Source organism: Parasteatoda tepidariorum, chromosome 10 (assembly GCF_982258835.1).
Source record: "Parasteatoda tepidariorum strain Cologne lab strain chromosome 10, Ptep-v5.0, whole genome shotgun sequence".
NCBI lineage: Eukaryota > Metazoa > Arthropoda > Arachnida > Araneae > Theridiidae > Parasteatoda > Parasteatoda tepidariorum.
Window position 1 is genome coordinate 58,336,203 of NC_141764.1, and position 144,179 is coordinate 58,480,381.

At 28.6% G+C, this 144,179-nt stretch overlaps 1 protein-coding gene across 3 annotated transcripts; it reads right to left on the reverse strand.

Moving 5' to 3' along the window:
* Positions 1 to 15,497: 15,497 nt before the first annotated feature.
* LOC107455136 (multiple PDZ domain protein) lies at positions 15,498 to 115,766 on the reverse strand. Of its 3 annotated transcripts, none has more exons than XM_016072601.4 (10): positions 115,467 to 115,766; positions 46,670 to 46,844; positions 35,694 to 35,797; positions 29,871 to 29,954; positions 27,937 to 28,063; positions 23,168 to 23,246; positions 21,360 to 21,390; positions 20,467 to 20,586; positions 19,465 to 19,631; positions 15,498 to 18,133 (listed from the first exon to the last, which is right to left on the reverse strand). In XM_016072601.4, exons 2-10 carry the CDS (start codon positions 46,809 to 46,811, stop codon positions 17,869 to 17,871), a joined length of 1,119 nt encoding a protein of 372 aa, XP_015928087.1. In that variant the 5' UTR covers positions 46,812 to 46,844; positions 115,467 to 115,766; the 3' UTR covers positions 15,498 to 17,868. The 3 variants fall into 3 exon arrangements, with proteins under 3 accessions (XP_015928087.1, XP_071039962.1, XP_071039961.1); XM_071183861.1 differs by lacking the exon at positions 115,467 to 115,766 and adding an exon at positions 69,160 to 69,288 and having other exon boundaries at positions 20,467 to 20,583; XM_071183860.1 differs by lacking the exon at positions 115,467 to 115,766 and adding an exon at positions 69,160 to 69,288.
* Positions 115,767 to 144,179: the final 28,413 nt, after the last annotated feature.

A 144,179-nucleotide genomic window follows, 5' to 3' on the forward strand; every position in this document is an offset into this window, starting at 1 on the left:
CTCTAAACGTTAAGTTTTGATAATGTTACGTTAAGTTAAAATTATAAATAAGGAAATAAGGAATACAATCGCTGATGCACTGAACTTTATTAACATCGTATTTCGTCATTGTTACATCATATTTCGAGTTAAGATAAATACGAAGAAAGACTAATTAAGCTGCCATTCATTCAACTTTATAAAATACTTTTATTAAAATTCTCATAAAGGAAAACTTATCATTCATAAAAATTTTTCTTATGTGTCTTTAAATACATTATATAAGCTATGTATATTTACAAACTTTACAGAGAAAATGTATCTAAATCTTAAGATAATGTATTTCGAGAAAATTCAGTTATAAGTAGGGATCTACCTTACAATGCTGACGGGAATCTCATCTCCACTAATCTTTTAAGCAGCTTATTTCCCATTGCAAAACTGTATTAGGAAACCATAACTCGATTTTATTGTGAGATATACGAAACTCATATCTTTTTTCTGTAATATTATAGAATAAAATAATTATCTCTCTAGGAATAAAGAGTCATTATGAGATTTATTTATCCAACCATTCACTATTAAAAATTCTATATATTGAAGATTTGAAGAAGGACAAACTTTTAAAAATTAGTTTATATTGTGAAACATAAAATTTTTTTTTAAATATGTTGTTTATGATATATGGCTTAATAAATTAACTATAGAAAAATTGCTTTTAAAACTTTTTTATACTTTTATCACTTATGATTAAATTTCATCTTCCAAAATAAAATAAAAATATATTTTGAAACTATTCATTCTGTTGTTAATATTTTACATATGAGTCCATTGAATATTACAATAATAAATAATTCCGTATATTAAATACGAATAAAAAATCATAAAACATCATACTAAATTTACTTCTGTATATTTAAGTATGCAGGGAGAAAAAAATATGGTAAAATTTCCATACTAAATCGGAATGAAATTCCTGGTAAAGAAATACATAATTCTGGCAATGGAAACATAAGTATAAGGTATTTAAACCCTTCATTTGGAAATTTTCCCTTTCAGATTGAAAGATTTTACATGGTTTGCAAGGTTATAGCATCCTGATAAAATTTATGAATTGTACCACTTTTACCATATTTTATCATATATTAAAAAACCATATTTTATTGCTAATTTTTCCAAAATCATTAACAAAGTGCTTCGTTAAAAATTACTTTTAGTTAATGTTCTCATAGAGGCAGAAACACCATAAATTTTTTCTTATTCTGGTAATTTTTACCATACTTTTTTTCACTTTAAGATAAAAAGTACATTTAATAACTAGTTTCAATAATTCGGTTTTAATATTATATTCAAATTTTCACAGCTTTATGAACTGAACATTTTTGGTTTTAAAATATTAAAATGACTGAAAAAAAAGTTTTATGTTACTTTGAAAAAAGTTTCTGTTCTAGTCTGTTAATATTTTAGACTGGAAAGGAAAAATATATTTAAAATAATGAAAACTATTATATGAACAAATTTTAAGGCAATAATATAACAGGAATGAAAAATTTAACGTAATTAACTACATAAAAAAAGACTGATGTTTGAGATAAAGTTGCTGAATCATATTTTTTTAGATGAACCGATTCCAAATGATTAAGATAAAGTTAGGAATGCACAGAGGTATTAATTATATTTTTAGAAAAGTGAAAATTTCAGTGTATTTGAAAGTAAATGATGAAAACTTTCCAGGAATTATTTCCTTGGAATTTTAAAGAATTATACAATTTTTTCAAAAACAGTTTAAAAACAATAGCTGAGACAGTTTTGCTCAATGGAAATATGGAACAGGAGCTTATGTACATGTGGTGTATTATTGATGATTCTAAAAGTTTATTTTTGACTAAGCATGTTGAAAGTCGAACAGTTTCTGTACGAAATATGATTGCAATTCTATATTACGTTGTATCAAATGCTGTAAAACAATAGTCAAAAATATTTAGTTACATCAAAATCTCATAATTTTTCTCTTTATATATAATAGTTGGAACCACTGTCTTTGTTTTGGGAGTTCAACTTAAATTTACATTTTATGCAAAACTTACAAGACTTAGAAAGGTGAAAAAGTGTAGTGGTATTGACAAAATTGAGGGGAGCACCTTATGAAGCCATTTAGTTCCTTGAACCTGGGTTCATACTTTAGCTGAGAGATTTTATCTTTCAATCTCATAATCTGGTGCACGGGGGTTCGAATCCCAGGGAGGGACACCACTATATTCCCTCCATTATTTTAATTCATGAGTAGTTTCTAGTATTCTGGACTTCTCAAGTTTTTGTAGTAATTTCCGCAATTACTAGAATTTGTGGTAACTCAACAATAAATTATAGAAATTAAAGATTTTAAACTTTGGTATTTTATTTTATTTTATAACCGTCGTTGAACAGCCGACCCAATTTCATGGGTTTACGACTACTAACGTTCAACTCCGTAGCCTTGTAATTTTGAACCAATCCAGAAGACACGGAAACTCTTGGATAAGTACCCCCAGAGGTATTGATTTGTTGTGGGAACATGGAGGACTTTGAGACTCGACAGATTTAACGTGCATCAGTCACAATTTTCTACACGGGGAGTCTTCGGCCGGCGAGGATCGAACCCACGACCTCTTGGATATGGGCCCAGCGCCCTACCGACCAGGCTATCCCGGCCTCAACTTTGGTATTTGTAAATTGTTTCAAAAACGTAGTACTTTATATTTACAGTTATTTAACCATCTTTATAGGATTGTAAAAAAGTATAATTTTTTTCGGCTGAGCTAGATATAATTTGCTTCAAAACAGTTGAATTACATTTTTACGATTTTGAACCCATGCAATGTGTAAATGGTAACAAAACCATATAGTTTTGTATTCATGGTTTTCTAACCATAACAGTTGCAAATGGTTTCAAGCTAGCAAAGGTAAAGAAATACTCCTGACTGTAAAATTTGCAATTAATTATATGGACTCTCTACTTTCGGTTATTTTACCGTAAGTTTTACAATGAAAAGCCTAACAGTGTACAAATTGAATTTCCAAACGAATATAATAGCCATATTTGTTTTTAATTTAAGCAAGTTTACCACATTTTACGAAATGTTTTTGCGTTTTGGTATTGATGCTTTTTTAAATCAAATTGATGAATATACATTTGCACTTAGAGAATATTTAATGAAATTGCAAAACCAGTATAAAGATTGGTCCAACAATTTCTGTCATAAATTAAATGCTGGATCCCTCAAATGCGTTGAGAGGATAAATAATATAAGCGTCTCTTTTACGTAAGGTAGAAGTTATATCTTTTAAAAAAAGTTACACTTTAAAAATGTAAATAAAAAATGCAAAGCTTAAAAAATGGCTAACATAATGTATAAAAATGCCTATTCAAATAATCTTAAGTTTTAGAGTAAATTTGTTTTCTTAAAAGGAAGTATTTCTCTTTCAAATATTCCCAGCATTATATATTTTAAAACATGTCTAAAAAAACTTCTTATCTCAAAATCAGATATGTCAAAATAACGAAATGTTTGTCTCGGCTGAAAACTAGAAATAAATATCTCGTAGAAACATTCTGAATTCAGAATGTGAAATCTTTATTTAAATACCAAATCAAACATTAGGTTTGGAATGCAGACAATTATTTTGCAATTCCCTATAGGAAATCGGAGTTACAAAGGGAAAGAATTACCCTTCCACTTCGAAAGTATTTGTTTCTAGAATTTTCTCTAACAAGCTCTTTCCTTTCCGAGTTTCTCTTTATTCCTGGATGAGAGAACTCAAGTTGAGGTTCCAATTTCCTTGTAATTTCCGATTTTCGTAGCAAAAAAAAATATTCGTTACTTTCAGTAAATTTTTCTTGCTTGTTTTATATATAATGACTAAATCGATACAATCTAAAGGAGTTTCATTGCTTAATAAGCGTTGAAGAGTAAAGGTGAGTAATATTTAAAATATTAAAATGAATTATATGTTTAAAATTTAAATTCAAAGTTTTAAGGAACTTATTTTTAAAAATGTCGAATTTGAAATGTTTTAAGTTGTTATAAAATATCAAAATGGTTTTATGTATCTACTTTATTATCTAGTTTTAAAACAATAAAAAGAAAACATAAAATATTTAATTTTGAAAACAATAACATTTATAAAGCTGGGTATAAAAAAAGATGTATATTTATTTTTTGATTGCTCTAATACGTCAATATCACTTAATATTTTTATATGTTTTTATCTACTGTGCGATCAGTGCTACGTCTAGTGAAAGTTTTTAAATAGGGTTTGTTAAATTTAACTGTCTTCAATAAATTGAATAATTGGTTATTAGCAATGTGTTAAAATATGGAGAAAAATGCTACTGCAAACTGTTTTTTCATTTAAGTTTTCCAAATGGAAAAGAGACAAAATTTGTTTAAAGTGTAGAGTATCTTAAATTATTAAATTTAATTAATTATTTTATAAACCAACATGTTTGCAATTCTACATTACATATTACACATTACAATAGTACAAAAAAATTGAATTTTGTGATTTCAGAGCAATTTAGCGTGAGAAAGTTGCTTATTGTAATAAGAATAAAAACGACATGAAAATTTTCAAAATCGATTAATATCTCCCATTCACACATCATACTTAGAAATTAGGAAAAATTGAAGTATTTTTTTTAGGTCGGCTAATAGTTTTTATGCACTTTTCATTGCTTGAATAACTTAAATAAAGTGAATTCTGATGAATAATTTACTTTTTATGTTCAAACAACGTTTTAGAAAAGGACACAAGTTTACCAGTTTTCGTAACTTTTCCTTAAGTCATTATGATAGATCAAAATAACTCAGCAGAACAACCCAGAACTCACCAGAACTCAAAATGGTTGCACATCGAGTTCCACCTACACAGTTTTTTCATATGATTCTTACATAAAATTTGCAGCTATGTAGAAATAACTTCAATGAAGTAAAATTCTTTAGCTTAATGAAGTGATAAGGTTCCTTTATTATATCTACTGAACATTTCAAATCTGATTTTTTGGACAAATGAAGATTAAATAATTGATATTTAAGTATTGCTTGGATGGATTCATCTCTAGGCTCTTTTCGAAGCCCTTACCACAATTTTTAAACAACTTTCCATTGCCAGGAAGTGATAGAGAAACTCCGGTACTTCTTTCCTCTAATTCACGTGGTGCAATCAATGAAGGATTTAAAATCATCTTTAATTTTTAAGTCTTTCAGCATTAGGGAGGACATACGTCAAAAGAACTCTAATTAATGATTTTAAAGTAATTCGAAGCTTCAAAGTTTATCTTCAGTGGTATGAAATTTGATCTTTTAACCAATTCCTGACAACCAACGATACATTTTAAATGCAATCCTTTTATCACCCAAAAGACTTGACAAATCATGTTCATGTTCCTTCGTCCCATTCCACCCGGCTAACTGGTATCAACCAAGTTCTTAGGTAGAATATAAGAAGGATCTGTATAGCAAGGCGCACCATCAAAACGAAAAATATTGCTAGAAATTTTGAACCACCAAAGGAAGTATCTTTGTCTAGAAAAATAAAAATAATATTGAAACTTTCTATCAGATCTGATTACGCAAAATAATATTCAAATTTACATATTTTCAAATAACACTTTTTTTTCAATTTCAAAATGATAGATGGATGCTAAGATATACTTTTGAAAAAGTATGTATATCTTATAAAAATATATAAAGCCCAACTTAGTAATGTACTTTTAAGTGTAGTTTATATTATCTTCAAGCTATAACAGTAACTTATTGGTATATGAAAACTGCGTTGCTAATTTTTAGAAACGTATTTCATATTCAGGTTAAAGAAAAACTTTCAAAATGAAAGTTCAAAATTAAAACGCGAGTTTAAAATGAATTGTTCTTGCATATGTAAGAAGAGGCTGCGCCAAGTTTTAAAAGAGATTTTCCAATATAAAAGATTTTAAACAGCCATTCTGAAGCTAAAAGATAAAAGATTTTAACACGCAATTTTTAGCAATACAGTTTCAGATAACTATATTCAATTTTTAGCAAAATAAACACAAAAATGTTTGTACAGTTTTCCGATAACGACAAGTAAACAATTTTTTGATCTGTTTCAAAACGTTACTGCTGGTTTTAACTTTTTGCAATGTACGCGCAATAAAATCAGGAAAAAAAAATCCTCTATTTTTAAAATTATTTCCTGATTTTGAAGTTTATAAAAGATTAAAAATTGATTTATCGCCCCCATAATATTTTATAATTAAATTTCTTGGCTTTAGGGAAATGAAAAAGGAATATTCTGGACTAAACTCTAATCTTTTCACCATACTTTGCCAAAATTGATTCCCTTTTTCAATTTTTCTGAAAGTTTTGTCGCACCCTTTCCTTGTAATAAATGAAGTACCCGAAACTAATCTTAAACTCGATGAGAGAAAGGTGTGAGTTTTGAGAAAATATGCAAATAGGAAAAGGTTTTAAATTATTGTTCTTTGAAAGAGGTAATTAACTTAACAGTGTTAATTTATTTTAAGATACCTTTTTAAACCTGTTTATAAGTATGGATTTATAATGTAAATATATATTCAGTAAGTTGTATAAAATAAATTCAAAAACTGTCCAAAAGATAACTTTTTATATTTTGTAAAATTTCATTGCATATAACTTATTTTCAAAATTGAAAATTACACATTATTTGCTTATGCAATTAATATAACAATAAACAAATAAATTATTATATTTATAAACAAATAAATTTTAATTATTATTTAACCCGAAATTTTGATAGATCATCATTAAAAATTATTTACAGGTGATAAAAAACTTTAAATGATTATTAAGCTAACTGCATGCATTAAACAAAACTTATATACTTAAAAAGTGAACACTTTAAGGATAAACTTATTATTTATCAGATATTATTATTATAATCGAATTATTAAATTGTAGTATGTTATTATATGATATCATTTAATTATTATATTATATTATATTTATAATATTATTATCAAATCTTACATTATTCAACGTGATATTTTAATTTACACAGACAGTGTAAGATGATAGTTACCCAAAAGAAATAAGTTTAGTTTAATTAGATTTTAATTTTTCCTTAAGTAACAATTTTAACTTTTAGGAGTTAAAATCTGTAATTTAGGAAAATTTGTGATAGGCACACTTATGGTAATCAATGGTAACCATAGAAATTTATGTGGCACTTATATAGCAAGACACTATAAGCCTGTGGATGTCACAGAAATTTGAATGGCATTTATATAGCGAGACACCATAAGTTTATGATAACCATAGAAATTTAAAGAGTATTTTATGGCAGGACACAATAACCTACGGGTATTCTTAAAGAGAAGTACCATAGACATATTTCAAACTAATGGAAATAAACCGTACGCATACGTTACTCCAGCTCCTAACAATCTAGCTAAACTCTGCGTCAATTAACCAATCCATCAAAAAATATGGTACATTTCAATAAAGTTCGCACACCTTATGGAAGTTTATAGGTATTTAAAATTATTTTAGACTATTTTAACGTAAAAACAGTCTTTCAATTACTAAAATACTACTGCCGTTAAGTCAACGGAAAGCCTTACACCGATACCACGACAAACTACAATTCAGCCAAAGAAACTTCATTTTCTTTTTTTTTCTTTCTTTCTTTTCTTTTTAGATAATTTTCATACTCGATCATTTTATTGTTTAAATTTCAGTCTTCAATACTGTATCTACTAATTTCGGCAAAGTGAACTTAGTTGAACTTTTTGAACTTAGTTGATTTTATAAACAAAAACCAAATTGGAGCCAAATTAGCTTTCTCTTCTTCAACTATGTTTTGCGAATTTCGGTTATATCAAATGTTATATTTCACACTCTTCAGTGATAATGTGCTCCATCTGTGATGTCGTGATTAGATTAATGAGCTGTAGAGAAGCAACAAGTAGTCCATTCTAAGTTATTTTTTTAAGTATTCCTTATCTGAATTGTTTTCTGAACTTTTCTTTGCATTTTTATGTAATTATAGTCATTTTTTATGTGTTTAATTGCTTAATCTCTTACTGTAATCATTTTTATCACAATTATATTTATTTACATTATTTTACATTTTACAATTATTTATAGTTCCAAAAAATGCTCATTGTAATTAAATGACTCCTCTTTGTTATTGTCTATGCATAAATTTGACCGTATATAAATTTGCCTATCTACATTGGTTGTTCAGAAAGTAATTTAGTTTTTTTTTTTTTTTTTTTTTTTTTTTTTTTTTTTTTTGAAAATGAAAAACAATTTACTTATGAGAAATAAATATTTTATAAGACATTATCTTGCCCATTTTGTTCCAATGCTTTCCTAATCTTTGCCTGCATTATTCTACGAGCATAAATTTTTTGTTTTTTACTGGCAAAAAACTAATGAATGTCCTCTTTATTTGAAATAAGGGTTTTCCCATTTAAGAAATTTTGTAGACACCAGAACATTGCTGTGAACAAGCCATCAAAACTGATCAAGGTCCCCTTTATTTGAAATAAAGATTTTACCCTTTATGAAACTTTGTAGAGACCGGAACATTGTTGTAGACAACCCACCTACCCAAGTGCTAATTCACTTCAAAAATGGATAATTTTCCTGGCGTTTGAGAAGCAAATCATAGACGTCAACACGAGATCGTAATTTTTTTTCCGTAACCAACATGTCATGCTTTGAGATTAAACCTTTACGCTTTTCACATGATCATGAATGGTCAAATTCTTTTAGCAATCTCACAAGTTGTTATTCATCGGTTCACATTAATTAATGCCTTTATTTTGGCTCCACCAACGGTGACGTGAAGCATCGTTATGCATATTAAACGAAATTTTGCCATATCAAAATTTTGCAAACAAGTTTTGGCAATCAAGTACTTCTTCTTTATACATATCGGATGAGCTGTGATAGCTCAGGGGACAGAGCTTTTGTCTTCCAAAGTGGTAAACCACGTCCGAATCCCAGTGAAGTCAGGTCGATACGAATTCCGCATCCAGCTTACATAGACCACACAGCTGACGTAAAATATCCTCAGTGGTAGACGGATCATGGGTTAGAATCCCCTCGCCTCAGGCTAACCATGGGAGGTTTTCGTTCCCCTCCCATGTAACTCAAATGCGGATTAGTTCCATCAAAAAGTCCTCAACGAAGGCAAATTTCTCCCAATACCTGATCTAAGAGTTCCGTTCCCTTGTCTTCTGGATTGGGTACAAACTTACAAGGCTACGGAGTTGAAAATTGGCAGTCGTAAGCGCGGCGCCCAGCCTACATCTACCAGGATTTTCCCAGGAGTTGCTTTTGCCTCTCTTGGCCATTATTCCGACGTATTGCCATGGATCGTCACCTAGCCTACCTTTGTAAATCCTCTTTTTTTCTGCTGAGTAGTCACGTGCGCGTACTTTCAGTATACAGTATTTCCCGGATGCCCCCTCAAGGGGGCAGGGCGGGGTTAAGCTTTGATTAGTAGCAAACCTGAAAATTTGGGTCGACTATTCAACGACGGCTATAAAATAAGATGCATATCGGATTATTAGTAGTCGTAAACCCAAAATTGGGTTGGTCGTTTAATGCCAGTTGTAAAATAAAATAAAACAAATTGCGCATCAGATATTTTTTTCCTGCTAGAACATAATTTTTAACTTTTCAATTGTTAAAAAAAGTAAAATATGCTGAAAATGTTTCCCGTCCCAGTGACAAGGCACCAACTATATCCTACTGCGTAGGATTCATCGAACTTTTTTATAAGAAGACGTTGCTTTATCAGCTTTGAATTTATTTAGTGATTATACTGTTTGCGTGTCAAGTTGGCTTTCAAAAAATACAATTTCAATGTTGGGAAAGAACGAAATTACTTTAGGAAAACCCTTTAGGAAATTTCGAGGGGCTGTGTGGAAGTTGTGCCATAGCCTTTGGAAAAGTTTCATCACAGGCCATCTGCTTTCTAATACACCATAGGTTTCTTAGCAAAAATTTGTTTTATAAGAAATGCCATACATTTAAGGCTGGCAAAAGTATAAAGGTAAATTTTAAAATAGGGAAAATCCAATAGGGATATCCTATGACATTTTTATGGCAAGTTTTCTAAATGGATTTTCCTTTAAAATTTTTTTCTTTCTTTGTTCATTTATTTCCAACTCATTGGTTAGATTTTTTTCCTTTTCTCTTTAAATATTCTTTTTTCCTTTTCTTTTTAAATAACATATTTTTTTCTTTTATATATAAGCTCAGAGCAAAGTTTATTTCTGAGCATTTTATTTTAATAATGTAATTGTCTGATTAACTAATTACTTGCTAAATTTATTATATTTAAATTTTAGCAAAACAATTCATCTTTATTGTGCAAGTATCACAAATAAATATCATAAATTAGGAAAACAAATTATTTAATGATGAAACTTTTAAAATTTTATTCTTCAGAGTTATTTTTAAGAAAGTATAATATTTTCTGCGTGATTTTTAAAGCATTTTTTTAACAAAGTTTTTAAAGAATTTGTAACATTGAAATGCATTTAGTACTAAACCTAAGAATAAATATTTAAGCTATTCAGTACATGTTAAATGTTAAGCTTTTCTACTTCAACCAAATTGTTACTTCTGTTTTTTTAAATAAAAACATAAAATAGAACGCAAAAATAATTTTCTATATTGATGATAACATTTATTACGCAATCATTTCTTTATTCATAATTATAACTGGAAAAAAATATATGTGTGTTTGATAATTTTCTGTTTCTGCCTGAGAGAATATTTTAACCCTTCTAAAAAGTCTCAAAGTTAAGATGCTTTGTATGTTTTTATGAATATAATATTTGTAACACCAAAATGTAATATATGTAAAATTTTTAACACTAAAACTAAGATTAAAACTAAGACATCGTTTACATAAATCTTGAACATCCTGAATTGTGCTGAAATTCATGTAAGGTTTTAAAAAAATGCTTCTAAACATTTATTTAACCAAAATTCCAGATCAATAAATAAAATCATCTTTATCTATATTTAAGAATAGTAAGATAAATTCAACTTATGTCATAATGTGCACTTTAATTGCGAGGACTCGAAAACTTATGTACAAAATAACAACTGATAATTACCTCCATTAATTATTTCGCTACTAGATACTCAATATAAGTAATGAGGCAATGACCAAATATGTCCTCTAAAACGAAATATTCGACCTGAGGCGAGACATTTATAAAAGAAAAGAAAATAGTGAAGCGTTACTTCTAAAAATTAGATTCATTTCCGGAACAAGCGTTTCAAACTGTTTTCCAAGGGATAACAATTTACAGCAGCAGGCGGTACAATAGAGTAAAATATTGATTAATTTTAATGAAAACACTTTTAGTGTTTGAAAATGAGCCTTTTAGCAGTATCGATTGGTAGAAAGCGAGTTTTTTTCATTTTTTTACATCAATTTATCTTACTTAAAAAAGTATTCGTTCGTCTTATTCTTTGAATTTTATTCTAAATATCTTAAATGGAAAAAATATTTAATGATTATAAAATGTTCTTAGATAACAACTTATTTGAAGGACTTAGATTTTTTTTAGTTTAGAAATACCGACAAATCGTTTAAATATAAACATATTGAATAACTTAACACTTAATTCTACACATTAAAATTAATTTGTATTAAATATATGAGAATATTAATGCAATAAAATCTTAAAATCATTAATATCTTTTTTAATAATTAAACTGGCAATAAACCTATGATAAAATAATGAGCCACTGTGGTTAGGACACTGAGCTGTCATTGTAAAGTACTGAGGTTCTATCTCGGGTGGCGGCTCAAAGCCATCCAGATTGTCAATAGGCAGTAGTCAATAGGCAACATTGACCATATTGACTTTATTGACCATGGTTAGGCCGTTGGTTACAGTCTCAGAATTACGAAGTTTTACAATTCATTAACGATTGACTTAATACGCGGTTTGTGAGAATGCTTTACTTGTCATATGACGTAGTAAGGCACGAAGACAGCATGAATAAATCACAAATGAAAGTAAGTAAATGAATAAAGCATATATGAATAAATCATACAATACTAGGCATTATTCACTTTTTGTTATCTTTAGTCTGCATAGCATCAGTTATACCCTATCCTGTTTGGAGCTATGGTATAGTAATTTTCTCTTGCTTAATATAAAAGGCTAGTAGCTTTTGCATGAACGTAAGTATTTTTTTAAAAAAAAACTAATAAATGAAATATCAGTTTTAATAAAAATTTGTTCTTCATATTTTTAATACTAAATTGCAACTCAGATTTTTTTAAGTTTAAATTAATGAAATTTGATTTCCGATGCATTCAGTCACTGACATGTAATAGATTCGCAAACGGAACAATCTGGCTTGTGACGTCATCGTATGTAAATCGTGGCATTTGTTGATTCAGAAACCAATCAGGTTCGACACACGCGCACTTGACGTCACCTACAGACATCCAATTAAATCTGATTTGAATCACATGGTTAGGCATAATCATTTCACTTCTATAGTTTCAAGTTCCTAATCGCGGAACCAACATTCAGCAATGAGAACTTAATATATTATTCGATGTTAGATCTGCAAATTAAATTAATTTTGTATGTTTTTCAAGAATAACATGGATAAAAATCAATACAAAATAGAAGATAAATATTTATCTTTATTTAACAAACTATCACTATAACACAAGTTCTACAATGTTAATAAATTATACATCTAACAAATACTATGAAATACGTTTCTGATATAAGATATTTTATTGCTTTATCAGAATTTTTTTAAAAAAAACTGATACATTTCAACATTATTAAACGTACACTTTTAAACATTTTCAGTTTGTCAACCAAAGTATATGATAAAATAATAGTCTTACATATTACATTTTAATGATGCTCGCAATGTTTGTTAAAATCTGAATAAGTGTATATAAGTTATTTGAAAGTTTTTAAATTCAAAAGCAATTGAAATTTCATATTTAGTACTCAGCTTCAAGGAAGTGTTTATTATAAATATTTATAAACATATAGTGTTGAATATAATAAATTGGTACGTGGAGTTTTTATTTACATCAATCTAAAGAAAAATTCAAATTTTAAACATTATTCCTTTGTATATCATGCATCAATTTAACGTTAGTTTACAGTTTGCATTCGGCCATAACTTTGAATTTAAATATTGTTTATATTTTATGCATTTTTATGTAAAAAGAAGAATCAAATTATTTAGTTTTCTAGCATTCCTTCCTGGTTTGATTTTATGGAGTTTTTTAAATATTTTTTCATACATTCAAATGGTTTAAAATGTTTTTTTTAATATATACTATATGCTTTTTCTTTTCCATCTGTTTTTGCAATGAATTATTGTGTGTCAAGAAGTAATTTTAAAGCTCGCGTGTCATAATTTGTAATAATTTGTTAAAAACAAACTTAAATGAATGGAATATGTTCTAATATCCTCCCACACAATATTTTAAAATCTTTCCAATCCATTTAATAAATGTTCAACCTTGAGATTATGCGATAATGCAAGTTTTCAATCATTTAAAAGCAAAGTATTATTTTTAAATATCAAATACACATGTTTTATGAGTAAATTTCCTTCTTTTTTTTTAAAATTTAAAGCTCAATTGTGATTCCTACTGTTTTGGAAGGTAGGTTGAATTGGTATAACTAATAATAATAAGAAAAAAAAGACATAAATTATAATTTGCGATATAATTGTGATTAGGAAAGAATACATTGTTTAAATTACATATAATTTATTTATAAAAACTTAGACGAGTGTCAGTGCAGCTCGTACCTTATTGCTCGACGGAATGTCTAAGTTTTAATGAAAAGGGCGATCCAAGATGGAGGAACTTTTAGAATTAATGTTTTTTAAAGTAATCACAATTAATGATGCCTGAAGCTGCAATATCATATTCTTATGAAATTTCATGAAATTGAGTTTTGTAATGTGTACTGGATAAATATCTTAACGCTTCAGATGTTCCCGTCGATCAATGTTTATAAAAAGGAAGGTTCCAAGTGGAAGAACTTTAATACTCAATTTTTTTAATAAATTATAATTAATGACGTCTGAAGCTTTTACATCATCTACTTTTTAAATTTCATGAAGTGTTTCGTAAAAGTTACTGGAAGAAAGGTACTCCACTTTCAAAAAATAAATAAAATTCTGTTATATTACGGAACATTTCTGGCAGCAAAGTCGCCAGAGATTTTCCGTATGCTTCGGAAAAAAACATGTTGACGGAAATTTCCTGTAACAAAACATTACAGAAAATATCTGTACGCACCAGATGTTTCCGCAGGTCAAGTTCAAAGAAAAAAGGAGTTCCGAAGTGGAGGAACTTTAAGAGTTATTTTTTTTTAAAATAACCACAAATAATGATGTCTCAAGCTGCTATATTATCTACTTATTAAGTTTCATGAAGTGATTTTTGCAGAGGCTACAGGACTAAATGTACAACACTGCAAAAAAAAATTCTATTATAATATGGAAAATTCCAGGCTGCAAAGTTGCCGGGGATTATCCGCAGGCTGCGGAAAAAATATGTTGACAGAAATTTCCTATAACAAAACAATACGGAAAATATCTATACGCACCAGATATTTCCGTAGGTCAAGGTAAGGCAGAACCATTTCGCTGTATACGCATGGTTTGCATAGTGAAACAGATTCTTAAATTTTGATTAGTTTTTAATTATTCCATTTTTTGCGTGATTTTTTTGTTTTGTTGGGGATATAAGAAACCATCATATTCGAAAGAAACCTAATAGAATTGTTTTATCTTGAAGTTCAGACAGTTTGAAGCAGATTCAAACTCGGGTACTTTTTCCTATGAGGTAAATTCCCTGACCACCATACAGAACAGTCGGCATCTGTTTCAATACACAAAAATTTCTATTGCTGCTTTGATACCAAAGTTTTTTATATTCAAAACTGAAAAAAAAATAATACCCAACCAATACAATCTGTATCAATGGTTACAAATTTTCTTTATTAAAAGAAAAAAATGTCTATTTTGCCATATTACCATGTATTATAATAGTAAATTTCTGTAGATTTAGAAAACAGAAATTTTCTATAGGAAAATTACAGACTTCTTTTTTTTTTTTTTTTTTGCATTGTAAGTCGGAAAACTTATAAACCTGTGAAAATACGAGATCAGCATTTTCATTTATAAGTCTTATTTTCAAAATAAAATAATCTGTGTTTTTTTTTAAATCTTTATAAATTAGCTTACTGTTTGTAATAGTGGTTTGATAAGAATGGGGTTTCCGATCGAGCTAACGGAAGTTAGAACTACTTTTCTACTGTCAATTTTATTTTTTTTCTGACCGCCTTATTGACATTGATTAGGGTAATTAATTTATTAGTTAGACAACAAAAATGTTTAATTCCCAAGTTCATATATTCAATATAGCTCAGTTCATGACACAGTCATTTTTCTTCATTTTAAAAGATTATTTTTATATGCTTTACAAATAGCTCATTTATCTATTTAAATCAGTAAAATGTAAATTAGAATACACTAGCATTCTTTTTCATTACATCGCCAACTACTATTCTTGCTCTTCTATTTTCAAAACTAATTATATTACAAACATTTGTTTTTCAATAAAATCTGTATAATAACATTCAATCTCGAACTTGTTCTATAAGATTGTAAATACTTTGAAGGCATAACAACGTGTGCTTATGTTTAAACTATGTAGATAAAAATTATGTTCAATATTTTTTTTCTACATAGTATTCACAATTTATTTATAAGTATATATTATCTGATATATAATTAAGCATTTAATTTTCTAGAATACTAAATAAATTCTAAAGCATCTAGATTTTTCACGACTTTCTTCATTATACTTAGTTGATTTTATTTTAATCTTTGTCAGAAATTTATCTAGTTCAAAAAAATTAGATATTCGTAATTCATAAACGCATGTTCCCTTCTTTTTTGAATTACCAAATTCTGAAATTGATTAAGAAAACCTAAATTATACAAATTATTAATATCATCGGACGAAGCATTTTTATATTTCGTCTACATTAAAAAGTATTTTTAACTAATTTAACATTAGTAAACAAAAAAGAGACTAATTTTTACTCAGTATTTTTTCATTTCTTAATTGACCTATTGCTTTGAAATTTATAACAAATTCTCCGATGATTTATCTGGTGTTTAACTAATGTTTAAAGAGTTATTGTTAAGTCTGAATAAAAATTTTAGTACATAATCAAAATTTTGGTAAAAACCTAATAAAATTTAAAAATTTACCACTATATTGTTGTACTTTAAAACATTAATAAATGATCAAGCATTGCTGCTCTAATAAGAGTATACGTCCACTTTCAGAATAAGTTCATTTCAACTAATTAATATTTCAAATTTAATGAATGACTTTATCCTTCCATAATACTCTCATAATATTTCTTACATGTGTGACTTTTTTCTATCTGAAAATGACATTACATTTTAAATTTAAGGCAGCTACACATCAATTCGCTCGTATTGAAATATACATTCCTTTGACTTAATTGTCATACACTACTAATAAACCTTTTGAATTTACACTGAATTTAACCAAACTTTTCACAGTTCTAATTGGAAAAAGGAGCTAAAAGGATGAGGAGATGAAAATTCATGAATTCAAGCAAATTCATGAAACAAGTCATAATAACCCCCCAAAGTTCCTGGATTTAGTTTATGGAAGTTCCAACAGATGGAGCTGCAAATTACAGCTACTGTTTTCCTTTACGTTTTGATGGTGGACACATAAAGCATCAAATATGAAAAATTCCGAAAATGAGATATTTCAACTTTTAAACTCTGATGTGATTTTCAATAATTTTTCTTTGGTTTATAGGTTTACTTTTTTTCAGAGTCTGCTATTGAAACTCTTTTACACTGGAAACAGAAATTGCGGAAAAAAAACATTTTAGCCTTGTCACATGAATTTGTTGCAATAATTGTTTTTGAACCATTTTCTAGATATAAAGTTTTAAAATCAGACAGCCTACTTCATTAAATCTAAATTCAAATCAATCTCCATTCAAATAAAATCTAAAAAAAAAGAAGTAAATAAAAAATACATTATTCGCAAAGATGTAATTTAATTGAAGCACCGGAACAATTAAATTTATTAAAGTTAATGTGTCGAAATTTTACTAATATAGATAAAAAAAAATTAAGAAGTTTTAAAAAGTATACAATAAGAGAAAAATAATTACTGTAATATTTCACAATACATTTACATCAAATTAAAATTCCACTTGAAATTGGAATTAAAGTTTGTCCTAACAATCAGAAAATGACAATGTTAAGTAGGGAAGCTGATAATACGTACATAGTACGTCACATAGCATAAATATTTCACATGAATTTGTTTTCATGTAAGATCAAAAACATGATAACCGGAAGTAAATTTTAGTGTACATCTTACTTTGGACCTACAATCTTCGTTATCTCGCTTACATATAAAATATAATTTTTTCTTTTAGGAAATATTTAACATATCTCACTTCTACAAGAATTATTTAAACGGCTAATTGGTCATAATATTAAGTGAAATATAATCACAAAAAGTTTAAAATTGTATACTTCCATACATATATTTCAAAATATATGGTGATTATTACAATTAAAACTCCAGTGTATATTGCTTTGAATAGCTCAGAAGTTTTATATAAATGTGAAAATACATTTCTGATGAATTCTATGTAAGACTCGTGAATAGTCTTACAAATTGCTTGGAATTTGCTTTTGAATAGTCACCAATATTATGACAATGATGATAAAATGTACGCTTACGACAAAAGTTCCTTGGAACCTTAAATAGCAGGGCATTTTAAAAGCTCGTCACTAAAATACTTGGTACACGAGAATTGCTTTCTGTTCCCGAAGACTTTGAATCTTCTTTTAGCCTCTGTCCGTCTCTTCTGTATTTTGAAGAATCTTCCGGAATGCTAAGCCTCGATCTTCTAAGGCTAGCTGTCGGACTCGGGCAAGGACTTTTAATCATGATTGGCAAGTCTGGCATCACTGCAGAGCAGATCACAGTAGCAATACTATTTGCGAAACCAAGCGCTGGACTTTCCTTGCTTACCGGTAAGCTGAAAGAAATTTTTGTATGAAAATAAGACTAATAGAATAGTTTAGAGATCTCTCTAACCTGAGAGATTGTTGAAAAAAAATAATAAAAATGAATATCCATGGCACAATTTATTTCAAGCCACAGCACTTAACCTTGCTCACTGCTTGTGAGAAACTCGAGAAACGTAAATGGAGAGTTTTGATAACGGAAGAAGAAAAATGGTCATGTTTATGTTTCAAAGAATATCTAAGGAGAACATTAACAAAAAAAAATTTTTTTTGTTAGGCAAAAATGTAATAAAAGTTATTTGTGACTTATCACTTACGATTCAATCGTAGGAATGGCCTTTGAAAAAGTGCATTATTAACGATAATGTTTTAATTTTATAAGAAAAAATAAGTAATGCTGTGGATGATTATTTATTTAGCCTATATTACAGGAATGCATCTAATCGCTTTCAAATGGCCAAAAATAACCGAATTGGAGCAAAAAAAAATCGGTATGGTAGATAAACATGTCATTCCCTTGTCATCATTTTCTTTTTATCGTATGCCTGTTTAGGCAGTGGGGGTTCGATTGTTCCTGTTTTTCAGTGGTGCCATCTATGGCCAGGAATTCGACTTCTGCCACGCCATTCGCACAACCACAACCCGTTTATAGGGCGGGTCACATTCACACACAAAGGAGAAAGGACATAGAACACACAGAGAGAGAAAGAAACATCCATGCCTTGTCTGGGATTCGAACCCAGGACCTTTCTGATGCAAGGATAGTTCCCTGCCCCCTACACAGGCCTGTCGGCTTGTCAACATTTAAATGCACATTTTTAAGAAATAATGTTGGAAATATTGACAACATTTAAATTGATGCGCTTCTATAGACACTTCTGGACGTTGCTGAGTTCCCGCATTGCGCTTGTCATTCTGTATGTTACGCAAATTTTTAACGTTAACGATGTCTTGCTAAGCTCTTAAAATTCATAGCACATTCAACACACAAATAGTTTCTCCAATCTTCCTAAATCAAGGCAATGTGACCTTCTTTGAAGTTTTCCCGTTGTTGATATAAATATAATGGTTTACTACCATTAAAGATTTGTTAAAAAAAATTTGTTCCAGATATAGTCCCGTTTATCTACGGACTGTGGTTGCACGTTGTTTTGTGGTTCTATGCCCCATCGCGTTTGACCATATAACGACCAAACAATGTGATATTCTTTCCTCCAACCATTCACACCTAGTGATTCAATAAAATAATTCCTCTTGTGCAGTATTTCAGTTTAAAATGTGTGTTGTTGTGAACTGTTGAAGATATAATTTTAATATTAGTTGAGACAAAAAAGTTAATTACCTTGGCCTCTGAACTTGCAGTTTATCTTTTGTGTTAGCTGTGTATGAAGACCAGGTTGAAGTCCTGGTCCTTAGGCACTGCTGGGATTTCCATTTAACCCACTCCTGAATAGAGCTGTGCAGCGCTGGAACTCTTCCTAAGAGCAACACAATTGCACCGTCTAAATTCTAATAAAAAATATTTTTGTGTGAAGAAAAGACAACAACAAATCCTAACTTAATTAACATAAACTTATCTGATAAATATTTTATTAAATTTTTATAAAGTTATTGACAGGTCAAATTTATAATTTATGCGTAAATGGTGCATTTATATTTTAAAATTTATTAGAAGTGGTAACGTTAAATAATATTTTGTTCAATCTTTAGATACAAAAAACATTGTAAAATTTAGATAACATAAGTGAAAAAAATATAATAGATAAACACTGTTAAATAAAAGAAAGCATCAAAACTTTTGTTCATTTTTTGACAAGTCTAAAAAGCTAATGTTTTAGAACGCATACTGTTTATTTACGATTTTTAATTGCTTTAATTTTAAATTCATTCAATGATTTATTTCTACACATTTTAAGGACTATTATTTCTTTTTTTAAATTATGATATTTACTTAATAACACCCATTACATCAATTTAATCCACAAATAAGTAATATCATAACAATAAATAAATAAATCGATAAATAAAAACAAATACACTCATGGACAAAAAAATTAGCACACCAAGAGGAGTCGTCAAAATGAAACGAAATTTTACGAATTAAAGAAAAACGATAATCTTTGATATTCTAATCATTTACTTATATCAAAGTAATCATTACGTATGTAAAATTTCGTTTCATTTTGATGTCTCCTTCTAGGTGCCCCAATTTTTTTTTGTCCATGAGTGTACTATACATGTATAAATAGGGAAAAAGAAAGAATAAATAAATAATTATGAATTTCAATTTGATTTAATAGTCTTACTATCAAAAATTATGTAACGTCAAAATTTTCATAAATACCTCAATCATATTTGCAACATCTTTCTGGTTACTCTCTCTAACGTTGTGTCCATTAATTTCAAGTATTTGATCACCTTGAGAAATTCGACGTCCATGAGTTGCAGCAATGCTGCCGGGCTGCTACAACAATATATACATCAAATCCGGTGTACCATTTTTTAAATAAATGGAATAGATCTAACACAAAATTCATGCTAGACAAAATATATCAGTTCATACATTGAAAATAAATAAAATAGCTGTATATATATTCGTTACTTTACTTCACACATATACGGATAAAATCAAAGGAAAGAAAGAATTAATATTGTTGTAAATAAATAAAGTTCAAACTTCGTAAAAAAATCGAAAATAATCTTAGAACGGAACAGATAAATTTTTCTTTTTCAAAGAAAATTAATTCTCCGTTCTGTTGACCATTTTTTTTCTTTGTTATTGTAACTAGTTTGAAATTTCGATTCCTTTCTTTGTTTTTCGACACTGAAGAATTTTTTTCCGTTTTGTTTCGAAATGGAAGTAATAAAACTTAACTCACAGTCTATAGTTATACAACTCTGTTATTACTATTATATTTCTAAACAATCTTAGTAACAGTTTTTCTGACACTTGAGACCTTTGACAACTAATTAATTTGTACGAAGTATTAAATTATATTGGTTGAAAATGAAATTAATTAAGGAATGTAAGGTATAAAGGAATATTAGTTTAAAACTATGTGTAGTTTATTGTTACGTATGGAGAAATAAATGATTTCCAGAAAGAAAGTATTTGCTTAAAAAAATGCAAAATGTTTATGAAATGTTTTTTCATATAATATAACAAAACGAATAAAAACAATGCTAATTTAACTATTAGAATTACAAACAATTTAATATTAGTCAAACGAAACTTACTACGTAGGTAACGAAGACGCCACGGCCATTTCTGCAAAAAAATATTTGTCCTTAAAAATCAGTAAAAAGGAACAAGCATAATACAAAAATAAAACAACAGGTTTAAAATGATACATTGTTAAATAAATGCTAAATTTGTATTGTATTTTGATTAAATGAACTAATATAGAAATATTTATGAATACATGTATTATGAATGTATGTAATAGTTTTAAGAAAAAAAATCTTGACGCATCATTACGTTTTTTGTTCTTGCTTCTAATAACACTTGGACAAGCCAAGTTTGCCAGTCATTGACTTTATGAATAAAATCAGGGCAGAGAACTTTTCGTTTGACAAGAGAGCACCGCTAGGGTGAAAGTGCAACTTAATTCAGAGGCTCCCGAATAGATCGCAGCACCAGTCATTTGCGAGTCCCCGATTTAGACATCAATTTAAAAAATAAAGAGATTTTTTCCTGGTCATTGCACCATGTAACACAGTATTTTGTAACAATTCACAGACTTTATGCACAAGTACATTTTATGCACTCGGTGGTTCCCGGTGAGGTTTGAAAATCGTACCACCGTCTCTCCAGGCGGAAGTCCGATACGCTGACCACTGGGCTGCTTTGGGCAGCATTAAGTTTAATTGCTTTTCTAATGTGTGTTTTCCAACACATTTTTTGTCTAGCTTTAACGGAATTGTAAGTAATAGTGGTGCAAGTTACTTTAAGTATAACTGTTATAAAAACCAAATGTAATTTCTACTCATTTAAGTACTTAAACTATCATGGCAAAACCTTTATTCGAATGCTAATACGTTATGTGAAAATTATTAATTTTCTTTCGTGCCCTCTAAGAAAAAAGCCATTTATATCATAGAAAATGACCCGTTGGAAAATTACAAAAATAGTCAAATGAAGAAAAAATGAATTTATTTTCTGTTATCTAAATTACATTGAAACATATTGTTAGTCAAAGTGATAATAGAAATCATTGAAGTGAAGTAAATTTTTTATGGACCAGTACTCTTAAATGAAAATCCTGTGCTATCAGAAACTGTACCAATAATTTATAACTAAACTAAACTCAGTGGAGCGACAGCCCATAGAGGGCCAAGGTCTACTGTGCCCATCTCAGTTTTCTTGATTTTGGGCTCTGAGGTGCAGGAGCAGATGTTCCGGTTAGGTGGTCAGCCGAACGCGAAACCCCCAGTGTTTAGTTCCCAAGCATGCTTGGTACTCATTTATCGGTCCACTGAAGGAATGAAAGGCTGAGTCAACCTTGTCCGGACCGAGGATCGAACCCGGGAGATGTGGCACGGGAGCGCGAGCACCAGTGGACCAGTACTCTTAAATGAAAATCCTGTGCTGTCAGAAACTATACCAATAATTTATAAGTAGCTTAAATTTCATGCTTTTTTTCAGGAATTGTAGTGTTGAAGTTTATTTCTCAGTTATCTATAACAAGTAAGTAAAACTAATTTTCTGAGTGATTAAACTTTTTAAATAAAAGTTATAATAGTTTGTTTTACTAATATTACATTATTCTTACTTTAGTAAAACATTTGAGAGTTAATGGGTGCAATTATTATCGAAAGTTAAATATTAATTACTTTTTAATTATGTGAAGTTGTTAAAATGATAACAATGATATTTTCAAATGTTTATTTAACAGTCCTCGCCTTCAAAATTTTACTCTGATTTTAATTATGTTACTTCGTTTATCTTATTTAGCAATTTGTCCCGAAAATTTAATTTCTTGACATACTTTTTTCCAATATAAATTTCAAATAAATCTATAATACTGCTACATTTATGTACTTACGTTCTCTGCATAATACTGATTCCAATACTGTCTTTTATACTGAATTTTCTTAATTCTACTGTAATGAATTTCGTGGGTGCTAAAAAAAAGAAGTTATAAATAAAAGGTATTCCAAGAAAAATGCATGCATTTTCTTTAAATGTTAATTAAATATTTTTTTTTTTTTTTTATAATTTCAGAAAAAAAAAGAAAAGTTACGTATCCCCTTCTTATCACTTGCACATGATTTTTTTTATTTGCTCCAACTTATTTACAACACACGAGCAAAAAAAAATAAATAAATAAATAAAATAACTTTAATAAATTTTGTTTCATTGTTTAGATATTACACAATCCTAAGAGTTTGAGGAAGTGAACTTAAATAAACTACATAGTCAGTGCCGATGGTTTTTATCACAAAAACGTGTTTTCTCTGAATAAACATACCTATTTTTCGACGGAGTGCTTTATTAATGACCCACAAAATGCAGTCGCAATCTAAGAAATATGATCCGAAACGATAGGTTAGGAGAGCGGTCCAAAGTTATCACCTCTAAATGCTTACTTTTTGTGCATTTCACCACATCTCGAGGGCCGGGATAGCCTGGTCGGTAGGGCACTGGACCCATGTCCGAGAGTTCGCGGGTTCGAACCCCGCCAGCTGAAGACTCCCCGTGTAGTAAAGTGACTGATGCTTGTTAAATCTGTCGAGTCGCAAAAGTCCTCCATGTTCCCATAACAAATCAATACCTCTGCGGGTACTGGATTAGAGATTGATCGTTCTCTGATTCAGGTCAAAATTACGATCTGTGGATGAATGAATGGATGTATGAATGGGTCCACCCTATAAACGAGTGCGACGTATGATGTGGCAGAAGTTGAGTTCTTGGTCATACATGGCGCCACTGGAAAACAAGAACAATTGCACCCTCTCTGCCTAAACCGGCATACGTCAACACATCTCGAGAATTTCTTAGGAGAATTAAAATATTTTTGCAAAAAAATATTTAATTTGTATACCTAGAGACAGTTCAATACGAAAAATAAATTGTAATTTATTTATTATTTTTTTATTTTTTAATTTTTTATTTATTTAATAATAGAAGAAACGAAATTGTATTGTATGGAACACAAATTTTTATGTCATTTTAACGAATATTTCTTACGGCAAAATGCAAAATTTGACTGCAGTCGGTTGAATAGTTCTTGAGAAATCCAACTTTATATCTGATTTCTTTTTTTAAAATGTCAGTTTTCCAGGTAATATTTGACCGATTTTGTTTAAATTTTGTATTTTTCTATATAAAATCATATTCGTTAAAATAAGGTAGAAATTGGCATAACTAGCTAATCAAAACCTTTTGATTATTATTGAAAAAATAATCAATAATTAAAAAAAAAAATTTGCAAAAAAATCATCCTTAGATAAATGAATTTGACAATTCTGTGAACAAATTTTCAGTTATTTTAAGAAGCATCCAAAATACAGTGAAATACACAAAAAGAAAAATTAACATTTAGAGGTTCACATTTCCGTATGCTCTTCTGAACAAAACTACTTGAACCATGTTTTTTCAGATTGCGGCTATCCCTTATATTTTGGTAGACAGGAATTTGTCGAAGAAAATGTAGGTTTTATTTCGAGAAAATAAGTCTTTGTGTCTGATTTCGTAACTTAAAATATTGTTTGTGGTAACAATTACGTACTTAAGGTCCCCCATTCGAATTATTAAGATTATTCAGCGTGTTTTATTTTCTTATTTTTTCTTTTTCTTTTGTGCCATGTACATAAGAATGTTGTACGTCTTTTAATTCGCGTTGCTTAAACGATGTTCATTAAATATGGAAAGTGTCGAAATTAATATTAGTAACATTTGGAGCTTAGAAATTGAAAAGATAACATATATATCTAAGCACAAGCTATAGAAAAACAATTAAAAAAATGACCTGAAGTTTATATTCTATACGAACCTACCCAAGAATAACTACATGGACAGGACAGGCTTTATGAAATCTAAAATTAAGATTCTATGTTAATTATTTTTTTTATATAAGTTCTTATTACTCACTAGCATTCTACTAAGAAAACCTTTCATAACTTCTCAACTTATGCACAGAGTTTAGTTATTAGCTAAATTTCTGAAAATTAGTGACTTACTGGTGAAATCATTTTAAAGCTCCACTTCAAATTTTTTAACTCAACAAAATAACTTTCTTAGCTCTTATTTCCAAGGTATATGAATAAGTATATAGATATTTAAAGAAAAAAAACTTTGGAAAATATTTATTTATATCAATGAATCAAACTTTTTTCGTATTATTTTTTACTTAAATTATGTTATTTTGATAACACGAAAAGATATGAATGAAAAGAAAGAAATTTTTTGCACTTGTTTTTACAAAATTACAACAAAAATCCACTTTTAGTTATTATTTTATTTGATTATTTTCAATAAGGTTTCTGAAAGTAAATATGACTTAAAAATTAGATTATTTCTTGTAAACCATACTGCTAAACACAGGATAATCTTACTATGCAGATATATATATATATATATATATATATATATATATATATATATATATATATATATATATATATATATATATATATATATATATATATATATATATATATATATATATATATATATATATATATATATATATATATATATATATATATATATTAATTGAAAAGAAGTAAAATAGATAAATAGGTTTAATCGGTGGTATTATGAAATAGAATTCTGAACTTTCAATATTTTTTTAAACTTTGATGGAATTTAGTTCAAAGTAAAAAAAAATATTACATGTATGTTTGCTTAATATATTTCTTTATCGGTAAAAAAATACAGAACGTCTTTAAGAAATGCTTTAAATCGTGTTTCATGCGTGTCGTTACTACCACTATAAATATTTAATACCGAATCACTAGTATATAAGACATGTTAACTTGATTCTATCGAGAGGTACCTTTTGGTAGATGAAGGTTGGCATAGTCGATAATTAATTCCCACAGATGCAATGCTCCATGCCGTATTCATAATTCTACGGCAAATTAAATTCGCTCAGAATCATTTTATTAAGTCAATATATTATTAGTTAAATTTCAAAATTATTGTACAGAGTGTTAAAATTGAAGATACCGTAAATATTGAAATGACATTTATTTAAATATTAAGAACATTTTTCACCATATCTAACCAAAGCATTGAACTCGATATTCTATTCATTCTTAAAATTTTCCATAAATCAAAATTAATTAAACAGAAGGAATATCTTTTGGGCAAACGATACACTTTAAATTCCTTCACATTTTTTCATCCCGTAACGGGTGAGCTGTAGAAAATTCTGGATCAAATTACGGTAAAAATTTACTTAATACAATATACCATAGTTTTTACATAAACATTTACTGTAAAACTACTGAGTTATTGTAATTAAATAAATATTACTGGGAAAAAATATGGTAATAAATTTTAAGGTAAAAATTTATTTTATCGATAGTGCACTTAGAATACCAGTACTTTCTACTGTAATTTAATACGTAATTTTTTAAAGTCTAAATTCAACCCAACTCTACCTTATTTTTTCTCGCACATGATTCACAATCTCTCTTCATAAATACTCTAAACTCTCTCTACTCAAAAACAGATCTAAAAATGCAGATTGAGTTTTAATATATTTTCTTTAACTTACTACTTTTTATTATTGCTTAAGTTATCCTGATTTATTTTCGTTCTTACAATACTTATTAAGTTTGAACTATATCTGAGATAACATTGCATTGAATTCAAGCTATAGTTATTTAATGGATATTATTTTAATTTTTCTTTTATATTTTGAATATTTCGAATGAAATATTTATTACAAAATAAGCATATATCACATGAAGTGACTATAAAACTGTTGGTTTTGTCAACTGTTTACTGTTAGGCTTAAGATTTAAAATATCTTCTATTAACTCACATTGCCTGAAAGAATGAGAATATGTTGCTAGTAATGCATTTAAATAGGTGACTATTATTTGGGCAAATGAACTAAGATTATGGGAGACATTCGTTTTTTTTAAAAAGAACACAAAAGCTTTTTAAGAAATTTTTTTTTTAAAAAGTAAATAAGTTATTTTGTTTAGAACTTCCTTTTGCTTTTACAGTTTTAGTCATAACCCGTTAATTCCCGAGTCACTCTTTTTCAATAATACTTTTGATATTAAAAAAAAAGGATGTAAAATTAAATTAAAATATTCTAAAAAATTATTTTGAAAGATTCTCATTAACTTAAATATCATTTAATGAATTTTGAATAAAAAAAAACGTAACAATTTGAGACGAGAAGCAAAATATCAAAAATCTATTAAAATTTAAAATCATAAAAAAGTTTGGAAAAAATAATTTTTACAACTGTTTTAAAATATGTTTTCTTCGGACCATATAAATAAATAAATTTATAAATATAGAGACTCTTTCTTCTTGATTGTAACTACTTGAAAAAAAAAAGTGATTATTTCTCTCAACCAAGCAGGTAAAACAAAATTGGAAATATCTAATACAATTTACATCAAATCTATATCAACAAAAGGTAATGCCTCAGTGATTATGAGTTTCTAAAATCGTCCTTATAAGGTAATACTAGCCACTACTGGCTAAATATAAAAGTTTTATACATCTGTTTTCTTCGTAATTTGATCAAGAATAGGAATCAGGGATCAGGTATTGTAGTGTGCAGTTGATGGGGATATAGTGACAGATAGTGTAGGAAGTCTTGCCTGGATGCCGAACACGTACTCTCGTTGGTGGTGAAAAGAGCCTGAGGATTCTCTCTAAGGATAATCAGCCGGATTGGAGAGGGTGTCTCTTTCAAGCATCTCACTGCATCAGTCAGAGAAGCTTCTCGAAAAGACATGTCGTTAACCTAAACAAGTGATGAATAAAAATAGAGTGTCTGAGACAAAATTCAAACTTTTAGAGTTTCTCTAATGAATGAATTATCTAATGTTAGAAATATTTTTATCAGATAAACTTTCACAAGGTACTAAGTTAAGTAGTATCATCATGCAGAATGAAGCTATTTACACGACATTAAAACTCAATTGATTCGTTCGAAGGTCCAATTTTATATACCATTAAACTAAACTCAGTGGCGACAGCTCATAGAGGGCCAAGGCCTACTGTTCCCAACTCAGTTTTCTTGACTTTGGGCTCTGGGGTGCAGGAGCAAATGTTCCGGTCAGGTGGGCAGCCAAACGCAAACCCCCAGTGTTTAGTTCCCAAACATGCTTGGTACTCATTTATCGACCCACTGAAGGGATGAAAGGCTGAGTCAACCTTGCCCGGCCCGAGGATTGAACCAGGCACCTGTGGCACGACAGTGCGAAGCGCTACCGCTAAGCCACCGGGCGTCCATATGCCATTAAGGTTGCAGCAAATTCAAGCGATATTATGTCCCAAAGAGCCGATATTATTAAGCTATCTTTTTTTTAAATTTACAATACAGTTAATTTTTTTAAACTTTCTTTACACAGCATTTAAGCTCATATATTCATGTAATTTATTTCTAGATTCAATTTAATATCCCAATAAAGGCGCATCAAATTAGAGTGATCTTATGTTTCATGAACCAATCATATTCTCGACACTGAACCAATTTTTAAGTTTCCAAAATAATTAATTTTTAGACTTGATTACAAGGTTTTAAAGTTCTATTAATTCCTGTAATTCGCTTATTGGTTTAATTTTATATTGTATTAAGGTTGCAACAAATTAAAGCGATGTTGCGTTCAAAGGCACCGAAATTCTAGCTCAACATTGAGACAGTTTGCAAATTTCCAAAACATTTAATTTTAAAGTAATAAGACACGATATTAAATTTCAAGTAATTCAGATAATTCAATGATTGGTTCAATTTTGTATCCCATTAAAGTTATAGCAAATAAGAGCGATTTCGAGATATCGATGTTATAGCACAAAATTGGTTAATTTTTTTTTTAAATTTCCTATTAATTTAATTTTTAAAATGTATAGCAAGGTATTAAAGTTCAATTAATTCACCGAATTCGCTTAATGGTTCAATTTAATATCCCTTTAAGGCTGAAGCAATGTGGCGATCCTAGGTACTGATTTTATTACTCAACATCGAGCAATTTTTTAAAATTTCCAATACATCAGTTTTTAAACTTGATATCATCAATTGATCATTCAATTAATTCATCTAAATTGCTTGAAGTCACAATTTTATATCCCATTATGGTTGCTGCAAATTTGATTATCCCATTATGGTTGCTGCAATTAATCATTCAATTAATTCATCTAATTTGCTTGAAGTCACCATTTTATTTCCCATTATGGTTGCTGCAAATTTGGTTATCTCATTATGGTTGCTGCAATTAATTATTCAATTAATTCATCAAATTTGTTTGAAGTCACAATTTTATATCCCATTATGGTTGCTGCAATTAATCATTCAATTAATTCATCTAATTTGCTTGAAGTCACAATTTTATATCCCATTATGGTTGCTGCAAATTTGATCGATACAAGATACCGACATTATGGCTCAATAATGAGTCAATTTTTCTAAGAGAATATATAACAGTTTAATTTAAACTCACTAAAATTGATTTATTTAGATAAACTATTTGACTATACCGTCAAGCTTTAATCTTTATATCTGGATTGCATTTATTTTATTATATTTAATTTAAAATAATTTTTATACTTACCGCTAATATAACATCACCTTTTCGAAGTCTTCCATCTGAGTATGCAATACCATCCTTGTGCACTTCCAAAACACAAATTTGTTCCTAAAATAATTTGCAATATCAGAATACAAAATCATTTAGACAAATAAAATACTACTACATATATAGCATATAAACGATAAGCATATTCATGAATATAATACGTTAATTTGCATATCAATTTAAATTAAATATTAATTGAATTTTATAAAATTAAATATAAAGTTCTTCTAAAAAAATTTTGATCCTTAATTCGAGATAAGCTATTTATATTTGTCATATTATAATTGCATTCTATATTGTCACATTATAATTCATTGAATTTAAGGTATCCGACTACCTTCGGGACAAAATTTTTGAAAAATAAATATTTTTCACAACATTATTGCAATTTATATTGTATATTAATTTAAATAAACATATTTAATAGAGAAAATTTTAATATACAGGAAATTTTTTGTTTAAAGAGTATTTTTTAGATAATTTTAATGAAAATAACTCATTAACGGAAAACACTCTACACAAAAAACTATTGTACATGCAGCTATCAAACTTTTTGAGCCGTTTCGTATAACCCTCTGAAGTGTTATGAACCTCAACTTAAATGATAGCATGAAATTAAAAAAATTTATGGAGTGTTAAGCATATTTTTCCATTTTTTTTCACATTTTCTTCACATTATCTACTGCAAAATATCTCATAAAACAAAAAATAATACAGTTATCTGAATTCTGGAGGTCTGTTACATAACCACCAATACAAGAAACAATCTCTGAAAGTTTGAAGACAAATTTATTATAATTAGTTGAGTTATCTTGTTTTCCGTAGACAAAAAACAGCAAAATTGTCATTTTGAGAAAAACACAATTAAAGTTTATAATTACATTTTTTCTAAAAACTATGCATGTTTGTCAGTAGGAAGTTATTATATTTTATAGGGGGCACATTCCTTCACACATTTTCTTAGTTTTATTTAACGTAGCGATATTTTAACGTATTATGTAGCGATATTTTAAAGTATTTAGTGAATAACATCAAAAGTCTACTACTTATAAAGCATTTAACACAGGAACAATTTTTTATTAAACAACCATCTTACTGTATTTTCACACTTTATTATATATGTCTAAATATAGTTTTTATTAATAATTAGAAGTAAAAAATATTTTTTATAATATTTATAATAGCCCAAATCTAGAATTTTCTTCTAAATGCAATTTGTTATCATAGCAAACCGGACAACATAATGAAGCTAATATCACCATTAGGATCTCAATATCAATTATTCGATTGCCACACAGATTGTTTTTATCCAAAGGCATCAGTTCTTTATTGACATCCATAGAAATCGATAATTTTGAAGAGCTTGAAGTAATAGATTCATCTGCTTTACACAATTTTGAATAAATGGTATAATCAACTTTACTCAAATCATCGCGTTTGGTGGCATGTTGATTACCGTAATATTTACGTTTCTTGATCGAGAAGTACGTCCTTTACCCATTTCAATAAATTCATCAAAATAAATAACAAACTTTTTTGAAAGAGATCAATAAATTTCTTCAATATAAATCAAAATCAAGATATAGAAAGTACGCTTCAAATGTAAACAAACTATCAGAAAATATGCTAACTTTTCATGTTACCCACAAACAGTAACCACGAAACGTAAAATCTAATTAAAATATAATTCAGATTATTAGCCGTGAGTTTAAGAGCTTTTAAAAATTAAATATCTAAGAAAAATAAACACACAAATAGAAATGGAACCGAAACTATTACCTACTACCGGCTTCATTTTTGTAATTTCCGGTAAGTTGGACAGCTGTCATCTGTTACTAAAATAGCTATAACTAAAGTTCTGCTTGACGTGCATTCAAAAACAAAACAGTTTTTAAAACTAGAAAAATTGGGCATTATTATAAAGCAATAAAATAAAAAAGAGATTTTTTGTGAAAATCCTCTTTTTTAAGGTAGTCGGATACCTTAAATGTTATTAGTTTCATTATCGCATTAAAAGAGTTATAATTAAATATCTATTTAATTTTGCAATTAGCATTTTTTCGTTTCGTTTATTTATTTACATCTTAAAATTGGTCATTATGTCAAAATGAATAATTAAACACTTTTAGAAAACGTATACTATTCGTAAAAAATATTTTTAATTTCAGGAATGTTTCGAAAATAATAAATTGGAGAAAATGTATTTCTTTAAGCGTGGATCAGAAAAGTCAATATTTAAAATAGTTAATGTCAAAATATTATTATTCATTATTCAAACAAGCTTAAGAAAAATGTCACAAGCATTTCACTTTAGGGAAATGTTATGATATATTGCATGAGATTTCTACAGTTTTATTTGGAAAATTATTATGTGATAAAATATAATTTTAAGGCATTTAAATATTCCTCTTCTAATGAAATTAAATTAAAATGAATCTTGCATAATAATTGAGCAGATTTACTTAAAACGTTTTATGAAAACAATAGAAACTTCTCAATTTACAAAAAAACTAATGTTTAATTGAGAATTATCATTTCTTTTTTGTGACCTTCCTTTAAAACGAAAGGAAATATTCAGTAATGTGAGGGTCATTCTGATATTTTTGAGAACCGCGCAGAGGAGGTGGAACAAAAAAAATAGCGATTTAATTTGAAAATACAAACGAATATAGCATAGCAGACAATTTTTTAATGATAATTTCAGATTGTGTAGCGTTGAATAAATTTTAGACAGAAGAACATATGTAGCTGACGTAAAAACATTATCGTGTTATGTCTTTTTTCTTTATGATTTTAAGTGGGATTAAATCTAAAAGAATGCTTCTAGCGGCTACAATTATGATTTGTAAATTTTGTGCTACTGTATTCAGATAGTTTTTTCTGAATTTCTCTGAAACCACAATCCTTTTCAGGAAGGCTGCTGTCAGCAGTAATCTCATATAACGAGTCTGCCATACTTAAAATGTTAATGAATGCAAGTTATTACAACCTCCAAAAGATACAGAAAGAACTTGAGATCGGATTCGTAGGCCATACATAAAATTATATAGGAAGAATTACACATTAATAAGGACAGAAGACGGTAACAGCAGGTTGGTACACCACTAAATGTCTTTCAGGAATTCTACTGGAAGTAAACGTTAGAGTATTTATGCTTTACCATGACAATGGTGCTTCCCATCCAGCTAGATAAACGCCGTTTTTCAAAGCTCTGTCGCACCAACTTTTGACATTTTATGAATTTTTGGAAAAATCACCAACTTGGTGACATTTTCCCACCTAGATGAAAGTTATCAAAACCACTGCCTTATTCTCAGGTTTTACCAATTATGAGCCCAAGTAATGCAGCATTGGAGTAAGTTTTTAAATATTAAAAAATGAGACCAAAATCGCTTTTCATTTTCACAAAACTGTATATTGACGTTTTGTGCCATTTTCAAAATAAGCGTAGACAGCGCTGGCTTTAGATATGCTAAATTTGATCTTAAAAGTAACAGTTGCAAATTCACAATAGTTATAAAAAAATCATGTTATTCTCGAAAAATAATCATTTCAGGACGGAATCCTCGAAAAATAGCCTTAACAGTTCAGAGGCTTGAACAAAAACGCATTAAAGTGATAGAAATTACTCTCAACTTACTTGCGTTGAGGGAATTTGGGCTATTGTTTTATCTAAAAAGAAATTCGCGTGGAAGTCATTTTCATTTCGAAGAAGCGATTGATGTTGTTATAAATATATTTTTTTCATTACCAAAAATATAATAACGAATCAAAAATTTTATAAAAATAAATTTTGCATATCGATAATTTTAATTAAAAAAATGTGTACCCTATAGCAAAAGATAATTTACGTTCTTTCAATATTTTCTCACTAAGTTCCTGATTTATAAAGAACATCTAGTAAATTTTAGATGAATTTGCACAAAAAAATTATTGCTGATAATCTTACCCATACATTGTGTGTTGCTTACATCTCACACATTTGCTAGAGCAATCCACAAACGGAAAAAAAAATTCTGGTAAAATTATGAAATTTTTGTGTATGGCCATTTCTGGTAAAAACCATAGTTCTGGTAATATAAATCAAAATATATAGCAGCATTTACACCATTAAATTGGTAAATATTCCTTTCATATAGTAACGGTTTAACGGAAATTCTGGTTCTCAAAATAAAAAATTTTATTACCAAACGCATAGGGGATAATATAAAATTGAAAAGTAAACTTAACCAAATAAACGGTTTTTACGTTATACTCTAAAGTACCAAGAAAAAATTTCTACATTATTAAATTAGCACACTACATATTAGAAAACTGTAATTTTATTTTTAATTGTATCAAAATCATTACCAAGAGTTTTGGTAAAAATTACTGAGGCATCTGGTGTTCTCAAAGAGCTAAAGACGCTGTTCAATTTTACCATATTCTGAGAGTTTTAACTAGATTTCTTTCTCAGTGCATATAAAAAAAAATTTCTTCTTTTTTATATTGAAGTTTCCCTAAACAACTTTGTGCATGCATCGATGAATATTTCTTTCAGCATAAGAAACTTTTTATCCCTTTCAACGCAGATGGGACACTGGTATCTCTTTTATAAATTTATTTTTATCTGAAGCTCTATTTACAAGCAGAAATACATTTTGGTATTTTTTAATCATAAGAAACCAACGAATAGTTACTAAAATAAAATCTTTTAGATTATCGGAGTATCTAGTATTTAAATATAATAAGAGTAAAAGTCATTTGATTTTTTTTTCTCATTCACATTCAAAAATTTATCAATAATTGATTTTGAAAATTAAAAAAAATTCTATGATGGGTAACTGTTTCACTTAGATCTAAATAACTGCGCATTTAAAAAAAATAATATTGTTTAGAAATGAGCCGTGCTTAGAAGAATTTACCTGTACCGCAAAAAAAAAGAAACCGATGTTTCATGTTGTACTTTATAATCATAAATCAATAAAATGCTAAAAATAATAGTTTTAAAATTATTTTGGCCCTAATTAATACAAAATAAAAAAAGTATGGAAAATATGTGTAATAAAAATTCCGCCTCAAAGGGATGTACTTAAATTTTTTTTAAAAAAAATTCAGTATATTTCGTGTTTAAATAAAAAATAAAAAATATAAATAAAAAAATGAAAATTTGATTTTGGTTTAAATTACGATGGTTTAAAATTGCTGAAGCATTAATTAAGGTACTAATTTATACCCTGTTCTTCGTTTAAATTGTATCAGAGTATCAAGTAATTAAGCATCACAAGTCCGACTATATGGTTCACCTTAGCACCATATGAGCCGTGTTTAGAAGAAATTACCTGTTCCGAAAAGAAAAGAAACCAATGTTTCATGTTGTACTTTATAACCATAAATTAATAAAGTGCTAAAAATATTATTTTTCAAATTATTTTGGCCCTAATTAATTCAAAATAAAGAAAAGTATGGAAAATATGCGTAATAAAAATTTTGCCGCAAAGGGATATACTTCTTTTTTTTTTAAAAAAAAAACAAATTCAGTATATTTCTTGTTTAAATAAAAAAAAATTAAAAAATTAAAATTTGCTTTTGCTTTAAATTGCTGGTATAAATTACGATGGTTTAAAATTGCTGAAATATTAATTAATGCGATAATTTATACCCTGTTTTTCGTTTAAATTGTATCAGAGTATCAAGTAATTAAGTTTCACAAGTCCGACAATATGGTTCACCTTAGCACCATATTAAAATTCTGCAGCAAATTCAAACTATTTTTTGATTCAACAAGCTTAAATATTTTTTTAATAATGTGCAACTTACTAAATAAGAGTCACTACCACCAGCTATGCTAATTCCCAGTTCATTTTTCTTATCTTTCTTCAGTACAATAGTAGTTTCAACGAACTCTTGTATATTGCTTAGGGCTGCAAATGAAGAAAAAAAAATTATTCCATACATAAGAAATCAAAAATTAAATTTAACTATTTAAATCAGAATAATAAATGAATAACCATAATGTTTCTTTGGAAGAATTCTGAAATTAATAATACTCAATTATTTTATTTACTTTTATTTTTGTAATATTAATTGAAACTGCAAAAGATTTTTTAATTTTCTTATCGTTCTATCTTTTTTTAAAATAAACTTCTGAAAAAGTAAAAAAATGTTAAGAACTAGGTCTTTTTTAAAACAATGTTGTTATTAGACATTATTAACTAGTGTGATAACTATGTATAAAAATTAATAAAAATACATTTTGCATTTAGACAGGATGTAAAAAGAAGAATGATAAAATAGGGTTATTTCCATTCTATTTAAAGAAAAAAACACTTCAGATAAATTTTATACCAGTATTTTTTAAAGCATGATTAAAATATTGCTTATTTTAATGAGCAAAAAATTAATTTATAGTATAATTAAATGTTTTAATGTAATTTATCTTAGAATTTTAAGCGGATGGAAAATCTATGTAGTTTTTATTAGTTCAATTTTATTAGTTTCAATTATTAAAGTCATTGAAAATAAATGGACACAAAACAATGTAAAAAATATTTTTAATAACATTAAGAGAATATCTTATTAATATGAGTGAATTTCAAAATATAACTTTTGATGCAAAAAGAAATATCATTTAGAAGTAACCCATGCATTTTAATAAAAATTTATCGTTAAAAATATCAGAGCTAGTAACAAAGAGTTCATTAACGTTAAATGCTTAATGAAAATAATAATGCTCATACAATTAAAAAATACTAAACAAAATACATAAGTACATTTTTTTAAAATCATTTTTGAATTTGAATTTTTTGGGAATGAAAAATTTAGAAATATTACAAATAATCAAATGTAAAATAAAATATGAAGGTGTGGCGTACCTACCAATATAAATATTAAATACCAATCCACTAGTATATAAGACATGTTAACTTGATTCTATTACGAGGTACCTTTTGATAGATGAAGGTTGACATAGCCGTTATAACATAACTCCCCTCAAAGGGATAAAAACACCGCACTATTTCCCAGGCTTTTATTTTTCAATTGTAAATCAATAAATTTTTGTTCGAATAATTTGTAAGTCTAATAAAGATATATTTTATATATAAAGATACAAAGATATATAGATATATAAAGATATATTGTAGTTTTTGAATGATAATTTATTTGGAAATATTAGATATTTAATTCACTAGGCTAAGTTTCCTTTTCTAACACTTTCAACGAACCTAATAAAAAATTTCAAAAGTCTCATTTTTATTTTTAATAAGTGTAGCTCTATGAATTGAATTGAACTAATCATCTATGTGTTTTTGTAATGTAAAATTTAAAAAAAAATCATATTATGTGTCTAATGTGTCTTTTTAATGTGACTGTTTTTAAAAAAATCATAACTAACCAATCTCAAATTACAGTGTGATATTGCTCATCACACTTTTTCTCTCTCCACCTCTCTTTTTTTTATCTATGACTCTTTATAGCACTTTTATTTTTGTTTTAAAGTAAGCTTCCATTTAAAACTCCAGATGTATCTCTGTGTGCAAGCCATAAGCAAATCATCTCAGTTTATTTTCTTCCCGATGTAAGCTTTAAACCATTTCACAACTTTTTGGATGAAAACAATCCAAGTTCTAATAGTAGTCTAGTAGTTTCTTTAGAGAATTTTCAAAATTTGCACTATAAATATAAGTGTGACTTGTAGCTAAGAATTATTGAGATATAGATATAAAGATAAATATTGAAAGATGAGATTTTAACATTTTGGATGAAAATAACGGATGTTTAATGTGATTTTGAACGTGGATTCCATTTGTTTGAAAATTCCTAAACTGCAACTCATAGTCATTTTTTTGTGTGTTTCGAACACACACAAAATTCTAAGTCTTGTGAGAAAATAACAGATGGTAGCAAGAATGAAATGTTCCTAAATAATATCTAATAGATTTCTACGCTTCTGTTTTTTTTCTCTTTTATTATTATTATAAAGCTAGAAATTCCTCAAATTTCCAAAATTCTAATAATTCTAAGCATAACATATGAATGAATGATCATAAATGTTAAACATCAAACAGACATTTTATGAATTTTATAAAATATTTCAATAATGTTAATAAAAAAAACATAAAAGTAAAAAAGTTTGTAAATGTTAGTAAAAATAAATTCGATAAATGTAGAAAAAAAATAACTTCTATAAATGTTAGTGTAATTAAGTTCGATAAATGCAGAAAAAATAACTATTATAAATGTTAATAAAAGTTATTACCATTGAAGTCATATTTAATGGTAATAAATTTTGTACTTAAGTAATAACTATCTGAAACGTTAAACATTCAACCATGATAATGCTTCAATAAGATCAGAAGAATTTTAATTTTCCTTAAAATGGAAGACAAAATAGTTATATTAAAGAATGTTAACGTGATTTATACTTTTTTCAAACACATGTAGTCAAGGTGCCACATTTTCATTTATTATGCAAAGTACGGAAATGTTTGCAGCAAAGTAATTGAGTCGCCACACATAAGATATAGTTATCATCAGGTGATAGCTTTTTGTCATGCAAACCAGGTAAATATTGATTAACATAATAAACAAATTGTAGCCTGAATACATAAGCAGTATAGATTGAAAGTTACTTGGAATGACTGTTTCAGCATTTCTGTACATTTAGTTTTACTCTATATGATGATAATAATGATTTAGATATGAGATTATTTTTATGGAAGCTTTTAAAACATGAGTTTGTTGTTCTTGAATTTAAATGAATTTCACTTTTACTTATTTAATACTTCTCACATTTTTTTAAAGAAAAATATCACTTATCTTCTAAATAAAATTAAATTTTTTTATTAATTCCAGACTTTTTTTTCTCACTATCTTCGCTAAGTTAATACATTTCTCTCTGGTTTAAATAGTTTTTAGTTCAAAATTTACGATTCGAAATGACATATTGATGAAGAGATTCAGTGAAAACTAAGATATCCATATTTATTATATAATATAAATCTATATATTTTTTTTAAAAAAATAAAATTTGTTTTATTTTAATTTCTTTTGAAAAAAGTTTTAATTATTTATCTTAGCATTTAAAATTATTTTTAAACAATTAAATTTAATATAACTCATATCAATATGAAATTAAAAGTTTTTGCATGTAAGAAAATCTTAGACAAATTCAAGGGGAAAAAAGTAAAGTATTGTACACTTTTTCTTAATAAAAAAAGCTTCTGATATTTTTTTCTTCTCTGAAAATCGCGGGAAAGTGTTAAACATAATCAAAGCTATGAAAATGTGAAAAAAATCAATATTCATACCTTAAGCTGTATTTCATATTCATACGTTTACTAGAATTTGAACTTCTGCTCTCTCTTTAATTTTCGCTGTCATAAAAGCTTTATTTTATTATTTTTGTAAAAAATATCTCTTTTGACAAGCTGTATTTCAATATTTTATTCACATATTCCTAGTTACATTTATTAAAATGTCAATGTATTTTTTTTATTACGTGAAGGTTATTTAATCTAAAAATGAAATTTAAATATAAGCATTTTGAAATAAACGTGAAGCTTTTTAAATCTGAAAAGAGTGAAACGTTCTTGCAGAATTCATTTAGTTTTTATTCTTGCATCAATGACCTGAATGATAATGTTGGTGCTTAAGATTATGTTGGTACAAAGCCGGGATAGCCTGGTCGGTAGGGCGCTGGGCCCATATCCAAGAGGTCGTGGGTTCGATCCTCGCCGGCCGAAGACTCCCCATGTAGTAAATGGTGACTGATGCACGTTAAATCTGTCGAGTCTCAAAGTCCTCCATGTTCCCACAACAAATCAATACCTCTGGGGGTACTGATCCAGGAGTTTCCTTGTCTTCTGGATTGGTTCAAAATTACAAGGCTACGGAGTTGAACGTTAGTATAGCTCGTTCACCAGGAGTTGGCACTTGGCTCCGCCTTCATCACGTGGTATGCGACGATACTATTTCGCTATTTTTGGGAGAAGGTTGTGAGCAATCCTGAATAATGTTGCTATTTGGCGATCGTTTGGCAAAAATATTTATTTCGCAAACTTTATGTGCATTTTTTTAACAATGAATATTTCATAAATTTGATGATATTTTACACTATTTTTTATGATATTTCTTTCTTTTGAGTGAATAGTTTGTCCTTTATGAGACATTTCGCTGGGAGAACAACAGTTTTTAAATTTAAACTATATTTAATTAGCTAGTGTAACAAAAGGTATATTAGCAGATGATAAAGCAAAGTAAGTGAAAAAGAATTCACACTATTTGGCGCAAATTAAGGGTTGTCTCAATTTCAACAACGGAGATGTTTTTCCTCTTACTCCCCGCGCTGAAATAAACTCTGCGTCCGAGGAGGTGGAGCCAAGTCTCAACTCCTGGTGAACGAACTATAGTCGTAAACCCATGAAATTGGGTCGGCTGTTCAACGACGGTTATAAAATAAAATAAGGATATCTTCTGAGTGGATTAAAAAATTAAAGTGTCTTAAATATTTTAGGAGCAAAACGGAAAAGTTGCTCTTTATAGTACTGAAAAAGTCCGAAAAATTTCATAACTCTGAATTGGTAACTTTTGCTCAACAAAGAGCCAAAGGCTTACTACCAGGAATGCATACATTTCTAAAGAAAATGTATAAATTTAGTTTATCGATTCCGATACAATAGTCTTACGATTCCGATATAAAAGCTAGATCTTCGAGTGCTCTTAAAAGAATATCTTCTTCCGTATCAATAGCAACAAAGTATGGATTGATTAAAGATGCAGAATTGACTCTTTTGAGTTGATATTTTGTGTCTCCTTAATAAATCTTTCAAAACCTTAGACACATTGATGCTGTAAAATTTATAAGCTCCAATTCAAGTATTTTGTACAGATATAGACTTGTAAAGAAACTATAACTTTTAAATGATATTACTAGCCCTCAAAAAAAGAAATATTTCTTATAATTGTTAGGAATTTTAGGTATTTTAATAATGACCTATTTCTAACTTCCATAGGATTGTCAAGAAATGTTGCCATAGTCTGTGGAAAAAAATTAATCAATGACTATAGCGCACGATAATTTTGTGGCAAAAATTTGCTTTATTAAAAAGCTACCAAAAGATATCCCAATGTGGTTTTACCTACTCTAAAATATTACCATACACTTTTCCCATACACACACAACAAAAATTTACCATTCGTGTATGGTAAAAAATTACCATAACCAAAACTCATCGAAATATAATATGACATTTTTTATGCCAAACCAATGGCAAATTTTCCTAAGGGAAGAGTCAAAATGATCATTTATTTGGCTACGGTGATCTTCGACGGTTTTATGGAGACTGCCAGCATGACAGATGCCATGGTTATTCGAATTGTCAACATGACGCTCGAGTTTTGCAATAGACGCAACGGAACGCAGATTTATCGCTTCAGACGTTCGAAGCACCGCGCATTTACATCTATCAAGGAAGCCAGATTTGCGACCTTCGAGGAAAAAGGGGATACCAACAAAGTGTATGAGTTCGAAGAAAGTGTGCAGTATGGTTCCCCGTTTGATGGTAAGTCTACAAAAACCAAAAGAGTTTCTCGAACATCAGGAACAAAGAACTACATACTCGATTTTAATTTTGCTTTGGAAATTTGTAGAGATTAGATGCAACTATTGTTGGAATTATCACAAATTGAACCTTTTTCAAAATTGCAGTTTTTTTCTTATGTACATTTAAATGTCAAGAAAAAGTCGATTTGTGTATCTTTTTCATTAAATGGGCACCATTATGTAAACAATGAATCTTTACAGATTTTTGACTTTCTTGACTTTTGATTTTTATTATAGCTACTCTTATACATAATCGTTAATTTTTGGTCTCATCTGCTTCAAATTAAACAGTATGGAGTTCCAATGCCCGTTCATTAGTGCATAGCTTGCACTTCTATCATCGCCATCATTTTTATATGATAATTTATAATTATCTCTGGCTAGAAAAACTTTAACATAACTAAAATTAAACAGGAAAATCATTTTATAACTTTCATTTCACTTTAAAGAAATTTTAAAAATGGGACTATTGAATCAGACTTCTAGACCAGAAAACCATCTTAATTATACTACTTAAGGCTACCTCTAAATACTACCACAGTTAACTACTGTTTCACGCTACCTCTATTAGATATAAAATAAATATATTTTTTCAACCCACTTTAATACCCACATATATTATTTTAGCTGAATCTATCATTTCTAAAATCTTTATAATTAAACTAAAAAAAAACAATTCTCATACTTCTACTTTGAAGTATAAAAAAATTGAATGGTTTAATTAACAAAACAATTCCGTATGAAAATATCAAAATAAACCAACTTCCTTAAGTAATAATAAAACTTTTTTTATTCAATAGATTTCTTTTTTTTTTATTTTAATACACTTTGTCTTATCAAAAAGTTTCTGAAGTTTTTACTTCTGCATTGATGACCTGCAAAAATATGTTAGTGAAGAGATCCTTTAAGAAGTGAAAACAAAGATATTCATATTTCACTTGGAGTATCTGACAAGTTTCCTCTTACTTTCTTTCTGAATTCTTCAGAATAAGAAATCATTACTGGAACCAATTTAAAAGTTTTCTGTACCGTAAAGCTTTTTTTTCAATTGCACTTCATGAAATGGATTACTCTGACTGCGATCAAACATTAAAAAAGCAAAATTCACTCCAGGCTGAGCTTTGATATTCAAAGGATGGAAAATTTTAAATCCGCTTCTATTTTAGGAATTCCGCTTACATTAAAAGCAAATGTTTCTATCTTTCTGTCAAAAACAAAGATATTTGTTATAAATATTGTTTCGTTTCTTTATTCTGAAATTTTTAAAAAAATACGTAAATTCCTCTGAATCTTAAACTCAGAGTTGTCGAGCATTAATTAAAATATTGTTTGTCGAACTATCAATTAATTTCGTTGTACCATTTTATCTCAATGATTTTTTTATTTAAATATTTCGCAATGATATCTTGTCTTTTTTAAAAAAAAATATTACTGATATAACTACTTTTTTCTTATGATATGAGGAAAAAAACATAACAAGCGTCTTATTTGAATAATTAACAGATTAGATAACATTGATTTATGTTAAGAGCTTTTCTAATTGCAATCTAAAGCTCTCAAAAAGCAACATCTATGTTATAGATAATAGTAGAAGTCAATTTAAAAATTCTTATAACTTCTCATTATAAGTAAATTTCCATGAAAAGATTTATTAAACACGAAAATATTTTTCACGACAAATGTAAAAAAAGGAACTAAAAAGGTATATACTGCACAGTCAATAGCGTATAATTTGTTACTTCATGTAAATTTGAAGAGATGGTGCTTTTTTTAAAATCTATGCAATCAGCAGTTTAACTAGGTTGATCTGTTTAAGTGTCAAAATTTGTTTTAATGCTCAGATTACCTAAGTAATCTGCAAATTACATTGACAATCTGTTGATTACCTACAAGACAATAGTGAAAGTGGCAACAAAATATTTGTTGGAGCTAAAATAAAAGTTTTTGCAAACTTAAACTAATCTGAAGTTATTTATTTCAATTTCGGTATCTAAAAAATACAAATTAATACATATAGACAATAAAAAAAATGGTAGATAGAATCAATCATCAAGCAATTGAAAACTAACTGTTGAAACCAAATGAACAAGGGAGAGAGAGAAACAGTACTCGGGATAAGAAATTATTACAGGAAAAATGAACTTTAAAGCTTTAATAGAAGGTGTCATTGTGCACACGTTACCAAGGTAAAATGCTGAAAATGCTTGATTCTGCACTTTAATAGATCAGCCTAAAACATCTGCATATTAGCGAGCAATATGCTCATTAACGACCATCGAGGTTCAGTAGTTGCATATGCACATTTAAAATACCCTATTTCAAAGTTTTCAGCTGTTAGATTTACACCCCATATAATCATGCAGTTTTTCCTTTTACTAAATAAAGCTGACGGAATTTTTTCAGTTTCTGAAAAATTACCTCAACATTTTGACACCAAGGAGCACATGAATTTAAAAATCTCTACAAATACAATGTTTGATGAAATAAATAAATGAACGTGAATTCAATATAAAATTAAGTTCCAATGCAATGCAAAAAAATTTCAAGTAAAATTACATTCTCCCTGAGTGCAGCTTCTGAAAAATCTATTTTACAGTTAAATTCATTTTTACCTTAAAATTTTATACCGTATGTTTCACAGTAGTATTTATTTAATTATAGTGATTAACTAAATATTTCTGTAATAATTACTGTAAGACAGATTTTTTCTATAAAATGTAACCGTAAATATAAATTTTACAATAAAAATACTGGAACTCTGGGTACCAGTAGTTTTGAAACTTAATTTAATCCATTTCTCACGGTGTGTATCTATGATTTTATTTCAAGGAACTTAAGTTTGACTTAAGCAATTGTTTAATTTAAAATTTAAATGCAATTCCTGAGTGTTTTATTATTATTACTATGATATTTTCCATATCACTATATCAGAGAAAAATTCGATTTCTTTTACATTTTTTTAGATTCAAGCACGGAAACCATTAAGTGCAATGCCTTATCTCTGAAAGGACGTATAGAGCTGTTAGGTAAAAATAAAATTCAACATCCATTTACGGATTTCGATGTTACTCATCTTTGAAAAGAGATTTTAAATTTTTGTTCATTTTTGTGTCACTCCAAGAAAAGGAGTGCGTGCTTACAAGTGCAAGCGCTGCATTCTGAAAAGCACTTTACATCAAAATATTGACAACATATGAAAAGATGCTCCATAAAATCTCTCCAGTCTACGCTTTTCACAATATATTTTAGCATATAAAATATTTCTTACATAAAAGAGACTTTCACTATATTTTTCTTGCGTGATATCTTTTATGGTTCTAATTCGATGGCTGATACAAAATTTAGCATTGCTCTACATAAATATTTAACAAGTTATGGATTTTTAAAGTATAAAAATGCCTTTTATAGATAAACGAGATGTTTTGAGCATGCGATATTACTTTTTTTTTCAATCTTTCATTATTATATTTCACAAGTTGTATCTTATTATTTGGTTTTTGCGGTACAATATCCAAAATATGAAGAAAAAATTTTTTTTTCTTGGGACAGATGGTTTTTATAAATTTTGCTTGTATTCCAGTCTATGAACAAAGCAATAATTAAACAAATAATAGTTTTACGTTAACATATTCAATATTTGTATACTTTTGTCTTTATTCTAAAAAATTCAGTAAAATATTTAATAATATTTTGCCTGAAAATTACAGTTTCAGAAATAAAATTCTCACATTTGACGATGCTGCAATCCTTGGGCAATATTTCGTTAATTTTAAGAATCATTTTGTCACTAAATCACGTGATTTGTGATGAAACATGAACTCTCAAATATGTGACGAAAAGGTTTCCTCAACTCGAAACCTCATCATAGTTCATTGTAGGAGAAATTCGAGGTTCCAATCCTGCTTCGGGCGTAACTATAATTTATTTTTCCCTTCTGACTGTCCTTGTTTTGTTGTTATGCCACTTATATGGTGCTCATGCTAAAGTAATTATTAGAGAAGTTCGATATATTCGAGGTTTCTCCAACGAGGTTTCTTTTTTTCTTCTTTTTTCTTTAAAAAAAAGAATTATGAAATATTTATTTAATTTTAACGAAATTCATTTTCTTGAAGAAGTTTCGCCACTTTGACGAAATGTTTGCTCGGAGCATATGCTAGGAAACGGTTTCGTCAAAAACGAAGAAAGTTTCGTGATATTTGAGTATCCATTTTTATAGTGTAAGGGACATAAAAAAACATTTATCTGATATCATCAGAAATTATTCTTCTTATTTCATTTTCACTCCACTAGATTCAATTTCTGTGCAATTTTCAACGAGAAAGCTCATTTAGAAATAAAGTTTTTCTGATCCCTGTAGTTTTGCTTCTGTAATTCAGTGTGAAATATGATTCACTAAAATTTTTCTTTTGTGGTACTAAAAAACTCCAGTAGTTAGTAAATGTTACAAAAATCAATTAACCTTTTAAGTTTTTTAAACAAATAATCATCTCTCATTTGTTTCAAGGCTCGTTTGCAGACAAAATAACCATATTCTTTGTTTAAGTGTTAACGTATACGCCGAAGAGCCACTGCATTATGACCACCCTCCATCTATAACAATGCGCTCACCAGGTTTTCATGGTTTCTCACCCAGGAACAACGTTTTCATGGGGCACATTAGGACCCATAATCCTCATAGAACAATCCCTGACGTCTGTAAGCTACTTGAACATAGTTGCAGACCAGGTTCACCCATTCATGGCAACAGTTTTTCCTGCGGGGGATGGTGTTTACCAACAGGATAATGCACCATGTTATAAGGGTCGAATCGTCATGGATTGGTTCGAGGAACATTCCAGTGACTTTCAAGTCATGTCCTTGCCCCCAGATTCACCTGACCTTAATCCAATAGAGCATTTATGGTCCTACTTGGAAAACCAAATTCGTGCTGCCACGTTACCCCTTCGCAATGTGAAGGAATTGCAGGACCAGTTGGTGAGCGCTTGGTACCAGATACCTCAGACTACCTATCAGCACCTTGTGGAATCAATACCACGGCGGGTGCTAAGCAGTTTTGAGGGCTAAAGGTGGTCCTACATGTTATTAGCAGGGTGTTCATAATGTAATGGCTCTTCGCTGTCTATAGTCAGATAAATATAAATAAACAATAAGCTTTCAGGAATGCTATACTTTTTAAAATGGTATAATTTACCTTTTAGAGGCAAAGGTAGGCAGGCGTGTGCGGGCGAAAGTCTGTTATGAGGAGCAATCCTCCTACTGGTGTCTGGAAGAAGCACAACCTCGTATGGATCATCTGCTGAATCATCCGCAAAATGCAGCTCCTCCAGATCCATAGCCTCCACCCACTGCCCATCACACGTCTTCCCCTATAAAATAAAAATAATGTGAATAGGATTTAAAACTACAGAAGGTGAATTTTTCGTTACAAGCAAATGCACTATTTAATGTGAAAATAGCAATGAAATTGATTCCACCATAATAATGTAGAATAACTTTTGATGTCATAGTTAACACTGAATGTTGATTTCAATAGCAAGATATCAAGGAGGGACAAAATCAAATGGCAAATCCTTTTGAGGCTTGCCACAGGATTTTGTAGTAGATCTTTTTAAGTAGGAATGAAGATGACTTGTTCAGAGGATGCCCAGACGTTTACTATCCTTTTAATTAACGAAAGAAATCAGGCGAAATGATGTTCGATTCACATTTTTGGTATTGATAACAGAAATAATTAAAAATAGCTTCTCTTTTTCCTTTTTTCCCCGTTTAAAATTTGCCCCGAAGTGGACTGATCGTGAAGATACGTTGCCCAGTAGAACACCGAGGTCAAGCATCACTGGCTGCGTTAAGTAAGCGGGTGGGTGACCACTTTGATCAGCCTGCGTAGGAACCGACGGTGTGCGATATCGTTCCTCATTAAACTGTTCTACCATAAAGTGTTCGACTTCGCGCGCAGGGCTCTTAAAGCAAGGGAGTCATCACCTCTGCAGAGGATCAAAATTGCGGTGGCATGTCTTAGGATCATCCTCAGGGATGTTTCCCAGAACGTCGCCGATAGCCGATTGTGCAGCTCAAGTGCGATGTAAATAAAGTTCCTACCTGCAGTTTAGAATTTCGTTCAGAATTTCATTCGCAGTTTAGAGCAGCAAAAATTGTATTTTCCAAAAAAATGTTGCAATATTGAAAATTTAGTAAGTTTTAGGTACTATAACTGCAGAAATATTGCATCTTTTGTTGTAGCAATTTCAGGGTCACTCGAAAAGTTCTCAAAATATGCCGTACTCGTTACATCGAGTTTTGCCGGATGTTTCATACACTATCTGTTCTGTTACAGTTTTTTTTTATTTCGAACTAATATACTTAAACTAAATTATTTTCCTTACTACAGAAATATCTTAACTGAACATAGTAACAATTTACTCCAGTATTACTCAATAGCAAAGGCACTGAGAGCTAGATAATAGCACTGGGGTTCGATCCTCGTCATCAGTAGTAACTTAAAGACTTAAAGAGCATATACCTTCAGATCGATGAGTACCAGCATGTCAGTAAAGTAAAGGCAGCCTTGTTCTCAATAGTGAGCACATTTTTTTTTTACAAAATGATTGTGTAGCTCTAGCCTCCCTAAGCCCCTGACTCACAAAAGGCAGTTCCGGGATTGCTTTTTAAGAAGTCTTTTTAAGTTCATACTATCTTTAAAAAAAACAATATAATATATGAGATGCTTCAATCTATTGTAATAAAATTCCTGACACGGTTAGTTACTTTGCCACTGTTTCCTTTCAATAGTAACTATATATAAACTCTTATCCTTAAAATATGGCTTATTCAATTAAAATTTTAAATGGGCGCCATCAATTATCGAAAAAAAATCCATTATGTTCTTCTGAAAGATTTTTGCAAGTTCTTTTATTTTATAACCGTCGTCGAACAGCCGACCCAATTTTGGGTTCACGACTACCGATGTTCAACTTCGTAGCCCTTTGATTTTTAACCCAATCCAGAAAACAATGGAACTCCTTGATCAAGTATTTCGAGAAATTTGCCTTTGTGGAGGACTTTTGTTGATGGAACTAGCCCGCATTTGCGTTATATGAAGAGGAAAACCACAAAAACTTAGCACTGATAGTCTGATGGCGAGGAGACGTTAACCCAAGATCCTCATCTACCAAGATAACCCATCTACAATTGAGGATATTTTACGTCAGCAATGTGGTTGGTGCAAGGTCGGGTGCGGAATTCGTTTCCTCCAGCCATTGCTGGGATTCGAACCCGGTTCCCCTCATAGGGAGGCGAGTGCTCCATCCCCTAAGCAACCACAACTCTTTACAAGTTCTTAAAAGAAAACATACTTCTAAAGATTCAGCGAAGCAAAATGATAAAATTATTTATTTGCTTGGTATTCCCAAATCGCTTTTCATGTGCCCCATACATAAAAAAAAAGAACTTAAATACCTAAAAGTAAATACATTCATATATTTTGTAGTTCCATAGAATATTTGGCACAAAGTATTTATTAGAAGTGATCATTTTAGTTTAGTTTCAAAGTTAATTTTTAGAGTGCTTGAAATGCTTTGAAAACTAATGCCTTTTGTTCAGTAAACCGTTTACTATAATACCATTAATTTCAAAAGTAAATCTTAGTCATCTTGCACTGACATTTGAAACCGCTCCTCTTCCTTTAAATATATTTCAAATTCACTCCCAGCCATTGTCCTAACGTTACTACAGGATAATCCTTAAATACCATTAATTTACACGTTATCACAGCCAAATAATCTTCAAACTCTATCATTGCGTGGAAATTTGGCGCCAAAACATTGTAAATGTATTCCGCTCACGGCCAAGCTCGTTAATAAACAGCAAATGCAGCGTCGAAATAAAGCTTTTAAGGAAAAGAGATAATGATTCTGAAAATGCTGTTATTGTTTCGTTTCCTAATTTACATCAGCATCAGACTTCGCCACCTCATTAACTAACAGGCTGCCTTTCAATTACAAACTACTCGTTGTTTCTCATCACCGTTTCGATGTTCTTTCCCTAGAGATGTTTTGAAATAATTGTATTAAGCTATTGATTTGGCGTGTGCAGGGAGACGCCAAAACTGCTGAAGTCTGTTGAAATTTTTCGAAGCGTGCTCTCAAATATTGATTTCGTTGAAATTAGTATTTGATTATTCAGCAACTTGTTGGTAATTTGAGCGTTTACTACGCTGCATCTAAATCAATATCGCAATAAACATGTTTATATGACCTTATTTGAATAGCGGAAAACTCCATTTTTGTTCATTTTGAGATACAGAATTTTAAAATCTAGTAAGTGTCTAGTTTTTTACTATATTTTTTGATTTGTAGTGCCCTCCAGCAAGAATAAACAAGCAGTGTGTTACATTTAAAATAAGATGGAAATAAAAGAAAGTGTACTGAAAATTAACCTAACAGCAATTTTTCCCCAACGAAGAAGATTTGTAATACACTGTTAGCAATTTCTCGGAAAAAATGCTTAAATAACAATTTATTGCATGGTTATTTTACCGTACTTAATCAAAACAGTCAAATAACAATAAATAAAACGGTAATCAAACTTTCAAGTTTGAGGAAAACTGTTTATCAACTGCTTTCACCTAATACGGTTAAACAAGCAGAATTTTATCGCACCAACTAGAACCACCTAATGAATCTACTTAGTTCCTTTCAACTGCGTACAGATCATAGCCGAACTGGCTTACCTGTCAGTCTCATGACTGGCAGAAATGGAGTTCGAGTCCTAGTGTAGACACCACACTATTTTCTTCTACACATGAAGAATTTCCAGTATCCGGCACTCTTCAATGTCCATTACCTTACGAAAAGCCAAGCTCCTATGTCTAGTTAAATAATAACTTTGGTTTTACGTTTTTGAAAAATGTCAGTTGTAAATTTTAAAAAAACCGTGTAGTTTTGTATTCATGGTTTTATAAAAATACTTTTTGTAAATGGCTTCAAAACCATAGAGGAAAAAAAATTGTTTTACCGTAATTTTTACGGTTAATCGGATGGACAGACAGCTGTCAGTTATTTTACCATAATTTCAGAATGAAAATTTTAACAGTGTATCTAGACTTAAATTCTTTACTTTTTTGTGTTTACAGGGAAAAAAAGTACAAAGTTGTGTTCCAAAAGATAGACGATTTAAAAAATAAGCGCACTATATTCAGTCTTCTGAGTAGACAAACAAAAGATTCCTACCAAAAATATAATGTTTATTAAAACATCTCAATATTAAAATTATCTATATATTTCATTATTAAAACGACAGAGTTTTAAAATCATTTAATTTCTTCTTTCACTTAAGCGTAAGCATAAGTAAATCAAGCATAAATAAATCGATTTTTTATCCAAAAATCTGAAACATTCTGAAAAATTTTCAACCAGGTTTTTTTTTTAAATACATCCTCTCGAAAAATTTAAGTCTGAAAAAAATGAAATACTGAAACAAATTGTAATCTTTTAGGGTTTATAAAGCATAACTCGTTTTGGTTAATGAGGCAGAATTTAAAAACGATAATATTTTAACAAGCCACTTGTTTTTTGCTATAATTTTTTCTTTTGCTTTTTTTTGAATAACTGTTAAGCGGAATAAAATTCATATGACAATTTTTCTTCCTTTTCCATTTTGTTTTTTTAATCTAAATCATTATCTTAAGTAAACCTACTTTTTCTGTTGATAAAAAGGGCTCTTTTTTTCAAAAACTTCATTCAAACAACCTACTTTTCTTTAAATTAAAAACAACTGCACGTTTTTATTTATGAATGTGAGGTTTGTATATTGCAAAAATAATTTGTTCTTAAAAAAAACTTAATGGCGAATTATTTATTTATGCATTGCATTTCTTTCTGATTTGAGTTTCATCTTTGGGTTAATTGATATCATATTCAAATAATACGAGATTTTAAAGTTTGCTAACGATTTTTGAACAAACGTTTAATTCTTTGTATTTGAACATTCAAATATTTCTAAGAGAAAGTTAAATGTAAATGTTAAAATAAGTATTTCCAGAAATTAACTTACATTCATTAGTTTCAGTTTCTACTAGCAACATTTAAATCCATTTCATTGCTGTATTATGAAGTAAATAATTTTAAAAATAAATTATATAATATAATAACAGGAAACCAAATCTTATCTTTGAGAACTATACGCTTACGAAATATCTCATATAATCTAGTACTCCATAGAATGAGTGAATCTAGTGCATGTATGCATGATATTTAGTTTAAATCAATATTTGAAATTAAGGTATATATTTGTCACATTATTTTTTTCAACTTCAAACTCTTCTCCTTCGAAAAGTGAGATACATCAAGCGTAGAGTAGAAGTAGCGGCGGTTTTATTCAGAGTTCTATAGGATGGTAAGAAAAATGCACATAAGTTTGTGAATCGCGTATGAACCAGTTCGCGAGAGAGCATTGAAAGTGCATGTAAAGCCATACGCCAATATCAGAACAACCCATAGTAGCTTCAGGTGAGCATTATGATGACATTTGTTGTGATATGTCTTTTGCCTGTGGCAAACCCTATATTCACCATGCGGCTGTAAATAGATGATGTAAAGATTTTGCGTAGAACATACCTGAATATCGAGTCTTTTCGGACTTAAATATTGCACGGTGACTTGAAAATATCATTAGAATCATACTTAATTAAGTTATATTTTGCTGTTTGAAAGATACCGAAGGAAAATTAACCCATAATGTTTTAATTCATGTCTAAATACATTTGGTATGGTACATCTGAAGCTGCAGGAAATGAGGAGAATACAAAACAGAGAATACAGAAAAATTATACAAAAAACAGATGAAATACTTTAAACTTATCCATACTTAAAATAATTCATCAAATACTTTAAAGTGCAAACGCAATTATTTTATTATATTTGAATTTAATTTTATTATATTTCCACTAAATGTTATTACAATTTCACTACATCAAATTATATATTCGCTAAATATCTTGGTGATCATACCTCACTTTCTTACTCATGAAATAGTGAGTAGTAAATATTAGAACAATAAGATTTATAACAATAAGATATATTAGATACAAAGATAAGTAATGGTACAACGATAAGGTGTATAAAGATACAACGATAATATATATAAGAAAAACGATTAGATACATAAAGATAAAACGATCATTTATATAAATAGAAATTAGAACGATCGGATGTATAACATAAACTACTTGTTGGTTTTCTAGTTTATCTATTTACTAATCAGGGGTCTGTTTAGAAGAAATTTGGGTCCGTTAATGGACCTTTCACAAAATATCTTTTCATAAAAACGGACCCTTCACAAAATATTTCAACTTAAAAACAGACCCTTCACAAAATGATTTTTCTTTTAATCGGACCCTTCACAAATTTGTTTATCGTCATTATTGTTTTGTTAATCGAATAAACCCTTCCCAGGGGGAAAACAAGAAAGATGGATGTAAGCGAATTAAGTTTTGTCTCCGGCAGACGCTTCTTCCATTATTCGTCCGAAATGAATATTCTGCGTTCAGCAGTATGGGCTAAATACCAAACATTTGTATGTTGCAGCTCTAATTTAGAAGCAGAAATTGCTGTTTAATTTCGAAAATTAATTTTTTTAAATTATAATTTTACAGTGCTGACCATAATCTTGTATTTATTTGCAATTTAAAAACTCTTTGAAAAAGTTTTTTGCAACAACCGGACCCTATTTGCTCGAATTCATAAAAGCAGGACCTTGGTTGAAAGAATGGGACTTAACACTTATTTTATTTTCACAAATTACGAGTAATTTTTTACACAATTTTACAAAAGCAGGACCTTACACAAAATGTCTGGACAGACCCCTGCTAATCAAAGCGAGTAGTACAAGGATCCTGTATCAATCATCTAACCGATGGCTTTTCCCATAAATTTGTTGTTTAAAATTATCGTATGTACGAAAAATTATTTAAAAATGTAATTAGAATGTTAATTTATTAAGCAAAAAGATTTTCCAAAGTTAAGGAATATTTAGTACACGTAATCTTAGTATCATTAAAATTTAAAATCATTGATTGTTATCATTACATTTTACGAAATGCCCACAACTATTGCTAATGAAACATGCAACTGCATCACTTACAAATTTTGGAATCTATTTTAAGTTCGTATAATTTTAATCATCATTATTTGAACCATCGTAAATAAACTTGCTTTAACTCACATCCAGGTTGTAAAATGCCCGAACTTTGATTTATAGCCCCGTAGGCTGTTTTGGTAATGAGATTGGGGAAAGCGGATGGAATAAAAACAAGATAGTGCACTATCTTCAAAATTCAGTTTCATCGCAGTAACCTAACTTCCCATTTTATGATCCTAATATCGTGCATAGACTTATTTCATGTAATGTAAAGGATATTAGATTTGGAAGGTCAGGTTAAGAAAGTAATTTATTTCATTTTCAGAAACATAAGCGTTGTTTTAAACGCCGCTAAAAATAAAAAACATTAAATTAAATGTATAAAGTATAGTCTCTTTTACGTGTTTCCTTATGAAATTTGGCTAAGCATTTACTCTTAACACAACTTTAAAATGTAAGTATTAACGTATTTTTAACCATGTATATTTTATCACGAAGAACAATTATGGTAAATTTACAGTGCTGTATAGTCATGAAATTTCGAGTAGGAATCCATAATTCTGGTAATAAAATGAAAATATATGGTATTTAAACCATTCATTTTGTCATTTTGCCATTAATGTTGTCGCAGTTTACCGGAAATTCAGGGTTTTAAAATTTTGGTCATTATTATCACACATATAGAAACAAATATAAGAAGGAAAAATATATTTAACCGAATTATTGGTTATATGCTATAATTTAAGGGGTTTTTTTTGAAAAAAGTACCAAATTTTACCAAATTTGTCAAATTTTACCAAATTTAACAAAGTTTATCAAATATTATAAAACCATATTTTATTGGTAATTTACCAAAATCATTACCAAAGCACTTTGGAAAAAAATACCGAGATTTTGGTGTTCCCATAGAGCTGGAAATAAGTAAAAATTATGAATCTTAAAAATAAATTTTACCGAATAAATCATTTTTATGCCATGAAAATTATTAAATTATACTAGATTTATCAATTTGTACCTATTTTATCAAGTTTTATAACACAATATAAAATCATATTTTATTGTTAATTTCACCGAAATCAGTAATAAAGCTCTTCAGTTTTATAATATGTAATAAACTTTGGTAAAATTTGAAAAATTATGCAAAATTTGGTAATTTTAACATGATACCTTAGAGCATGGCATAAAAACCATTTATTCTGTTAAATTTATTGTTCAATATTTTTCACTATACTTGCGATAATAATAACTGTAAGCGCATTTTCCATGCCAGTCAGAAATACGACAAATCTTACCAATTTCTGGTAGTTTTAATAATTTTTTTTTCGGTGCATTAAACTATTTTTTTTTTAATATTAATAAAGTATTTATCAAAATTCACATGTTTAAAAAAGTTATTTATTTCAATAAATTTTTTCAAAAGTATAATAAAAGTCATATCTAAAGCTGAGACTGTGAGAATATTGTTTATTTTTATACTAATTTTATTATTTTTATTTCATACTGTAAGAATCTGCCTCCTAACTATTTTACGCAAAAAATCCCATGATTTCTGCAGTTATTGTTTCTTGTCGACAACTTAATTTTTAGATATAAAATAATAATTATTCATTTGAAATTTCATAAAACTATTTATTTTATTTTCCTCTATTTATTTATTTCGCGTTTACACAGAATTGATATCGCAAATTTAGGCCCTGATTTTTGGAATAAAGCTTAAACCTTGTCAAATGCTAAACCTTATCAATCGACCTGGTTTCCGTTGCTATTTCATTTACAATTCTAATTTAAATTCATATTCAATTTCTGTAACCATACAAATTCAATATTTGTTTTTTATCTAAAATATTATTCAGCAAAAGCTTAAAAATTGAATTCCATATTTATTAGTTTAATTTTATTCGTGGACTGGAAGCATTTTCACACAAAGTCTATTATATATAGAAATATAACTTCTTTATTCTTAAATAATTGTAGCAATTTTAAATAATTGTAGTTAGCTATGACGTGCAGTTAGTCTAGATACCAGTTTTGAAATATGTTCACCATAAAATCATATATGATTAGGTTAAGACTATATTATTACACAGAATCACAGCTTTTAGTTTTAAGCTTTTAACTTGGAATGTTAATAATAAAAAAAAACAAGAAAAAGTGATAAATAAATATTACAAGAAACACTTTACAGATAAATAATTCCCCTGCCTCGCTTTACATTTTCTACAAACTGTCACTTATAACAAATACTTTTTCGTTAAAAAAAATATTTTATAATTTATGGATTAATCGTAATAGTTATACTAAGCTCGTTCAAGCATTGTTAATAACAAGAATTCGAAGCAAAAATTTTATGATGGAGAAAGATCTAAAGGTACCTATAGCCAACGAACAGTATAGATACCTAGGAGGTGATCGAACTAGGCAACTCTAAATATAAAACAAAGCATGTAAAAAAAGGGATTTAGTACTGCATTCAGGATAACAGACTCCATTCAATATCTGTATTTAATACATACCGACTGCTTCTGAAACTTATAATTAAAGTATTGTTTAGATATCACACTGTAACAAATTCTGGATCAAATTATGGTAAAAAGTACCGGCACTCATGCTTCCGGCACTTTTTACTGTAAAATCCATTTTTACCGGAACATGCTGCTTATATCGTAACTTTTACAGTAATTTATACCGTACAATACAATTAACCACTATAATTAGGTGAATATTACTATTAGAATTACGGTATAATATTTTACTGCAAAATGGATTTTATAAATGATGCACTTAAGGTACCGGTACTTTATACCGTCATTTGATCCGAGATTTTTAATAGTGCAGGCTTCTACACGTTTTAAAATTGCGTGACGGTTTTATTGCTATAGAAAATTAACAGTTGGTTTTTTAGTCAATATACTCACTATTCGCAGTAAGAATGCCTTCGTTTTAAGAAGTAATTAACCAATCTATTATGTATTGCAACTAATTAATAGTTTAATTGCATTATTACTGATCTAGTTTCCGTTAAATAATTCATTCAATCTAATCACATTATAAATTCATTACATTTCGCACTGATATAAATGTGGCCAATCATCTAAATGCTTAAATCGAATCGTAGTCCAATCCACTGATTTATATTTTAATTGAGTTATTTCAGCTTTTAAATTTTATCTTAAACACCTTCAGCTTATGTCTGTGATTAAAGAGAAGGCATCAAAAAATAATACAATTTCCAAAGAACACAATTATTCGAGTATAAGTACTAAACCTCAATATGAACAGAAGTTGATTTAAACAAATATTAAAATCAAGCATTTTTTAAATTTCCGATTAGTCGCTTCGGAAATATATACAGCGAAAATAATTCAGGTAAAATTACCGTACTATATGGTAAAGACATTTATGGTATAAAAATTTAATTTCGATAAAAATGTACGTTACTTAAACCAATTATTTGATAATTTTACCGAACATATGGTAACGGTTTACCGAAATTTCTGCTTTTCCGAATTTTAGTTCATATTAATACATACATTCAGAAATAAATGCTAAACTGAGAAGTAAATTTTACCAAATAAATGATTTTTTGTACCGCGCTCTGAGGTATTATAATAAAATTACCAAATTTTACCACATTTACCGAATTTTAACACACATTATAAAACCATATTTAATTGCTAATTTCATAAAAAATCATTACTGAAGCACTTCCTTAACCATGCTTTTGTTTCCCATACAGTCAGAAACACGGTAAATTTTACCATCTTTTGGTAGTTTTACCATGTTTTTCTTCACCGTAGATATACGCAAAAATGAAATAATACACTTATAATTATTGTTTTGCTTACTTACAAATAAATATTTAAACACAGTGATTACATAAAAGAGTCAATACAAATATATAATAAGCATTATTTCAGATTTTTTTACAAATAAGATTATGTTTCAAGCAAAACCAGCTTTACAGTTATTTGAACAATACTTACAAAAGTATTTCATTTGTGCATTCATGCTTGCAATTATTGATCTTTTTTTACATTTTTGTTACGGAAACTTAAAATATATTTCATTGTAAAAAGAGTATTTAATTTATTAAAATAAATGAGTTGTGAATAGGAAACTATATTTTAAAATTAAATAAAGTTCTCATTGCCCTGGAGCTTGTATTTCAAAAGACAGAAAGTATTATTTTTTATGTGAAACGCGTTCCTTTTGATTCTTGTAATTGAATTAAGTTTTATTTGCTTTGATGTATCTTTGTTGTAACTGAATTTAGGTGTTTGAATTATCAAAAGTCTAATTTTTGAATTTCAAATTTATTCACTTTGAAATATTGAACTTATTAAAAGTCGAACCAAACAAAGCTTACATGTTTATTTTATTGAATTGTATAAATTTAAAGTTTTAGGATGAGTCACCTCTTTTGCATGCAACACAATTTTAAATATAAGAGTAATAATTAAACCAATTTAAACTAAAATTAATTTATTTAATTTTAAGATAGATAAATTAAACTAAATACATAAAAAGTAATCTAATATACATTATAATCAAAAGGAAGTTTAAAATTTCATTTTACGTAGCAAAAACAGAAATCATCTAATCTAAAACAATGTATGCAAGCTTCTCACATGTGCTGTTCGCAGAATAGAAACGGACCACCCTGAATAACTTTTGATCTGAGGATCGAATCTTCACGTTCGAAGTTTCATTCTTACTGGTTCAAAGGAGTGACCTCAAATATGGTAATTAATTAGTGCAGACGATAGTTGAAATTACGAAATCATACGCAAAAAAAACGTAATTTCTCTGAATAAAAACACCATTTTATAACTGATTAGGGTTTCTTAACCCCAGAATATAGGGAATGCCGAAATTTGGGAAGCATGGTCCCCATATTTTGATCAGGAGAGCGATCCGAGGTTTGGGCCTTTAATGTTAATTTTACTTTTTGCATATTTTTGCCATACTTCGAGAACTTCCTAAGCGAATTTATAAAAAATTTACACTTATTTATAAATTTTATTAACCCAAAGATGTTTCCATGTAAAAAATAAATTTTGAAAAATATTTATTATTCTTTATTTTTCATTTATAATAGTCGAAGCAATTTTGAACTGTAAGGTATACATTTTCTTACGTCATTTTAAAGAATTAATTTTTACATGGCCAAATCCAAACTTTTTATCGAAATTGGCTTAATAATTTCTGAGAAACCGAATTTTAAAGAATTTTGCAGAGAGATTATTTCATCAAACTAGCATTGCTTTCTTTTTCGAAAGTAAAAAGTATGTTCGGTCTCAAATTTTGTGTTTCCGAAAACTTTAATAACATTTGATGTTATGATCGGATTCAAATTGTTAATACTCAATCTTACTAGTTTAAAGAAGCTTATCTGAAGTACTCTAATTAATTTAGGCAGGCCATGTTTTAGGTTACGAAATCAGACTCAAAATTAGACACAAAATCATACTTTCTCTGAATAAATAAACTGAATTGTAAGTTAGTCCAAAAAATCTGGAAGCAAGGAAGATAATCAAAAACTTATTGCTTACAATTCCTAAATTTATCCTTAGGCAATTCCATTAAGACTCTCTCTCACTTTATATACATACTAGGAGGCTAGTCCCCCTGTTCGTTGACGCTCACCTGCCTCGAGGATTGCTTCGCAATAATTACTGTTTCTTGGCATGAAATAGTTGAAATTATTCAACTTGAAATATATGTACCAAAAATCACTTGTCCAGCCACTTCCCATGTTCAAATATTTCTCTCCGTTATGATTCATTAAGATCTATTAAAGAACACAAATCATTCTTCTAAGTAATCATTTTTTGAAATAACATTTCAATTTAAAAGTATATTGTTATCACAAATTTGGCAAGTTTAAAACTGTAAATTAATATTTTTTCTTTCCAAACGAACAAATGTATATTTTAAATGCAATTTTTACACTCTTCAAGTTCTAAATCATTTAATAAATCTCTTTAATCGTAATTCATAATAGTGTATTAATGTAATTTTCAGTAAAGAATAATAATTGTAAATCGGTATATATATATATATATATATATATATATATATATATATATATATATATATATATATATATATATATATATATATATATATATATATATATATATATTCGACTTCGATTTTAATTTTTGCACCTGTTTATTCGACATTTTTTGAATGATGAAAAGACGACGTTGAACGACATTTTTTGAATAACGAAAAGACGACGTTGACCGACATTTTTTGAATAATGAAAAGACGACGTTGAACGAAATGTTTTGAATAATGAAAAGACGAGGTTGAACGACATTTTTTGAATAATAAAAAGACGATGCTGAATGACATTTTTTGAATAATGAAAAGACGACATTGAACGACATTTTTTGAATAATGAAAAGACGACGTTGAACGGCGTGTTTCAAATGGAGAAAATTTCGATGAATAGTTCACGAATAATTAAAATTAAACTGTAAGGCAATTTTGAGATGGCGAAATAATAAAAAAGTAACGCTTTCATTAAAGGGTCAGGTCTAAAGTTTCAAGACTGGGCTATTATAAGGGGCATATATCAAGACTGGGCAAATAAGGATTTTGATGTGATTATAATTAAAACGGATGATTGAAGATATCTTTTAGTACCTCAACAAAATTTTATAAAACAAAAATGAATACAAAAGTACAAAAATGAACACCACTATCACAGCATTTCCATGCGAGTACTGCCTAGGCATCCATTTAACAATCTAAAAGAAAGTAAATATTTCCTGTTCGTTTTTCCCTCTCGGGGAAAAAGTCTAATCTTTCTCCCTGTCACAAGTTAGATTTTTCCTTTTTTATAGCTCCGAATCTCACTTATTGGTACTTAATTTTGCAGACTGGCGCTAACCCCATCTTTAGAGGGTAAAAAGAAAAAATAGGTTTATTCTGATAATGTATGTTTATGTTTGTAACTTAAAATATTGTTTGCACAAATATTTTAGCATGTTTAAAAATAGTCCTTCGAAACATTAAAATTGCCACTTATTAAGGAAAACATCGCTGATTAGATCAAGAGTAATAAAGGTAGTCGTTATCTTAATCTAGCACTTATTAGTATCAAAAGAAAAAAAAATTCTAAATCTTGTTGATCTCTCAGATGTTTGATACAGAGCACTATTTTCTTTGTTAAAAATGAACGCCATTAAATCGATGCTTCTCTAAATGTAACAATAACAATCCTAAACCACAACACAAATGCAATAAATACAAAATTTTGGTATTGATTAGACAAAAATTGTATTGAAAATCTGGATTGGATTGGAGTGAGTGGAGAAAAATGATTGTTTCAGAATTTCACTATGCGAATTAAAAACCAATTCAATATGAATCGATAAATTAGTCAACTTTACCCATAAACAAAATTTTCAATTCACACTTATTTGTTAGTCATTTTGTTTAGATTTACCATATATACTAGTTTAAAATAAAATACTACTAAAAAATATTTTTCCATTTTACGCTTACTCATTAGTCATTTTTTAAATTTTCGAAATTTACTAGTTTTACCAAATTTTACCAAAATTTACCAAATTTGCCAGTTTAAAATTCATCATAACAAAAATATATTTTTCCATTTTCCATTGTTTTTCCACTTTACATAATACAAAATTCAAAATCACCTCAAAACAAACATTCAATTAGAAGTGTATTGTTTTAGCTAGAAGCACAATACCTTTTGATACCGAAACTGTTTTAACTAAATGCATTCCCTATCTCAGGAAACAAATGTAAATAGTTTGAAATAAATGTTTACTCCCATGTAAATAAATTCAAATGAGAACAGGGACTGATTCCGAATTCAATTTGCGAAACGAAGAATTCATTTCACTTCTCACAGAACAATGCTCACCCATAAACTTTGAAACTGGAAAAATTCTATCTTATTATCCAAATTAAAAATAATTACTCGAAATCACCTGTGATATTTGTGAAACACTGATGAAACTTTTCTGAAAGCAATTAAAGAACACTTTGATTAGTTTCAAACAATTATTTTCTACCGGTGAAGGTAATTAACTAACCCTTATCCGGGCACTTATTCATTACAAGATTTGTTGCTATGGTATTCGTGATCATAAGAACTTTTCTTGCACAAAAGTAATTGATCTTAAAGCTTCAAGTGAATGCATTAGAAGTTACTTTTTTCTTCGAGTGTACAGAAGATGTCACGGAAAGAAATGATCTGATAAGAAAGAAATATATCTTTAGTGAAAGAAAATTCTTGCATTATCCAATAATGATATAATTGGTGCATTTTGAATAAAAAAAAATAATAGCACTATCCTTCAGTAATATAATATATAAAAATTTGTTCTTAATTTTGCATAAAAGTTTAACGTATCGTAGAATTGAGATTTAAGGTAATGTCTTCAAATAATTTTAAAAATGTATCCTAATTGTGATGCCACAATTGGCATTATATATTTACTTTCTATCCTCTTAAATATCTTTTATTACTTAAGCTTATTTTTATTAATAGAATTATATATTTAAAATAAAGAATTATATAAAGAATTATATATTTAAAATAAAGAATTATATAAAGAATTATATATTTAAAATAAAGAATTATATAAAGAATTATATAAAGAATTATATATTCAAAATAAAGAATTATATATTTAAAATAAGCTTTTAAAATGAACATAAAATATTTATTCTTTTTTTGCATCGATCAATGTAACGGATACTTTTTATTTCATTACTAGACAGACTTATTAATTCACTGTCGCACCTAATCGAAAACAAAAATCTATTTAGAACTTTAAATTCTAAATTTCTAACAATTAAATGTTTCTGTTGCATGGTTGTAATAATTCTCATAAATTTGTTGGCGACTCGTGATCGCAAAGGTATTTTCTGAACCCAATATTGATATGCTGGTTGGCTTTGTTTTGGCTATGTTATATTTTGATAATTCTCCAATTTTGGATCTCCTACCCATACTTTCTGTGTCCGTTAGGAGCAATTGTATTAACTTTTGATTCAAAATTTGTGAGGACTAGGAGTGCCCTTTTGGGCCCTCCAGTCCCAGCCATCCTAACGGATTTAAAAATGCAATCGTAACGGAATGCTAACAAAAAGCTTCTTAATGTGGAAGTTATATTTTCTCTATTCCTGTAAGGGATTTATTTTTGTTAATTTGTAATTATATATGATGGCCATTCTTTATAATCTTCAGGAATTATTGTTTAATAAATTGGTTTTTTAAATGATTTATATGTGAATTTCCTGGAGACTGTCATTTTGTTTCATATTTTTATTAACGGCCAATACGAACAACAATGAATTTAGATATTTTCCACTATGCAAATATTGGCGGCCACAGAAGGAGAACAACCTGCACCATACTAACCTAAAGCAATATTTTCTTTAGAAAATGATATGCGGGATAAATTATATGCGTTTGAGATAAAAAGTAGGTAGTTACTAGAAATGAAAGGTAGTTAATAGTATAACAGTAGAATTCGAGTTTTTCCTTTATGTAAAATACCGTAAATATGCTTTATGTGAAATACCTTCCTTAAGTGAAATATAATTTTTTATGGAACTAGGATAGCTTAACTCCCCAGAAAAGTGCCAAAACAACCCAAAAATTTCAAAAAGTATCTGAAGAAAAATTGAGGATCAAAACAACAGACACTTTCAATTTAATGGCATAAGGTAATTATCTGATTCAAGAATATCAATAAACTTCACAAAAAAATAATAAAACTATCAATCCTGGAGCATTGGTCCCAGTCCGTGAAATCATTTCATCAAAATTTATTCAGGGTGGTTCGTTTTATTTTTTCTTTTAATTTAGTTTAGTTTTGTTTTATTTTTACTTTTTTACCCACAGTACAGTACAAAAAGTTACACCAAAAATAAGTTAAGAGTTTCGTTTTATAATAACTAACAATAACGCAAATACACACATGGACGAAAATATTAGCGCATCAAGAAGGAATCATCAAAATGAAACGAAGTTTTACATACGTAATGACTACTTTGATGTAAGTAAACGATTAAAAAATCAAAGAAAAACAATAATCTTTGATTTTCTAATCATTTACTTACATCAAAGTAGTCATTACGTATGAAAAATTTTGTTTCATTTTGGCAACTCCTTCTTGGTGCACTAATTTTTTTGTCCATGTGGGTATATTAAAATATTAGGCCTAAAAGGAGAAGGGACAGGTAGCAAAAAGGTTTAAAATTGCAAATGCCAATGTTTGTCACAATTGTAGCATGAAACGTATGGTATCCAACAACGTAGAAATAATTGGCTTTTAAACTTTCATTAATGCTTATTTTATGAAAGAAATATGATTAAACAAGGGACGATCGGAAATATGATATCAAATCACTTGAATACTTTATCATGGAATCTATTCTAACTTATCTAGTTCTATTTTACAACCATCGTTGAACAGCCAATCCAATTTTTTGTGTTTACAAGGACCAATGTTTAACTCCATAACCTTGTAATTTTGGACCCATTCCAGAAGACAATTTTGTATTGGGTGAAATTTTGGCCTATTTGACGGAACTAATCAACATTTCAATGGAGAGGACCTACTTTTGACTATATGACTATCGATGTTCAACTCCGTAGCCTTGTACTTTTGAACCGAATCCAGAAGACAAGGAAACTACTAGATCGAGAGAAATTTGCCTTCGTAGAGGACTTTTTCGTAGAACTAATTCGCATTTGTGTTGCATGGAGAGAAAAACTACAAGGACCTGCCAAACAGTACCTGCTCAGCTAACAGCAAGAGAACTCTAACTCATGATTCTTCTGCCACTGAAAATATTTTACATTTGCAATATTATTATTATTATGCACTATTTTACATTAGCCAATGCGACCCAAGTGCGGAATTCGTATCGACCATCCTTAATAAGGGATTCGAACCCCGTCCACCTCATTGGAAGGAGAACGTACTCTCCCCTGAACTACCATGGCTCATTCTTTCTCATCAAAATTTTAGAAAGTATTATGGCCCGGGATAACTTGATTGGTAGGACGTTGGGCTCATGTTCCTGAGAGCGTGAGTTTGTATCGTGCTGGCTGTAGAATCGCCGTGCATTAAGTGGCGACTGTTGCATGTTAAATTGGTCGGGGTTGCAAAGTCCTCCAAGTTCTCATAACAAATAAAAACATCGGGGTAGTACAGAATTAGGGATTGATCGTTCTTTGATTCAGGTAAAAATCTGTGGAAGAATAGATGGAATTTGAATGGGTCCTCCCTGTAAAATGGGCAGTCACGTGCGCGTGGCTAAATTCGCATTCTTGATTGTCGATGGCGCCACTGAAGAACAAGAAACACACCTTCTGCATTAGCAGGCTTACTGATATTAACAAGTGGCATTAATAACAACAACAGCAGAAAGTATTTTTCAAAAAACTTACGAATTTGTTAAAAGAATTTGAATAATCAAAATTTCTTATTTAATAACTACGAAAAGTTGGCAAGCAAAATGTTGGAAAACAGTAGATTATGAGGGAAGGTTATATCTTACGCACAGAAGTTAATAAAACGTACAGAATGCCTAAATTTTAAGTGCGATGAACTTCGTTCACGCACTCTATAGAAGAAAAAAAAGCCTTTTCGACTCTGACTCGCCTCTCAATGAAGTGAACCGGGTTCGAAACCCAGCAAAGGCTGGTCGAAACGCATTTCGCACTCGGATTGCACCGACCAAAGTGCTGACGTAAAATAACCTCAGTAGTAGACGGATCATGCGTTAGAGTCCCCTTGCCATCAAGCTGACGGTGGGAGGTCGTCGTGGTTTTACTCCTCATGTAACTCAAAACCAAGTTACTTCTATCAAAAAGTCCTCCACGAATTCAAATTTTTTCCAATACCCAAGAGTTCCCTTGTCTTCTGGATTGGGTTCAAAATTTCTAGGTTACGGAGTTGAAAATTAATTGAGCCCTTAATTGGGTCAGCTATTCAATGACGATTATTAAATAAAATAGTTATTTCAAAATAAATAGTATTTATAAAATAAACTACATATATCAATTCAACATCTATCATCTCAACACATAAAACATATATCAATCTTATATATTTTCCATATTTTATTTATTTATCATGCAATAGCTGTTGCGTTATTGCAAAACACCGTTACAATGCAAGTTTTTATTGGTAGATCTTAAACAAAGTACAGGAAAAAAATGATCAAAAATCATGATGTATATACATAGATATTTGCTAGTCAAATGTCAGAAATATGTCAAATATTATCTAATTTTTTTTTACTAACTTTTGAATCATAATAAATATTATTAATTTTATATGAAGTATCTTAAATGCAATGAACATATGTATTCGATGCACTTTGTTAAATATATTTGATACAAAATCAATACAGCATAATCCTCATTTATAACTTTAAATACTCACATTTACACCATGTTACGACTCATTAGTTTAATCCCTGAAAAGTTGAGCACATTAAGTAGAAAACTTCTGAAATTTGCAGTTCTAATCTTAGACCTCTAGTGAGAAGGTTTTCGGTTAATCTCTTCTCACTTGAAAGGTTAAGAGAGATAACTAAGAGTAAAAAAAGAAAAAAGGGAACCAATTTGGCAAGTTTACAAAACTCTTTTATTGATCAGATATTCTTTTCGTTATAATAAATGCTAGCACTTCTTTTGAAAAGCTTTAGAGCAGTAAAGTAGCTTTAAAGTTTCAAATTCTTTCATCGATTTACAGCTTCTTTGTTTATTTTTTTAGATGAATTCAGTATCAATCTGCCCTTTTGCACAAACATACTTCATGTAGATGCTTGGAAAACAGAAAAAATATTTTCAACATTATTTTATAAAATGAGTTAATTTTTCTTAAACTTTGTTGCAGTACTTTGTATCTTATTTTGTGCTAAAATAGTTTGTACTTTGAATAATTTTTAAGTGCTTAATGTTTCTTATTTTTCTAACAAAACAAAATTAATGAAACAATGAACAAAATTTATGAATAACAAAATTAATGAAACAAGTACTTATACTTTATGATTACGTTATCTGTGTAGTTTTTTATGCATTTATTTATATATATATATATATATAATTTTTTTTGTATTAATTTGAATATTAAAGTATTTTTAAATATTTTTTCATTTTGCACTGTAAGGTACAGCATAAAGTACAAGCATTTTGAGTGTAAAATTTTGTAATTAAAATCATCTGTAAAATTTTGTGCCGTAAGTTTTACAATAATATTTATTTAAATAAAGTGATTTTACGGTAATTTGACTGTACAAATTATGGTCTATCAGATTTTACGTTTCTTAACACGTGCCGTGGTTAAATGGATTTTACGATTGAGAGTACTGGTAGCCTGAGTTTCGGTACTTTATACTGTAAATTGATCTGAAAGTCTTACAGTGTTTTCCTCAACATCCTTTTCGTCATAAGAGATGTAAAATTGCATTTTTAAAAATTTTATTTTCTTATTTAATTAATCTAATTTTTGCATTTTAAAATTTTTTTAACCTAAATTATGCCAGTCTACAAACTTTTCGTCATTAAGAGAACCCTTATATTTCATTTTTAAAATTATATTTTCTTGCTTAATTAGTCCTATTATTAGTAATTAGTCTTATTATTAGTAATTAGTCTTATTATTAGCAATTAGCATTCGTTTAATTTTAAATATTTCTTTAAATTTAAGATATGTCGCTCCACAAACTTTTTGTTATTCAGATGGCGATTTCATTTCATTTCTAACATTAAATTTTCTTGTTTAATTATTTTTATACGCTTATTAGGGAATAAGTAAGTTCTGTTTGCTTAAATATGAGGAATGCAAAAAGATGTAACATTTAATCTAGTCTCAACAATTGGTTTTGCTTATTCAGGCCCAAAAATGCTGTCGAATAAAGTTCTTTTCCCAGCATATATAATTTTTTTTCACAAAATAGCACTTTTCGCTGTTTTTTTTTTTAAAAAAAACATAGTGTGATTGTTTAAACCCATTTTTTTAAATAATACTTTAAAATTATGAAATAATTAGCTAAATAAATACATTTTTATAGCAATAAGAGTAGTGAGTGATATAAAATATCGTATCAAATTATTTTGTACCTTCATTTTCGTGGAAAGAAAAGAAATCGAAGAAACTAAATAGGTGCAGTAAAAAAAAACATAAGAAAGTAATTTTCTAAATATATATATTTTTTTCATCAGCCTATATGTCCTTTTAAATATCAGAAACATCAATTTTTTTCTAAATTGTGCAGCTCAAACATTAAATGCAAATAATTACAAAACACAACTTAGAACAGATGCATAACAATATATTTTATATTAATTTTGCAATGAGCAAAATAATTTTTTAATCATTGAAGATGTATTTTTAATGTTTTTAAATACTCCTTAAAAGTTTTAATGAACATTGCTTTTATTTTTGTGTACATTATTAAAATGTTTCAATAGTCTTCTAAGCAATGTTTAAAATGTCCACAAGCAATAGTGCAATTTACACGGAGAAAAAAATTTCGGTAAAATTACCGTTCTGTATAATAATGGCACTTCCTGTAAATAACCATAATTCCGGTTAATAAAACCAAACTATACAGTTATTAAACCATTCATTTAGTAATTTTCCATTTATATGGTAAAGGTTTTCTGGATATTCTGGTTTTCAAAATTATAGTTATCAATACCACGCATTTAAAAAGTAAATTTACCGAATGAATGATTCTCATATCCTACTCTAAAGAAATATGATAAAATAACCAAATTTATTAAATTTTGTCACATTACCAAAATCATTACCAAAACGCATCAGTAAAAATTACCTGAGATTTTTAGTGTTCCCATAGAGGCAAAAACAAGGTAAATTTTACCATATTTTGGTAGTTTTAACCACACCCTTTTTCTCAGTGTACTCTTTTAGATCAAAATAATCCATTAAAAAGGTAATTACACACTGCTTATGCCATTTCAAATATAAACCCCTACTCTAAGTTTCATGGCATCACGTTATCCTATAGACCGTATGAGATAAAGTAATAAAATATTTATGAAAAATTACAATTGTTACGTATATGAAATATTACAAAAATGCTTTATATTCTACAATATTACAATTTCAACTATGCATAATAAAACATTTTTGAAAATATATAACATGCTACAAGGGATTAAAAATTTTAACAAGTTAGTTTACAACTTCAATACTTGGTAAGACGATATCTAAGTAAGATCAATGCTTAATTTAAATGTATAAAAACATATCACGAAAGTTTTGATAATTTGTTACGATCTAACATAAAATATTTATCGTTTGATGCAAAAATAGAAATCGAATAACGAATTTCTAAATTACGGAAAATGCATCTCAAAGCAGTTTAAAGAAAAGTATTCAATTTAGTTATTTGCAACTGTTTGTGACATTTTCCTCTTTTCTTCCATTCATTCTGATTAAATTACTAACTTTCGTATTTATAATTCATGAATAATTTCAGTAAAGGATAAAAAAAAGGATCAAAACTAACCGTCACTTTGATGTGTAAAATTCAATTCCGCTTTGGTGAAGCGCAAGAGGAAGGATGGAGATCAAGAAACATTTCGTCTCTCTTCAGCATCTTTTCATCACTTAATAAACCGGTATCCTCATCCTCTTTCTGTTATTCCTCTTCGGACTTCCTCTGATTGGAGAAACTGGCCAGAGGGAGAGGCGTTTCCCTGGATACGACCCCACATCTTTCTGTTGAGAGCGTGGGTGGAAGACGTGATCCCACTTACCTCTTCGCATCTTCCTTTCCGGAAATACTGAATTTCTGAAACGTCATGCCGGATACAGGAAAATGTTTGTTTTCTGAGTAATCTTTTTGGGATAATTACAGAGAGCGCATTCAATGGGAAATAAATAGAAGATAATGATGACCTTTGCGTATGTCTAAATGAAAGCGCACGAGTTGTTCCACTTTTAGAAATTAATCTAGCATTTCTTGAGACTTTGAAAAGTACCAAATTATGAATAGTTTCATGTATTGTTTCATAATATGAATAGTATTTTTTACTATTACACTTTACAAAACAAATATATTCCACTTTTTTTAGTTAGAATATATGGTATAATATCTAATCATGTTATATAGTTAATGGAAAATCAATAGAAGATGATAATGATTTTTCTGTGTGTCTAGACGAAAGATAATGCTTTATTTCACTCTTAAGAATTAATTTAGCATTTCTTGTGACTTTGAAAATTGCTGAATAATGAATAGTTTCTTACATTGTTACATAATATGAATAGCGCATTATTTACTGTAAACTATGTAAAGTATTACTTACATACTTACTTCAAATTTTAAAATAGTATTATTTACTGTTATAATTTTTAAAACTAACATATTCTAAATTTCTAAGTAAGAACATTTAACGTAATTTCACGTGATGTTATATGTATGTACTATATTAAATGCAAAATAAATAGAAGATAATGATGATCTTTGCTGATGTTTAGATGAAAGAGTACCTTTTATTCCACTCTTAGAAATTAATCTAGCATTTCTTGAGACTTTTCAGCTTACTAAATTACGAATGGTTTCATGCATAGTTGTGCAATATGAATTGTTTTAATTTTTTGTACGCTATGTGTAACATTATTTATTGTAAATTATGACTAGAATTATTTACAGTAAACTATGTATCGTATTGCTTACTGTATAATGAATTTGCTACACATTCTAAAAGAAATCTGCTCTGAATTTTTAAATTAGAACATTCATGTTATCATATGATATTTTACATTCAATGGAAAATAAATCGAATATAATTACGTCCTTTGGGCATTCCCAAATAAAAGAACACGCTTTACTTCATTTTTTGAAATTAATCTAACATTTCTTGAGACTTATTAAATTATGAATAATTCCATGAATTGTTATATTATATGAATAGTATTATTTACTGTAAACTATGAATGATTTTATTTGTTGTAAATTGGGACTTGAACCCTCAGGGCAATAGAATATTTGGCATTGAAAATAACGCATAAGACATATGAAGGGACAAAATATCTGGTAAGAAATAGAATGAGATGCAGTGCCTTATGCTCAGATTCCGAGTGAAGAGAAATATGTATGTATGTTACTTTATATTTATGTAATTATTTAGTTTATATTTTGAAAATAAATGTTCTTTAAGAGTCAAGAAGAATATTTTTTTCATTGATAACATATGTGATGTTTCACATTATAAATTATTGATCTCTTATGTTAATTTCAAACTGTTGGATGAGCTGATTATTTTGTTTAGATTGTTTACAGGGGTCTGGAGATAAACAAACATAAAGTTCCATTCTAAACTCCTTCATTTGATTTTATCCCAAATTACTTTAATTTAGACTTCCATTGAAGACATATTAGAATTGCATTCAAATTACGTTGAAGATATTAACGTATAGTGATATTTTCAAGCGCAACAATTAAATGATAAATTGATTTTGCATTTTAGTTTGCATTTTCCATTACCAAATGCATAAGTTTTTGATCTAATTAAACGAATGTGTTACAATGATAATGAATCTTTTAAAATTGGAAATTATATCTAAGAAATCATTTATTTACTACACTGTTAGAAATTTCTCGGAAAAAATGGCTAAATAAAAATCTATTTAATTGTTATTTTACCATATTTAAACAAAATAGTCAAATAACCGTAAATAAGATGGTAATGAAACTATTAACAGCGAGAAAAATCATTTATTAACTATTTTTTTTACCTAAAACGGTTAAATAACAATAATTTTATTGCACCAACAAAGCCCACCTAATGAAGCAACTTAGTTCCTTGCAACCGCGTACATATTATAGCCGAGAGACCTTATCTGTCGATCCCACGACCAGCAGAACGGGGGTTCGAGTCCCGGCGTTGACACCTCCATTCCCTTTAACACGCATGAAGAATTTTCAGTGTCCTGGACTCTCCACTGTCCATTATTAAATAAGAAGTCTAGCTCCAATGTCCAGTTCAATTTCTTTTTTTACGGTTTTGACGCCACAGTAGTTGTAAATGGTTCAGAAACCATTTAGTTTTGTATTTATGATTTTATAACCATACTAGATGTAAACGGTTTCAAAATCGTAAAGGTAAAAAATATTCTTTGACGTAAACTTTACGGTTAATCAGATGGACAGACTGCTGCCGGTTATTTTACCGTAATTTTAGAATGAAAATTCTTACAGTGTATTGTTCTGTTCATACAAAAACTATGTTTAATTTTGAAATACTTTAAGTATAAGCTATGTTATCTATTCCCACGGTTATTAGAAGAAGCTTTATTGAGAAATGAACTTTATTGAGAAGCTTTATTGAAACAATTTGTATTTTATATAAATTATCTGCACTCATTGCACATTTTATATTTATAGCGCCTTTATAGAATTTCAAAATTTTTTGGATTTCTAAATCAAGTATCACATCTCACATACTTTTCTGTTTTCATCACTGATTTTATTTTTCGACAATTATTATTAATTTATCGACAGTCTGTAAGCAAGAAAAAATAAATAAATAAATAAAATCATTTACTATTTCATACGCATCTTATGACATTCCTACACTAAAGTTATGAAAAAGTATTGAGAACCAAACAGAATCAGTACAACTCAAATAAAGCAGCTTAAGGCAGAAGAAAAGATGATATGAGCAATTTGTTATATCACCAAAGGAAGAATCCTCATTGTGACAATATAGGCTTTAGCTATCCAATCAGAGAGACATAACTCAACAAATATTTCAAGACAATCTTCTCTTATCTTCAAATAAATGACTTTGGATCATAACCTTTGATACATTTCCTCATCCTGATTTGGTTTGTTTTCCTTCATCATTTGAGGATAGAGTACGGAATCTTGTTTTTCGTATTTATGGCAGCAATTACGGGTCTAACTGAGAAATATGATTCACATATAAGAATTATTAACTAGACTGCAAAAAATACATTAAATGCCACTGAGTGACACAAGCAATCACATCATCAAAGTAACGAAAATAAAGTATTTTCACTTCTAAGGAATCAGGGAATCAACTCTATCTTATACAGTATTACTTTTATGAATAGCTAAACTCTTTCTTTTGAATTTATATCAGAATCCGTCTGAAATATTTCTGACAATGTGTCAAATATTTTAATATAGTTATGACTTTTTGTAAATTCTGCAGTTTAAACATATCTAAGTAAAAAATCATATAAAAAATTTTTAAAACTTTTTTTTTGATAAAAAAAAGTTTTATTTCAGTTCCCAAAAATAAGTTTATTGTATATGTAATCTTGAACATGTTTAAATACCTTCAATTTTAAAGTCTTTTTTAACTAAACTGAGGAGATGCTTATAATTTTTATATTCAAAAAGTTTTAAATTTGTTTAAGATGCATTAAATCTAATTTTACGAAAAGTTAAATATGGCTGTGCTTTTGATTAATGAATGTTTTTAATGGATTTTCAAAAAAATATTTTTTGTTATTTTAACTTAAATAAAACTTGTAAATTTTTTTTAATTTTAAAAGCTTTACGCATCTTTAACGCAGCAATATATTTAATTGAAACAAGTTAATTAAGTTTAGTAAAATGCATTAGAATCAATAATTTGTAGTTCATTTGCACTGTAAAGAACTCTGGCTCAAATTTTGATAAACGGTATCTCCTCCCGGGACGCATCATTTGTAAAATTAATTTTACAGTAAAATTCATTTTTACTGTAGGATTTTTGTGTTAATAATTATTTAACTACAGTGATTCAGGGATTTTTGCACACAGTGATTCAGTACCACAAAAATTACAGTATATCAGATTTTTGGTTCTGTAAAATTTTTCGGTAAAAATGGATTTTACAGTAAAAAGTACCAATCCCTCTGTGCTAGTACATTTTCCCGGCATTTCACGGGACATTGTCACAAATGGGCATAAGAATATTCTTGCTTTCTTTTGCTTAGTTCGGAAAGCATTTTACGTGAGAAAAAAATAAATTCAGTCTTGCTGGAGATTCAGAGCTTTGAATTGCTGCTTGTAATGATTAATGAATACTAAATCTTTCTAATTATACTAAACAAGTTCTATGAAGAAAAAAAATTATTTATCTCAGTGTAATACAATCTTAACTTGATTTTCTTATCATAATTTTCTTGAATATATTGATGTTACATTGCATTCTCTTAAATAAGCAATTTTTAGGCTTATTGGTATTTCATGTATCTGAATTCCTTGAATTTGTAATATAAGAGTGGGGATAAATATGAAAGTTGCACAAATCGTTATCAAATGTCTCTTAGTAAAAACTGAAAAATTTAAAAAAATCTCAGGAGCACATCCATGAACTGCCTCAACATTACTGTAGAGGATATTCTCCTAAAAGCACCAGTGATTGCCTCAAAGCTAATGAAACATTTGCGCGATTTCCCTGGTTTCGAGCTATGCAAAGTCATGGGGATAAGCCCTACCATTACCACAATTAAAAATTATGGTATAATCTTAATGGAACATCTTTGGTAGCTGCTTTCATTTTTAATCAGATATATTGATCATTACTATGTGTGGGAAGTTTTTTCTTTTTTCTTATACAAAAACGCCTATTATTAGAAAATAATAAATTGTTATTATAATTGCTTTCTTACGTTGTCTTATATTTCGACTCAGATATAATTATCCTTATTTAGGGGAAAAACTAACACATGCCTAAGCAAACAGAAACATCATTTCGGGGAAAAACATTATTATATGATTGGTTTCACTGCTAAGAGCTATAAACATGACACGGAAACCTTTCACTCCCATTTGCGGCAAACTAAAAAAAATATCTTGCCATATTCGAAAAATACACTACGCCGGCAATCATTTTTCTTCTTAACCTTTCATTGGCAGAATATTGACGCCGCAGTTTTTGTAAGACAACCGAAATCCAACCCTAAAAGATACGGGAGATAAATGAGAACTTTGAGAGTGGCGAAAGCTTCCAAGAATATCCTTTTTTCCCTCTTATGACGCAGAGAACTGAAAAAATTGTCTTTGAGATGACTTTTCCGAATTTATTTTGCGCCTTTTGGCGATTTCTGAGATACCTAGTCACCAAGTTATGATGGGGGGAAAACGAAGCTGTTCCGAAAGTTGGGAAATGGACTTCTTCTGCTTTGTTGCTCTTGGAAATGATACTTATGTTCTTATATTCTCTGTATCTGATGTCTAAATAAATTCGAAATCATTAACAGTATGTTTTCTTGATCGCACTCAAGAGCTTTCCTATGACAGCATAGGATATCTTGAGATTTTAAATACTAGTTAAGTTCTTTTTTTTTCCTTGATAATAACGTGACATATGTCACTTAATAGAGAATAGTTAATATAAATTCTTAAAGTGTTATTTGCCGCATTGGAATAACATCTATATATATATTTCTCTTACACGGCGACAAAAAAAACCTCATTACAACTCCCCGAACGGTAACGCTAGGAAATCGACCAATGATTGCTGCTAAAAATGTCACATGCCAAATCTAGCTGAGGTGGCTCAACATATAGCTCTTCTAAAAACGGAAACTGAAATAACAATTCAGCTGCGGCAATCTCATACTATTAAGTTAGGCAAAAGTGAGTAGTCTTTGTCGATAGATCTCTATTTTAGTGTTTTGTCGAGAGAGCTTTTTTTGACGAATTTATTTGACGATTTTTGATTTATATCACGAATTTATTTGTTTTATTATTGTTATTAGTTACTCATTGAGAAATGAGTCTTAGTCGTGCTGTTACGCTTTAAGATTTTATACTATAGCACATTTCTAATAGGTTTAACGAATTACATGTCATTTATTTGAATTCAAATTTATTTTTTAGACTTAGTATTTACTAAAATGATGTAATTTAAAAATAAAAAAAAACTGTTTTATGGATTTGAATGATTGTTTTGAATTCTTAGAATTTCGTGCATTTGCAATGTAGTACCTAAGTTAGTAGCGAGCAGAACGAGCTTGGTTTGCGAAGCAAACCATATAAGATTGCGTAGCAATTTTCGGGGGTTGGCGAGCGTTAGCGAGCAGGGGGCTCAGCCCACTAAGTTAATTTAAAGCTATAGTTGATAGTGAAAGGCTTTCCATTTATATTTTTGGAATATTAAACAGATAGCCATAAAGAGCCTTTCCCATTGCAATACCCTATATCTTACGAACGGCAATAATACTTATGTTTTTTTTTATTGTCTTCATAAAAATATGAAATGTGTAGGGAAATCGTCAACAGCATGTTTTCTAGATAGCACTGAAGAGCTTTTCTTATAACAACAACAAGTATCTTAAAAACGATAATAGTGGTCCAAGTCTCAATCATTTTCTTGAAAATAATCTGAAATAAGTAATATAATAGAGAATAGTTACTAGAAAATCGTATAAAAGTATTCTGTGCCGCTTTGAAATAATCTTTAATTGGAGGTTATAGTTGATAGTTTAAGGCTTTATAAAAGTTTTTATTACGCTTTCTAGATCGCCCTGGAAGAGATATTCCCATGACAGCATCGGATTTCTTAAGAATGGCAACAATATTTTGGCTCATATATTTTTTGTTGATAATAATCTGAAATCTGTAATTTTATAGCGAATAGTTACTAGAAATTCGTGTAAACGTGTGATTTACCACGTAAGGTATACAATTTAATTGGAAGATATAGTTGATAATTCAAAGCTTTATAGATTGCTTTAGTATGTTTTAGCCCTGAGGAGAAATTTTCCTTGACAACATCGAATGTCTTGAATATATAAAATAGTCTAAAAAATGAATACTTCTCTGGATATTTTTCTATTCCTGAGAAATTACTTTCACTTTAGTTAATATTTAATAAAAAAATTTTAAATTAAATTTTTTAAATTAAAATTGCGTGATTTATCAAGAAAAAATTTCATATATATTACAATTCTTAGTTGTTTTTAAAAGTTCAATAATAATTTAACAAATAATTTTGAGAAATATTTTCCTCATTAAATTATCAAACGGTAAACGATTTTTTTATATGCTATATACAGTGTGCAAAATGAAGAACTGACCACTCAAAATAACTGTTTATCTCATGATCGGATTTTCATGTTCTAGGACTCAGTATTAAACGTTTTAGTGTGTGACCTCAAATATGTTAGATAATAAGTGCAGACGGCGTTTTAAGTCTCAATATCAGGCCCGAAAACGTACTTTCTCTGAAAAACATACCCTTTTTCATCGGATTCAGATTTTTAAAAATACAGGTTCTTTAAAATTCGATTTCTCAGGTAGTATTCGTCCGATTTTGTTTAAATTTGCATTCAGTTATGTAAAATTACATTCTTAAAAATAATGCAGAAAGTTTATATTTTGCAATTCGAATTATTTTTGGTCATTATAAAATAAAATAATGGAAAATAATTCATATTAATTAAAAGTTATATTTTCATGGAATTTAATTTTATATTTATGTGCAAAAATTTTTACGATTCGCTTAAAAAGTTGACGAAATATGGCTTTGGACAACTTTGAACCGCTTTCTTATGGGGACCAAATTTCCCAAATTACGGCTGCCCCATATATTTTGGGCGTCCAAATTCCAACCCCATCGAAACAAAAGGTATGTTTATTCGTAGAGATTCTTACTTTTTTGTATCTGATTTCGGGAATTAAAGTATGGTCTGCACTAATTACTTAGCATATTTAAGGTCACCAACAAGATTGAGTCCTAGAACATGAAGATCCGATTTTTAGATAAAAAGTTATTCAGGGTGGTCTGTCTTTCATTTTGTGAAGTGTACAATAAAATAAGAAATATAGTAAAGTACGAAAAATTCAGAGTAACATTAACGTTATAAAACTTTAAACAATTGCTTGATTAAACTCTTTGGACCAGACGTTGCAAATCGTAGCTTTTTCCTTAGAGTACGTGCGAGTACGAGCCGAAACCACAAATCTGACGAAAAGAAGACACAGTTATCCACGGAAATAAAACATTTGTGTATGTGATTTCTAATCTCAAGCTCAATATGCATCTTAAACGCATATTTTGAATAAGCGTAATTTTTTATACACTGTTAGAAATTTCTCGGAAAAAATGATTAGATAACAGCTTGTTTAATTGTCTTTTTTTATTATTATCAAACAAAACAGTTGAATAACCATAAATAAGAACTGTTAACACTGTTGACAGTTCAAAGTGTCAGAGAAAGTGTCGAGTCTAAGCGATGACATCAATAAATTTCCTCTTGATGAAACTCAACTGAACTTTCACCTAAATTCAATGGCATTTAAACGCCTAGCTCCAATACCCAGTTAAATTTCATTATTAATGCCTCGAAGCCTGGCAATTCTAAATAATTAAAAAACCGTATAGTTTTGCATTCATGATTTTTTAACTATACTAGCTGTAAAAAATTTCAAAACCGTAAAGGTAGAGAATGTACCATTAGCTCAACGGTTAATTAAATCAGTAATATTTACTATAATTTTAGTAAAAATGAATATTTTACCATAATTTTAGAATGAAAATTATAATGGTTTATGCATATTTCTAAATAGTACGTCTAAACGCGTAAATAACTAAATCACTAGCTCAAAAGGTATTTCGGATTGTAAACGCTTTTTTCTCCACATTACGTTTAAAAAAAGCTTTTTTGTGACAGTTGCTTTCATAAGTTTATGCTACTATTTGAACTGAAGTTCTTAGTTTTTAACTTTAAATCTCAATTTTTACTTTACTATGTGTAAAAATTCTTTTCCCTTTGGTTTAATTTCCCTGATGATAGAGTTTTAAACTGATTCAAAACTTTTCGAGGAAATTTTAAGTGAACCATGATGGGATGACCCTAATTTAAAAGTCGAACGACAAAGGATTCGTTGAAACCACATTCCATGACTTCCTCGCCAAATGAATTTTTTTTGAAAAAAATGAGTTTCAGTTTAAAAAACTTTTTGAGATTCTTTGTAAAAGTAAATTAATGATTCAATATTGTCAAACATAATTCATCCTGTATATATCATTGTAAATGGCAAGGTTCTTGAAAAGTTTTATTATTGTACGTTCAAATCAAGTTGGCTTTTTATTATAAGGAGCCAAATAATTCGAGAAAATAAATATTTATCCCACCTGTGCATATATATATAAATAAATAAATAAATATATATATATATATATATATATATATATATATATATATATATATATATATATATATATATATATATATATATATATATATATATATATATATATATATATATATATATAAAGAAGAGAGAGAGAAAACATGGAAAATAATAAAGATTAGTAAAAAGTTATTAAAGCAAAATATTTTTAAAAATATTTGAAAAGATTTTATTTAATAAAAAACCCTTTACACTTCTAACCTTCATCTGCGCTTACGTTTTTACGTTTTTTTTATTCTATATTTTTAAGTTTTATTTTCCGTTTTCTAAAGACGGGAGAAATAATCGTTCCAGAAACTGGAAGACGTTATAAGTAAATCAATAACCATTTCAAAGTTTGAACTAATCTCAAGAAAAAAACACAAAATCGAAACATTTCCAAACAGCAAAGGAGATTTAATAGATTTGAATTTATCAAATTCCAGAGACTCAGAATTTAATGAAAATCAGTGTGTTGGCTGAAGAGAAAAGTATAATGCCACGACTGGTAAGATGCTTAAGCTGCATGCAGTAATTCCATGAAACCAACTTTAAAAACTTTTTGATAGAATGTGGTTAATTTTTTTCGAAAGTGATGGATTCATTCCGTGCATACGATCTTGTTTGTTAGATATTCTTCCTTCTTTTTCATGATAAAATTGATTCTTTACAATTGATCTTAAGATAATATTGGTTACTTGTATGAAATGTGTTATTTTCACATTCTAATTTCAATTTTCTTTCAACATGTTGGATGACCAACTCTCCTAGACATTAAGGCGAAATGGCCCTTTGTAAATATATTTACAAACAATTTTTCTCAAATATTTCTCTCACTGTTTCGTTATTTTTTGTTGAAAGTATTTTGAGTATACGAATGAGAATTTAAAATATACATTAACAGTTCTTGTATCCTAATAGTATTTTGATGATTTAAAGCAACTCTGGCCAGCTTACTGAGACTTAATCAATGTAATATGTTTGAAATAAGCCTAAAGAGCATTGGGAAAATATTTTTGTAATTTAAAACAATTGATTAAGTATTTACTTATAATTAATTCATTAAATAATTGATTTTCAATAATCTTATTAATTAAACTGAACAGTTATATTCTAAAAAATTTTCTTATATTTGGCTCTCGATGTTTCCTTATTATATATATATATATATATATATATATATATATATATATATATTATATGTTATATATATATATATATATATATATATATTGTATGTTATATATATATATATATTATATGTTATATATATATATATATATATATATATATTGTATGTTATATATATATATATTATATGTTATATATATATATATATATATATATATATATTGTATGTTATATATATATATATTATATATATATATATATATATATATATATATATATATATATATATATATATATATATATATATATTGTATGTTATATATATATATATATATATATATATATATATATATATATATTGTATGTTATATATATATATATATATATATATATATATATATATATATATATATATATATATATATATATATATATATATATATACATATATATATATATATATATATATATATATATATATATATATATATATATATATACTCTTCACAAATTACCAAATAATTTCTATTGTCTTTGTAGAATTAAATATCAAATGTAAAATTAAACGATATTTTTCTTTTAAATTATTTTGATACGCATTTACATATTTGTTCAAAACTATAAATAAGTGAAAAAAATGCGAGAAATATAATTTTTAAGGTTCTTCTCATATTTTTATTAATATAATAAAATAAATCCAAATCAAATTTCTGTATTGGATGAATTATATAATATAAAAATTTGTAGTTTTATAATATATGAACAGGCATATACTTTCGTATTATTTAATATAAATTTGTTAAAATGTTTGGCAGTCTAAAATATATTGCATGACTATATCTTCCACATCTAGACTCTCACAGAAAAGAAATGTTGAATTTAGTATTCAAAGTCGCATTCGAAATCATTGAAATCAAAGTTATTTTAAATGAGACTTGTAAAATGTAACTATGCATCAAATACATCTTTAATTGCAGTTTCCATATGACATTTTGAAAGACGAATACATCCGTGCATTCGAAACTATTTCACTCATCTAGTAACTAGTTTGTACTTTAGGCACGTTAAAACAAAAAGAATCGAAAGTTAAGAACGCATCTTTGCAAACATTTCTTATCACTTGAAAGGTTTTCTATGCAATAATACTTTTTCTATGCTGTAAGCAACCAGCCCGTCAAAAATTGAAAGCACTTTAAGTTTTTAATATCTTTCTTTTAGTGTATATATATATAATATATATACGTATATAATTTTTTTTAAAGAAAAATGTACATACATAGAAAAATAGAAACATAAAATTACCAATGTATGGAAAGGAAATTCTGGTAAAATCACCGTACTGTACTGTTATGATATTTCTGGTAAGAAAAATCAAATAATTCTGGTATTAAAAACCAAAATATATTGTATTTAAACCATTCATTTGATTATTTTTTCGTTCATATGAAAACGGTTTACCGCAAAGTCTGGTTTTCAAAATTATAGTTCTTATTGCCACACATTTAATAAAATACAAAAATTAAAAGGAATTTAACCTAATAGATTATTGTTGTAAAACAATATGGTTTTATGCCGTGCTCTAAGGTATTATAATAAAAATACATTATTTGACCACGTTTATCAATTTTATTAATCATTATAAAACCATATTTTCATGCTAATTTTACCAACAAGCATTATCAATGCGCTTTGGTAAAAATTATCGATCTTTTTGGTGGTCCCATAGAGCCAGAAGAATGATAAATGTGTACCATATTCCGTTAGTTTTGACCATACTTCTTTCTCTGTATGTTATCGCCGATAAGCCTTACTTTTTAACCTAAGCAATTAAGAGGAAAGCAAACTAGATATATTAACAAAACTTTTCAGTGATATATGTGATAATGGGATTTAAATTTTGCCTAATGCATGGTGGGTTGATCTAATAAAAATATCATTTATAAAAGGACTAAATATATTTGCTGTTTAAACTTTAAATTTCCTACAATTCCAATTCAAAAAGATTTTCTGTTTTCCAGCAATTAATGTCTCTTTTAGAGTGGTTTAGTATTAATTGAGATTTATATGCTTAATTTATCTTCACATGAGGTAATTAAATAAGAAAAAAATTGTGTGCCTTGTATAATAAATAAGGAAAATTCACGGATTTACAACAAAAGTAAAATTTTCTAGTATCTCTGTTTTGTTTCTCAATTCAATTTTTAAATTGCCCTAGGGCACTGATTTGACATTTTTAGTGATTTATTGTTAGCTGTAACAATGCTTCTAATCCCTTTTTTAAATTAAGCAAAAAGTATGTCAAGTAATTTTAAATATATTGAGAATATTGAATATATTGGATATACTGGCAGCAATTTTCATTGATATATATGAAAATGAGAATTATATTTTGCATAACACATATGGAATTTGCTTACTAAAAATACCATACATGAAGAGACTAAATACATTGGTTGTTTAATGTTTTTACTCATTATTTTCCAACAATTAGTTTCTCTTTTAAAGTGGATTAGTCTCAATTGATATTTGTGTATGCAATTTATTTTAAGCGGAAGCTATTAAACAAAAAAAAGTTGTGTTTATAAGAAAGAAGAAAGAATAAAATCTCAGAGATTTACAATAAAAGAAAAATGTTCTAGCTTCTTTGTTCTGTTTCTCAAATTTTATATTACTCCCAACGGATTGATTTGACACATTTTGGTGATTGAATGCTAGTTGTAACAATGTTTCTAATTCCTTATATAAATTAAACAAAAGGTGTGTCAAAGAATTCTAAATATTAAGTCAATAAATTGAAATTAATTAAAAGTAATTTATTAACTGCTTCGATTTTTATTTTAAATAAGCCCCTACTGGCTCTTATACTATGCTTGCGTTAATTAATCAGCGTTTCTTACCAAGCATTGCGTTAGCTGTAATCAATTTCACTTTTAAATACATTACTTTATTTCGTAACTAAAGCTCGTTTCAACTTCTAAGAAATTACACTTGTTATAAATTCTTCGACACTGAGCACTTTCATTTTTTTCTTAAAAACGCTAAATAATTTAGCATAAAAAAAACTATTGCGCAGTTAAGAATTTTACGAAAAAATGGCTAAATAACAATTTATATAATTGTTATTTTACTATATGGAAACAGCACTCAAATAAATATAAAAAAAGATGGTAATCACCCTATTATCAGTGAGAAAAATCGTTTATTAACTGCTTTCACCTAATACGGTTAAGTCCCGCAGTGGACTGATCGTTAGGACACGGTTCCCAGCAGATCACCGAAGTCAAGCATCACTGGCTACGGTCTGTGTGCGGGTGGGTGACCACTTGGTTCAGTGTGCGTAGGGACCGAGGGTGTGCGGTATTGGTCCTCGTTAAACTGTTCTACCGTAAAGTGCTCGACTTCGCGTGCAGATCGTCGGGCTACCGAAGCGGGGGTGCCATCCCCTCTGCAGAGGATCAAAATTGTGATGGCATGTCTTCGGATCATCTTCAAGGACGTTTCCCAGACCGTCGCCAATAGCCCATTGTGCAGCTCTAGTTAGACGTGAATGAACAACAACAACCTAATACGGTTAAACAATCAGAATTTCATCGCACCAAATAGACCAACTCTCAGTGCCTGACTTTCAGTGGCTGAGTGGTAGTGCTTCGTGCTCTCGTGCCACAGGTCCTAGGTTCGATCCTCGGGCCGGGCGAGGTTGACTTAGCCTTTCATCACTTCAGTGGGTCGATAAATGAGTACCAAGCATGCTTGGGAACTAAGCACTGGGGGTTCCGCGTTCCACTGACTACCTGACCGGAACATCAGCTCCTGCACCCCAGAGCCTAAGGTCAAGGAAACTGAGATGGGCACAGTAGCCCTTGGCCCTCTATGGGCTGTCGAGCCACTGAGTTTAGTTTAGTTTAAATAGACCTACCTAGTGAAGCTACTCAGTTCCTTGAAGCTGCGTACATATCGTAGCCGAGTGGGCTAAACTGTCAATCCAAGCACCTACAGAACAGGCGTTTGAGCCCCAGTTTTGGGAGCACAATATTTTTTCTATTTCCTTGAACACATGAAGATTTTCCAATGTCCTACACTCCCCTATTTGTGATCCTGGTCTATTAGAACAAGATACTTTCATTCACATATAGATGGCAAAATCATAAGACTGCTTAACAAAAAAAGTCCCAGTATTTCACAGTTTTCTCAGTTATTTTTTACGGTTTTGAAACTATGCTAGTTGTAAATGGTTAACAAAACCTTAGAGTTTTTCAGTCATGGTTTTTTAACTTTCCTAATTGAAAATGGTTTTTAAACCATAAAAGTAAAAAATGTAACCGTAAATTTCACAGTCTATTGAAAATAAAGAGTGCTGCCGGTTACTTTTACCGTAGTTTTAGAATGAAAATTCCAACAGTATGTATTGTCAAACATTCGATTTGTTCATTGATTTAAGATAAAGAGAATAAAGAAAAGCCACTAATTACTATTATTATTCTGAATATTAAATAGAAACATAATATAATTTCCTTTAATTAATTCCTAATGTCTTGTAGTAGAAAGATAAAAATGTTTTGGAATGAATAAAAGTTTAAACTTGTAAACAAAATTGTTCTAATATTTTTAAATGTTTATGAAAGACATAAACAATTTCAGCAAGTACTCAAGAACTCTTTACTTTTAGAAAGAATTAAAACTTCAAACCCTTCAAGAAAGGCTTGAGTTTAAGAAATTTTAATTAAGACTTTAATGTCATATATTCATTACTTGCATTAATATCATTTAGAAGCTCCTTCAAAATATGTGAGTCAAAGTTGAAGCAGTAAGCGTTTCAATAGTCTCTCGTTGCAATAGCTTTAAGAGGAAAATGTTAATTTCAAAAGAAGTGTTTTCTAATTTCGTCTTAATTAAATACGGAAATTAAATTCTTTAAAACAAACAAAAGTTATTTTCATATAGACAGGAGTTAAATGTTGGAATGTGAAATAGACAAAATCTTTCAAATCATCATTAAAATTTTAAAAACTTTTAATTTACGCTTCGTGTTTAATGTTTAAACTTTTTCTACATCAGTAATAACCATTACTTTAACTTATTGTATTAAATTATAATTGTGTATTTGCATAATAAAATTTTATAGCTTACTGAAAACAAATTCCAAAAAACATAGAATCTACTTTTCATTTAAACCAAAGGGCAAGAGATTACTCTTGAAATGTTTAATGAACAAGCGTAATTATATTGAAGTTTCAATTAACGGTCCTTAGTAAAAAATTTATGTGTGCTGACCTGAAATTCAGTTTTAGACAAATCTCCGTCTTACGCAAAAGCATTTTTTTAAACAATCTAAAACTTAAAAAACTTTCGCATTAAAATAGTTAAATGTTTTTATGAAATTTGAAAAGATTCTTTTAAGAATGATTTCCTTGTAATGACCGTTCAGTTGATGTGGTGGATAGAGGCTTTGCCTGTCACAACCTGGTCCAGGGTTAAGTTCCCCATGCCCCGTGGACCACGGGCATCAGCAACTAGTTTTTCAGTCCTATGATGTAATTTTATATTCCATTAAAATACCATGAAAACAAATTGAAAAATAACGCTTTTTACATTCTAAGAGGACACAAATCTGTCAATCCTTATCATGGAGGGATCTCTTTCCGAGCCATCGTTCCAGAGTTATCGTTCGGGCCACGTAAGAAGCTTATAAGTTTGTGGATCTGGATCCCCCTGTAAGAACTACTTATGTATTTATGTATTTGGTTCACACTCGCTTAATTGATGCAAGTGGGAAACTTGTGCGCGGTAGTCCTCAGGGCCGATTGTACTTACAAAATTACATTTTCTTAGTGGTTCTTAGTGGTTGGAATCCACTTTAAGGCCTTTGGGCAACTGAAGCAAATTTTATTCAAATTATTAGTTATCGTTCGATTTATTCAAAAAATATCGGTTTTCTGATTAAACTGAAGCATTTCGAAACTCTTTTTTTGTCACGTGACAAGTACGATAGTTTGACTTCGATGGTTAACTTTGGACAAACTATTTCTGATCAATTGTAGCAGGTACTCTCTGCTTAATGGTGGCGATGGAAAGAAATCAGGGGATAGGAAAATAAAAACTTGGTTCTTCCTGAACTTAGCACCAGTTTAGTGACTGGAATAAATGCGACTCACGCCTTCGCCATTACACTTCGTGTTCTTCTTCGTGAACTTCGTTTTCAGTTAGCTCTTTATCAATTTTCTCTGACTTAGATTCAATTGAAATAGCTTTATTATAAGATCGGGAAACATTTGGAGTATTTTAGATATTGTTGAGTCTAATAAACTAACAGCACATCTCTAAGTTGTGAAGTTCTGTATCCACAGCAAAGAGCTTATTTTTTTTTTCTCTTCTTTCAAATTGACTTCAAATTGACAGACGGGAAAATATAATCCACTTTTTCTCCTAAATAATATATTAAAGAAGCTACTTATGTTTCTTCTCCCTTTTAAGTCTCTTTTTTTCCACTAAGGTTCCTTCAAAATGCCGCTTCCATGATTCCCATTGTGTAGAATCTGATAGTTCAAGCAATTCGCGATCGCAACACCCGAGTACGCCGTCTAGCGGGAGCCTGCAAATAACAGACATTAATTTATCACGCTTTCATTTAGTTCCTTCAAAATCATTGACTGAATCAGACGCCATTTTTTAGCAGCAAATAAGAAACAAAATTTCCCTAAGGAAAAGGCCGAAGAACTTGAAAAAAATCTCCAGAATATTAGTAAATCTTTCAGGAACAGAACACGCCAAACATTTGAAGAAAAATTCCTCAATAATTTTTAATTTCTATTATCAACAAACTTGCAACTGATCACTTCCGATTTCGGATACTGTTACAGATGTGTGTATTAAGGTAAAATGCATTTCTTCTGTCTTCAATTCATTACGAATTAAAGTGAAGTCAACATTGCTTTCGTCATTCCAGTGAATAAATATGAATTCAGAACATACAGAATTGTAATAGTTATAGCATATTCTTCTTCGTTATAGAATAGTATATATTTCTGTATCCATATAATTCGGAAAACAACAATAAAAAATTATCCAAGTTACTTGAAATAGTACCATTTGTGCTGATTCTTAATTAAGTTTAATCGTTTTCTTGGTAAGTATTTTTTAGTTTTGAAAGAATAAGTTCAACTAGAATTCAGCTATTCTGTTTTTAGCTACATATTCAAATTAATATCAATTATAAAATTTTGTTGTGTCGTATGCTATCTAAAAGTAATGAAGGGATAAACTATGTATCTATTATTTGAGAATAAAGTTTCCAAACAAGGAACATTCGGTACTTACGTATTAACGCCACCGCCGCTACAGATTTGGCGGTTTTTAAGTGCCGCTAATCTACACTTAAAATTTTTGCGACAATTCATAAAATAAAACACTTTATTTAAAATCAAAATAGTCAATCGGATTTCGGTGGAAAATGAGCAGATATAGAGTTTAGCATAGATTCAAAACAATCATATCACCATATGAACTCTGATAAATAAGATTCCAAATGAAATAACATTTCCAAAACGTACGTTTACCAATATAAAGTTTTATGTTGTGGGAATTGGTACATTTTCGTTTTTTCGGTAAAATATTTTCCTCCTGAAAATATAAAATTGCATTTTGTTTTGTTTTTGGCAAATCCCAAAGACGAATTTTTGTAGCACTAAAAATGGCGACAAAAAAGAATTGTTTTTTTGTTTCTGTTTCGTCAGCATTCTTTATTTTACGTTTCTTAGTTTCTAAATAATGATTTTTATTGAATCTTGAAATTTTTTGATAAAAATTGTTGTCAAAAAACTTTGTTTACAAAATTAAATTTCATTAAATTATGAGGCTTATGTATACTTTTTGTTCATTTTAATTTTTGAAGTAATATGATTCTTAAAACTATTGAATGTAAAGTTTAAATGGGCCTTTCATGTTATATCATTAAATTTAGTAAAACTATTTCTCGGACATTAAGTTTTAACTCTTATAAGAATATACATATTTTTTTCTGTTAATGTACAAATATTTTTCCGATGTGTTTTGGATATTCCTTCTCTAATAAAAAGAGATACCATTTTGTTTTCGTTTGCATAAGAAGGAATATCAAGCATTTTTCTTTTTTAAATTTAACTAGCCACAATAATGAAGGAACGTTGTAATGCTACGTGCTACATTAACGACGTCTCTAGAGTAACTGAATGACTGTTCATATAGAAATCGCAGGTATTAATCTCATACAACAACGCCCCCTATAGTTCGTTGCGATCGCGAATTCAGGTTGCTTCACGTGGATTAGCATATGACTAGAAACAATTATATAATTTTTCTTTAGTTGAAATACTATACAATTTGCAATTCTGTCACCATATTTTAGTAAATACGCTTAAGCATTATTGCGGAACAGGCATGGAATACTTTAATATATCATTAAAACGAGGGAAATATATTTAAAGACGCATCAGATGTTAAATCATATGAGAGAGTGCTCCAAAGATATATGTATATTGCATAACATTTACGATTAGCGCATGCTGCTTGCTTACAAAGTTAATGCTCATGTCAACCAATCAATGCAACTAGTAGTGCGTCAATTTGCTGTAGCGAAAATTCACCATTCACATTTTATTGTGGGACAATTTGCTGTGGGATAATTTGTCGCGAGCACATTTCGTAGCAACGACAATCCATCGTGACCACAACTCGTTGCAAGGACAATTCGTTGTAAGCACAATTTATCGCAAGCACAATTCTTTGTATGTACAATTTGCATACTAAATGCAAAGTCTGGGATCAAAGTCTGGTCAAAAATTTGTATTTGAAGGATATCTCTTAAATATTTTTCCTTAATTTGGACTTAACCTTTTCTTTAAAATACTTTCAGTAAAAATAAATGCTTCTACATTAAGTGAGCCGAGAAATTAATAGGTTTAGAATCATATTTTGTTCAAGATTTCTGATACTGTTCTTTGAATCAACTGAAACTTTAGAGTATAAAAATAATTCAGGAAAATTTTTGAGATAATTGCAAAAATAATTCGTAGAGAATAGCCTGCTTATTCGCAAATTACATAAAAGACAAGTTTACTAAAATGACCGTAAATAGTCAACTTACATATTGATTTGAATGACAGCTATCCAACTTATCATTAAAATATTTATAATACAACTTAAGGCCTGGTTTCTTAGGACAGGACGCCGTCAGCTGGAAATCAGCGCTAACCTCTGATTGGTTCATTTGTGAGTTTGATAGTATACGTCATCGAACGCTCATCTTGAACTACAATTGCCGTCCAACTCAACTGCATTTGGATTACAACGTGACGTTAACCACAGAAGCAATGGCGGACAACATCCAACAGCACATTGATATCAGCCAAGATTTTGATATTAAACATAGCTTCTTCATTAAACATAGCACTCTTCATTTAGCTCAGCTATAATGTGTTTTTTCTTGGTCATGGTCATTATTTGTTCTCTAAAACACTGGTCGACAATAACAAAATCAATACAAATTCAAAATAAATATTTGTTCACGTTATTAACGCATGCGCAATGTGAGATAATGTCTGCGTTGGACCGACTGCTCACGCTGAGCTAACAAAAAAGTATTTTTTTGGCGTCAGCTCTACGTCAACTTTCCGCTGACGCCTAGATAAGGCGCTAGTTCTAAGAAACCAGGCCTTGAGCTAACAAACCAGTATTTTGCTGTCGTCGGCGGGACGTTGACGCCCAGATAAGGCGCTTGTCCTTAGAAACCAGACCTTTAGCTATCAATACACGCGTTATTTAGCATTAATGATTTCATGTTACACGAAGCTAAAAAATTGAAAATACAACTATAACAAAACCATTTGCTTTTTTTTCTGTATTGAATTCACAGAGAGATAGCTGAAATCTCCGTTTAAAATTGAGGTTCTCAAACTTTTGCAGTCTCACAGCTTCTTTGAAATTCGAAATTTGACACGAAGCTCTATGTTTCATAAAGCAGTGATATTCTAGTTTTTTGTAAATTGAACGAAAAAATAACATTAACCATGTATGACCGCTTCGTCATTTAAACTCAGGTCATCAGATTATTACCGTTTTTGAAAAAAGTTATTTTCGGGTATAATTTTCTACTATCGACGGCAAAGGCATGCATTAAAAAAAATTCAAGTCAAGTATTACAGATCCACACTTTTGAAAATTCGATTAATATAAAACTTTCCTTGTTTTCAGGTTTAGAATGATAACTTGAGTGAAGAACAGTGTGAAAAATTCCGGATCGAATAACGGTAAAAAGTGATATCACTCAAGCAGCGTGGAGTTACTTTTTACGTAAAATTCATTTTTACCCGAACATACTACGGACAAAAAAAAAATCTTTTAAATCGTAAATTTTACAGTAATAAGGGTCATAAAATCACTAAATCACTCTAATTAAATAAATATTACTGTAAAAAATTCGGTATTATATTTTACTGGTGAAAATTTTACGGAAGAGGCAACCTAAGTGCCGATACTTTATACCGTAATTTGATCCGAAATTTTTACACTGTACAGGTTGTGTATTCTCATTCTTCTTTTTCATGGTGCTTAACAATCATTATTACTTTGAAAAATTATATTAATAAAAGTTATAGTTGCTACAGTAAAATAGAAATGTGTTTTGTCTCAACTGACTTAAACTAATAAAATATTTGAAGAATAGAATGATTACTTTTTCGTAAAGCATTGCAAGCTACTTTAGTAAAGTCGATTTCATAACATTCAAACATTAAAATCAAAAGTTATAAATTATTTTTATTTTTCATAGATAAAATTCATTAAGGAATTAAAATAGTAAATGACTATTTCGCAAAATAAATGCACGTATTTTTAAATTTATAATAACTAATTCTAAAAATCTATTCTAAACCATGACTAATGTTTATTGAAGAAAGAAAAGAAATTTGATTTAATTTAACCCAAAAGTGAAAGAAAGACTAATTAATTATTTGACAAATAAGGAATCTTAATTAAAGAGCTCTTTGTTTGCAACTCAAACCCGAGCTGTAATTAATTTCAAAAAGTCAATTCACAATAAATCATAGATGTCGATCTTTGCAAAGAACCATTAAGTATTGTTTTGAGACTTTAAATGCTTGAGTGACTCATTGCATTTTAAAGTCAATACTAGATTTAAGAGAATTGAAAATATCGAAGAAAAAACATTTTCTATTGTAATTTTAATTGAAATCAACGCCGGTGGCTAAAAAAGCCACTCAGGCATAATTAGAAATATGTCTCTCGGAAAGACATCAGTGAGTCAAGTGTTTTTCTTTAAAGAAAATTACTCAAGGGAAGAATTTAGAGCATACAGATCTAATTATACGAACTAATAATATAATAGATTTTTCAATTAACAGAAGTATTATATTTATGATCTGATAGAAAGAAAAATTTTCAGTTAAATAATTTTATTTTTAAAATTTATTCTAAACAATTTTTCATATTTTATGCATACAGAAAAAAAAAGACCACCCTGTAAAACTTTTGATCTAATGATCGGATATTCACGTTCTAGCACTCAATCTTTATGGCCCGAGGGGGTGTCCTCAAATATGCTAATTAAAAAATTCGAACGATATTTTAAGTTACGAAATCAGTCAGAAAAAATCTCTGAATTATTTTTTTTTCGATGAATTTGGAATTCTGACCACCAAAATATTGGGAGTAGCAGCAATTAGGGAAATATGGTCCCCATAGTTTGGTTAGGAGAGCTGTCCAAAGTTCAGAACCCTTAATGTTAATTTTACTCTTTTATTATTTCATCATATCTCAAAAACTTTTTAAGTGAATTAAAAAAAAATTTGACCACAATTATAAAGTTCGTTTATCCAAGAATAATTGCATGCAAAACATTTGTTTTAGTAAATATTAATTATTTTTTTAATGATAGATGAACTTTTTTTAATGTATTACTATAAACTATGGCAAAATAACTATGGCAATAACTATGGAAAAATAACTATTCGATCAGGAACTATTCGATACTTGTGTGTGCCTCTTTTATTACTCTAGAAACGTCCTGAAATTCGGACAATGGACGGAAGGGATAATTTCAGACATTCCAATCCTAAGAATGAGTAAAAAATTTCGATTAGATTGTTCGGGAGAGATGTTTTATGTCTTCTTCAGGTTTGACTTACCAATGCGAAAAATGAAATCGTTGACTGTTATGTTATGTATATCAGTGTTATCCTCTACCTTATGACTACCTAATATGTTTTTCAGTAGTTACTGTCGACTTTAGCACTGTTTATTTGTATTGATCATGTGACGGAAATATTTAGTGATTGAAAAAATGGATTGAAGAGGATGTTAATAAGAGAAGATGTCGTATTTCCAATTGTTCGTATTTTATTCCAAAGTGATGTTGGCAAGCAATTATTCATCAAATATCAAAAATTGCTTAATGAAGAATCAAATTATGACAAATAATAAAAATGTTTTATTTTTGAAACACATGAAGCTCCAAAGTAAAAATAAATCTTCATTATTATGTATATATGAATTATTAAATATAAAAAAATTGGAAAAATGGTCCGCATAACCGTCCACGCAGAAATCAAGAATGTGAGTGCCATGTGTACGTTAGCATAATTTTGGCCAAGGAAGGTTAAGGAGCCGTGGTGGCTCAGGAAATAGAGCTCTCGCCTCACAATGAGGTGAACCCGGCTCGAATCCCAACAATGGCTGGTTGAGTCGAATCCACACCCGGCTCTCACCGATTACAGTGCAAACGTAAAGTATCTTCAGTGGTAAACGGATCATGAGTTAGAGTGCCCTTGCTTTTAGGCTTTCCGTGGTTTTGCACTCCATGTAGCGCAAACGCAGTTTAGTTCCATCAAAAAGTCTTCAACGACAGCAAATTCCTCTCAAAACTTGTTTCAGGAGTTACATTGTCTTATATATTGGGTTCAAAATTATAAGGATACGGAGTTGAACATTGGTAGTCGTAAACTGAAAATTCGGTCTGTTCAACGACTGTTCAAAGCAATTCAATAACAGTTATAAAGAAAAGTTAAATAATGGAAAGTTAAGGAATCCATCCATTGGATATTAATTGAATTGATTTATTGCCAATGCTCAGCCTTATGCATTCAAATGTGTTTGCGGAAAAGAAAATGTGAGAAATAGTAATGAACTTTAATGCATTCGAAACATTAGTAGCCGTAAAACGGTTTTCAAATTCTACTCTAATGTGTTAGACAGATGTATAGGGAATCTCTAAGTATAGGGAGTTCTAAGTAAGATGTATAGGGAGTTTACTCTACACTCAATTCAAGGCAGCGGTATAAGAAAATTATATATTACTAGTGGGCAGCGCCCCCTGCTCGCTAACGCTCGCCAACCCCCGAAAATTGCTACGCAATCTTATATGGTTTTCTTCGCAAACCAAGCACGCTTCGCTCGCTATTAACTTACGTACATTGCAAATGCACAAAATTTTAAGAATTCAAAACAATCATTCAAATCCATATAAAAAAAAATTACGTATTTTTAGTAAATACTAAGTCGTTAAAATAAATCTGAATTCAAATAAATGGCATGTAATTTGTTAAACCTATTAGAAATGTGCTATAGTATTATAATTCGTGATAGATATCAAAAATCGTCAAATAAATTCGTAATATATAAATTCGTGAAAAAAAGCGCTTTCGACAAAATACTAAAATAGAGATCTATCGACAAAAACTACTCACTTCTGCCTAGCTTAATAGTATGAGATTGACGCAGCTGATGCTTTCTGGTTATTTCAGTTTCCGTTTCTAAAAGCGCTATATGTTGAGCCACCTCAGTTAGATTTGGCATGTTGCATTTTTAGCGGCAATCATTGGTCGATTCGCCGTGTAAGAGAAATAGTAACGCAAACAAAACAAAGCAAACGTTACCACCGGCGGAAGAGAAATACAGCCAAAATTTGGGAGCCACGTAAGAGAATTATATATATTAGATATTAATGATTTTTACTTATTGAAAAACGATTAAATGAGATAATAATTTAGTTTTTGAATGTTAGGAAACATGTTATGCCTATTTTAACATGACATACATGTACTATAATTTATGGATTGTTTAATTTTTCTCAAACTTCCAGGGAGCGTTTATTCCGCTAATTATCACTGTTTTTTGACAAAATGTAATAGGGCAAAAAAGAATTTCTTATCATTTTAAAATTTAAGCTACAGCAAGTATTCTGCATTCATAAAATAAAATGGCAGTAATGAAGAGAATTCGATAAAATGATAGGGAATCAGTTTTATGACTGTTCCGTCCCAAAATCCTCTTAAAACAGTCATTAAATTCTTAATTGCAGATGACAAGGTAAAAATGCGAAATTGTGTAGGCGGAAGACATTCAATTATAAACCTGCTTAACGTAAATTTTTAATGAGATTTCAAACTATCAGCTCTAAGAAAGCTTTTACCCTTAAAAGATATGTTCCTTAATTGCTGCGAAAATAAAAATATAGATAGTTGAATTAACCACGTTAAGCTTTAAATTTAAGAGTTTTAAGCTTTCGCTCATCAATAAAGATATTTTTATAAAAGGAATCTTTACTATTATAGAAATACTGATTCAACTATCTTGAATTAGTAGATACGTTTTAATTTGCTATGTATTAAATGTTGGGTTTGGAAGGTATATGGTTAAACTATTATATTAAGGTACCAAAAATAACATTTAGGAAAATGAATTTATAAAGGTACATCAATTAATGATGCTTAAATATTAATGTTAAATTTAAAATTATGGTACAACAAGTATATAAAAAATAATACTGATTTAATTAAATTTAACCATACTAAATAATTGAAATAAAATTAGTAGATCCTACGATCCCTTGATCAAACTAAAGTTAACCCTGAATAGAATGCACTACCACACGTGGTGGTCAGTCTTAAAGACGTATTAGTGGATAGTTCATTTTATCTCTGGAAAAGAACAATTAAGATTTTGAATAAGGAAGCTAGAATAAAAATCAAAAAACAATATATTCAGCAAAGGAGAAACGACAAAAAATATAGGTTAACTTACAATCTTTTATTTCGTGAAAACACATGAAGGTTCACTAGGTGATCCAAAATAAAAAAAATTAAAAGGACGGTATAAAAAAAATGCAATTATAATCATATCTGTAAAACTGATATTTCATTAAAGGGAAACATTAAAAGATTAAGTGAGATTGCCATTCCGGCAAATTTCTTTCAACAGAACAACCTTCTCTTCCACACACACACACCGGAGGCCTAAGCCCCGGTCACCACCTTTTTCGTTATCAGACCCACATCTGCTTCTCAAATTACTTGTCGGGACGCTACAACCATCGTTGCCATCTTCACTCACAAACGTAAAGTACAGGCCTGTCCTCTCCCACTAGAAATTCTGTAGGTGGCGCTCTCTAAAACTCGTCGTCCAGTCTCTTCTCGGCTGGGATTCAGCACCTTCAGCAGATTTTATCTCTACCATGTATTTCGTGGCAAGTGGTGAAAGATCATTAAGTTCAAAGTTCATTAAGTTGAAGAATAACACTACACAAACAAAATGTAGTGAAATGCATTGAAAAAAAATGCAATGTTACTGGTGTAACACTATGGTTAAAAGATTTTATTCAGTTTTCTTTTGGATGATTAGTATAATTAAGTTTTTATGTGTAATTTTACATATTTAGTTAGAAATTGTACAAACACATAACAATAACCTAATTAAACATGGGGATTGTTAAATGTCGTAAGCGGCCATAAGATACTTTGCTTGTTTTTGATCACCTTCTATCCACGTTTGAATTTCGGTATCTGCTGATTAATTTGTATGTATGTCTTTCCAGGGCTTTTACAACTCAATAAACATATGTGATTGATGTATAGGCGTATTAGTTTCGTCAAAATAACATTAAAATTATTTCACAGATATCCCCTTATGCAGTGCAAATTTGAGTTAGACTGGGTAAACTGCATTTTCTAAAGAAAAAAAAATCTTTATTTAAGCCCGATATTTGATCTAAGAGTTCCCTTGTCTACATGTTGAGTTCAGTTTCACGAATAGTCTGGCGAAAATAGTTTCTGTCTTTACAATTTCGAGAAAAAATGTATTAGCGTAATTAATAGTAATAACAGTAGCAATAATGCATTTTATGAAGAGACGGCTCAGGGGATAGAGCGTTCGCTTTCCAATGAGGTGGCCGGATACGAATTCAAGCTGGTCGATATAAATCCGCATCCGGCTTGCACCGACCTCAGTGCTGACGTGAAATATCCTCAGTGGTTGCCGGGTTAGAGTCCCTTCGCTGTTAGGCTAACAGTTGGAGGTTCGTCTTTCTATCCGTGTAACGCAAATGCGGGTTAGTTCTATCAAAAAGTCTTCCACGAAGGCAAATTTCTTTCAATATTTAATCCAGGAGTTAACTTATCTTCTGGATTGCAGTCAAAATCACAAGGCTACGGAGTTGAACACTAGTAGACGTAAAGTCAAAACTCGGGCCAGCTTCTCAATCACGGTTATTTAAAAAAATGCATTTTATGAACATCGAGATGTATTACCTATTACTTGAATTCTTAACGAATATTACACTTTTGTTTCATATTTTATGTATTCGATTTTTTAATCGAAAAATTTTCCGAGTATTTTTTTATGTATGTTGCCGTCAACGTAGGAATTTTTCCAGCACTGTGTGCAATACTTCGTATTTTTTGGCAAGGTATGCATTTTGAGAATTATTACATACTTTACCTAGTCATTGTATACAAAAAAAAATTCTCTTTGTGCACAGAATATTTAAGAGGATATAAATTACGAAGGAAGAAACAGCACATTATTTCTTCTTCATCTTCTTTTCCTTCTTTTTTTATTAAAAAATATGAAAAAAATAATATTTTTTTCATATTTTTTAATAAAAAATATAATTTAATGAATTATATATTTAAAAAAAATATTTTTTTATTAAAAATTACTATTCTTATTCAAAGCGAATTTTACTTTAAATGACTTTTTTTGAACTAAAGATAATGGATTCAAAAAAATACCATTGTATAAAATTCCTGGCAATGGTATACCAGCCAATATCTCACACAATGAGTTTATTATCCCTGTTAATCTTATTATCAATAATTATAAATAGAGAATACTAAACATTTATGTTTTTTTATCAAATAAAAAAATGTGAACCAACTCCGCGTGTCATGAAATTTCAAATAAATACAGTAAAATCTTTATCATACTGATTAAACGTGTGAAATATTCCTATTTCATACTCTGCCGCTCTGTCATTGTTTACATTACTTATTCCATGCTGGAATCAGTAAATCATGTTATATTTTGTGGTCAGAATTGTAGATAACGCCTTTTTTACTCTTTACAATTCCAGATTTTCAACTTTACGGGCATCATATATATTGACGGCATATCACATGTTACATAACATATATACATTCCATTTCGACTCTCTCATGTATCGGAATAATTCTTGAAAGGATAGGGTATGCTTTATGCTACGTAGACTAAAGTGAAAAGCGAAGGGAATAAAGTATGAATCAAGTACAGAAACAAGGCAGGACATACTATAGTTTTCATTTTCTCTACACAAAAAAACTCCAAATAACATTTAAAAAGTAAAGTTGTTGAACCATTCAGGGCAGAAGAACTAATTATTGGTGTGATTCCCAGAAATCAAGTTTGGTAGATAAAGATCAGCGTTGAGTGATTTTAGTAGAAGAAAACTTAGATCTATCATTAGAATATCCAACTACTTCAGCAATAGAAGTTCAATTAATATTTTGATTTTTAACATATATTTTATGCTAAGTTGGAGTTTAAGGTAATAATAATTCATACTGTGATAGCTTTTACGCTTCATAAGGCAGGTATTCCTTTTAAACTAATGTTTCTAACATCGGCACCGCTACTTATAAAATAGCTAAGTATCTTTTTTCAATTTTATATTATAGTATGAATTCTTTCACTTTCAAAACTTCGTATGATTTTGTTTGTTAATGAGATTCTTAGATTCAAAGCTAATGAAAGCAAAATGGTTTCCTTCGATGCAAAATCTTTATTCACTAACGTTCCAGTTAATGGTGCCCTTAATTACCTCTGGAAGAGTTTACAAGAGTTCCATTTTAGCAACATAGAAATTGAACAAGTGCATTTTGCTCGCCTTTTAGATTTTCCTTTAACTTTTAATAGTAATATTTATCGAAAGATTGATGGCGTTTCTATGAATAATCCTTACCGTATATGCACAATTTAATTGAAACTTTTTTATTTATTGAAGTTCCTCTTTTACAACGATATTTTGACAATTGTTTCGCATTGTGGATGATGCTGACATTGATTATGTTCTCAATATTATGAATTCTATATTTTATTGCATTTAATTCAAACAGAAAAATAATGAATGTTTACCTTTTTTAGATGTTCCTACTACTCGTAATTCCGGAGGATACTTCTCTAATGTTCATCGGATCAGTTTGAGATTTCACTCCCTCTTTATAATTTTTCATCCCATCCCCTTAATTAAAGGATGCCTTACGAACACTTGTTAACGGTGATTTCAAAATTTTGTTCCAATAGTTTTCTTCTCAATGGAGGGCTCTTTTATCTTAAAATTATCGCTGTTGATAGTGGATTTTCTTCGAATATTATTGATTTCCTTCATAGAAAATTAATCACGCTATCCAACAAATCTTCTGATAAAAACTTTAACAATTTGATTGCTTCCCCGTATTATCTGAAACCAGTTTTAAAATTGCTAAGATTTTGATTTGTGTATGAAGTTATTTTCTCACCTATAAACAAACTAAGTTTCAGAACCTTATAGACCATATAACTGACATTAAGAGTCGTGGCATTTATCAAATTTCTTGACTGTGTGGTCAATCACGTTTCATTTTATTTTATTTTATTACTGGAGCTGAACAGCCGAACCAATTCTGAATTTACGACTGACAATGTTTAACTCCATAGCCTTGTAATTTTGTACCCAACCCAGAAGACAAAGGAACTCCTAGGTCAATCATTGTCTTAAAGTAGCCTTCCATTTTGCTGGAACTAATCTACGTTTGCACTACATGTAAAGGGAAAACACGAAAACTTCCCGCTGTTCACCTGACGGAAAGTAAATTCTAGACCTTGATCCTTCTACCTCTTAAGATATTTTACGTCAGCACTGTGGTTGGTGCGTGCCTGGAGCAAAATTCGTATCCCCCAACCGCCATTTGGTATCCGAACCTAGGTCACATTATTGGAAGGTGAGTTTTCTATCCCCTGAACCACTCTTTTTTTTTCTATTGTAAATTTATTTTATTTTGTTGCCGAAACTGAGCAGCCAATTCAGTTCTAAGTTTACGACAACTGATGCTCAATTCCATAACCTTATAATTTTAAACCTTATCCAGAAGACAAGGAAACATTAAGATCAAGCATTAGGAAAAACTAACCTTCGTTAAGAACTCTTTGATGAAACTAACTTGAATTTGCATTACGCAATCTAACCCATGATCTCTCTACCACTGGGTGAATTTTAGCCGAGTGAAGAAATTATATCGATAGTCATTGCTAGGATTTGAACCTAGGTCACCTCATTGGGAGGACAGCACTATATCCCCCAAGCTCTTCACGGCTCTGTATCGTTTATCAGGCAAACTAAAATTATTCTTAAACTTCGAATTAAACAACATGAAAAATTGTCGAAAATCAAGATATTAAAAGATCTTCTGCCGTCCTATATAGTTAGAATTTTGAGCACAGATTTACGTATTTCTTCGGCTAAAATTATTCACATTGCTCTTCCTCTACCAAACTTGATTTCTATATTTTAAAAAAAATTTGAATGATTTAGTTAACGATAATTCTAGTATCCCAACTTTTCTTAAAGCGTGGAAATTTATTATAATTTAATCCCCCCTCCTCTTGCCGGAATTCCTACCAAATTCCGCACATCTGTTTCTTATTTCCCTTCTTGTTCAAACTTGTTTTTTGTCCTGATAGCTTAAATCACTTTCCACGTTTTTATCTCTTTTAATGCCGCTTCTTTTAACTTTTCAATGCATTTTGGTGTTTGGAAACTAAGGAAGGCTCTTTTTTACAGAACTGAAACTATAGTGACTCAATTTATGTACTTGATTTGTGCTTTATACATGTTGCTTTTCAATTTAGTCAAGCAATTCTATCTCTTTTGAAATTGAGAGCTTACATTTTGGATCCATGTTCAGTGTCTCATTTGTGAGTAAGTTGAAATGATGGGTCTGACATAAAATGTATCAATCACTGCACATGGTTTTATTAAAATGACATCCATTACATGTGTATGCGAAGATCGAATCTGTAGTGATACAACATGAATCAGAGTCATAAGGGAAAATCAAGCTTTCATACTAATGTAAGTTCGAATAATATCAGGCACCATTCCATTTAGTGTATCTGTTGCAGGCAAAGTATGAAAACCAGCATTGTATAGAATGCCTAAAATTAGCCGGCAAGGTATGAAATGATTTATATTTCACACATTGCCTAGACATTCTATAGAATGCCAAATGTTATTTAGGCAAAGTATGAAATAAACGTCCTCATGAGGTTATTATGTAAGTGATGTGCATGTTACTGTGAATGACCGAAATCGGTGGTTGTTGACTTTCACCGGTGAATGTTGACAATCACATAGTCACTTTCGTGAATGTCCGAAATATTTATTACATCTGATTTGATAGTAATTTATTCGTGGATATAATTACATTTATTCGATATTTTAATACTTTTCTGACGAGAGATTACATTTATTCGATGTTAAAATATCGAATAAATGTAATTATACAGTATCTACGAATAAATTAATATCAAATCGGATGTAATAAATATTTCGAACATTCACCAAAGCGACTATGAGATTGTCATCATTCACCGATGAAAGTCAACAACCACCGTTTTCTGTCATTCACAGCAACATGCACATCATTTACATAATAACCTCATCAGGACGTTAATTTCATACTTTGCCTAAATAGCATTTGTCATTCTATAAAATGCCTAGGCATTATATGCAATGACAAGGGAAAATACGTATTAATTCTCACATTTCATACTTTGCCTGAAAATATCCGGCATTCTGCACAATGCCTAGGCATTCTATACAATGCCTAGGCATTTTATACAATGCCGGCGTTTCATACTTTGCCGGTAACATATCCACAATTTAAGTGAATGTTAATTTTCCTCTATACATTAAATAAAAAAATGGATGTGGCGAAGATTTTCTTCTATATTATTTACAGTATGAAAAAGTTATTTTGACTGATTGTCTAAGAAACAATTAAGGAATCTTATAAGAAGAATATAACTAACTTAAACTGCGTACATTTACAACAATTTAATACATTTTCTCATTCCTGCATTCATTTTATATTTTTTTGTACATTCACAGTGTACACTTTATTGTTCTTTGTGAACATATTACAAATGAGTCAAACTTTAAAACTTTTTTCATAAATATTATGTCATTTATCCAAACATATGCACGCATTGTAAGCTATTTTGTAGGAAGTGGTAATCAATATTAATATAAGTGATAAAAGGCGCCATATTAAATAATATCAGTGATAAATGACACTGAGGAATCGCTGTTTAAGGTCTAGGTTCGATCCTCAGTCCGTCCTTGATCCTTGTAGCCCACCCAACTTCTGACCTCGGAGCACCAGATTGTCTGGGAAGTAAAAGCGGCTAATACATATTGCCGCTGCCATGTCCGGCAACTGTGAAATTTCAAACTCGCCAAACCCCAGGTTCATAACAGGCTGTTGTGGGAATGCTCCCTAATATTATTAAAGTTGTGGGTTTTTTTTAAAACAAATATACATATTATAAATTTAGTCCATCTTTGTATACATTTAGTCCATCTTTGAAATTAATTTAGTCCATCTTCGTATACATTTAGTCTATCTTTGAAATTAATTTAGTCCATCTTTGTACAAATTATCTAAAGAATATTGATCATATCGAAATAGATTAGTTCAACTAAATGCTTTCTATGCAAAGAGTAGAGAGTTATTGTTTTATACACTTTAAAAAAAAGGCGTATAATTGTCATCATTTTGGGTATTAAGGTAAGCTAAACCTTCGTACAGTTTTTTTTCGTATTGACAAAATATATTTTCACGTGCATTAGAATCAATTTAATGGCTTAATTACAAAAACATTTCGCTTTAAAATCAAGAGTAATTTTGGTAATATAATCACACTAATTCTGTTATTCTGTCAAACAATTTTTATTTGTCAATTTTAAGTAATTTATTGCACAATAATTATAGTTTTGCATTTGAAAGTTTATTTAGTTTACTTTAACACCAAAAAATGAGGGTAATTACATACCATTTTTTTACAGTGTTCAGGTGATCATTCTCAAAGTCTTTTGTATTGTTGGGTAAGGTAGAAAATTAAAATTAAATTATGACAATTGCTTTGTATCCTAAACTCACTTCATAAGTATTCTGTTATGATAAAATAAGGCACAATATGTAAGCACTGTAGGAATAGGCATGCACAAAGTAATGAATAAATATGCTTACACACGTCACAATTTAACTTACATCAGAAGAAATTACACGACAGACAAACTTAGAATACTCTTTTGAATAAATAAATATAATATTTTATGAATGTATGTAATAGGACATGTCTCTTTTAATGTACAAAATTTTTGTGTATAGTTACCACCACTTTTTGGCGTTAAGGTACACTAAGTACACTATTAAGTACAGAACTGCAATTAGTGAGCAAAAAATTTCATGAAGTTGACAAAATAACAATTGTTTGAGAAACATATAGTGAGAATATATTACTAAAACTATCTTTATTTTTTAAGCGAAATGTGTTTACAATGAAGACATAAAATTGATTCTAATGCATTCTATAATGTTATTAAATGCTTTGTCTTTATTTTTTCAAACGAAATGTTTTTGCAATAAAGCCATAAAATTGATTCTAATGCACTGTAAAATGTGTGTTGTCAATGAACAAACAAACAAAAAATGAAGCTACATAAAATAAAGTTAAAACAGAGAAAAATTAAATCAAAAATGTAACTACATGCACTGGAAAAGTTATTAGTTAACTTCAACACTACAAATGGAGGCAACTATACACCATAGTTGTTTACTATTTAATTCTTATCCATTTCAATTGTATACATATGCTATACATAATACTTATTTACTATAAATACTATTATATTATATACATACTATACATAATTGTTGTTACATTGTTCGAAGAGGAAAAGAGAAGGCTTAAACTATCATTTATAGCGATAATAAAGTAAATAAAAGTTTCACAATTTCACTTATTTTAAAGAAAAAATAAACATCATTTAATTAATAAACAAAGAAATTTTTAACCAAAAATATGTCATATCTAGATCTCATGTCTCATAAAAAGAAGAAAATAATAAATCAATCTCTATTTAATTGAATTAGTCATAATTTTATTGTCTATATTTGGCAAAATTTTAACTCTGTGCATTAAAATTATTATAGAGATAGATTTTTTTTACAAATAATGCTTTTCGACTCAGACACCTTTTTAAGCAATTGCAAAAATATTGCATAATTAGAGAATGGATATAAGGTTTTGGAAAAAAAATTAATATTTGTAACGAGTCAAGAAAGCAGAGCTTCAAAAAATATTTGATTTGAATAAGGCAAATGTTTAAAACAATTTAAATAGAAAAACAATTTAATTTAACAAAATATTCTTCACTAATGCGAAAATCTAAAGACATTTAAATTTCAGATTAAATATTATCTATTTCATGTAAACAACTGAAGTTATTTTTTCTTTCCCTGAAAAGCTATAAATACAAACAAGCAAGATCATAGAATAACAGAAAAAAAAAACCATAGGTCAAAACTCTTAGCTATAACCATGGTATTTTATAGCTATTTACGAGAACTTAAAGGAGCTTCAATATAATAGAGACAAAGTTTTCTCAAAATGCTGAGGCATAAAACTCCTATAAATTCTTTCAAGATTCGCAATTCCTTACAAGTCGTAACCTAAAATGGTGTTGGCTGTTACTTTTTGTAATCTACATAAATTTACTTTATAGGAAAAAGTACTCGTATTTCTTTAAAAATTTTCAAAAATGAGAAAGAACAAAGTAATAAACGATGCATATAATTTTCAGACTTTATGATGGTGAAAATTATTGCTTTTTCTTCACCTTAGTATTGCTTTGTTATTGTTATTTATAAACATCAAAATTTTGGTGTCGTCCGATGCACAGTTAGAAATTTTGCAGTTATGCAATTTTATTATGGTGTCCTCAATTAAAATATATTACAGTGATATTTAACTTTTTTTATATGATAATGCAGTTTAATTTGAATGAAAGCATTAATCAATAAAAACATTATTAAAGTTGTGAAAAATTTACACCTTGTTATTGTTTATATACTGATTGGTTAAACATTGAACTGCTATTCTTAGAGCGCAAAGTCGAAATTTGTGTAAGAAATTCATTTCAGTAATTAATATCTCGAACTGAAACAATAATTAATAAAAAACATATTTAGGGTTGTAAAACCTCATCTCCCTATTACGAATTAAATAAAGATTTAATGATGACTTATTTTTCTGGATGTGCAAATTTATTAAATATGAAAATTTAAGTAAATAACTAATTTAAGTATGTAATTAATTTAAATAATTATTTAATTTAAGTAATCTAAGTAATGGATAATTTGAACGGAAACATTGTAAATAAAACACATTATTGAGTTTAAAAAAAGCTGCACCTTATAATGTTTTGGATACTGATATAATAATTAACTTTGAACTAATTGCATAATAATGAATTTTATGTAATAAATTAATTTCAGTCATTTAAATGATTATTTCGGATGGAAACACTGTTCAAGTAAAGAAAAACATAATTAATATTGTAAGACTTTTGCTCCGTATTATGAATCAGTTACCAGTATAATACTTCAACATTGTACTTGCTTTTTTGGGAGTGCAAAATAATTAAATTAACGTAATAAATTATTTTAAATAATCAAGGTAATGGATAGTTTAAACGGAAATATTTATCAATAAAACAGATTATTAAGGCCTTATCTTATTATGGTTTGGATACCGGTATTAGTGTTAAAAGTTGAACACACTTTTCGTAGGGTGCAAAATAATGAAATCTATGTAATAAATTAATTTCAGTAATTTAAATGATTACTTCTGACTGAAACACTGCTCAAGCAAGAAAAAAACATAATTAATGTTGTAAGACCTTTGCTCCGTATTATGAATTGGTAACCGGTATAATAGTTCAACAATGTATTCGCTTTTCTGAGAATGCAAGATAATGAAATTAACGTAATGAATTATTTTAAGTAATCTAGGTCATGGATAGTTTGAACGGAAATATTGATCAATAAAACAGATTATTAAGGTCGCACATTTTTATGGTTCGAATACTGGTATTAGCGTTCGAAGTTTAAGAAACTTTTCGTAGCGTACAAAATAATAAAATTTATGTAATAAATTTATTTCAGTAATTTAAATGATGATTTGTTCAACGGGAAACTTTGTTATCAAGCAATGAAATTATAATTAAGGTTGCGAAATTTTTCTTCATATTATGATTTGGTTATCGATATAATGAGTCAACGTTGTACTTATTTTTCTGAGAGTGCAAAGTAATGAAATTAGCGTAATTAATTAATTTAAGTAGTCTAAGTAAAGCAAAATTTGAACGGAAACATTGATCAATAAGACACATTTTTCAGTTTGTAAAAAATTCACACATTATGGTTTGGGTTCTGGTTTTGACATAATAGTTATACGTTGAACTGACTTTTACGAGAAGAAATGTGTATCTATCACAATAAATATCTAGATTTCAAAAATGAGTGAAAGTTTAGTAACTTAAGAGAATAGAAAAGCATTACAGAAACATTTTATTTACATTCTAAGGTGTTCAATATTTTACAACCATTTAATGAGAATTTTTGTTTATGTGTCGTATACGTAACTCTTAAAAGGTAAAATGACATCTTAAAATATTTTTAAATACAAATTAAACAATAATTTTACAGTGAACTCTCACTGTGCACCCGCGTAAGAAGCCAACAGAAAAAAAGCGCATAAGTGAAAGAGACGCTTAGGTGAAAAATTTCAAAACTCTAAAACGCAACGTAAATTGCAGTGACAATATGAATAAATATGTTTCTAAAGATTAAATGTATATATTTATACTGCTTTGGTATTTACTATAATTATACAAAGAAAAAATTTAACATACCTAAAGACAATTTAATTTCTTACAAAATAATCCTTAATACATGTTTTTATTTGTTTTTTCCGACGATTTTCAAAAACAATTTTTTCCAGTTCATGTAAATGGGATAAGGGAGTTTCAGAAGCAGAATTAAATTGTAATTTTTAAGGAAAGTACTTGACGTCATAATATGCTGCACAATAGGTAAAAACGAGGAGTTTTTAAGTCGTTTAAATATAAATAAAAATAAAAAAATTAAAAAAAGGTTGTTTGGTTGCTACTGTCACTAAACAGATCACCTCCTTTTATTCAGATAACCTCCAGGATTGTCTGAATAAAAGGAGGTGATCTGAATAAGGGAACGGACCACCTTCAAGATGTCCATCTGACTGCAAAAAAGTGATAGCGGTCTCTTTCATCTTTCGTATTCCAGGTGTCTTTTTTTTTTTTCTTCTAGGAAACAGCACATGGGAGTAGAACTAACCTCTGGGGCAAGAGGAAGGGTTATTTTCTCAAAACTTCATGGGCTTTCATTGTTGTTGGTGCAAGAGATAAGACACCGTATTCAAAGTTGTGGAAAGAATGTCTTTATAGAAACAGCAAAAATTGGAAGGTCGCAGGAAAAAGAAAAGTGAACTATTCAATAGGATTTAACAGCATATTTATCGGTAACAAGGATTGCTTATTTGTTTCAACTTTTAATCTGAAACTTTAAAAAAAAAAAATGTTAGCCTAAAATTTTGGCGCATAATTGAAAAATTTATTTTTAGAGGGACGCATAAACGAAGGATGATTATCATTATTTTTCTACTCAATGTACTGGGACCCATAAAAATCGCTGTATAAACGAAAAACGTGCATAAATGAGAGGTAACTGTATTTGTATTCTAGTTTAAAAAAATTTCGTTTTTCTACTCAAACCGGCATAATAAGTACCAATACATTTTCATTTTTATAAAACAAAAACTAATTTTTGAATAATATATTCTTAAAAAGACACTTCATTTGACACTTTTTTTTTCTGAAATGTGCAATAAATTGTTATAATATGAGGCCAAATAATAGGTAATAAAATCTAATAGAAAAAAAATTTGAATTTGTAAAAATACTTTTTCAGACAATGTGCAAAATTTAAGTGGAATCGAATAAAATTCTATGTCATAGCTTTGAGCTTAAATTTCAATTATGGTTAGACTTAAGTGAATTATTTTAAATTAATCCTAATAGAATGCCTAAAATTTAACACAATGCAGATATTTAAATATATAAGTGTTTTCAAAGATTTCCACAAGTTGAAAAAGGCCTTAGAAATGTAGTAAAAGAAAATTAGAATAGTAAGAAAAATACAGAGTACTACTTTGTGGGCCGGTTAGTAAGAATTCTATCGACATGGTTTTGGTATCACTCGAATCAACGTGGAACAACACATAGTATACATGCTTCGCTTGTTCTAATAATATCAGTTGCGTAAGTAGGTAGGCATAGAACTGAACATTTTATACACAAGAGCTTTAATAATTTTTAGTTCCATTAGTAGTATTTGAACTCTTAGTGCCATCGATATTTTTTATTGAATTCGTTTAAATGTAGTTAATGCATAGAAAAATATTTAATATGTCTGTGTAGGTATTTCAAACGTGTAAATTAGCATAATCAAAAATTTGCATTTCATACTTCATACTTACTAAATCCCTTACAACCTTTTGAAATGTTTGTCCTATCGACTTGATTTTGATGACAAATCAATTAGTGTCAACATCAGAAACAATACCTCTCTTTTGTATGCAAAAAAAGAAATCCGAATTTGAAGATCACCGAAAAGATGAACGAATTTGTATATTTTTAATAAAATTCACAATTTAAATGTTGCCTTCATTCTACAAAGTTGTTTTCTTAATTTATTATTATTATCTTTTTATAAAAGCGAGGTTCATTGTAATGAAGACTCGGATACGAGGCATGAACGATAGTATAAATAAGTGATTCTATAAAATAAAATTATTATAAAAACATTATTTAACAAATATAGAATAAATATACAGAATATTCTAAAATAAATATTTTTGAGCCGAAATCAATTTTGTTCTTCTTTTAAAGGATTTACGTACCTTGTTTCCAATTTAAAAGCAATAAAATCAGTCCTAGGTTTAAAAATTGTTATAAAAACATAACATTAAAACCTCAATCACCAATAACATAAAAAGTTTTGTGATGTATTTTTATTTAAAGAAAAACACTTTGACTTATTAATATTGAAAACTAAAACAGGGAAAATAAACATGCAAAATATAATTTCCTATTTCATTCCACTTATGTTCATATCGTACTTTATAAATATAAGTATATTCACTCGTTTATTTTTTTAACGGATTTCGTACCCTGTTTAATTGGCGGTATCTATACGATATACTTAAGATATGATAGCGAAATAGGGCAAAAAAAATATTTTCTCATTACTTTGGCAATAAAAATTAGAAATAAAAGGTTATAAAAAGTAAAATTGTTTCAATTTAATTAAAATAATTAACTTCAAAGAAACGGGTTCGTGTAAAGAATAAAAATATTATGTTTTGTTTTAATTTGCTGTACACTTATGAAAAAAAAAATTTCTTAAGAAGAGAGAGATGTATCTCGCATAGTTTATTATTCTAGCAATGAAAACAACTATTATAGGAAACGAATAGATAATTACTTCGGTTTTTTTAATTGTTATAGAGCACAGAACTAGATGGTAAAAAAAGTTGCATTGTTTTTTTTTGTTTTTTTTTTAAAGAATTACACTGTAAGAAAAATTGATCAAACATGCCATCACGGTTCCAAAACAAATAATAAACTAATTTGAAAACCCAATGCTTTTAAAATTGATACAGCATATACTCATTTTGGAGATAAATACTTAGTCTCAAAAGTAATGCGGAGAGAGAAATGTATGAAGAAGATGTTCGTTACTCGACAACAGGATTCGAACCAAGAATCTGTGAACTCGCATCGTAAGATTGTCAAACCACCATAGTCGTACGTCCAATTCCTGGGTGGAGGTATCAAGCTTTATATATTTTCCACCACAGTGACATATCATGACATACTAATTTCCAATTTCAATGGTACAAAGGGTTGCAATTTAGAAAATATAGTTTCAGAAACTTAGTCGGGAGATCGGAGAATTAAATTTCAATGTTTTATTTTTTTTGCTACATATTACACCCATTGCGTCAACCATTGTATAAAGCGGCTTATATATAGCTCGTTAAGGACTTGTTTGTACAACTAAAGAGTGATTAGAAGATACTACTATGGTTAGAACATCCTGTTTCGCATCCTGCTTCATTTTTTTTTTCAAATTTTAAAATATATGTTGCCGCCAATGTAGGAGATGTCAGTAATCTATATAGTTCTAAGTCACTGTATATCCCCCTACCTTTTCAGGAATAGTGCAAAATATAAAAATTGCTATGTATTTAATTTTCACGGAATAGAATATTCCAGCATTCCATAAAACAAATGTCCTTTAGGATACAATGCTGGTAGATTTAGTCAATCTTTATTATGACTATCTATCAAAATATATCTAAAATATCTTAAATGTCTTCAGATATCTCTGCGTAAAAAAGGCACAAAAAATATTTAAATTATACTTTAGGCATTTCTACGAAAATATAAAAAGTAGCGATTGAATTTCTAGTATAAATCTGCTATGAGCAAAAAAGGTATAGTCAAAACTACCAGAATATGGTAAGTTTTACCGTGCTTTTGGTTATATGCGAACACAAAAAAGCACTGTGCTTTGGTAATGATTTTGGTAAAATTAGCAATGAAATACTCTTTCATTATATGTGTTAAATCGTGATTAAATTTAGTAATTTTTTAATGATATAGAGGATGGCATGAAAACCATTCATTCGGTTGAATTTACTTTTCTGTTTCATATTTCTTTCTAAATATGTGGTAAGAGGAATATAATTTAAAAAAGAAAAAAAAAATTCCAGTAAACCCTTACTATATGAACACAAAAATTACCTAATAAGTTGCATAAATTCCGTACAATTTGGTTTTTAATACCGTGCATTTTGCTTCATTATCAGAGTTTTTTTGGTCCAGAAATGACTTTTCGATACAATAACGTAATTTTACCAGAATTTTTTCGCCCTGTGTGAAAAATTACTCTGATAAATAAGGGTTAAAAATTTGTCAGCAAAGAAATAGTTAAAGAGTAACCAGATTAGATAATCAGGAAATAGTGTAGCCTCATGAAAAAGGCAATATATTATCGTGTCTTTTGATAAAAGGGAAGAAAGTAATTTATTTTCAGAAAAAAAAAGTATGAAAAGGAAAATAATGAACAAAGACGTCAAACTGTGTGATAAACATTGCTCCATTGGGAATTGTACGTCCTAAGAAATAAATAACACGTTGGAGTTAAATGATAGTTCTTTTTGATCTTTCAAAAGAAATTAAACTAGCTAGACTTTTCAACAAAAAAATACAGTTGTCTGGAACGAAAATAAACTTTTAGCTCAGCATGCACTCCTGTATATTTTATGGGTTTAAGATTTTTTTTTTAAATTATGCGAATGACACTACCAATTAAAGGAAATAAAACAAAACTGTTTTATAAAAGTCATTCCTTACGAAATAATGTTATTGTGAATTAACAAAAATGTATGAATGGATTTTAACACGAAGAGTTTGAATCTGAAAAGAAAACATTTCAAAATAATTATTTTCATGTATGTATATATTTCTAATTCACTCAGCAAAAATTTAGCACGGAAAAGAGTAGTGTTACTTATTCCATCGTTTTTATTCAAAAAACAATTATTTATGCAAATTTTATTTATTTATTTTTAAAAAAATATATATAATGTATGCTTTATTAAATAAAGCAGCTAATTATTTAAAGAAAATAGAAATTTAACTTTCTTATTAAATTTTAAACTATTCCTACATTATTATCTTATTATTCGTCTGTTGCTAACACACGTTCGTATATATTCTACATTATTTATAATGCAATGAGCAAAATAAGAAAAACGACCCCGATAAACTTTTTATCTAGTGATTGGATCTTCACGTTTTAGGACTCAATCTTAATGCGTCAGAAAAGTGACCTCAAATATGATAATTAATTAGTGTAGACGATATTTTAAAGAACGATATCAGACACAACGGTGGAATGTTTTGCCCCCTTAGAGTAAATTTTGCTTGTTGCGTATTTCGCCATATCTCGAGAATATTTTAAGTGAATTGAAAAATTTTTACTCACAATTATAAAATTTGTTCATCCAAAGTGATTTGATACAAGTAATTTTCTTACATGTGAGTATCTACTCACATGTAGGAAAATAGCTTTTATTAAATCATGATGCAAAATCATGATATTAAACACCCTTCTATAGCATAAAATTAACCACTATTTTAGAAATTCTCTTAAAATAAAATTTAGTCTACTTGATTAAAAACTATTCTGATTTAAAAAAAATTTGTTAAGTTAAAATTAAAATTATCTCTGCTAAAACTCAATTTTGTCTATATATCTACATTTTATAGTTTAAGTTACATAGAGGACTGGAAAGTAATGCAGTTTCAGAGCATTAAATATTCGTTAGTCTTAAAAACCAATAAATTTTTTTTCGATCTATTTCGATTCGGCATTGAAAGTTTGTTGCTAACGAGGGTGAATACATTATTAATTACAAATAAAATCTTGATAACAGATATCAAATGCACCGAAATGACGCTACTTTCCGGTGCCCCTAATATATTTGCGCGTTTGGTTTTTAGAACTTTCATCCTTATATAAATGTTTGCCAACAAATTGTTTTAACAATATGTCAAAACTTACTAACTAATGATTAATTTTATATTGGCTTGGCAAGTAAGTTCCTTTCTTTTTTGAAAGTTTTCAAATGTTTAAATTGTGAGAGCATTCCACTTTCTCTTATCATTTGAGACAAGTTTTCATGCAAAGCTGTTTAATCCATTGATTAATGAAATCAATTGGATGTCCAAAATAAATTAGCGTTTTTATGCCAAAAGCGAGCGGTTGTTTCAGCTAATGCATCATCTCCATACACAGAACAAATGTCACTAGCTGCTATCATGGCCTCTGACCCTTGATTAAAAGCAAAAAGAAGATGTTGAAATTGCTCATTTTTTCCAACTTTGCATTCCAATAATGAAACAAAACATAGATTCCATTAGAACAAAAAATCCTAGCTGAAAGTTAAAATTTTAAAAAAAATGGTGGGAATTTGGGTGCCAACCCAATAGTTAATTAAAAGTAGACGAAGAAACCAGATGAAGAAAAATGGCAGATTTAATGTCGAGGAGTAATAAAAAATGGTACTTTATAAAAAGAAATAAGAAAAAAAGCTTCACAAAAGAAAAAAATTTATTTCTAGATTTTATGACGGAACTGTCTTTTTTTAGATATTAGAAATAATTGCTACTACCGCGAAAGTTTTGCTTTTCCTTTAAGAATGTATATAGCAAAAGAACGTGTGAAAACTTCAAGATAAGACTTTCGTTGACAAAGGAATTCAGCAAGACGACTTCACTGATAAAGAAAATTTAGGAAAAAAATATTCTTCATGCTCCAAACTTAGTATTTAAGCTGTGTGACCTTTAGAGCTTATCTCTGTATTCTTCCTTTTTATGCCATACAATAAACTCATGGCATTATATATATGTCTAAGCAAATCGATATGCTTACAAACTTCTTACTCATGCATTTTCGTTACTCTTTTTCGATATTGTAATTCCTAATATCTCTATTTAGCATAAGAACATAACGGTATAACATTTTTCTGTCGGATCATTTATATTGGCCAAAAACTCACACGGTAGAATACCGTTTTTCCATATGAATTTAAATAATTATTTGGTGGTCATCAGCATAAAATTAATAAAATTCATAAAGGTATAGTTCTCACTCGAAATATCTTGTATCTCTAGTTTAGCGGTATTTACCTGTAACACTCGTAATGTTTCTTATAATAATCTGCTATTATTACAGTGAGAAAAACATATATTCAAAACTTTCAGTATATTATAAAATTTACCATGTTTTTGGTTCTATGGAAACACCAAAAAGTTTGGTAATTTTTACCGATGCGCTTAGGTAAAAGATTTTGTCATTATAATAACATATGTTTAATAATAGAACAGGGCTTTTCAAGGTGTGATAAAAAAATGATAAATGGGGTTAAAATTTGGTCATTTCATCATGATAAAAATTATTTATTGCAAAACTCACCAAACTTGGTATAACGACCTTTAACTTTAAAATATATTTTTAAAAAAATTATTACTAAAAAATTATTACTAAAATTATTACTATTATAATTATTACTTTATGCTTTGTTCTGGTATTTTTACATCTCAATGCAGTCATGAATAAAACCTTCAAACGTGAGGAGGAGGGGGCACAAGCGTAAACAAGCAAAAATCTTACTAGTACGTATATTTCAATTGAATAATTTCATAGTTCGACAAAAAATATTTTATGGCAGGAAACAACAATTTTTGTGAAGCATTAATTGGGGCAGATGAGCAGCTGTGATCATGAGCTAAGCTTCTTACTATTGTTTAGAAAATATGCTAAAGATGTTTCTTTAAACACAAGGTGTCAGATTGATTTTAATATTTTCAGCACTCTTTTCAGACATGATTTGTCTAAGAATGATACTTTTTCTTTACTAGAAATAAAAATGTTAAAATTTTGCAATTGAGCTGAAATTTATGGCAGATGAAGCCGTGAAATTCATAAATTATTGAATCAGAAATCATAATCAGCAGAAAAAGTAGAAATGCTTATTAAATAAAAATTTATTTAGAAAAATTTTTAAAAATGTATTTTTTTCTACTGCAATTATCATTTAATATTTAATAAGGAAAAGGGGCTTTTTACTTTATAAAAAATCTTTCCTAAAAACAGCTTGGAATTTCAAAATAAATGAGACCTTATTCAGGGGCATATTCCTAACGCCAAAAAATTCTAATTTTTCCTCTGCGCTCACAGTATGATAAAGTTATGCTGAATCTTTGAAATCAGTTTTTTCAGTGATATTTTTTTTAATGATTTAACAGTTTTTAAATGATGTTCATGAAAATATCTAATAAAGATCAATTATTTCTGGAGTAAAATTATTTTAGGAGCTCTCACTCTTCGTTATTTTAAATAAAAGTTATGATGTATAAATGTTTAAGCAAAACAATGCATTTAGCAAGGATAAAATAAATACAGATTGTGATTAAAATGTTATTTCATCAAATACATAAAAATTAAAAAATAATAAGTTTTTATTTTTTTTTTAAATTTTGAACACTATTGATTAACAATTTTGAAAACTTAGTCTATTTAAGCAATCGATGAAAAAATTCATTTTTTTTTTAAAAAGAAATTCGTGTATTTAGAAAATTAAAACAAAAGCTGTCCCTTTTTTTAGACATTCACAAAATGTTTCTCAAATGTCAATACATGTTACGCTTTTATTATAAAAATTGTCATTATATGAAAGCATCAGAAAATATAAACATTTAACTAAATGTGTAAATCCTTTCTATTAAAAAGACTTAATATCATTAATATATATTAATCAATCTCATTTCGGGGGATATTTTCATTTGAACTTTTAAACAACAATTTCTGTATTTTCTTTCAGAATGTAGAGTTTTAATGAATGAAGTTAAGAATTTTTATGCAAAAAGCTAAGTGAAACGTATCATATTTTCAAACGCAAAACTGTACATCTATTAAATAAGAAATCATACTGAAATATTTTTTAAAAAGTATCATCATATTTACTTAAATGAATACATGAAAAAAAGGCTTTACTAGAAGAACTTTATTAAAGTTACTTAACATGCAAGTTTCACTCTTTTTTCTTTCAAAGGTGCATTTAATATTGTAATTTCCTATTTTCGAACATTTATAAGTAAATATTTCAGAAAAAAGAAATTTGAAAGAGAGGAAAACAAGTAATGTTTTGCCTTTTAATTTTTTTCTATTTCAGAGTTTTTTCAATCAGAAAATATGTAATTGGATACTTAATTAAATACATAGCTATGCTTATGCATAAAAAATGTCAATTTGCATGAAAATTTTTATATTTTCTCATAAAATAATCTTGATTAGTAGATTATGTAATAAAATTCATTGTGTTGCATAGTAAGATCAAAAATTAAAATATAAAGGTGAAGGAAGCTGCTTTCTAATAGATATTATATAATCACTAAAAAGGTTACTTACTTTCACTTTCACTCCATTTATGTAACCACCGGATATATACTTTTTTCCAAGTTAAAGAATTAAACTTCTTTTTTTTTTACTGAAACAAGTCAAGTAATCAGCAAAAACATTAAGAATCAAAATAAAGTCAGTAAATTTCGAACTTTCTTTTCGAATTACACTTGTAATGAAGTTTGTAAAGTTAATTAAAGTTTCAGGCTTTTTTATGTAAAACACCTGATCCTACACGCTCTTTCATTATACTTTTTTTGCACTGATGTTCTTTTGGATCTAAAAGCGGTAAACGAATCTAATGATTCTGCAGAGAGAATTTGGAAACAAGCCGTTGCTGCCCTACATCAACCGCCAAATGGCGACCATTTTCTACGCCATGGACATTTATTTCAGAATGATACCACAAAATTCATCAAATATTTCGGGAAATAAAAACCAATTTGTCAAGATGATTTTTTTAGTGCTTTGCTTTGCAATTTCGTTTATTTTTTTTTATCAAAATTTAGTTTTTGTTTTATTCGATGGAAATAATATAAATGTAACTAAAAATGCATTCTAACTTTAGTTTAGATTTATCTTATTTGAAATGTATTGTAATTGTTCTAAAGATGTTATAAGCACTTTAAATAATAATTCAAGATTTCATTACAATTAAAAGTACTTCCATTTATCACAAAACTTTATAATCTAAAAAATAAATGCTTTTTGTTTACAAAAGATACTTATAATTTAGCTGTAAAAAATTAGGAAATAAAAGTTGGGAAGCATACATACATTGTTTAATGTAACCTGCACTATAAAAAGTCCTGATAAAATTACAGTAAAAGTAGCGACAATCAGAGTGACAGTACATTTTATCGTAAAATCAAATTTAATTGTAAAATTTCAAATCGTAATTTTTTCAGCAATTTTTTTTCAAAGCAGTTATTCAGTAAAAATTACAGTACATCAGATTTTTTTTTGTTTTCGAAATGTTGCGATAAAAGGGGATTCCGTAAAAAGTACTGGAAACCTTAGGGCCAGCAGTTTTTACCGCAATTTTATCAGAAATTCTTTATGGTGTACTCAAAGACTTAAAGTTAATAAATATACTAATGTTGACGCAAATAATCCACATAACTGTCCTAAGTTAATGTAACTTAGGAATCTATTTCAAGATTATATAACTTATGTATCTACATAATGTTAATATAATGAAAGTTATGTTAATGTAATGTTAAAGTTAGAAAAATTGTTTCTGAAACAAAGCGAAGGAAAATACACGAATTTGATCAAATGCAGATTGCAGATTTGAGAATCTAATTTGCTAAACATATTTTTATTTTATTAAAAAAATATATTGGAAAAGTATTTTTGAGAATTTTTCTCATTAAGTACCATAAATTTAGTCAACTTATTTATTTTCGTATAGTTTAATGTGCTTATTTCAAGATTGTGTACCTTTTTTAAGAAAAAAAGACATTTAGTAATAGCTAGATGTGTATTAAATGCAAGAAGATAATGTGTAAAGTTTATGCAACTTAAGTATCTACTTAACTGTTTTGATTTTGTAGTAAAAAAAAAATTTTGTAGTACGACCAGCAAAAATTTCATAAATTTGACACTTAAAATGCTCTTTTGTGAAGTGCATTAAATTGACTCTAATTTTAAACCTTGCAGAAGTAAAGTTGTATCAATTTGACCACAGTTGGACATTTTCGTTGATTTAAAAAAATGCATTCTAAGTTTATTTTCAACGAAATTCTTTAATAAAAGTTTCACCTTTCGTCTCCTTAGTGAGTTTAGTATAGTTTAAACTTTTTTCAATAGATTCTGAGGTTAAAGAATTCTAAGAAAATGTGTGCTATGTTCCAATTCCAATTCTAAGTAAGTATGCTATGTGTCATAGTTAGAAAACTGATTTGCTACATTCTCAGAAGTGTATTAAATATAGAAAGATAAGGTGTAAACTTCATTTTGTGTGTGCTATATCGCCATGTTTACGAATAAATAAATAAATTTGAAGTAGAACTATTGGAAATCATTCCTGCAAAATGTTACAGATTTGTTTTTTGTTTTTGTTTTTCTTTTCTTTCAGGTTTTTATACTAATTACAATTTTCGTGACGTTCATCCACTAATATATCAATAATTATATTTTGATCAATTCTCCCTCCTTTAGATTCATTATAATACTTATAAGGGCCACATAATCCTATCTTTTAAATTCAGTACTCAAAAATTTTAGCATTGAACCAAGCAGATCATATATTACATTTAAAATCTCCATATTGTGATTTATAAAATTGCACTGCAAGCAGTTTTGAATTTAAAAATAAATGCAAAAGTAAACAGCAATAAATTTATTCAAAAAATAAACACGCTAAAATTTATAATTGATAACATTACGATTGCACACGTAGAAAAGAATTTCGGTAAAATTTCTGTACTGTATGGTATATAGACAATTTAGGAAAAAAACATAATAATTGAATTAAAACCCAAAATATATGGTATTTAAACCGTTCTTCCGCTCGTTTGGTAACGGTTTACTAGAAATTCTGGCTATCGAAATTATAGTTCTTATTACCACACATTTAGTAAAACAATATAAAACTGAAGATTAAATTTAATTGAGTAAATGGTTTTTATGCCGTGCTAAGATATCATGAAAAAATAACCAAATTTTACCAGATTTACAAAATTTTATGAAGCATTATCAATGCCTATTTATTAATTTTACCAAACACATTATCAAAATTTTTGATAACGAATTTTTTTTGTTTTGTTTTCCCATTGAGCTAAAAACACTGTAAATTTTACCATACTCTGGTAGGTTTGATCATACATTTTTTTTCTCATGCCCGTTTCAAGGATGATTCATAAAATTAATGGATGGTATGCTAAAAAAAAAACTTCTTAATTTGAGTGCCTTATGTATGAGTTAAATATTTTCTAGGTATTTAATTTTCCACATTTGTGTTTTTAAGACTAGTCCAATTGCACTAAAAAAGAAACAAAACAAATTAATTTTATTATTAAATTTTTGTCATTAAATATGGTGAAATTATGCTTCACTAAAAACACTTCATTTTAATTACCGATAAGACATAAAATATTACTCAATTTGTAAGACAATTTTATGAAGGTATTTGATGAGGTTTTACATTTACAATGCTTTAATTTATTATGTATATATGAGCTAGAAATGAGATTTAGCAATTTTTTCTCCTCAACGAATTTTCTTCGAAATCATATTTTACTTGTAAAGCAAGAGAAATTTCGTATCTATTCTGAAATTTCAGTCCAGAAATTCAACTTGTTTTCCACTCGAAAAGAACTTCTATTAGATTTGTTGTTACAGATTTCAAGAAGCTCTTATTTTGATGCTTCAGCGACTTTTTTTTATCGTGTTTGAATTTCAAGAGAGTTGTGTTTCGAAGAATATATCCAGATTATTTTGATAGATTTGAAAAATTCAAGAAATTTTCTTATTTCGATCTAAAAAGGTTTTTGAGATCCTAGAATATTAAGCAGATTATACTTAGTGTTCTTATTTCAAGGTACGTTTCAAAATTCATAATACATTTAAAAGTTGAGAAGTTGAAAGCATATTTTTAACTACATCTGTAGTTTGAGATTCAGTTAAAAATGAAAGGAAATTTATTAACTAAAAAGTTTATAACTTTAAAAAAAATTTTACCAAAATACATTGCACTGAGTTAGAGGTTTTTCAATGAATTTCGGAAACAAATAATGATTCTTTATAACTAAATTAGGATTTAATTTCTTTTATAGTTTTTCTGAGTTAAAATCCATAAAAGAATGCGTAAAATTGAAACTGGTTGTGTTTTTAGACAAAAATGACGTAAAGAACAAAATTTAAAAGAAGAAAAAAAAATGAAATTCTGAATCATTTTTGACCTAATCATTGGATTTTCCCGCACCAAAGGTACTCTTAATGGAACGAGGTTCTAATCTTAAATATACTAATTTATTAGAGCAGATAATAGTTTAATTCAAAAAACTAAGCATTAAAACATACTTTCTGAGAATGAATAGATACTTTCTTGCTGGATTTTGTTTCTAGAACAATAAAATATTGTGAAAATCTGCGATCTGAGAAAAATTGCTACAATAGTTTATGAAAAAAAGTGATCTAAAAATTGAGCCTCTTAACGTAATTTTTTTTTTTTTTGTGCGTGTGCATTTCGCCTTCTCATAGTAGTCGTTGTGAAATTAGGATTTCCCAAAAATATTTCAGAAATTTCTCTTCAAATTTCATATTTTTTAGCTTGTTAGTGTTACGCAGATCAAATTGGTGTAGAAATGTGTAGATGGTTTAATTCTCTTCATAAAAGTGTCATATAAAAAGTTCGTATTTTATTACAAAAAGTGTTTTTGTCCATTTGTAAATAAAATGGTAAAAACTAAAAATAATTGTTTAAGAAAATTACATGGTATTTTTCTTAGAAAACCAAATCTTATAATTGTAAGCAATTTTTTAAATTCTTCTAAAGCCTTTTAAAGTACTGGAAAATTTTCAAAAGCGAAATTACGATCATGATCCCTCCGACCACTCTCCTTTTTCAGACTGTTTTTTGAAGGCTCCACTGTCGCATAAAATGAAGCTTTTTTGCTAATATCATCTTATTTTAGATTTGAGTCCGCGACAACTACTCATGACGGCTAAGTCAAGTTTAGCTTATCTTTAGCCAGTGTCTTCAAAGCTAATTCCAAACATAGCTCAAAAGATTAAAATGGATAAAAACCACAATTTTGAAAAAGTGGAAAGCGTTTACTGTATAAGTTATTGTTCTTTAAAATCTTATTTCGACTGTGCATTCTCTAGGCTTATAAAAATTTACAAAAAAGGACAATAGGGCATTGAATTTCATAATTTTATCTAATGAGGAAAAAGTGTCACTAAATTGTCGACTTTTAAAAAAGTTTAATAACTTTCAAATATTTAAGTTATTTGCCCATTCCCAGATAATTCTTCAAGGAAAAGTGGCCGATATAGTTTAGTAGTATAGCAAGTGTAAGGGTCTTAAACTGGGGTTTGTCTTCCTTTTAGCTATTTTTTTTTATTTTTTTTTTTATTTATTTAAACGGCTTAAAACTCCTCATGCACCACAAAGTATAGCATGAGGCTTACAGTTGTAAGTAGAAAACAAAAAGAAGAAAAATTTACAAATTTACATTAAAAACAAAATTCCGCAAGACTTTCAATACTTTTGACCAGTTCTGATAAGACAGGTGGCCAACAAATAGAAAGATGTCTCAAATCAGTCTTTAAATTCATTCGGGCACTCGCATACAGACTACAATGAAGAAGAATATGTTCAGCATCACCTCAAGCACAAATTCCACTGGTCTGCAGATGGAAACGAAATAAATATCTCTTAAAATTTCCATGGTTTGTTAAAATTTGGGTCAACTTAAAATCAGTTGCAAAGAATTTACATTGCAAACGGTGAAAAATGGATGGAAAGAACCCTTTCGTCCAAAGCGACCGAGGCGAAGCAAGAAATTCAGCATTTCTGTCCGCAATGATTCCTTTTAGCTATTGGGACGATATTTTTTCAGATTACGGTCGTCCGCTTTTTTTGAGGTTCAAGAATGCGAATTAGCCACACAAAAAGTCAGAAAAAGTACAATTTATGTCTAATTTCATGTTTAAAATATCATCTGATTATTTTGAATAAGTAACGTTAAGCCCTCAAATTAGTAAGTTTCAATCCCAATACATGAAAACCCGAAACCCGAGTTTTGCGCGATTAAAAGTTATTCAGTGTGTTTTACATTTTTTTATATTGCTCAATGTACATAGATTCGCTTCTGTGGTTAAATGATACTAGTTTCAATCAATATCTTTTCCGATATAATTGACTTTATAGTTAAAATAAATTGCCTAGATTAAAAAGAAATATTGATGATCAAAACATTTTTAACTTTATTTATATAGAGGTATTTGCAATATATAAGAAAAATTACCTATTTTTAGGAGTCATAATAGTATTTAATGGAAACTAGCATTACCACTTTTTGTTTGAGGAAATCATAGAAAGACAGCAATTATTTTTATTTCAGAAGTATCTGAAAATAAACTGAAAGAACAAGTCAGAAGCACAGTATTTTTCCAAGAGTCTTGCTGGATAAAATGGTACTATGAATAAATAAGCAGTTTGTCATTTCAAGATCCATAACATAATGTATTAATTAATACTCTCATGAATTTTAACTCCAAATTATCAATTTTAAACACATTTCTTAAAAAGTAATTTTAAAATTTTCAAGCTCTTGTCTGACACAAACATATTTTATGTGAAGGATCGATAGATCATACTTGTTTTAAAATTAATTTTAGAGTAAACGGTTTGAAAAATCGGTTGCAGCTTTTGACGAGGAATCGGTTATAACCGAAAGTTTGCTATGGTGCTCAACGAATTTGTAAACTTAACCAAATTTCTTCAATTTTGATAACAATAGTTTTATTGATACCATCTCTTTTTAAATCTTAAAACTTTTTTTGCTCTGTACCGTCACTACAATACCTGCCTGAGAATTATGGCCTCACGGTAGATAATTTTTAATTATGTTATGTGTTACTTTTAAGGTATGTGTAATTTTAAATAGTATGTGTTACTTTTAAATTACTACTCTGATCCTATTACTTTAAATCAGACTAAATGGAAAAAATCAATTAGTTATGCTTTCACCAAAATTTTTCTTTCTATACATTTTTCTTAAATTTTCTGTAAAATTAAAAAAAGAGATTTTTCTGATATCTGAAATACTTAGCTGTGGGTTGAAGAGATATACCTCGATAATGTTTGGGCATTTAAGCATTTTTGGAGGAGAGTAGGGTGTGTATTGATCATTTGCCGTCAATTAATATCAGTTAGTATTGCAACAAAACCTTCTACAAAGGTCTAAAAAGTTTCTAGGATGACTTTAAATTATACAAAATATCCCAGAGAGGATTCACTTCATACTGATTGAGTTAAAAGATAACTTTAATTTTTAAAGTCCCACTAAACCTATTATAATTCAATGCGCGAAATTTGGATTAGAATAATAATGGTTGTAATTAAAAAACGAAGCTCATCTAATAGTTCAAATCAATATGGGTCATGCCTGTTGCAGTGTTCAACATTGCTGTTGTTGTTGCCAAAAATTTGTTTTCGTCACTCTATATACAATTTCATTTTGATCAAAAAACTATTACAAGCATTACAAGTAGAAAACCGGTTAAATATAGTTTTTTTAAAGTATATTCTAACGTTTTCAACAATACAGAGCTTACAATAAAATTCCAATCCATGTTCTTTTACTTTTTCGAAATAATTTCTTTAAAATAAAAAAGTTTTTTCAAAGCTTTTAAATGCTAATTTTTAAAGTAGGGCACGCACACAACATTGTTATAACACATCACATCACTCAATATTTCTCTGGTTTAGCTAAGAATTTTTTTTTAATTAATTCAGCTTTAATCGTTGACATACTTCTCTTAAAGAGTGATACATTCATTCCAAAGCCCCCTTTAACCTCTCGATGTCTTTTTTGTAAAAAGATTTGTTTTTGCTCTCAAAATAGACCACAGTTTCAGCAATATTTTCTCATTCTGAGCCAAATGTCTTTCCCTGAAACATGTTATCAAGGTCTGCAAAGAGCCAGTAGTCGCTAGGAACCAGATCTTTAAAGTATGGTAGATGGGGAAGTAATTCAAACTGTAATTCTTTCAATTTAACCATCATCTTCATCACTTGTGACGTCTTGATGAAACAGAACTTTTTTCTTGGCATATGAGGCCATTTTTTCTTGATTTCCTCACATTGTTGTTCCAAAAATGTCATGTAATATTCGCTATTGATAGTTTTATCATTTTCAAGATAAACAAAATACCGTCTCAAATACGAAAATCATAACCTTTGCCAGCTGACTTTTGAGTTTTTGTTCGTTTTGAACGACTTTCACCGACTGTAGTCGATCGGCTGAAGATCTCTTTTAATTTAAAAGTATAGAAGTAGATACATGTTTCATCTTCTTGTTATATACCAAAGCAATAAATCCATTTCATCCCGCTTTAACTGTTTCAAACAGTGTTCAGAATCGTAGACATGTTTTTTGGTCCATTGTGAGTAAGCGCAGCATATATTTCGGAAGCAACTTGCGCATGCTAATATTTTCATGTAGAATTATAAGCACAGTACCTTTTCATATCTTTAAGATGTAAGCTATCTCACACACCTTCACTTTGTAGTTTTTCAAAACTATTTTATGAACTTCATAAGCTGAAACAACCACTGATTTTCGAAGACTAGTGTTCAGCATTTTAATTGTCTTTACTACTGCTCTTAAATTCAGCGAGTCAGTCAGTATTAGTTGATATCTCTGGCGCAGTTTCCATAATGCTTATTTAGTCAAACTTTCGTTCCATCAATATTTTCTCCATCAAAAATATGCTTAATCAATGCGCGAAGTCCTTTTTTTTTAATCTTTTGTTTCAAAAATTACTAAACTATTGTCACTAGAATCACTTATAACCTCTGAGCAATTCATCAGAATATCATGAAATTTTCACAATTGTCGTTTGAAATTTGCTACCATCCAGAAATCATATGGTTCTCTTAGCAGTGGTGTCATTTGTGTCAAACCGGTGACTTAGTGAGTGATGTATTATTTTTTAAAAATACTTCAAGAAAACAATTGTTACAGCTTATAGAAACTGCGTTATGTTTTTCGGAAATCTGTATAAACTGTTTTCTGAAGCATAATATTAAATCTAAGCAATGCACTAAGAAAGTAAGATCAAAACTACAGGAAACACGGTAAAATTTACCTCGTTTCTGGCTTCATTGGAACATCAAAAGAGCGGTAACTTTTACCGAAGCTCTTTGGTAATGATTTTAGAAAAATTGACAGTAAAATATTATTTTATAATACGTTCTAAAATTGGCATATATGGTAAAATTCAGTAATTTTATCATAATACCTTAAGACACGGCATAGAAATTTAATTGTTCATATTTACTTTTCAGTTTTGTATTTTCACTAAACGTATAATAATAGTAATTTTGAAAGCCGAAATTTACGGTAAATCATTACTATATGAATGGAATCCGTTACCATTTGAATAGTTTAAATGCCGTATATTTTGGTTTTCTTACCAAAATTACATTTCTTTCACCAAAAATGTCTTTTCAGTATGGTAATTTTACTTAATATTCTTTCTCCGTGTGGGCTTAATGCGTAAGCTTTATAAAGAAGTAATCCAATGCATTGTCGAAGAAGTTTGTATACTTCAGTTATAAAAAATGATTATGACAAACAAATTAACTATACAAAAATTTACTAAATCAATATTTTAAGCAATACATATTAATTTTTGAATTATCAAATCATTTAAATAAAACCGTTTATTTTAATGATTAAAAATGTCATTTCAAGTTTTATTTTTAAAAAGTGCGAGTATAATACATTGCAGTTTTTAGTGTTGAATTGGAGCAGATGTATAAGCCTTTGAAATAAAATATTTTTAAAGCTTAAATCGCGTCTTAAATTATAAATGAGTTCTTTTAAGAAACTATCCTATTTTGAAATTTTATATTTTCTTCATATGAAATCCTTTACCGAGTTCTTTCCTTTGTGTTGCAGACATAAACTTTTAAAAATGATGAAGCTTAGAAACTCTATTTACTAGTTCAAAAAGATGTTTTTGTTCAGAAAAATAAATTTATTGTCGGAACACTTCTTCACAAAATTTATATGGACTAAAACAGCTTTTATAAACATTCCGTTTTTTTATTTTTCTAAATTGAAAACTTTAAATGAGATATCATTTCGCTGTTCATTCTTGTTGGAAGCTTTAAGATTCTTTTCTTCATATCATACAATAGGTTTTTGAAGGGATTTAATGAAAACAAAAAATATAAAAATAAGCAATTTCTTATTAATAATTTATTTTGATGTATAAAACGCTCCAGAAGTATTAAACGTATTCTGTAAAAAGAATTCAGAAATCTTTTTAAGTTAAATCTCACGTGAAATGAAGTCTCTGCAGTAATACTGAACTTTCACACCATACGCAATACGTACTGTAAAAATTAAAAGATCAAAATTTCGGTAAAAAGTTATCGCACCCTGAGGGTAACGCAGTTTTTGACCGTAAAATTTTATGGGACAAAAAATCTGATGTACCGTAATACTGCACAATCAATGAATCACTATAATTTAATAAATATTACTGTAACATTAACTTTAAAATATTTCCGGGCAAAGTTGGGTTTTACGTTAAATGCATTTTACGGTTGATGCACCACAAGTGCAGGTATTCGATACAGTAATTTGATCCGAAATTTTGTTTTACAGCGCTATGTTCTAGAACAAATTGTTGCAGAATTAGTAAGAACGTGCTTTATTGTTACAGTCAATAAACAGAATGAATGAAATAACAGGAACAAATATAGGTAAACCAAGCAAGATGCTGTTGCTGAATGCTGTAATAGCTGTTCAGCTATTCATCTATTGCTGTATAAGTGAATGATGGAACAAGAATGTATTAATTTAGAAGAGTATATTTAGAAGTACGGTCGAGCTAGGGTAAGCGCATTGGCGCAAAATAAGAGCATCTCAGTTAAGGTTAAGGGGTGGAAGAAGTCTTTAATTGCAACAATGTCTCCTGAATGCTTATTTCGCGAAAAATTGTACGTGACGAAATAAAAACATAAATTATGCGTTTCTGCAATGCACATTAAGTGAAAATATTACTGACTTTTGGTACATGATAATCTGATTAAATAACAAGACAAATTACATTTATCTGAATTACATTATTAAATTATATTTATGTTTCGTAAAACAATTTTCAGTCAAATCATAAAAACTAGAAAGCCAATTATAGCTCTCATCTTTCATTAGTGTATAAAATAATCATAGAACATTAATCAAAATATCCATAAAATTTAAAATAAATTTCTGAGGGACAGTTAAGGGCTAAATTGATTTCAAACAAATGGTATTTAATCTCCCTTATTCTAGTAACATGTTAGTAATATTTTATCATGATACTGATTTTTCCTTTTATTTTAGATATTTTGTGAAACCCTGTTCGGTCTGTCTGAGTAAGAGATGCAATATTGTTTTTATGATTGAAATTAAAAAATTTTAAATATGTAAATAAATAATGTTCTAAATGTTACTGTTGATATTAAATGTTTTATTTTTTAAGTCGATTCTGTCATAAATTAAAACACAAAACACATTTAAAGCCTATAAAAAATAATTGTGCACATAAAAGGAGTGCTCTTAGTAATATATTGTTTTTTTTTAAAGAACATAAATTTAGAGAATATAAATTTATATATTTATTCCTTCCTTCTATACGTCAATGCATTATTACATCTCTTGCAGTGTAGGTGGCTTTACAAGAGCTAATGAAAGAATGGAACATTCTTGAAATATTGTTTTCGATTAAAAAAATAAGAAATTAAGAGTCACTATTAAAAAAAAAATTTTAAAGTGAAAACGTACCTTTGTAGCACAGTATAAACACGAATTAGGAGAGAATGGTTATTGTGATTGATTATTGAATTTTTTTTTCTCTCTAAGTATTTGATTTTTATTCCCTTTACGTTTAAAAAGGAATATTACGTTTAAAAAGGAATAATATACTCCTTTCTAATTTAAATTTCGGCTTAAAAATACTCAACATTTACGTTTATATTATAACTTTTGTGCATTGAGTCAAATATCTTAATGAGCAAATAAGGTTATTTAGCATTAAGAAATAGGCATTTTTTTTTAAAAGAGATCATTATTTTGTTATTACCAATTCCTGAGCTTCAAAGATTCAAATTCTAACAGAAGAATACATTTACTTCAATAACAGAAAAAAATGCACAGAAAAGCAAAACCAAAATGCGTATATATATATATATATATATATATATATATATATATATATATATATATATATATATATATATATATATATATATATATATATATTAAAAATTGACAAATAACTAGAAAATTTGAAGCACATTTTTCACATTAAACCAGATTTAGCAGATTCGCTTTTTAAATTTTAAAAAATTCACTAAGTGTCCGCTGTATTGTTCTTTAATATATACTGTGGGAAATCCATTGCTTGATAAAAACAAATCTCATTTAAAGACATTCATCGAGCACTTTTGGACAAATATGAGTATTTTCAAAAAAATATGACGCACATATTTTACTAGTTTTACTAGTTAACCAGTTTTAACAGATTCTCTCTTTTACAGAAATTCAAGAAAATTCACAAAATGTCCGATCTATTGTTTCTTTAACATGGACTCTGGAAAATTCAAGTTTCGGTAAAAACAAATCTCATTTAAAGAGCAATTTTGGACAATCTACTGCTTCGTTAATATGGACTGTGGAAATATCATGTTTTGTAGAGAAAAAAAATCATTTTTAAAGACATTCTTTGAACACTTTTGGACAAATAAGCATTTTCAGAAAATTTAGGGCACATATTTTAACGTGAAACTAGTTTAAAAAAATTCGCTCGTTTCAAAAAATTTAAAAGGTTCACAAAGTTTCCGCTCTATTTCTTCCTTAGTATATACTGTGGAAGTATCATGTTTTGGTAAAAACAAATGTCATTTAAAGACATTCTTTGAGAATTTTTGTACAAATATTGGTATTTTCAAAAAATTTGACGCGCGTATTTTAGCATGAAAATATTTTTAACAGACTCTTTTCACGAAATCTGAAAAAATTTAAAAAAAACTCATTATAAGACATTATTTAAGCACTTTTGGACAAATATGAGCATTTTTAGAAAATTTGAAGCACATATTTTAACATAAAACCAATTTTAACAGATTCGCTCTTTTCAAAAAAATTTTAAAAATTCACAGTGCTGCTTTAATGCTGCTCTGTTGCTGCTTTAATATGGACGGTGGAAGTATTATGGCTTCGCAAAAACAAATCTCAATTAATTGAAACTAGGAGGCTTAGCCCCCTGCTCGCTGGCGCTTGCCAATCCCCGGAACTGCTTTCGCAGTTCATTTCGCTCGCTCAACTCGATCAACTCGCTTTGCTCGCTAATCAATTCGCTTTGCTCGCTTATTGGATACGTTCTTAACGTCTAGCTTTTGTATACTTTTTTGAACACTGAAGTTCTGAAAACTTTTCACTGTAGAAAATTCTAAACCTGTGCATTTCAATATTAATTTGAAATTGAAAGCAGTTCGCATATTTTTCTTAATCACACTATATTCTAAATTTCAGTTGTTGAGAAAAGTAACTTTTGTAAGTTTTGTTTTAAAGTCTTTCCCACCAGAAGGCTTAAGCCATGTGCTGTAAAACAATATGAAATAGTACTGAACGCCGGATGTAAAGCATCGGCTTCGATGAAGATAATTTTGTGAGAATTTTTTTGATAATTCGGTGAGAATTCACCCGATTAGACATATGATATGTTCACTACATGCTCTTGCGCGCCGAAGCCTATCAATTAAAAATGAAAACTGTTGCCAACGCGAGAAAAGAAATATCATCGCTTTTATTGATACATACGTATTAGCGTTTTATATAATATAGATAGATAGTTTACTACGAAAAACGGAAATTATGATAGAAGCACGAGCTTTTTGGTCATTGAAAATTGATTTGGCGATAGCATCTTCTGGTTCTTTTTTGTCTCCAATTACACAGTTCAAGTGATCACTTTATATCCAAATAGGCGCCATCTGGAGTTTTTATGTATCAAAATTCTCTTTCGACAGTTTTTCTATCGTCGGAGAAACAGTTGTTATTATTGCTTTTCGTTTCCGACTCTGAGTTTGTTTCTTCTCAACTTCAGAAAATGGCCACAAGTTTTATTTATTCCCTATGAGCTTCAACAGAGTACTATGCGTTACTCTGGGCTCAAAACCTTTTTTGGCTGAGCTCCAGAATAATTGTATCAGAATTAGTACGGACGTATTTTACGGTTGCCGACAAAACATAAAGAAAAAGTTACAGTAATAAATAAAGATAAACAAAGCAAGCAGTTGTTGCTGTAATGATGCAAAATGAGAAGATCTCATTCTTAAATTATTGAGGGGATTTGGGTATTGGATTCCAACAGAGGTATTATAGGTCTCAGCTGTTTACTTTTAAAAAGTCACAGTATTGGTATAACATTGTTTGAATTTTCATTTTAAAATTTAAAAGAAAAAAGCAGCAGTCTATCCATTCTATTAACCTTAAAGTTTACTGTCAGAAAAAAGTTTTACTTTCGCGGTTTTAATAACTCTTGCAACATTGTTAAAAAAACCTTAAAAAATGAAATTCAACTGGGAATTTCAGTTTGGCTTTTCATTACATAAAGGATATTAGGTTAGTCTATTCTTTAGGTATTGGACGGTGGGACTAGGCTGTGGTTCTGTAATTTTTTGTTAAGTAGACCACGTCGTATGTGACTTAATTAGTTCATCTGCTTGTGCAATCTATCGAGATGGAAAATAAAAAGTTTTAAGTGTTAAATATTTCTGTGGTGCTGTCACCTATAAGTGAATGAAAATATCGTATTCTTATAGTCAGGAGTTACCAATTGGCGAGAGCAGGACATTGCAACCTCTTGAAGTGTTGAAGAAATGGAAAAAATGTGTTGAAGAAATGGAAAGTATTTCAAAAAAATCAAGTTGTGCACTCATTTTGAGTAGAATGATATTTTATGAGCTTATTTCATTGTTTATATTGAGTACTGTATTTCTTTAAATGTTAAATTTGTTTAAGCAGCATTTTTAAATTATTCAAACAAGAAAAACTTTTACCAAAATTTCTTTATTTTATTCTGAAATCTCAGTTGTTCAGTTTTTTAATTATTTAATTTTTATTTTAGCCTACCAATGCTAAGGTAATCATACTTGTCTATAAGCATAAAATAATATTTGCTATTTATTGATTTTTATTCTGTTTCAAACAGGAGAATTCCTTTGCAAAGTCGTGAGAACTATTTTCATTACTTTTAATTATTACACTTAAGAAGTATTTATTTTCTTTGCTTATGAGCAAAATGAATCACAAAAAATTACAAAAAATGAGTCAATAAAAATGTTTTTGAAAACACAAAAAAAAGATGTCAAAAACATTCTTTTCATCCATCAAAAATATTCGTTAACAGCACCAACATATGTGTTTTGTTATAGTACTTTGTACCTTTTTGTAACAACCTTGACTCCCAGAAGGAAGGAAAGAAATTGTTTATTATACTTGCCTACAGTCTGAATAAAAATTAACTTTTTTTTGCCACGAATTAAAATAAAAGACAAATTAAGAAAATAAACACAATTTTGAAAACAAACACAAAATATTCGTTAGCATTAACGATATATATGTTTTGATATAGTACCTGGTACCTTTTAATGACAACCACGACTCTAAGAAGAAAATTGAAAGCCATTGTAGATTATTATTGCCTCCGGCAAAGGTTAAATTTTAATTTTTATTTACCACTAATTAAAATCAAGAACAAGATAAGAATACAAGCTTTTTTTTAAATTAATTTAACAGATTTATTTCACATTCGAGTTATAGCCATGCTTGATATAGGAGATAAAAATATATTATTATATTCTATTAATCCCTCTTATTTATTCTTCCTCTTGCTGTCGTTGTTCTTGTATGTCATTAAGACAAAGGAGGTGCACTTCTTCTTGTTTTTTAGTGGCGCCTTCTATGGCTAAGAATTTGACTTCTGTCACACATATACGTCACAATCGTTTATAGGGCGGATTCATTCATACATCCACAGATCGAAATTTTGACCAGAACCAGAGAACAATCAATCGCCAAATCAGTGACTACTAGATGCTTTAAGCACTATGAGTTTTTTTTACTTTTATTTTTATCATTATTTATTTATTTGGGAAGAAATAAAATGATGAAATATTTTTTATTTTTTTTAATTTTGAAGAAATTTTTTTCTTCTAAGAAGTGACGATACTTATTTCGCCACTTTGAAGTAAAATTCACTCATCAAAAAAGAAAAAAAATTCGTATTATTTAAGTATTATTTTTTTGCAGTGTAGTTGAAATGGAGAATTCAAATGCAAAAATATCATAAATAATTTCGTTACTTTTATTTATTTCACATAAAAAGTATTTAATAAATAAATAAAAATGCTAATGAAAATAAAAAGAAATAAAGCTGTCGGGAACATTCTTTTCATCCATCAAAAATATTGGCAAACAACACCGACATATGTGTTTAGTTTATAGTACATGGTACCTTTTTGTGACAAACCACGACTCTAAGAAGAAAATTGAAAGAAACACGAAAACTGAAAAGACAAACTTAGCTTCTCCGAAATCAAACACTAAGAAACTTGTAATGCACTTCCTCTCTACTTTAGTTGCCTTTTTTCTTTTAGTTTTTCTCATAATGACAGTTTTCTCCCTTTTAGTAAAGTAACTAAAATAAAAAGAATATAAAATCTAGTTATTAGAAAAGACGAAAGGGCACACTAATTCCTTCGTTTCAAAAGATATATATTATTACTTCCAGATAAATAGGTGCTATTTATTCTAAAAATTAATTTTTCATATATTTATTTAAAAATCAATTCTAATAAATAATTAAATACGTTTTAGAGCAATATATGTACAAAATATTGTTCATTAAAAAATATTCATTAAAGTAAAATATGTGCGGAATAAAATATAGTATCGACAGTTAGTACAACAGAAATAGTTCCGATTCCTGTTATGTATATATATTTTAGGAAAATTTACACATAAGCACAAATAAGCCAGTATGATTGGCAATGTCACTCAAATAAAACCACACTGTTTTTATTTTATTTTATAACTTAATTTATGACTACCAATGACTAAATTTGACTTTATGACTAAATTTGAGTTAATGACTACCAATGCTCAACTCCGCAGCCTTGTGATTTTGAACCCAATCCAAAGACAAGGGAACTCCTGGATTAAGTATTGGGAGAAATTTGCTTTTGTGGAGGGCATTTTAATGAAACTAATCGGCATTAGCTTTGAATGGAGAGTAAAACCTTGAAAACCTCTCATGTCAGCCTGATTGTAAGGACAGACTCTAACTCGTAATCTGCCAGCCGCTGAGGATATTTTATATCAGCACCGTGTTTGGTGCAGGCTGGGTGCGGAGTTCGTATCGACCAGCTATCGCTGGAATTTGAACCGAGCTCACCTCATAGGAAGGCGAGAACTCTATCCTCTGAATAAACACATCTAAAACCTACACTGTTGCCAATTATGTAAATTGTGTAAAAAATAAATAAATAAATAGAATGAAGAACAGTTGATCTTATTGATGGGATGTGTACGAGCTAGGACTCAATCTAAATGGTTTGAGGGTAACTAATTAGTGTGAACGATATTTTAAGTTACAAAATCAGACACAAAAGCATTTGTCTCTGAATAAGTATACTTTTATTTTGATGAATTCGAATTCTGAATCGTCAAAATATTTTAGGCAACCATAAAATCTAAAAAAAAATATGATTCCCATAGTTTATGCAGGAAAGCAGTATAAAGTTTGGATCTTTCATGTTAATTTAACTTTAATCGATGAGATTAAGCCAAGCGATTATTCGACTAATGGGGTTATGCAAAGGTAGGCTTATTTAGATGAAGTACGTGACTTAAACTATCGTCTGCTCAAGCAAATGCATCATATTTTGAAATTTGGTCCTTCAAACATTAAGATTAAGACATAGTACGTAAAAAATCAATCATTAGATAAAATTATTAAGGGTGTTCGTATTTTTAATTAAATTTTTAGCGCAATGCACTGTTAAAATCAAGTAAAGTTAAAGTACTACAAATTTAAGTTGACGTTTTAATATGTTAATTATTACTTTTACTAATTTTGATTGATAGAAGTAAAAGATATATCCTAGTGAGAAGTAGCCCAGCACAATATAATTTTTTTTGTTATCCTTATAATGCAAACTTCGAAAATCATTTTTAGCATTTAATTGAAGGAATCCATACATTATTGTTTTTCGATTACATTGAAAAATCTACTAAATAATTCTAACCAACAGCAATTACAAAAATTATAAGAGAATGTGCATTAATATTTACTACACGTTTTAAAACACTAATCAGTTTAAACTGCAAAGTTAACACTTGCAGTAAACTAGCATTTTTCTCTCCTATAAAAGGAAGAAAATCTCATAGAAATATAAAACATAAACTAGCGCCATTCTGTTTTCTCTTTTTTATATTTAACTATTTTCTTTCGAATTTGATTTTTTTAATCATTTGAAATAATTAAATGTAAAAAATGTGGTAAACATCCATATGTATTATGATTATTATAAAAAATAGAAGCATAATTTTCCATTTATGTATATGTATATTGTTGTATTGTATATTTTCTTTAACACTATAATTCTAAATCAAGTAATCTCATTTTATCCAAAACCAAACAAATTAAAATTATTTTTGCTTAATGGTTACAAAGTTCTTTACGTTACTTTTTTTTTCAAATAATATTTAACATAAATTATTAACCCAAAAATTTTTAATTAAAAAATAATACAGAAATGTATCTTCCAGTCGATATCTTTCAGACATGAAAAAAAAAATATTCTATATTTCGAATAGCATAAGACAATTGGTCTAAGAAGAAGAAAAGTTGTTTTTAAATAATGTCGACGTACTTCAGCTTTGTCTTGGCAGCTTTAACTGAATCAGATCATCAGGTCATTCATCTTGCCCACAAAATCTATAAATGGTTTTAATACATGGGCAACGGATAATAGGCTTAATTTTTCAATTGATAAAACCACTTACTTACTACTAAAATTTAAAACTCGTGAATGGCCTATCAGTACAACTTAACGGGAAACAAATTAAAAGATCTAAAGTGGTCAGGATCCTACACTTCAATTTCGCCTCAATATTCACAATCACGAAAGTAGTTTTTAATTTTTCAACTTTAACTATGGAGCAGTTTTTAACTTTTGTAAATCTTTGTTCACCTTACAAGTCTACTTTACAAGTCACCTTACAAGTTTCATAATATTAATAAATTAATAAATAATAATAAATTAATAAATAATAATAAATTAATAAATAATAATAAATTAATAAATAATAATAAATTAATAAATAATAATAAATTAATAAATAATAATAAATTAATAAATAATAATAACTAATCAATAAATTTGGCTGTCGGACGTGTTTTTTTAAGCTCCGATGTTGACATGCATAAGCGATGAATTCCATTTATAATTGCGAATTTAAATGATATTATTGCGTTTCTGTAATCAATAAATTAATAAATAATCAATAATTAATCATAGCATATTGACATGAAATTATTTATAATCTTAAACTATTTTCGTATTAGCGAAGTTCATTACTGGGTGCTTTGCATATATGTGCGAAAAAGATTTTGGTTAGTTTAAATAGTTGCAAACACATGTCGAAACTTTTGACCTCTCTCCAGATTAAATAAGTGGAATCATATTTGCCACAATTCGGCAACCCCCCTACCCCGGATATGAAAATAGGAAAACTTTATCCTTTTGCAGGATAAATTGCTAGGAATATTTTTCACAGAATTTTCTAATTTTGTCTGATTTCGTAATTTGAAATATGACCTACAAAAATTAAAAATCATTTTAAAAGTTAAACCTTAAAACTACTAAGATAGGCATTTTATACGTGAAAATTTAAACAAAATTTATTAAAGCTTCCAATGCTTTTTTTGTTTTGGCTCACTGTTTAACATGAAATTAAACACATTCACTCTCGTGTAAACCATTCCACACCGTGTTAAATAATCTAACAAAACTAACAAATAATAATAAAATAAATATTTCATTAATACTTTTCAGAAAAACTTTTAAATAATGCAAGGACAGAAAATTAATGATTTAAGATTTATGTTATAGTTTGTTTAAAATTTTATATTTGTTAAAATTTTGTAAAATAATTTTTTCAAAACATTTATCTTAGTATTATGATATATCATTATCAAAAAAGCATGTATTTAAAATAATAGTCAAAGAAGTTTTTAACTTTAATGAGCATGTTTAGTAATGATCATTTTAAAGGTATTAAATACTCATAGAAGAAAAAATTATTTCTTGAGAAATATAAACTCGTATTAACCTTTAGGTGGAAAATTTTTAATATAATTATATAAAGGCAAGCATTACTTTTATGTTTTCTGTTATGATAAATATTTTCCTCGTACTTCTAAAGAACATTAATCAAAAAGAAAAAGATAAGGAAAAGTAGTGCGAGGATAAAAAAAAAAGGACATTTCTGTTTGCTGATCAAACAATGAGTGATGTTCTCCATCATTACTCTATAATTTTTTTATTTATTCTATCCACGAAAATTCTTTTTAGAGCATACACGTTTATAAAATATTTGGAAATAAAAGACGAAATAATTATCTATCTATCTATCTATCTATCTATATATATATATATATATATATATATATATATATATATATATATATATATATATATATATATATATATATATATATATATATATATATATATATATATATATATATATATATATATATATATATATATATATATATATATATATATATATATATATATATATATATATATACATATATATACATATATATATATATATATATATATATATATATATATATATATATATATATATATATATATATATATATATATATATATATATATTCACATATATATATATATACATATATATATTCACATATATATATATATATACATATATATATATACATATATATATATATACATATATATATATACATATATATATATATATACATATATATATATACATATATATATATATATATATATATAAATCACAGAAATTACTTAACGTAAAGTGCAGCCATTATGTTTTTAAAAAATATCTATTCTACCTTCTATTTAAAAAAAAACGAATCTAAGAGCATGTTGTGTACAAAATATTTATTTTTACGAATCAAAAGATTTATGTAACAAAAAAACCTCTATTAAGGATTAATTATACATAAGTATTTAATGTTATGATTTTATTTATTTCGCTTAGAATGTAATAATGTCTCTTTCAATTAAGCTAAAGAGAAATATTTAAAAACATTAATTGAATACGAGTAATAAAATGGAATAGAAAAGAACGCGTCTTTGCAATTACCATCAAAAATTATTTTTCTTCCATAATAAGTTTCTGGTTGTTTAAATACAGGTTTTTAAGTTCTGAATAATAGTATAAATAATATATAAGTATGTTTTCATGATCCGTTTGTAATACCCTTCTAATTTCATGTTTTTTTACATTATATGTAAGTTAAAGTAAACTAATTAAGTAATGTGTATATATTTTGAAAATTTGACATATTTCAAATTAATATCTTTAATTTAACTTAATAAGATATCATACCCTATAGATTTCTTTTAAATGCTTAATGTTTTTGGATTTTGTTGCCTTTTTACGTTAATCGCTGTCTGAAAAAGTGTTTTAATAGCAATTGCAATAATTGTTTCAAACGTTAATAAAATAGTTAGCATTTGGATAATTATAAGATTTTTTATGATTTTATATGGAAATTTTTCGCTACTTTAAAATAATATTTGTTTACTTATTTTATAGAGGAGAAATACACCAGATACTTCAAATTAAGTTTTTTTTTATATTTAAAATCTTATTTTCCTTAATTCGTTTACGTACTATCATCGCAATTTATTTTTTATTTTGTTACTATTGTTGGCGTGTTTCAGACTTGTTCATATATGTATCATATAAACATAAATAAAATACATTTTATCACTAAAAGGTTCTTAGAGCATTTATATAATTCTTTCTAGCATCTAAATTAAAATTGATAAATTTCAAGCTAAATCTATTTTTATTTAAAAATAACTTTGTAACTTATTTATTAATGCAACCAATTACTCTTTTGTTTTCTGTACTTTAATTTTTTGGATTTGGTGAATATTATAACACTAGGACTAAGCGTGCGTAAACTATTACAGATATGAAGTTATAATGCTGCCATTTCTTAAAGATCTCAGAGCTGCGAATAAATTACTTTTAGCAAGAAAATATAGTTTATGATGTATTTAAAATACATAAACTAATCTGAAACATGTCAATATTATAAACCGAATAAATAATATATTGATGCAAAAGTACGTAAAGTAGTTGATAAAAAGGAATTAAACAAAAAACATTTACATTTTTTTAATATTATTTATTGACAGTAAATTCGTAGTCAAATTTTAATCATACTGCTTTCTGATCTAAATACGATATTATTTTTTTCTTAAAATAGCCACACAAGCTTTTCAAGAAAGAACTAAAATAAAACAGGTCGCTAAAACGTGATTTTTTTAAAATATTTTTTATGTATAAGACTATATTTAATAAAAAATAAATGATTTAATACCTGAATTTATATTTTTCTCTAAAACTAATTCATTAGAAAATTAAAAAGCGCAAAAGTTGTATAATAAAATCCATATCATACAGCGAGATCTCGATGCAAACTTCAAACAAAATATGTGGAACGATTATGAAAAATTTAATACATTTCTCCGACACTTACTTTACTTTGCCTTACTACTCTAATAAAACTAAGATTTATTTTACTACCTTTCCTAACAACTGCTATTGTAAACTATTTGAATATAAATTTTTGAACTTTAATTAAGCCTAGCCAATTCTTTCTTAAAATATATGTCTTTATGGCCTCAGATTACAATCGCAAAATATCTATTTATTCTGTCCTACTCACAACGTTCATCGAGTTCTTAATTTATGCTTTATTTGAAGAAAAAAATTTACATTCTTTTCTAGTTAGCTACAGTGAAAATCTTTTCTTTGTGTCTGAAACTCCGAATAGTCACATCTAACAAACTCATTTGAATCTTAGAAGTTGAGAGGCATGCTATAATCCTGCGACCACACAACTCTGGTAAAAATTACACGTTTTAAAATCAAGCAGCATTGATGGCCAATTCTTAAAGAGTAAACAGGAAAAATTAGATTAAAAAATAAATAAATAAATTATCTAATTATGACTCAAGCTTATAATTCACAAAATGGAAATTATAAAACTGTCAAAATATTTTTCCATGCATAATTGCAATTTATATAAGATTTTGTAACAATTATTTTATCAATTTCTTTTTTACTCTGTTCGTTGTTAGTGTATCATATTATTTTCACCCATTCCTTTATTTTATTATGTTTCTTATGGAGTGCTTCATGTTTTTATGCGCTACTTTATGATGGTCCATTTTTGCTTTAATTGTGTTTTTATGCTTTTACCTATTTCTTAATATATTTTTCAGATAAATTTAGATTTCTGTATACATCTCCGTATATATCTTGAACATATCTTATTTCACCAAGCTATCTTATTTCGTTTAGCTGTTTCACTGCTTCATGCTGCATTTATTCTCTCATCAAAAAGTAGAGTATGAAAAAGTTTTCACTTTTGCATGAAATAACTAGCTATGATAAGTGGAGAAGTATATATCTTGAACATATGCTATTTTACCAAGCTATCTTATTTCGTTTAGCTGTTTCACTGTTTCATGCTGCATTTATTCTCTCATCAAAAAGTAGAATATGAAAGTGTTTTCACTTTTGCATGAAATAACTAGCTATGCTAAGTGGAGAGAAGTATATATCTTGAACATATGCTATTTTACCAAGCTATCTTATTTCGTTTATCTGTTTCACTGTTTCATGCTGCATTAATTCTCTCATCAAAAAATGGAATATGAAACTGTTTTCACTTTTGCATGAAATAACTAGCTATGCTAAGTGGAAAAGTATATATCTTGAACATATGTTATTTTACCAAGCTATCTTATTTCGTTTATCTGTTTCACTGTTTCATGCTGCATTTATTCTCTCATCAAAAAGTGGAATATGAAAATGTTTTAACTTTTGCATGAAATAACTAGCTATACTAAGTGGAGAAGAATGCAGCTCAAAATACAAATTTACGAGTGCGTAATCAATGGAAAATTTAATGAAGCGTTGTAGTGTATTTTCTTACTCTTTTAATTTTTAACTTATTTCTGTAAGAATCGAGTTTAACTAATTTTTATTTTACGTCTTTTAGGGTTATTGTATCTTTTTATCAAGTCAAGAAAATAAATGGCTTTCATAACCTTTTTTCTCAAACTCATCATTTTAGGTCAAGATAAAAAAATCTATTTTGCTATAGAAAACTCGTTATCCACTTACTGCTATCCTACACTTAATTGTTGAAGCACAGTGAACAAGGTTTTAAACTTTTACCTGCGTTCTCTAAATGGTACTTCAGAGACATTCTAAAGTACATCATGGCTATTATTAAAGTTAACTCTCCGGTGCTTTTATGACATGAACAAAGATAAACATGATGTTGTAAAAAGCGATCTACGTGATTTTTCTTTTATAGAATATACGTGACATTTTCGTAAAAAGATTGATATAGGCATTTCAAATAATCTTAATCAATTCGAAAAAGTTTTATGGTTAGAAAACGTATCCATTGAATTTATGTACAATGCGAAAAAAAGGAAAACAGAAACACCTTTAAAAACTTCTGATCTAATGATCGGATTTTCTCTTACTAGTATTAAATCTTAACATTTTAAGAGATGACCTCAAAAATACTAATTAGTTAGTGCCGAGGATCTCATACGAATAAAATGTAAAACTTTAGTTAAAGTTCAAAATCAGAAAAAAATTGTGAAAAAAGTCATATTTAAAATGTGATGTCATATTTAAATGCATAAACTATTCGATCAATTTTGATCATATGTTGTATTTTGCTATCTAAAATTACATTCTATAAAATGAGCTAAAAAATTTAATATCTTACTATTCAAAATATTTAGACTATTATAATATAAATATTTATGTAATAAATAATTAATTAAAAATTATTATTTGATTTGTTTTAAATTATCTTCGGATAAACATTTTTTTAAAATAATTTTTCCCAAATATTTTTCGAATCGTTTAAAAATTTCGTGAGATATGGGGAAGTACGAAAAATTAAAATTATCTTTAACAGGCCAAAAATGTCGACTACTATTCTTGCCAAACTATTTAGATCATGTTCACCCACCCTACAATATCTTCCAAATATATCCTACAATATATCCTATAAATCCGAAAATAATTAGGAAAAGTATGTTTTTGAGTCTGGTTTCGTAACTTAAAGGATCGTAAGTAGTAACTTATTAGCATATTTGCGATGACACCCTCGAGCAATTAAGATTGAGTCTTAGTACGTAATAATTGGGGCATTGGATCAAAAGTTATTCGAGGTGTGTTTTTTGAAAAAACCAAGTCATTCAAAATACGAACTAAATGAAACATAGTGCTTACAAAAAGTAAAAATTTTAATGACTTTCGACCTAATAATTAGCTTTTCGAGCATTAATATTCAATCTTATTGTTTCGAGTTTCTAACCTTCAATATGTCATTAACAATGGATCTGGATTCCTAATCCTCAAAATACAGCTATCAAGGACTTGTGAAAGATGGTTTCAATAGTTAAGGTAATTTAATTGCGCAAAAAAAATAAGATTTCAAACATAAAAGATTTCTTATTAACTTAGTATTATATATTACCCAAATTTCTCCTCTCCCTTTACCTCTATTTAATTGCTTTTAAGTACAATCGTATAATTTTAAGCATAAGTCGAGTTATTACTTAAAAACTTGTAAAGAAACAACAATACCCTAGTGTGATATAATAAAGCACATATAGCATCCGCGATTTAGAAAATATTCATACTTCTTCTAAACATTTTTAAAACTTCCTACGATTAATATCAGTCATAAAAATTGCCTTTCTGCATAAAATAACTTAATATGTGGTAACTCAAGTGTAATATTAAATGTCAAAAGCGTGTTGGATGCAAGATTGATTACAAAGGGTATTAAATTAAAAATTCCCAGAGTACAGAGATAAATGTTACCAGAAAAGGCTTAAGCTAACCATTTATCATGCACTGGATATATTTTGATCCATTGAATATTAATTTGGTTCTTGGAATTGAAAAATGTATATTTCCTAACCGCATTGCATCATACATTGTTAAACCATATTTAATTGTTAATTTTTTCAAAATCATTACTATTCAGCGAAATTTTATCTTTTGTTATCACACAATTATTTAAAAGTTCAAAACTCGATGGTAAATTTAACCAAATAAACAGTTTTTTGCCATGTTCTATTACCCATTTTCCAAATTTCCTCACATATTAGAAAACTATGTATCATTGTTATTCAACCAAAAACATTACCAAAGCACTTCGGTGAAAATTACTTTGCTATTTAGTATTCCCATAAAGCCAGAAACATGGTAAATTGCCATATTCTGGTAGTTTTGACCATACTTTTTTCTCACAGTAAAACTACACTATAAAAGTATAATTTACATAACTGCATTATATGAAAGTATGATTTTTCGCTTCAAAATGTTTCTGGGGCATTTAAAAAAATGAAGATCTTCATATACTCTAAAGAAATGAATGGCTTTAAAACACTGTAAAAACTTCCTTACAAAATTCCGGAGAAAAATGTCAGCATCCAGGATGGCAAAAATTGTTAGAGTAAAATTTTATACGTTAATTTTTACACTCCATTGGCTGAGTGGTAGCACTTTGCGCTCTTTTACCTCAGGTTTTGTGTTCGATCCTAATGCCGGGCAAGATTGACTCAGCTTTTCATCCCTTCAGTGGATCGATAAAATGAGTACTGACCACCCAACAGGAACACTTGCTCCACATTTGCTCATAGCCCATGGTCAAGAAAACTGAGATGGGTACAGTAGGCCTTGTTGGCCTTCTACGGGCTGTCACGCCACTGAGTTTAGTAGTTTAGTAGTTAGAAGTAGTAATTTGTACAGTAATATTTATTTAATTAAAGTGAAATTTCTGTAAAAATGAGGGTTCATCTGATATTGTTTTGTTCCGTAAAATTTTATGGTGAAAAGTACTAACATCTCGAGTGCCGGTATTTTTTACCGCAGTTTTATCAGGAATTTTATGAGCTCGATCAAGTATTTATTTTATTTTATCATTATTTTATTTTACTTCGTACGTATTACAGTAATTATTTTATCTTACAACGCTAAAAATCTCAACACACCATGAACGGTACGAGTAATATTTTAATTGCATTGTTATACTTTTCACAAAAATATTTTTTCAGATATTAAACTAAGTTTTGCAACAAAAAATTATCATTAAAAATTTTTTCATAAAGCAAGAAATATAGTCCTTCATTGAGGTAATGAAAATACAAAATAAAATCATTAGGCAATAAAACTAGTAGTCTATTCGTTCAATTGCAAAGAATGATGTTTCTGTACCATTTTTTATGGTTACATGGTATATACTTTAGGGCATTATTGGAAATCGATGAAGAAGCCTTGGAGATATTTTTTTCTTCACGATTGGATCATTTCAACTCATTGATTTCTTATATAAAAGTTACGAAACTCCCTTACGAAGCTTTTTTTTTTCTTTTCAGCGATAAATTCATAATAATAATGTCTAAATTAGTTCATAATTCATCAATAATGACTAAATATTTGCCTCAAATTTGTAATGTGTTCCCAACAGATTACCCACACATGATATACAATTTTTTAACGGAATATTTTCGATATCTCTAAAAACTTTACTCATGTATCCTATATAAAGCTGTTAATTCAAATAGGCTAAAATGAAACCAACGAGCGCTACAAAGCACATTCATTTATGTTTCTTAAAATGTAAACTTTATAAGATTTTTCTCAGTGGTCGATTTGCATATATTAACTGTGAAAGATATAATAAAAGGTATTATAAAAACATTCATATTTGCATCACAAAAATATTTCATATATTGTGAAATTCTTCAGAAAAAGTGCAATATTTTGGAACGTGAAATATGGATCAAAAGATTTTGGCTATGCAGTTGTTCGAAGAACAGTTTGTGTTGTTTTAAAATCTGCACTTACTAATACACTTAGAGAGATAAATTATTTCTTCCCTATGAAAGAGAATTGATTACTATTTCTGTATATTACATTTTTTACACTGTACTATTAAAAAATCATAATTGTTAAATACACTCCGAGGAAAAAATGCGTTTACTTATAGTTCAATATCGATTTGGAAGGGAGATTTGATTTCAATTCTTCAAAATTTATGTTATTTCATCCACAAAAAAGAATCCTTTTTATTATGGAAACGATACATTACAAATTACAAATTCTTAAATTTGTTTTCGAGATACCTTAATATTAAAATGAAATTAGTTTTATTAAGGAACAATACATCTCTGGAATATTTCTTTTAAATAATGGAATTGGTTGCAAATGCACCTCTTGGCAGTTTTATGAAAAGAATCTGGGCAAAACAATATGATGTACCGTAATTTTTACAGTAATAATTACCGTAAAACCACTGAATCATTCTTATTAAATAAATATTACTGTAAAATTTACGCTATAATATTTTACTGTGAAAATGAATTTCACGGTTAAATAGATATTATTGATGATGCATTCAAACTACTGGCACTTTATACAGTAATTCAAACCTTTGCGAAAGATATATATATATATATATATATATATATACATAGGGGAGAGTCGGGTAGCCCCGCCCACTGTCAATTTCATATGTATAGAATATGTTTTAAGGTCAATGGACCATCGGACATTAATTGTT

Coding starts and splice junctions, on each gene's coding strand:
- LOC107455136 (XM_016072601.4), bottom strand. CDS start 46,811: ATGGATCTGGAGGAGCTGCATTTTGCGGATGATTCAGCAGATGATCCA. Junction 35,798..46,669: donor CCTACCTTTGCCTCTAAAAG/GTAAATTATACC, acceptor CTTCATTTGCAG/CCCTAAGCAATATACAAGAG. Junction 18,134..19,464: donor CTGCAAGTTCAGAGGCCAAG/GTAATTAACTTT, acceptor AATTTCTTTCAG/CTTACCGGTAAGCAAGGAAA.